At 46.1% G+C, this 144,179-nt stretch overlaps 1 pseudogene; it reads left to right on the plus strand.

Moving 5' to 3' along the window:
• The first annotated feature begins 1,889 nt into the window (after window positions 1–1,889).
• On the plus strand, window positions 1,890–96,012 carry LOC128406031 (procathepsin L-like; annotated as a pseudogene).
• The last annotated feature ends 48,167 nt before the right edge of the window (window positions 96,013–144,179 follow it).

A 144,179-nucleotide genomic window follows, 5' to 3' on the forward strand; every position in this document is an offset into this window, starting at 1 on the left:
AGAATGGTTGGTCAAGGATACATGCGAATCCTGACGTTCTCTCAGAATGTCTGTCCGATTCTGATGAAGAGGGAGAGTTAGAAGCTGAACCTGTTGTTGAGGACCAGGTCTCTGACCAGGGTCAAGAACAGGGTTGGGCATCTCCGCAGGTTGTTAAAAGAGAGCCCAAGAGTGAGCCTTCGTCTCCCGTTAGAAAAGTGCAAAAGGCCCGAAGACGCAGTAAGTCAGAGGGGGAGTCTTCTGATGTCAGAGACACACTTGCTGGCCCAGTGGGTCAGAGGGAGCACCTGAGACAGTGCTCAGACGGTCCGCACGCACCACAAAGGGGGTACCACCTGAGAGGTTTGAGGTCACCAGCGTGTGGGTTGGTTTAGCGCAGTGCGAACCTGAGAGTTTTGAGGAGGTTCAACAGTTGCCTGAGACAGACGCCAGGAAGGGGCAAGAGGCAATGGGAAAGGAGTTGAACTCAATGAAGTCTATAGATATGTGCTCGACCACGAAGCTGCCAGAGGGCAGGCAGGCCGAGAGCTGCGCACAGACAGATAAACAGATGCAAGGTTTTGCCGAAGAGCTTGGTGAGAAGTTCTGGATGGTTGACTGTACAGGGGTCAGAACGCCCATGGAGTCCGACTCTGTGAAGGGTTGTGTTTGGGGTGAGTTGTACTCACAGTTTCCCTCAGGATGCGAGACGAGAGGGGGTGTGAGGAGAATCAGAACTTACAGGGTTGAACAGTTCTGTGTGACGTCTCACATTCTGAGGCATGGTTATGTTCACATACGGGAATCTTTCTCTGTGTGTGAGTTCTCTTTCGGTTTTGACTGAGAGGCGAAGGATGCCTGCTCTTTCGCCGGGTTAGTTTACGATGTTTTTCTTCTCATTAAAAGACTGTTGGAGATTAGCAAGAAGCCTGCTGTCAGTCTGAATTTATTACCCACACATGGCAACAGTTTCTCCCGCTGCTGAACTCTGCTAGGACTATGCTAAGAGAGCTAAAGTGAGCTCGGCACAGAAGCGCAGTGGCGCAGCAGAAACGTGTCGGACGCCATCTTATCTTCACAAATAGATGATTGGTTAAAATTGTGGAAAGATGGAATAAGATTTACGGCGTGCACTGCTATAAAATGAAATGTAATGAAGATGATGTATCGATGGTATATGACACCTGTAAAACTGGCAAAGATGTATAAGATAAGTAATAAATGTTGGAAATGTAGAGAAAAGGAAGGAACGTTTTACCATATGTGGTGGGACTGTAAAAAAGTTAAAAACTTTTGGGAAATGATTTATAATGAATTGAAGAAAGTATTGAAATATACATTTGTAAAGAAACCAGAAGCATTCTTACTAGGAATAATAGGTAATGAGATAGATAAGAAAGATAGGAAGATATTTTTATATGCAGTGTCAGCAGCAAGAACTTTGATGGCCCAGAAGTGGAAACAAGAAGAGTTATCTACGATTGAAGAATGGAGAATGAAAATGATGGATTATGCGGAACTCGATAGACTAACAGGAAGGATCCGGAACCAACGTGATCAAAGATTTACAGAAGATTGGATGAAATTTACTGAATATATGCAAAAATTAAGTGATAATCAGATAACGTTTGTAAGTTTTAAGGAAGCTCTGTGAAGAGAAAAGGTAGGAATATTGTTAGATTGTAAAAAATTAATTAATAATATGCTGAATTTAAATTTAAGAAATGTGGAGACAGTAAGTACTAGGAAGGTTTTTCAGGAGGGAGGAGGGAAGTCAATAAGGAGGAATTTGGATGTAAAAAAAGATGTTTTGGATGTATAATTTGTTATGGAAAAAGTATAAAAAAATATACTAAAAAAAACAAATACCTGACGATGGTGCTGTTTGCCCATCTCTTCCACACAAAGGCATGTCTGCAGTTTCAACAGTCCCTCTGATCTTGCTGGTGCTCCTGGGAACATCTGCCAGTGTACTGGATTGGTCCCTGGAAGGAGAATGGAAAGGATGGAAGGAAGTTCACGCCAAGCAATACCTCAAGGTGCGTTTGCCGTGACAAGATGTCAATTTCCCCAAAGTACTAGCACTGTTGATTATTGCAGAGAGAAATTTCCCTTGGGAAATTCAACTTTTCTTCAAGGGACCTAAAGGCAAAGACACTGTGTGCACATGCAAAGTGTCTGGTTCCTTATAAAAACGTATTTGCTTTGTTGGATTAGACAAAGGTTCCCTCTAATTCAGCATTGTGTTCTAGCGAGGGAAGTTTTCTTGGACATATGGGCCACAGCCCTTCTGTGCCCCCAGCAGCTGGTATTCAGAGGTAGACTGCTCCTGGGCATGGAGATTCTTATAATGACCAGCTGGAAAAGGAACATTTCAGAGGCAGGCAGCACCAAATGGGCTCCTTTGGAGGAAGGTGAGAGGTATAAATAAATATAATGGTGGTGGCCTTTTAGTAGAATAAAAATAATAGCATTATTTTTCCCCCCTTGCTTTTTATTTTTGTCCTAAATTTATTTGCCTTCTCACACGAGATAAAAAAGAAAATACAGTTATAAAAGGGGGAACCAGTGAAATTTATAAAATATTAGTAGAAATGGAGGATCAAAAAGATCAATTCAGGAGTTCATTTTACATAAATATTTACTAGATAAATGAACTGGAATTACTCTCAAAATGTAGATCATTCTGGGAATAATGTCCTGAGAGTGCGTTCTATGTTACAAATCAAGCATTGCTCGGAGGTTTTTCTTTTTGTTTTCTAATGTATTTCTTGTCGGGAGCTCCGTTTGAACGAGCCTTTGAAACTGCCTCTGACAAACAATTAATGACCTCGAGCCTTTGATAAGGCTCCAAGCACATTCTTCAATCAGCAGAGTTCCCGGCAGGGAAGGATGAGATCGTATGAGCTACATTTTTAAAGAGTTTTATTTCTAAACTACGCAGAACAGAAAAGACATCCTCTCTCTATGAAAGCAGAGAGCAACTGAACAAAGGAACAAAGGAAACAGGAAACCACTAACGTCACATCCCGTCTCCCTTCCCGTGAGACTGCCAACAGTCTGGAAGCCCTGGAATGTAAACACAGTCCTGTGACTCCAAGAAGCTGCACAGTGAGAAACAGAAACTAACATCCTCCCCCTTTCTGTGAACACCACTGGGCAGCGTGTCAGTACAATCTCAGTACAAACCTAATTTCTGTACATAGGTACAGTGTTGATCCTTCGGAACAACCTTGGACAATAAATCAGCAGGAATTTCATTACCTGGCATGTAGGACACCGTTACGAGTCCTTTCTGCACACATTCTCTAGCATGTTGCAGCTTCAATTGCAAGTGCTTCGTGCTTTGCTTGCAACCTTCAGATGTCAGCAAAGCCAAACATGCTTTGTTGTCCTGATAAACCTGGATTGGACATTTGACAGGAATTCTCATGTCTTTGCACAACTGTAACAACCATTCACAATCCTTAAGTGAATAAGACAGTGCATTCAGTTCAGCTTCACAAGTACTTCAGCTAACTGTTGTTTGCTTCTTGCACGACCAATCAAATAGACCCTGATTGTACATGTAGCAAACTCCAGACGTGCTTTTCCTGTCTGTAGTGTCACTTCCAAAACTCGCATCAGCAAATATCTCAAGACCTCCAGACTTCTGATTGTTAAATCTCAGTCTGTAATGCATAGTGCCTTTCAAATAGCGCGCTATGCGTTTCAGAGCTTTCCAATCCTTAACCGTAGGATTGTTGACTTGTCTGCTTAGCAAATTACAGCTAACTGCAATGTCAGGTCTTGAACATCTGGCAATGAAGTTTAGTTTACCTAGCACACTTCTGTACAGTGTAGTGTCAGAAAATGCTCCTTCAGTGTCATCTAGCTGATAACCTGTTGTCATCGGTGTGTCTACAGGGTTAGCATCCATCAGATTTAGTTTGCTTAACACATCAGCAATTTTCTGTGACTGGTGTACTAGAATATTACCATCTTGGTCTCTCTTTATTTCCAGAGATAGGTAGTTGGTTACCTCACCAAGATCTTTCATGTCAAAGTACTCCTTCAGTTGAGCTAGGGCACTATTGTACATTTTGACATCCTTCCAAAAGAAAAGAATATCATCAACATAAAACAAGCAATACAGCTTATTTTGCCCTTCCTCTTTGACAGCTACATAAGGATCAGCTTCACCTTGCTGAAAACCTAGAGAAAATAACACTTCAGTGAGTTTAGAGTGCCAGCATCGTGCACTTTGTTTGAGACCATAAAGGGACTTCTTCAGAGAACAAACAAATCCCTGTTTTACCTGTATGCCATCAGGTGGAAGCATGTAAAGTAATTCACCTAAGGTTCCGTACAAAAATGCTGTATTCACATTGTGATGAGAAACGTGTAGATTCTCTTCTGCAGCAAGCTTGAGCATAAGCCTAATGCTCTCATACCTCACGGTGGGTGAGTAGGTCTCATGATAGTCTTCTCCTGGTACCTGTGAAAAACCTCTGGCTACCAATCTGGCTTTGTGTCTGACTATCTTGCCATTTTGATCTGTTTTTGCTTTGAATACCGATTTGCTGCTAACTAGCCTCATTCCTGGGACTACTGGAACTAGCTCCCATGTTTTGTTCCTCTCTAAGGAATCAAGCTCAGCCTTCATGGCATTTAACCATGGCTCAGCATCCTTCGAGTCCAAAGCCTGGATCTCTTGGAAACTTGAAAGTTCAAATACCTTCTTGCAGCTATTAACAGCAGTTACAGCTTTTGCTGCTTTAGCAAATTCATCAGCAAATCTCTTTGGAGGTCTGCCTTTTGTGGCTCTTTCAGACCTGCGAATCAGACGTAGGTCTTCAACACACTCCTCTTCTTTCTTAGGAGAAAAGTGACCTATAGTGAACAGTGGTTCCTCCAATTCTCGATCAGAGCCTTCAGAGGGTCACATAGAGGCCTTAGCACTCTTGAAATCCTCTGAACCATCTGTTTCAGTTTCAGATTCAGAATCAGAACCTTCATCAGTGGGTGTGGAGTTTTGCTGCTGTTTATCCTCAGATTCTTCACTGTCATCAGGATAACACTGGAAAATTCCCACATTCTCCCCCCACTTGGCATTATACTCAACACTTCTAGTGAGCCTAATTGTCTTAGAGTCAGTCATAATTACTCTGTAATAACCTTTCTGATACCCTAGAAAGATACCATGCAAACCACGTTTGCCTAACTTGGAGCTTTGTGGTGTGTGAACCCACATGACAGAACCAAAAATTCTCATGTGCTTGATGTATGGTTTCTTGCCAAACATCTTTTCATAGGGGGTACAACCAATCGGTGATGACAATCTGTGATTATAAGTATAAACAAAACAGCTGAGCACTTCTGCCCAATAACTCTCTGGAAGATTGGCATCATGCAGCAAGGTTTTCAAGCCTTGAAGCAAAGTTTGGCTTGCCCTCTCACAAAGTCCATTCATCCAAGGAGACCGTGGACTTGAAAGGTCATGTTGAATTTCTTTCACAGTCAGAAAAGCTTCAAACTGCTGAGAAGTGAATTCTCCCCCTCGATCTGTAAACAAACATTTGACTTGTTTATCATGCACATTTTTCAACCAAGCACAGAATTCCTTGAACCTAGGAAACGCTTCTGATTTCTGCTTGAGATTGAACACATGAATATACCTGGAATATGAATCAATGAGAACCATGAAGTACTTGGCTCCACCCAAAGAGGGTGCTAGTGGACCAACAAGATCAGCATGCACTACCTGGTATGGTTCTGTAGCTTGTCTACTAGACACCTTACCTTTCACAGCCATTTTGACCTTGTTTGCTGCGCATGCCTTACACTTCATGTGGTACCTGCAGGGTTCAACTAAGTCAGGCATTTTGGAAACTGCCTCGAAGTTTAAATGACCAAATTTCCTGTGATAATCATGAATACATCCTGCATGCAAAACCTTGTTAGTATCTGCAATACAACAAGTTTCATCCTGCACAACATCAACAGAATCATCATAATGCAATACAAACAAACGATCAGCATAATCAGCATGCAATACAAAGTCATCTTTCTTGGTGATGGTGCACTTCCTCTTCTTGAAGGAAACGTCTATGTCCTGTTCAGTCAGCTTCGAGACACTCAGTAGGTTATGTGCAGCATCTGGAACAAAAAGAACGTTGCGTATCTGTAGAGTTTGGTGATTATAGGGTTAACTTATAGAGTTTGGTGCTTCGTGTCTGAGGGAGGGTTTTTTCTATAAGAAGTCAGCCAGGATGTCACGTCCCAGTTTCTTTGTTCTGTGATTCTAGTTTCGTTTTCAGTCAGAGCTGAGTCGGAGAAGAAAGATGTGTGAAAGCTCGGATGGAACAATTTACTGCTTGTAAATAATAAAGCTTCTAGATTAGAAGATTCTGTCTCTGGACTGTTTCACTCCCTATTCTCCCACGACAGCAACGCCGCTGCATCTCTGCTACTACTTCTGCCTCAGCTGAAGTGTTTTCCCAGAAGATTGCACTGAGAGGGAAAGCAGTGTTTTTTGGCGCAGGGAAGCGTACTGGACAGGCAGAAGTCCAAAAGGTTATGGAAAGTTGACGTTTTGGTTGCTAAGCGATGAGAAGGGAGTGCAGAGAGACATCTGCCAGCTGGATCTCCTGCCGGGAAGCAAAGACAGTTTCTGAGGTCGCTGGTGAAGAGAGGGGAGCAGAGCCTTCTTCGGAAACCCAGTTGGCAGACTGAGTAAGTACTCAAGTCACAGAAGGGAGGGAAGATATGGCTCAGCCCCAGATGTGTCATGTTCCCTTTGAGAGCCTAAGTGGGACTAATTGGAATGAGTGGTCTGTTCGCATGAAGTTCTTCTTGCTGGGGGAACAGCTGTGGCAGTTTGCGCACCCCCCAATGCCTGAAGCTGGTGGGAAGGCTGAGGCAAAGATGGCTGCAGCTCAAGAGGAGGAGCAGTGTGTGCTGGGCATTTTCAAAGCAAGTGTTGAGGCTTGTCTTTTGCCACTTGTGGAGTGTGTCAAAGAGCCAAGAGCTGCTTGGGAATCCCTCCGAAAGGCATGTGAGGCCGGAGTGGAAGGCAAGGGCCAAGAGAGGGCTGAAGTGACACCAGAGGGGGCAAACTCGTGCCCTGAGAGTCCAGTGAGTTCAGTGAGCCTAGTGGGGGCTGGAAAGAGCCCACAGAGGGCAGTGAGCCTGGAGAGCCCATTGAGCCCAGTGAGGGCAGAAGGGACTGTGTCTGTGCTTGTTCCTGATGGAAGCTGTGGCAATACTTCAATGCATCTGTGTGATGTACTGGGAGAGAGGCTGAGAGTTGTGAGGAAAGCAGTGGCAGGCTGTTTCTCTGGAAGCCCTGCACTCAGCAGAGAGGGTGCAGGCAGAAGTTCTGCTCCCAGCAGTGGGGGGGGGGGCAGTCAGCAGTGAAAGCTCTGGAAAGCCTTTGTCTCCAAAAGTCTCTGAGAGTTGTTCATCATCAACCTTTTATTCGACCGTCAGTCAGAAAAAAGTACATTTGTCAATACACAGTTAAAACATCCAGGAAGATTTTAGAACTTAGCCAACACTAAAATGGGCTAAACAGATAGCCCCATATCAATACAGTCAATTATAGTCTTGCGACGCTTAAAAGCTAAAAAAAGAAATTTGGCCACCAAGGAAGGTATAGCTCTAGTGACATTATTCAGCAAGTGTAAAACCTGGTTTTCTCCGGGTAGGAAGCTAAATTGACATAGGAGTGGGTCTATAAAATTTTGTCTAAGCTCTGCATAAGAAGGGCAAGTCAAGAGAATGTGTTCGGTGGACTCAACCACACCCATGGCACAATGACAGGTTCTCTGGGCGTATGGTACTCCCCTGTACCTTCCCCACAATATCGCAGAGTCAAGGACATTTAATCTAGCCGCTGTAAGAAGTCTGCGGTATTCCACATAGTGGATTTCTGCAAGGTAGGGGGCTGGTATGGTCCGATAAATCTGGTCCCCTAGGAACATCCCTGGTTTTACCTGGGCTATGTCCTCTTGTCTGGCAATGTCACTCAGTCTCCGGGAGATCACAGCTCTAGCTTGATTGTACGTCATAGACTCAAAGTAAAGGTGAGACAATCCGCAGGCTTGAACCTCATTAATGACCTCCCTTTCCCACGATGATTGGAAATCGTCCCTCAGTATCAAGGGGGCAATACCCACTGGTTTAAAACAAAGCTTGAGCCATAGCCAGAGCTTCGTCTTCAAGGCCACATACCGTAGAGCTTGCCAGCCAACCTCTAATCTCATAACCGCACCCGCTACCGAGGGGGGAATCCTAAGGATGGCTCTAAGGAATCGCGTTTGGATAGAATCCAGTTTCAAAAAATCCCTACGGGAGCCTAAAGAGATGCCCACCAAAAGAAGGGGGAGGGCTTTCATTTGAAAGAGTCTCAAAGCTATCTTCGCTGATTGAGCCTGATTCTTAGCATATAGAGATCTAATCTGGATGGCTGCTTTAGATGCATTAGTTGTTATATAGTCTCTATGGGCCAGAAAAGTCCTATTTGACCGTATTACTTGTCCCAGATATTTAAAGCAGTTAACCTGCTCTAGGGGGATCCCGTTCATCGACCATCGATGGAGTCTCGGTTGGGCAGAGAAGACCATGATCTTGGTCTTAGCATAGTTGGGTTGGAGCTCATGCTGATCACAGTATTCATGTAGAGCTTGCAACATTCTCCTCAGTCCAATAGGGGATCTGGCAAGAAGTGCGGCGTCATCCGCATACAGAAGAACATTCAGAGATCGGCCTGCTAATTTGGGGGGGTGGAAGGCATCATTGGCCATGTGAGTCACCAGTGAGTTAATGTAAAAGCTAAACAATGCTGGGGCCAATAGACAACCCTGTCTTACCCCTCTAGTGGTGGTAACAGGGTTGGAGACTAGGCCTTTATTGTCTAGCCTGATTCTCAGAAAGGTGTTTGTATGGAGGCTGATAATCAGATCAAGGAGACGACGATCGATCTTTGTAGCAGCCAGTTTTGTCCATAGCTGCTTTCTAGAGATTCGATCAAATGCCTGCTTAAGGTCAATAAAAGCCACATGAAGAACCTTTGGGGCTTTGCCGGCATACTTTTCCGCCAGGTGATTCAAGGTTAATATTTGGTCTGTGGTAGATCTTCCAGGGCGAAAACCCGCCTGTTCATCGGCAATGATATTGTCGTCCTCCATCCATTTTGATAGTTTGTTTAGCAGGTACCCCGAGTAAATCTTCCCAATGACATTTAGCAAGCTGATTGGTCTAAAGTTGCTCGGCTCTGTACGTGGGCCTTTCTTATGTATTAATACAATCAATGCAGAGCTCCAGCTTGAGGGAAATTTTGCTGTTTTGTTTATATGCGTGTAAAGTGCTGCTAAAAGTGGGATCCACCAATCTTTATTTGCTTTGATGGCATCAATGGATATAAGGTCATCACCGGGGGCCTTGCCTGCTTTAAATCGAACTATGAGAGTTTCAACTTCAGGGCAAGAAACTGGGTCCCAATCGGGCAGTGCTTCCGGCTCCACCGTATCTCCGCAGGCATCATGGGCTGCATACAGATCGGCGAAGTATCTTTCCCAAGTGTCCGCTGAGATGTGGGGTTCTATTCTTGCAAGCGGCCTACCCAGGTATCTGGAAATTAACTGCCAAAAAGAGGCTGGATTTCTATTCTCTGCAGCTATCAAAAGGTTGTTCCAATTGTTTCTTTCTGCCTCGAGCTTCTTTTCCTTTAGTAGGGCTTTGTAACTTCTCCTGAGGGTGATAAGGCGGTTATTTGGCATGGGGTCATTTGATGCTCTGTATGCCAACCATTCATTATACAGATGATTCTTGAAGTTTTTGCATTCCTCATCGAACCATTTTTTGTGGAAAAACTGTTTACCATGCTTTGTGGGGGACCGAGCTAGTGTTGGTTTTAGAAGTTCTACTAAATCGTCATATATTGGTAGAGGCCCATCCGCCTGCATAAGGGAAGCCCTTTTTATTTGGAGCTGATCAGACCAGAGAAGTTCGTTCAACTGCTGGGCCGAGTTGGAGGTCCATTTAAGGGCTGTAGGTCTTATCTCCAGATGATCATTTGATAGGTGCACAAAGGAGTGCCTATCAAGTTCGTCAGCCAGAGTCAAAGAAATTTCTAGAGGGAAGTGATCACTCTCCAATCTTGTAGCCACCTTAAAGCTGGATATTTTTGGGGTAAGGTCGGGAGATATCCATACAAAATCAATGGTGGATGCACGTGAACCTGACTGTCAGGGAACTGCCATCTGAGACTAAGGAGGTGAAAGGGCTCATGGAGAGTGAGAGAGACCATTCAGCGGAGGAGGGGACCAGCAGGGGGAGAAGTGGAGTTCCAAGGGAAAGTGAGTCGGAGGGAGGACTCAGAGACACTTCAAGCGGGAGCAGCGGGGAGATTTCAGGACCTCCTGTAGGGACACCCACTCCTCGGCGGAAACTGTCACGCCGAGAGTCCAGAAGACGCGTTTCCGTTAAGGAGCTTTTATGCTGGAAGAAGTTCCGTAAACGCCCACTGTCCGATTCAACGAGCGACTGATGGAGCCATGCTTAAGGAGCTCCATCACAGACAGAGGTTTGGGGACTTAGCCAAACTCTGAGGGATTAGGATTTTACGCACAAGCAGCTCATCATCCCATCACAGCAATCGGACAGTCCCTGAAAGCAGCTTGTGCAGAGAGGCATCATGAGTAACCCAGCCGGAGCCGGAGGAGCAGCAGGAGCTGGAGAGGGTCCAAGCCTGGAAGAAAGGTACAGAGTGTTGGAACTCCAGCTAGCAATGCAAACGGCGAGGCTAGAAGAAAGGAGGGCGCAGGATGCAGAAAAGGCAAAAGGCGCTACACTAGCAAGAAAGATGCCAGGAATGGTGCAGAAGTTTGGGGGGGACCCCAGGAACTACCAAGCCTTTAGGACAGAGATGCAGTATGCTCTTGAACTGCAGTTTAATGACTTTCCCGACGAGGCATCGAGAGTGGCGTTTGTGATTGGCCATCTCGAAGGAGGGGCGAGAGATTGGGTCAGACCCCTGATGGCAGGGAATAGTGACATGCTGAAGGACGCGAGGAAGTTTTTTCGCGCCATGGATTTGATGTTTTCCAGTGAGATTGAACAGGGGCTGGTGCGCAGACAATTGATGGCGTGCAAACAGGGGAGCCGATCGGTTCGTGAGTACTGGACTGAGTTTACAATGTTGATACATAGATTGGGGTGGGACCTTTCGGCGGAACCCATTCAAATGCTCTTTGAAGAGGGGCTTTCTTCGGCGGTGAAAGATGAACTTTCCCGGGCGCCCAGGGCGGAGTCTATGGACCAGCTGACCAAATCAGCGCTGACCATTGGAGCACGCCAGGAGGCAAGAGCCTTGGAGAAGCGGGAGGGGAAAGGAGAGCTTTGGAGGGATTTCCGCATTCCAGAGATTCCAGAACCAAGTTTCCCGCCAGGAGAGCCGATGGAAGTTGGAACAGCGCGCGCGCGCGCGCGCAGTTTCAAATCCCAGTGAAGGGAGGAAGAAGGAGGGAAAGAGCGCCAAGAAATGTTATCTCTGCCAGCAGCCAGGTCACTTTGCCAGAGTCTGCCCGCAAAGAAAGGAATGGCAAGGGATGGCTGGAGCTGTTGGGGGGAAGGAGGAGGACGTCCAGGAGCCAGTAAAAGCCAACGCCTGTCTGCCTCTGTCAGGGCACTGCAGACAGGCCAAGGAGCAGTAAAAGTGCCCACTCCGGAACCTCCAAGACCAGCCCTAGTAATAGAGGTGTTGCTAGAGCTGGCAAACGGATACCCACTAAAGACTAAGGCGCTGCTGGACTCAGGCAGCTCCTGTAATTTTATGAGCAAGGAGTTTGCAGCTGAACACCAGATACAGACATTCCCTTTAAGCAACCCCCTGCAGGTCACCACGATCGATGGGAGGGAGCTGCTGGGAGGAGAAGTCAGCCTACAAACCGTCCCAATGGTTATGAGGGTGGCCAGGCACACTGAGAGGATAGCGTTCAATGTAGCCACCCTGGGAGGGGCTCCAGTCATTTTGGGAATGAGCTGGCTAGCGTTGCATGACCTGCTAGTGGGCTGGCATCAGAGAGTGGTCTCCTTTGGGTCAGCACATTGTCTGGAACACTGCAGAGAGGGAAAGGTGCCAGAAGGGGCAAAAGCCTCTCTAGCAGGGACGGAAGTGGCGGACAAAGGGAAGGTGCCCAAACAATACGCTGACCTGAGCAAGGTCTTCAGTGAAAGGGAAGCAGATAAATTACCACCGCACAGAGACTTTGACTGCCAAATTAATCTGGTCCCTGGGGCCCAGCTCCCCGTGGGCAAGCTGTACGCCATGTCAGACAGGGAAATGCAGGAGTTAAGGGAGTTTATTGATAAAAACCTGAAGAGGGGCTTCATCAGAGAGTCCAGAGCGGTGGGGGGGAGCCCAGTGTTTTTTGTGGACAAAAAAAACACGGATAAACCGAGATTGGTCGTGGACTACCGGGCCCTAAATGCCGTGTCAGAACCAGTGACTTTCCCCATGCCCAGGATTGATGACATTTTGACCAGGGTGAGGAAGGGAAAGATATTCACGAAACTGGACCTGAGAGGAGCATACAACCTGATACGAATAAAGAAGGGGGATGAATGGAAAACCACCATGTTCACCCCTTTGGGGGCTTTTGAATATCTCGTTATGCCATTCGGATTACAATCAGGCTCCGCCTGTTTTCAATCGCTCATGAACCACGTACTGGGACCTTTGCTCTACAAGAACTGCGTGGCCTTCCTCGATGACGTGCTGATATATTCAGAGAATGAGGAGCAGCATGTAAAGGATGTCAGGGAAGTGCTGAGCCAGCTGCAAGCAAACCAGTTGTGGGTGAAATTGGAGAAGTGTCAGTTCCACACCAAGGAGGTGGAATTCCTGGGGTACCGCTTATCAGACAAGGGATTAGCCATGGATCCAGGGAAGGTCCAGGCGGTGCTGGAATGGAAGACACCGAAAACGAAAAAAGATGTGCAAAGGTTCTTAGGGTTTGGGAACTTTTACCGTAAATTCATCAAGAACTTTGCCCACTTAACGGCTCCCATCACGGACTGTCTAAGCAGCAAGAAGAAATTCGTTTGGACGGCGGAGGCGGAGCATGCTTTTGAGGAATTGAAAAGGGCATTCGCCTCGGAAGAACAGCTCCTGCATGTGGATTTACAAAAACCCATGAGAGTGGAAACTGATGCCTCAGACCGGGCGGTGGGGGCGGTGCTGCTTCAGCCAGGGAGCAATAAGTCGGAATGGAGACCGTGTGCCTTCTTTTCGCGTAAGCTGAACAAATCCGAGAGGAACTACACGGTATATGACCGAGAACTACTCGCCATTCACGAAGCGTTCCGGAGATGGAGACACTTACTAATTGGCGCACAACATAAGGTGCAAGTGTGTACGGACCACAAGAATTTGGAGTATTGGAGAACGGCACGGGTGCTCAACCAACGACAAGTGAGATGGGCCCAGGAGTTCTCCAAATTCCATTTTGAAATTTGCTATGTGCCAGGTCCAGAAAACATCAGAGCGGACGCTCTCTCTCGCAAACCTGAATATTTGGAGGGGGAGGGAGCGCCGGAAGAGAGACATATTATCCCAGAGGACCGCTGGGTGTGTGGTGCGGCCTGGGTGGGGCAAAGAGAACTGGTAGAGGGAACGGTAAATGATGAGTACGCCCAGGACAAGCTCCGAGGTCTAAGGAGAGAGGGAGAAGACCCCGGGGGTTTTGAAGAAAGAAACGGGGCATTGTATTACAGAGGGGCGCTATATATACCCGAAGGGGAATTGAGGGGGAGAGTACTCAAACAGCTGCACGACAATCCCACAGCGGGGCATTTTGGGCAACACAAGACCATGTGGTTGGTGACCAGGGAGTTTTGGTGGCCCAAGGTGAGGGAGGATGTACGGGAGTATGTGAGAAGGTGTGACCAATGCCAGAGAGCCAAAGGAGAAAGGCGGGCGCCAGCGGGGTTATTAGAACCGTTACCCACACCAGAACGACCGTGGGAGGCGGTGTCGATAGATTTTATGACTGATCTGCCCAAATCCCAGGGGAAAACCGCCATACTAGTCGTAGTAGACCTGTTAACTAAGATGGGTCACTTTGTAGCTTGCTCACATGCAGTCACGGCGGAAGAAACAGCGAAATTGTTTGTAGAACATATTTTCAGACTGCATGGCGCCCCCTTGAGGGTGGTTTCCGACAGAGGGAAACAGTTCACGTCCAGATTCTGGAGGAAACTTATGAGCTTATTGCACGTAGAGGTCAACTTTTCGACTGCCAGGCACCCTGAGACCAATGGGCAGGCGGAGAGAGCAAACGGTATTCTCCAACAATACCTGAGGTGTTATGTCAATGACAGAGAGAACGATTGGGTCGAAAAGTTGGCGCTAGCGGAATTTGCTTACAATAATGCAGAGAATGTGTCCACCGGGATGAGCCCCTTTTTGGCTAATTATGGGTGCCACCCCAGGGCGTTTCCAGGGGAAGGAGGGGAAAGATGGAGTGTTCCGGCCGCGGAACTTTTTGTAGAAGAAATGGAAGCGATCCATCGTCAACTCCAACTCAACTTAGAAAGGGCCAAGGAAGAATATAAGAGGCAGGCAGACAAGAGCAGAAGGGAAGGTGAAACAATTAGGGTGGGGAGTCGGGTCTGGCTATCAACCCAAGGGTTGCCGTTCAAGGGGGGTTGCAAGAAATTGAGACCCAAAAGATTGGGACCATTTGAGGTCATCCAACAGGTCAACCCAGTGGCGTTCAGACTCCGGTTACCGAACCACATGAAACTGCACCCAGTATTCCACAGGTCATTACTGTCACCATACAGGGGGGAAGGTGAAGGGGTATCCACACGGGGGCCAGCCATAGAAGAAAGGGAAAGCCGCAACCATGTGGCGGAAATCATCGACTCCAGGTGGAAGGGTAATCAGGTGGAGTATTTGGTCGCGTGGGAAGGGGAACCGGAGTCGGAAAACACCTGGGTGAAGGCAGAGGAGGTCCGTGACGAGATCTTGATCGAAACGTTCCACCAAAGGTTCCCCAGGAAACCTCAGCCAGTAGCGAGGTTTCGGAGGGAGTACTTTGGCACCACCGACGATGAGGAGGAACTGGAGGGATTCAGGGAATCGGAGTTGGAAGGAGGAACAGACTCCGATGAGGAGGAGTACTTGGAAACCGGAGACAGCAAAAGGTGGAGGGAAGTGTTCGAAACTTCGGAAGATGAGGGAGGTTCCTTCAGGGGTTTTGCTCCCTCGCCTCCCGCAGAGGAGGGGAGGGAAGGGGGTGAAGGGGGCCCTGGAGGGGAGGTGGATGTCAGGGAACTGCCATCTGAGACTAAGGAGGTGAAAGGGCTCATGGAGAGTGAGAGAGACCATTCAGCGGAGGAGGGGACCAGCAGGGGGAGAAGTGGAGTTCCAAGGGAAAGTGAGTCGGAGGGAGGACTCAGAGACACTTCAAGCGGGAGCAGCGGGGAGATTTCAGGACCTCCTGTAGGGACACCCACTCCTCGGCGGAAACTGTCACGCCGAGAGTCCAGAAGACGCGTTTCCGTTAAGGAGCTTTTATGCTGGAAGAAGTTCCGTAAACGCCCACTGTCCGATTCAACGAGCAATTGATGGAGTCATGTTTAAGGAGCTCCATCACAGACAGAGGTTTGGGGACTTAGCCAAACTCTGAGGGATTAGGATTTTACGCACAAGCAGCTCATCATCCCATCACACTGACCAATAGGTGAATTCAGCAGGGTAGTCCGAGCTGACTGCCCCATTTAGCAGAAGGAAATTGAGGGCCAGCAAGGTTTGTCTGCATTTGAAACCTGCGTAAGTGGCTATGTTATCTTTGAATTTCCTTGGTAAAAGATCTGTAGTCATAAGAGGTGAAGAAGGGTACTTGCTAAATTTAGAGAATAAGATTTGGTCAGTGTGTGACAGGCGTCCATTAAAATCTCCCGCCAACAGAAAAGTGGCTTCGGGGTATTTATCAAAAAGCGTTTCCAATGTCACTTGGATTTCCTGCCATCTCAGATCAACCAAATTTCTCTTATAAATTGGACATAAGTAGATATTGATCACTACTATCGTTTCCTCTGCTGTTTGCAACTTTATAATCAGCATGAGTGACGACTGGATGTCGATTTTTTCAGCCTGAAGATTTATGGCTAAGGAAACAAAAGTAGCCATGCCTCCTTGCGGTCTACCATGTGATAACGAGTTCTGCGTGGCATTCAGGTAGAAGCCCTTGTATCCTGTTAGATAGAAGTCCTCACAGGCCCATGACTCTTGGAATAGAAGGATGTGGCTGCCATTTATATAGGCAACAAATGATGGATCTGTCAGTTTGGATTTAATACCAGCCGCATTCCATGATAGTAGTGTAAGAGACCGCTTTGTGTTTCCCTCAAGTCATGATTTGTCTTGCGTGGTTAATCCTGGGGAATCCAAATGGGGGTGCATGCTGCGTGAAGGGGCAGTAGGGTGAAAAAAGGCAGTGATTTTTGATTGTTTGCATTTCAGGTTCAAGTTGTCACATGTCACAGGAGCAGCCAGTGGCTGGGGCAAATTTATAGATCGCTGTAAGAGAGAATCTTGATACGAGGGGGTGTTACTAGCCGACAAGTCCATAGACTCGTCGTTTGCCGTATGCTCTGTAGTTGCAGGAGTCGTGCCTTGAGGATCGAGGCTTGTTGATGGGAAAGCACTATGTAAGACAGAAGAAAGACATCCTTTTCGGTTAGCTTCCAGTAGCTTGTTTAGCCTTGCCACTGTGTCAGCGCTGCCCAAGGTCCCAGCTCACACAAGACCAACGCTGCTTCTTTCTCTAGTATAAAAGTCTTTATTGAAGTTCAGTTTCACTCCCAGACGCGCAGCGCGGAACGCTACGTCTAAACCTTAGACCGTCGAAGTTCCATCTGAATCTCCTCCCCCCTGACACCAGTTTAAGATTCTAGCCTTACTCCACCTCTTCCTCTGTTCCTTCCTTCTTTGGGTCCGCCTGCTAGTCGGAGTCTCAGCCCTCCTAGACTCCTCTGACGCTGAGTCCCCTGACTCTTCTCCCTCCCTCCTTCGGGCCTTTGGACCTGGCTCCCAATCCGGGTTTTCTGCTGTCCCGCGCTCCTCCACATTTGAACTTGGCGCGCGCGCGCAGCCTCCCACTTTCCTTCTGACCGTTACACTTGTGTCACTGCTCCCTCTTTCGGGGAGGCTAGCTGGACCTGGCCTTCCCTCCGTTCCCCCACTTCCCGATGGGGGCGTGGTTACCCCTGACTCATCTTCTCTCCCCGCTGGAGGAGAGGCTGATCCTGGCTCATGTGACTCTTCCCCCCCACTGTGCTCTGGTGGGGGAACTGGTCCTGATCCTCCGCTGCTCCATTGGGAGTCCCCTCTGGTCCCTTGTTTCTGGAGTGTCCCCCCTGGGACCCCCCTCGCCCTTACCAAAGGCGCCCCCTTCTGGGAATCTTCTGATTCGCTGGAGAAGCTCATGGAATCTCTCGGGCCACTGTCATATTCCCCTACGCTCCCTTCTGATTCCTCTCCTCCGCTCTCTATTTGCTCTCTCCCCTGCGCTTCTGCTCCTGAGCCTCTGACACACTGCCTCAGTGTTTGTCCAAAGGGCTACTGGATCTCCCAGTGTCTCTTGCATCGTCATGGTATCAGCACAAGGAATGCAGCCATTTTGAGGATTGGAGATCGTTATCGCTGCAGGGGGGTCCACATGGGCTTGTGTCTGCCAATCTTTAGGAGCATCTATAATGGCCAAGGCTGGACCCGTCAAAGCTCTACCCCTTAAGGCAGTCCCTTCTTGCCGGTGGGATGGTCGGCTAGTAAATCGTAGGGAGGGGTTCATAGAAAGGGTCCATTGCTGCGAATTCCGGTCATAATCCTCAATCCTCCTTGTAGGCCGGCTAACCAAATTTGCTGAGTTTGGGATTTTCCCAATAATGCCCCTACAGTTGTTAAAGAAGCATCTTTGTGGGAAGATTCCATACCAGTTGAGGCGATTTTGAAGTTTGCTCAAAAGTGCAGGAAGCCTGGGAGAGTCGAACTTGAGCAGCAAGCGCTTAAATTTTGGAGTCTCTGGCAGCCATTCTAATGATAGGAGATCACCCTGGGCCAAGTAGGACCTGGTCAACATTCGCAATGAGATCACAGCAGCTTTACAATTTCTCCAGGCATAGTAGGGGAAGCAGGAGTGAGCGATGTTCAAGCATATATTGTTAGGGGTGAGTTGGAGGTTTACTAGCTGCTGCCCCCTACTTAGGCTCTGTGCCTCATGATTATCAGGTCCCTGATGATTTAATGGCGGATTCAAAATCGAGGCAGGGGTTTTGGTGAAGGCATTTAGTTTTCCCTCTAACATATTGATGGAAGCTGATAGCACCTTTATTTCGTCAGCCAAGTGCAGGCAATATTTCTGCAAAGTCCTCAGCTCCACTGATTGTACTATATCACATAAAGATTTACAATGAGGGTTGGGGTGGGGAGAGAGGCCATCTGGGCTGGAGGTTATATCCAACAGCGATTTGTCTCCTGGCAAGGGAGTATTTGAAGTCGTTGCGGGGTCATATGGACAGTCTACCTGCTTGGAGGTGTTTAAAAGGTTGTTTGGAGTCATTGCAGGATCATGTAGGCAATCTAACTGCTTGGAGGTAACAGGCGAGGGAAGCACAAGATTGCAGAAAAACTCCTCCAATGATGAGATAGAAGGCTCTGAGGTCTTAGGTGGTGAATCCAGCCCAGTAGGCTTCAAAACCTTAGACATAGGTTCTGAGGCATTAAAGGAAAGGTCTTCCACAGAAGAGGTACGACCACGTTTTAGGTTTGTCATGCTAAACCCCTTGAGCGGCTCGGTTATCTAAGAGTCCTTCAAAGGCCAAGCAAGAGCTGGTGGAAGGCCAGGGAAGCGCGGCCGGTGGCTGCCCAAGTTACAGCTAATCAGGTTGTTAGTGAAGCTCATTAAGGAGATTTATGGCGCTGACTTTGCAAGCTTCCACAGGGTGAGTTCCTGGCGTTATCATCAAAACATTATCGTGCCAACTTCCAGAGAAAAATAGGAGCGGAGTAACTTACAGCATGAACTGGAAAGGGGAGCTCCGGCAAGCGCGTCTTACTTCGTCGCCATCTTGGCCCCTCCTCTGAGAGTTGTTTTTGCAAAGAGTCGAAGGCAGACCGTGGGAAGCCTTGTTCTGCAAAAAGCTCCAAGGTCGCACAGCTGCAGAAAGAGCTGATAAGAGACGGTTCTCAGCAGCAGAGACGTGGGAAAGTTTCAAAAGGCACAGGAGGTGCAGAGAACAAAGACAACTCATCGTTCTTTCATCTTGCTGCAGCTACGGTAGCTGTGAAGGACATTGGCAGAGCCCCCAGTCGGGGGGAGAGTGTTGCTGTGGCAACCGTGCAGGACACCTGCAAAGGCCCCAGCCAGGGGGACAATTGAGGGGAGAGCGTTGCTATGGCAATTCTTGAGGAAGCTCAGCGATAAGACACTCTCTCCATTGTGATTGACAGTGGAGTGACGCATTGCCTCGTTCCCTTTTCTGGCCTTCTTCGAAACTGCAAGGAAGTAAAAACTGGTCGCTATGTCTCCCTAGCAGATGGGAATAAACGGCCGCTCACACAGACTGGAATGCTTTATTGTTCTTTTCTTGATCATGAAGTTCAGGCCTATGTTGTTCCTGAGATAGCAAATTGCCTGTTAAGTGTATCTGCTTTAGTAGCAGATGGCTTCTGTATATCTTTTGCAAATAACGTGTGTTCTTTTTCCAGGGATGGCAAGGAGCTGTATACTGTGGAATGCAGGGACAGATTATTTACTGTACAGATGCCAGTTGTTACTGATGATGCCACTGAGGAAGCAAGGGTGCAATGTGTGAATGTAGCGCCACATAGTGGTTGTGCTCATCTCTGGCACAGAAGATTTGGGCATCTGGGTTGGAGTTATGTTAAAAAAGCCCCTGAATTAACAGAAGGGTGTAAATTTAAGGCTTGTGATAAATTCCTGGATTGTAGAGCCTGCAAACAATCGAAGGTTGTCACATGCTCTTATCCCAAGTCAGAAAGGAAGACCACTAGTCCTTTTGAATTGGTTCATGCAGATTTGTGTGGTCCAATGTCTGTAGAGTCCCTGGGGGGTTCAAAGTTTGTTCTTCTTCTGGTCGATGACTTCTCGAGATCGGCTTGGGTTTTTTCTTTAAAAAACAAGGGAGAGGCTGCTGGGTTGATCAAAGATTGGATCACAGCAGTAGAGGTAACCTTCTCCACCAAGGTGAAAAGTTTTCAAAGTGACAGGGGGGCGGCGTTCACTGGGTCTGCGTTGCAGAATTTCTTCCGACAGAAGGGAATCAGCCATAGGTTGACCGTGCCCCATAGTCCACACAGAATGGGATTGCAGAAAGGAAAAATAGGACTTTGCAGGAAGCAGTGTCCACCATTATTTTTGATGCAGGGCTACCGCAGTGTTTTTGGGCCGAAGCCTGGCGTTTTTCTGTTTTTACACAGAACAGAGTGTACAATTCAAGTGTAGGGAACACACCCTATTTCCTGCTGCACAGTAGGAAGCCCAAGGTGCATTACCTCCGTGCGTTTGGTTGTGAGGCCTGGGTCCTCATTCCAAAGGCTCTGCACAGGAAGGGTGAGCCTGTTGGTTTCTATTTCCTCACTGAGCAGCAAATGCTTGTCACAAGACAAATGTTTACATTCCACAGTCAGAGTTACTGTTGGGTTCCCACGGGAATGGGAGACTGGATATGACGTACACTGGTTTCCTGTTTTTCAGTGTTTCTCTCGGCTTTCTTTGTGTCGAGAGGGAGTTGCTTCTCTGCTCTCACAGAGGCAGGATGCATGTTTGCATTCTCTCAGCATAGAGTGTAAATAAACTTTAGCAATGTAGCACATTTACCTGCTTATCCTTTTGCTGCTGGACTACTCTGCTTGGGCTCAAGATAAGACGAGCCTGTACCAGTTCCAGTTGGGCCGGAGCTGGTCAAACTGACAGAGCCAAGGTCTAATAAAATGATATTTGTGGGGTATGAGCTGTCGGTTTGCAAGCCCCCTCCACAGAGGCTGGCCCCTCTCACAGTTCTCGGAGCTTGCTTACCGGTAACCTCCTCTGGCTGATATCCAGACAGACCAGGGAGATTTTGATAGGCGACATTTTCCCAAGCGTGGGTAAAATGCACACCCCTCCTCCTGCTTCCGCAGGGGAAAGAAAAGTAGTCAGAAATCTATTTACATGATGTTTATTTCTGACATTACAGCACTACAGAAAAACATGTCCTTTCAGTTCAGTTCTTCCAGCACGTCTGACAAACTTCCTGTACACAAGCAAACGGAAGGTTTCAAATTACACTCTTCACAGAGACTTTCCAGCCTGTGAACTTCCTGGGACATTCTTCTTTCCCACAGATAGGCGCATCATGTGATGTCAACAGTCTGGCTGTTTGCAGCTGCGATGTTTCCATATACTGACATGAGCCTGGCTCAAAGGCTTGGAGGTTTGCATACCCGAGTGGGAACCAGTCCAGACTGGTAATCAGCAACAGTGCTGATGTGATGGCCTGGGAGTCTGATTCAGAAGCTGAACCTGAGGAGTCCCAGCCTGCACAGGAGTCCCTGCCTCCAGGGCCGGCTGAGCCGGGGCAGGGGCTTGAATCTGAAGGGCCTGCACCTGTGCCGGATCCTCAGGAGCAGACACCAGATGTATCCACTCTGGCTCCGGAGGTGATTGAGGGCCCATTGCCTGCAGGTGCGCCTCTCCCAGCCCTGTCAGTGAAGCTGCTCCTGGGTCCAATAGCCCTCCAGCCTCTCCTGAGCTGCAGAGGCTCAGGGCAGAGAGGCGGAGGGAACTAAGTTCTCTGAGGAGTGCTCGCCTTAAGGCCAGGAGAGGCGGGTCACCTGTGGGCCGGGACCGCCCCTGGCCTCAGAGGAAATAAAGGCCAATCAGTCCAGTCCTAGGTTGCAGGAGCAACGTCGTTGGAAACCTGTTTCTGCCAGCACCCAGACCTGTTCTTCCAGAGTTCCCGACCACGCCCGGCTTCACGCTTTGGACCCCGCTTCACCCTTGGTGGACATTCTCCAGATACTTGACCCAGGACCGAACTCTGACCATGCCACACCGTAACCTCCCCCCGGGACCAGCACAGCTGAGTTCTGTGAACAGGCTGGATGGTCACATCTGCATGCCAATCCAGACGTGCTTTCACAGCAGTTCTTTGACTCAGATGGTGAGGAGGAGGAAGAGGAACTTGTTGTTGAGGACCAAAGTCCAGAGCAGCAGAATCCGCCACAGGGACGGATTCCACAACAGGGGCAGTTCAGGATCCCTCAGAGGGGGAGTCCCAAGACACCTCCTCAAACCACTGTCAAGTCTGAGCCAAAGAGTGAGCCTTCCTCACCCGCTGGACCGGCTGTCAGGTTCAAAAGGCGCAGCAGGTCAGAGGGGGAAGTCTCTGACACTGAGGATAGTCTTGCTAGCCCTAGTGGGTCAGAGGAGGCACCAGGGTTCATGCTGAGGAGGTCAGCAAGGCCAATCAAGGGCAAGCCACCTGATAGGTTCGAGGTCACAAGTGTGTGGGTAGGTGTGGCTAGATGTGAACCTGAATCCTTCGAGGATGTTCAAAAGTTGCCTCAGGAAGAAGCCAGCAAATGGCATGAGGCAATGCAGAAAGAGATGAGATCAATGGAGTTGCTTGGTGTATTCTCGCTCACAAAATTGCCGGCTGGCAAGCAAGCTGTGAGTTGCAGATGGGTTTATCGCCTTAAACCCACAGAAGCTGGAGAACCACAATACAAAGTGAGACTTGTTGCCAGAGTTTTCACACAGAGAAAAGGGATTCATTTCACGGAAGTGTATTCACCTACTTCTCGGAGTGAAACTCTGCGCGTGCTCTTAGCTGTTGCAGCACAGAGAGGCTGGGAGGTAAACCACTTTGATGTGGATGTTGCCTACCTGAACTCAGATCTTCAGGAGTTGTACATGCTCCCTCCTCCAGGTTTTGAGATCAATGGGCAAGGCATTGTGTGGCGGTTACACAAACCCATCTATGGGTTGTGTCAATCTGCCAGAAATTGCAATATGTGTCTAAATGAAGCCTTGGAAGAGCTAGGTTTCAGGAGAAGTGTTGCTGATAGTTGTCTTTACCTGAAGGGGTCAGGTGCTACACAGGAGGCTGTGCAGGTCTTTGTTGACGATCTTTTGTATCTAGGACAGACAGGTGCACAGGTAGAGAAGTTTGCTAAGGAGCTTGGCAAAAGGTTCAAGCTCAAGCAGCTTGGAGCTGTTCGGACTTATCTCGGTGTGGATGTTTTTAGAACACAAGATGGAAGTTTTTTGCTCAGCCAGAGAGGTAAAATTGAGCAACTGCTTCAAAAGTTCAGGTTGAGTGATTGTGCAGGTGTCAGGACCCCTATGGAGGCTGGTTACATGAAAGACAGCCAGCAAGTAGAACGCTCTGCATTCGAAAACGCTGAAATCTTTCAATCAGCTCTAGGAAGTTTGCTTTATTTGTCCCAATGGAGCAGACCAGATATAGCCTTTGCTATTAATCTGCTCAGCAGAGAAGCTTCAAGTCCTAGAGTGCAAGCCTGGAATGGCATCAAGAGGGTGCTACGGTATCTCCAGGATACCAAAGATTTTTGCCTTAAGTTGTCAGCTCAGGATGAGGTAAAGCTGACCTGTTGGGTAGATTCGGATTGGGCTTACTTGGATGATCGCAAGTCCATGTCCGGCCTAGTGATGAAGTTTGGGAACTCAGTAGTTGGGTGGAGGTCCAGAAAGCAAAGCCTTATAGCGCTTTCATCCACTGAGGCTGAGTTCAGTGCTCTTTCTGAAGCGTGCAGAGAGCTAGAGTTCAATGCTTGTTTGGTACAAGAGCTCTGTGGAGTGAATAGTTTGCCCGTCACGGTTTTCGAAGACAACCAACCGTGCCTAAAATTGGCCGAGACGGGGCAATTCAAGGCCAGGACCAAACACCTAGACATTCGCTTTCAGAACGTGTGTCAGAGTGTTCACGAGGGATTGGTTGTGCTGAAGTACTGTCCCTTAGCTAAGAACCTCGCTGATGGTTTCACGAAACCACTGACCTTCCAGAGGCATGGAGAGTTCTGCAAAGGTCTGGGTTTGGGTTAACATTGGGTATGTGTTTCCCCTCAGACGCAAAGCAAGAGGGGATGTAGAGTTTGGTGATTATAGGGTTAGCTTATAGAGTTTGGTGCTTCGTGTCTGAGGGAGGGTTTTTTTTTACTGGAGAGGCAGAAGTCCAAAAGTATCGATGCATCCAAGCTGTGAAGAACAACCGTTCCGTAGCCTTGACTGGAGATTGTGTGGTCATCCACTTAGTGAATCGCACCTTCCTGTGGAGTAAAGGACACAAACATTTGTTTGTCTTTGCAGACATGTCTGGTCGCTCCCGAGTCGACGATGAAGAAAGATCTAGACGTCTTCTGGACCTTTGGAGTGAAGCGTGAGACCATTGCCTTGTGTTGCATTGTCCTAGACTTCAGACCTTTGCCTTTGCCTTTTCCACGCGTTGAGCTTTCGCTGCGCTGCTCTGTTGCCTTGGCCTTGGGATGTTTGCGCTCCCTTTTCATGTGGCCTAGACGTCCACACGAGTAGCATTTCACTGCCTTCAAAGCTTTGGCGCCATCTAGTGGTTCCACTGCATTCTGGGATGACGTCTCTGAGGACTCCCCTTTAGTGATGCAGCTAGCACTACGCCGATCCGCTTCATTTAACACCACAGCAGTAACATGCGCTACCGTTAGCTGAGCAGTAGGCAAAACAGCAAGCTGGCTGGCAATCGCTTCCCAACTTGAACCCAAAGAATGTAGAATCATGAAGGAATACACAGCCTCTGGAAAGGTGATTCCACGCTGTTGCAACTCATGCCTGAGATTCTGCATTTTCATGAGGTGAGCACGGACACCTGCTCCTTCAGCAAGTGCCATATCATGCAACTTGGCATAAAAGAACAAAGAAGCTCCTGCCTCCGTTCTTAAATGTGAATCTTTAAGACTGTCCCACATCTGTTTGGCCGAGTCCTTGTCTCGCAAAAGACATAGCTCTTCAGGGGACACAATAAGCGTCAGAGTTCCCCTTGCTTTGGAATCCTTAGCCTTCCACTCATCGGTCATTGGAGCTGGGGGGGCTTCTGATATCACATTAAACAGACCCTCTTTTCGTAGCAGAGCCTCTGCATACTGCACCCATTCCAAATAATTATTTTTGACCATTGGAATTCCAAACACATTCTCAAGAGCCTCTGTTACTCTTGGACTGGCCATCTTGTGTCTTTAAAGCAGGCTGAGTCTCTTTACCAGCTGCATTCCAAAAGCACACTGCATAAGGCTTTTGCTTTTTCGCCGCAGCTTGTTAGAGCTTTGGATAAAACTTCAAAGCCCACCCCTTATTGCCATCAATTAGGAACTGGCAGGCTTCCCGGGGCTCGAGCACATACCTCTCAACCATCTTCTTGACACGCAGAGAAGATAAGCTGCATCCCGTTCTTCTGCCATCCGTCTTCTGGGCCCTAACCAAAAATGTCAGGAGCTCCGTTCGACCGAGCCTTTGAAACCGCCTCTGACAAACAATTAATGACCTCGAGCCTTTGATAAGGCTCCAAGCACATTCTTCAATCAGCAGAGTTCCCGGCAGGGAAAGATGAGATCGTATGAGCTACATTTTTAAAGAGTTTTATTTCTAAACTACGCAGAACAGAAAAGACATCCTCTCTCTATGAAAGCAGAGAGCAACTGAACAAAGGAACAAAGGAAACAGGAAACCACTAATGTCACATCCTGTCTCCCTTCCCGTGAGACTGCCAACAGTCTGGAAGCCCTGGAATGTAAACACAGTCCTGTGACTCCAAGCAGCTGCACAGTGAGAAACAGAAACTAACATTTCTTACCAAGAAAAAAGTCGGTGTGGCATGAGAAAATTTTTGTGTGGCCCAGAGAAAAAAGCTTGAGAACCACTGATCCGTAATTGAGCTTCCCATTGCAGGAGGAAGAGGCATTTTGTTGGGCCGTCTGGGAGAAGAACCTGCGGAGGATTGAGCAGCATAACCAGGAGGGGAACAGCTTCCAGCTGGCAATGAACCACCTGGGTGATTTGGTAACTGGAACTCTCTTGCATTGCCCTTGTAACTGGTCAGCTTCCATCTGAGCTGGCATTTGTGAGCGTTCTCTTTGGGGGAACGCAGGTCTTGGGAATGGTTGCAGTCCAGCTGCTGGGAGTGGAGAGGGAGGATGTTGGTTTTGGCCAGTGACTTAAAGCTTTGCCCTGGGATGCAGCCTCAGGAGTAGCTTGGCAGGGGTGGGCATTCTGAAAATCTGGAAGTAAGAGCACAGCAACTATGGTTTCCTCCCACAGACGGACGAAGAGTTTAACAAGATGCTCAGCAGCTTCCGTTCTGACTCGGCCGACCAACCCGGTAAAAAGGTTGCCTTGTTCCAAGAATCAGCCAGCCTGGAGACCCCCAAGGAAGTTGACTGGCGCACCAAAGGTTATGTCACCCCAGTCAAGAACCAGGTGAGTCCAGAGCAACCTGAGGAGACTTAATGGCCAAGCTCAGGATTCCTAGAGGGGCCCTTTTTAACATCTCTCTGTTGGAGCAGGCCAATGTCTCAGTCTCAGTCAGTTTTATTGCACATAGCCAAAGGCTGCCACAATGTACACAGAATTATTTGACAATTAAAAGAAAATATACTGAATTGATAAAAAGACTTAAAACATTTATATTATTAAAACATTACGTACTCTAAACAGAGCTATAAAAATACCCCAATGTGCAAATAAAAACATTAAACAATAAAATTCATAAGCTAAAATCATCACATGGTCACTAATGTTAAAAACAATATCAATTAATACAGTGTGCAATTTATACTCAGAGTTTGGTGACAAAGATAGAGCATAGCCTGAGGTAGATAGATAGGATCAAGTAAATTCATCTCCTTTACAGTTAATGGCTACCTTGGCTATATAATTTGCTCTAATTTTCCTAGCAGCAGTTGCAAAAAGTGCTACACGCCAGGTCACATACTTATCTGTGTTTGTGAGGAGATATAAAATCATGTCAAAGGGGTTCTGGCCAGGGGACCCTGTCATTATAGGTACTAAAAATCTTTTTCTTGCATCATTATATAAAGGACAGTGCAAGATATAATGCATAAGGTCCTCTACTTCAGAAAATCCCCTAATGCAAACACGTTCATTTTTTGGTATGCCTCTGTGTCTCCCATCTCTATAAGCAGAGCTTATTGTATTTAGTCATAGCTCTGTAAAAGCTTTTCGAAGTTGTGCAAAAGTCATTGTCAGGGAACTGCCATCTGAGACGCAGGAGGTGAAGGGGCTCACGGAGGGTGAGAGAGACCATTCAGCTGAGGAGGGGACCAGCAGGGGGAGAAGTGGAGTTCCAAGGGAAAGTGAGTCGGAGGGAGGGCTCAGAGACACTTCAAGCGAGAACAGTGGGGAGGTTTCAGGACCTCCTGTAGGGACACCCACTCCTCGCCGGAAACTGTCACGCCGAGAGTCCAGAAGACGCGTTTCCGTTAAGGAGCTTTTATGCTGGAAGAAGTTCCGTAAACGCCCACTGTCCGATTCAACGAGCGACTGATGGAGCCATGCTTAAGGAGCTCCGTCACAGACAGAGGTTTGTGGACTTAGCCAAACTCTGAGGGACTAGGATTTTACGCACAAGCAGCTCACCATCCCATCACAGCAATCGGACAGTCCCTGAAAGCAGCTTGTGCAGAGAGGCATCATGAGCAACCCAGCCGGAGCCGGGGGAGCAGGAGGAGCTGGAGAGGGTCCAAGCCTGGAAGAAAGGTACAGGGTGTTGGAAGTCCAGCTAGCACTGCAAACGGCGAGGCTAGAGGAAAGGAGGGCGCAGGATGCAGAAAAGGCAAAAGGCGCTACACTAGCAAGAAAGATGCCAGGTTTGGTGCAGAAGTTTGGGGGGGACCCCAGGAACTACCAAGCCTTTAGGACAGAGATGCAGTATGCTCTCGAACTGCAGTTTAACGACTTTCCCGACGAGGCATCGCGAGTGGCGTTTGTGATTGGCCATCTCGAAGGGGGGGCGAGAGACTGGGTTAGACCCCTGATGGCAGGGAATAGTGAAATGCTGAAGGACACGAGGAAGTTTTTTCGCGCCATGGATTTGATGTTTTCCAGCGAGATTGAACAGGGACTGGTGCGCAGACAATTGATGGCTTGCAAACAGGGTAGCCGATCGGTTCGTGAGTACTGGACTGAGTTTACAATGTTGATACATAAATTAGGGTGGGACCTATCGGCGGAACCCATTCAAATGCTCTTTGAAGAGGGGCTTTCTTCGGCGGTGAAAGACGAACTTTCCCGAGCGCCCAGGGCGGAGTCTATGGACCAGCTGACCAAATCAGCGCTGACCATTGGAGCGCGCCAGGAGGCAAGAGCCTTGGAGAAGCGGGAGGGGAAAGGAGAGCGTTGGAGGGATTTCCGCATTCCAGAGATTCCAGAGCCGAGTTTCCCGCCAGGAGAGCCGATGGAAGTTGGAACAGCGCGCGCGCGCGCAGTTTCAAATCCCAGTGAAGGGAGGAAGAAGGAGGAAAAGAGCGCCAAGAAATGTTATCTGTGCCAGCAGCCAGGTCACTTTGCCAGAGTCTGCCCGCAAAGAAAGGAATGGCAAGGGATGGCGGGAGCTGTTGGGGGAAAGGAGGAGGGAGTACAGGAGCCAGTAAAAGCCAACGCCTGGCTGCCACCGTCAGGGCACTGCAGCCAGGCCAAGGAGCAGTAAAAGTGCCCACTCCGGAACCTCCAAGACCAGCCCTAGTAATAGAGGTGTTGCTAGAGCTGGCGAACGGATACCCACTAAAGACAAAGGCGCTGTTGGACTCAGGCAGCTCCTGTAATTTTATGAGTAAGGAGTTTGCAGCCGAACACCAGATACAGATACTCCCTTTAAGCAACCCCCTGCAGGTGACCACGATCGATGGGAGGGAGCTGTTGGGAGGAGAAGTTAGCCTACAGACCGTCCCAATGGTTATGAGGGTGGCCAGGCACACCGAAAGGATAGCGTTCAATGTGGCCACCCTGGGAGGGGCTCCCGTCATTTTGGGAATGAGCTGGCTAGCGTTGCATGACCCGCTAGTGGGCTGGCATCAGAGAGTGGTCTCCTTTGGGTCAGCACATTGCCTGGAACACTGCAGAGAAGGAAAGGTGCCAGAAGGGGCAAAAGCCTTTCTAGCAGGGACGGAAGTGGCGGACAAAGGGAAGGTGCCCAAACAATACGCTGACCTGAGCAAGGTCTTCAGCGAAAGGGAAGCAGATAAACTACCACCGCATAGAGACTTTGACTGCCAAATTAACCTGGTCCCTGGGGCCCAGCTCCTAGTGGGCAAGCTGTACGCCATGTCAGACAGGGAAATGCAGGAGTTAAGGGAGTTTATTGATAAAAACCTGAAGAGGGGCTTCATCAGAGAGTCCAGAGCGGTGGGGGGGAGCCCAGTGTTTTTTGTGGACAAAAAAAACACGGATAAACCCAGGCTTGTAGTGGACTACCGGCGGCTAAATGCCGTGTCAGAACCAGTGACTTTCCCCATGCCCAGGATTGATGACATTTTGACCAGGGTGAGGAAGGGAAAGATATTCACGAAACTGGACCTGAGAGGGGCATACAACCTGATACGAATAAGGAAAGGGGATGAATGGAAAACCACCATGTTCACCCCTTTGGGGGCTTTTGAATATCTCGTTATGCCATTCGGATTGCAATCAGGCTCCGCCTGTTTTCAATCGCTCATGAACCATGTCCTGGGACCTTTGCTTTACCAGAATTGCGTGGCCTTCCTCGATGACGTGCTGATATATTCGGAGAATGAGGAGCAGCATGTAAAGGATGTCAGGGAAGTGCTGAGCCAGCTGCAAGCAAACCAGCTGTGGGTGAAATTGGAGAAGTGTCAGTTTCACACCAAGGAGGTGGAATTCCTGGGGTACCGCTTATCAGACAAGGGATTAGCCATGGATCCAGGCAAGGTCCAGGCGGTGCTGGAATGGAAGACACCGAAAACGAAAAAGGATGTGCAAAGGTTCTTAGGGTTTGGGAACTTTTACCGTAAATTCATCAAGAACTTTGCCCACTTAACGGCTCCCATCACGGACTGTCTAAGCAGCAAGAAGAAATTCGTTTGGACGGCGGAGGCGGAGCAAGCATTTGAGGAATTGAAAAGGGCATTCGCTTCGGAAGAACAGCTCCTGCATGTGGATTTACAAAAACCCATGAGAGTGGAAACTGATGCCTCAGACCGGGCGGTGGGGGCGGTGCTGCTTCAGCCAGGGAGCAATAAGTCGGAATGGAGACCGTGTGCCTTCTTTTCGCGTAAGCTGAACAAATCCGAGAGGAACTACACCGTATATGACCGAGAACTACTCGCCATTCACGAAGCGTTCCGGAGATGGAGACATTTACTAATTGGCATTTACCAATTGACATTTACTAAGTGTGTACGGACCACAAGAATTTGGAGTATTGGAGAACGGCACGGGTGCTCAACCAACGACAAGTGAGGTGGGCCCAGGAGTTCTCCAAATTCCATTTTGAAATCTGCTATGTGCCAGGTCCAGAAAACATTAGAGCGGACGCTCTCTCACGCAAACCAGAATATTTGGAGGGGGAGGGAGCGCCTGAAGAGAGACATATTATCCCAGAGGACCACTGGGTGTGTGGGGCGGCCTGGGTGGGGCAAAGAGAACTGGTAGAGGGAACGGTAAATGATGAATACGCCCAGGATAAGCTCAGAGGTTTAAGGAGAGAGGGAGAAGACCCCGGAGGTTTTGAAGAAAGAAACGGGGCATTGTATTACAAAGGGGCACTATATATACCCGAAGGGGAATTGAGGGGGAGAGTACTCAAACAGCTGCACGACAACCCCACAGCGGGGCATTTTGGGCAACACAAGACCATGTGGTTAGTGACCAGGGAGTTTTGGTGGCCCAAGGTGAGGGAGGATGTACGGGAGTATGTGAGAAGGTGTGACCAATGCCAGAGAGCCAAAGGAGAAAGGCGGGCGCCAGCGGGGTTATTAGAACCGTTACCCACACCAGAACGACCGTGGGAGGCGGTATCGATAGATTTTATGACTGATCTGCCCAAATCCCAGGGGAAAACCGCCATACTAGTCGTAGTAGACCTGTTAACTAAGATGGGTCACTTTGTAGCTTGCTCACATGCAGTCACGGCGGAAGAGACAGTGAAATTGTTTGTAGAACATATTTTTAGGCTGCATGGCGCCCCCTTGAGCGTGGTCTCCGACAGAGGGAAACAGTTCACGTCTAGATTCTGGAGGAAACTTATGAGCTTGTTGCACGTAGAGGTCAACTTTTCGACTGCCAGGCACCCTGAGACCAATGGGCAGGCGGAGAGGGCAAACGGTATCCTCCAACAATACCTGAGGTGTTATGTCAATGACAGAGAGAACGATTGGGTCGAAAAGTTGGCGCTAGCGGAATTTGCTTACAATAATGCAGAGAATGTGTCCACCGGGATGAGCCCCTTTTTGGCTAATTATGGGTGCCACCCCAGGGCGTTTCCAGGGGAAGGAGGGGAGAGATGGAGTGTCCCGGCCGCTGAACATTTTGTAGAAGAGATGGAAGCGATCCATCGTCAACTCCAACTCAACTTAGAAAGGGCCAAAGAAGAATATAAGAGGCAGGCAGACAAGAGCAGAAGGGAAGGTGAAACCATTAGGGTGGGGAGTCAGGTCTGGCTATCAACCCAAGGGTTGCCGTTCAAGGGGGGTTGCAAGAAATTGAGACCCAAAAGATTGGGACCATTTGAGGTCATCCAACAGGTCAACCCAGTGGCTTTCAGACTCCGGTTACCGAACCACATGAAACTGCACCCAGTATTCCACAGGTCATTACTGTCACCATATAGGGGGGAAGGTGAAGGGGTATCCACACGGGGGCCAGCCATAGAAGAAAGGGAAAGCAGCAACCATGTGGCGGAAATCATCGACTCCAGGTGGAAGGGTAATCAGGTGGAGTATTTGGTCGCGTGGGAAGGGGAACCGGAGTCGGAAAACACCTGGGTGACGGCAGAGGAGGTCCGTGACGAGATCTTGATCGAAACGTTTCACCAAAGGTTCCCCAGGAAACCTCAGCCAGTAGCGAGGTTCCGGAGGGAGTACTTTGGCACCACCGACGATGAGGAGGAACTGGAAGGATTCAGGGAATCGGAGTTGGAAGAAGGAGCAGACTCCGATGAGGAGGAGTACTTGGAAACCGGAAACAGCAACAGGTGGAGGGAAGTGTTCGAAACTTCGGAAGATGAGGGAGGTTCCTTCAGGGGTTTTGCTCCCTCGCCTCCCGCAGAGGCGGGGAGGGAAGGGGGTGAAGGGGGCCCTGGAGGGGAGGTGGATGTCAGGGAACTGCCATCTGAGACGCAGGAGGTGAAGGGGCTCACGGAGGGTGAGAGAGACCATTCAGCTGAGGAGGGGACCAGCAGGGGGAGAAGTGGAGTTCCAAGGGAAAGTGAGTCGGAGGGAGGGCTCAGAGACACTTCAAGCGAGAACAGTGGGGAGGTTTCAGGACCTCCTGTAGGGACACCCACTCCTCGCCGGAAACTGTCACGCCGAGAGTCCAGAAGACGCGTTTCCGTTAAGGAGCTTTTATGCTGGAAGAAGTTCCGTAAACGCCCACTGTCCGATTCAACGAGCGACTGATGAAGCCATGCTTAAGGAGCTCCGTCACAGACAGAGGTTTGTGGACTTAGCCAAACTCTGAGGGACTAGGATTTTACGCACAAGCAGCTCACCATCCCATCACAGTCATCATCGTCATCATCATCATCATCAAACCATCATCATCAAACCTTTATTGCATTAGCATACAGCCATAGCAGGATAAGACAAACATGCTAGAGAGAAGCAACCTAACAAAATTCAAATGATATTACTGGCATTGTGACATTTAAATTACCCTAAAACAATAATGTAAAAATTTAGTTGCCAGCGCCGGGAATCTAAAATGCAGATGTATATAAAACATATAATGGCCCCAAAATAGGCTCGGCACATTAGGTTAAAAAGGTAATACAAAGAATTAAAACAGGTCCAGGTCTGGGACACACTACCCAGTCAGTGTAGCCCTGAGTTTCAAAGCCTGCACTATAAAGATTTCCACCCCACGTGAAATTTGGGGATTTGCGTCCACAAGAAGCGATTTCAAACAGTCTTCCTTAGATGTGATGGTGGGCGGGATCAAGAGGAGGAGCTTAGTTCTTATTAGCTCATACATAGGGCAGTAGAAAAAGAAGTGTATGAAGTCCTCTACTTCATTCATTGTGCATGGACATAGACGCTGAGTAATGGGGGTCTTAAAGTAATAATAATAATAATAATAATAATAATAATAATAATTTATTATTTATACCCCGCCCATCTGGCTGAGTTTCCCCAGCCACTCTGGGCGGCTCCCAATCAGTGTTAAAAACAGTACAGCGTTACATATTAAAAACTTCCCTGAACAGTGCTGCCTTAAGATGTCTTCTGAATGACAGGTAATTATTTATCTCTTTGACATCTGATGGGAGGGCGTTCCACAGGGCGGGCGCCACTACCGAGAAGGCCCTCTGTCTGGTTCCCTGTAGCCTCACTTCTCGCAATGAGGGAACCGCCAGAAGGCCCTCGGCGCTGGATCTCAGTGTCCGGGCTGAACGATGGGGGTGGAGACGCTCCTTCAGGTATACAGGACCGAGGCCATTTAGGGCTTTAAAGGTCAGCACCAACACTTTGAATCGTGCTCGGAAACGTACTGGGAGCCAATGCAGATCTCTCAGAACCGGTGTTATGTGGTCCCGGCGGCCACTCCCAGTCACCAGTCTAGCTGCCGCATTCTGGATTAATTGCAGTTTCCGGGTCACCTTCAAAGGTAGCCCCACGTAGAGCGCGTTGCAGTAGTCCAAGCGTGAGATAACTAGAGCATGCACCACTCTGGCGAGACAGTTCGCGGGCAGGTAGGGTCTTAGCCTGCATACCAGGTGGAGCTGGTAGACAGCTGCCCTGGACACAGAGTTAACCTGCGCCTCCATGGACAGCTGTGAGTCCAAAATGACTCCCAGGCTGCGCACCTGGTCCTTCAGGGGCACAGTTACCCCATTCAAGACCAGGGAATCCCCCACACCAACCCGCTCCCTGTCCCCCAAAAACAGTACTTCTGTCTTGTCAGGATTCAACCTCAATCTGTTAGCCGCCATCCATCCTCCAACCGCCTCCAGGCACTCACACAGGACCTTCACCGCCTTCACTGGTTCTGATTTAAAGGAGAGGTAGAGCTGGGTGTCATCTGCATACTGATGAACACCCAGTCCAAACCCCCTGATTATCTCTCCCAGCGGCTTCATATAGATATTAAAAAGCATGGGGGAGAGGACAGAACCCTGAGGCACCCCACAAGTGAGAGCCCAGGGGTCTGAACACTCATCCCCCACCACCACTTTCTGGACACGGCCCAGGAGGAAGGAGCGGAACCACTGTATGACAGTGCCCCCAGCTCCCAGCCCCTCTAGACGGTCCAGAAGGATGTTATGGTCGATGGTGTCAAAGGCCGCTGAGAGATCCAGCAGAACTAGGAAACAGCTCTCACCTTTGTCCCTAGCCCGCCGGAGATCATCAACCAGCGCGACCAAGGCAGTTTCAGTCCCATGGTGAGGCCTGAATCCCGATTGGAAGGGATCCAAATGGTCCGTTTCCTCCAGGCGTGCTTGGAGTTGTTCAGCAACCACCCGCTCAATCACCTTGCCCAAGAATGGCAGATTTGAGACTGGGCGATAGTTGGCCAAATTGGCCGGGTCTAAAGATGTTTTTTTAAGAAGCGGTTTAATGACCGCCTCTTTCAGCGGGTCTGGGAAGGCTCCCTCACAGAGGGAAGCATTCACCACCCCGCAGAGCCCATCGCCCAGCCCTTCCCGGCTCGCTTTTATCAGCCAGGATGGGCAAGGATCAAGGAGACAGGTGGTCGGTTTCACTTGTCCAAGCAGCCTGTCCACATCCTCAGAGGTAACAGATTGGAATTGATCCCATGTAACAGGACCAGACAGAACTCTAGCACTCTCCCGCCCTGGCCCTGCTCCCACGGTGGAGTCTACCTCCTTCTGAATCTGAGCGATTTTATCTGCAAAAAACTTTGCAAAAGCATTGCAGGAGATCTTGGGGTCCCTACCAGGCCCCGGTGGTACAGGTGGTTCCGATAGATTGCGAACCACCTGAAAAAGTCTCCTGCTGCTGTTTTCTGCAGATGCAATGGAGGCGGCGAAGAAGGCCCTCTTCGCCGTCGCCATTGCCACTTGGTAGGCTTGACGTTGAGCTCTAACCCGTGTCCGGTCTGATTCAGAATGAGTTTTCCGTCACCGGCACTCTAGCCGTCTCAACGATTGTTTCATCACCCTCAGCTCCGGGGAAAACCACGGGGCTACAGTCCGGACTCCATGCAATCGGAGAGGGCGCTTCGGAGCCAGACAGTCAATAGCCCTGGTTAACTCCGCATTCCAGCGTGCCACCAGGGAATCAGCTGAAAGGCCATCAACTTGGGATAAAGCATCCCCTACCACTCTCTGGAAGCCAATTGGATCCATTAAGTGGCGGGGGCGGACCATCCGAATCGGTCCCACCTCCCTGCAGAGGGGAAGGGTTGCGGAGAAGTCCAGTTGCACCAGGAAGTGATCTGACCATGGCACTTCTTTTGTTTCGCTTTTAGTTAGTGTCAGATCACCAACATCCATAGAGGTGAACACCAAGTCTAAGGCATGTCCACGGCTATGAGTTGGGCCAAACTTATTCAGGGACAGCCCCATGGAGGCCATGCTTTCCACGAAGTCCCGAGCGGCCCCTTGTAAGGTCGTGTTGGCATGGATGTTAAAATCCCCCAGGACAACCAAGCTAGGTGTCTCCAGGAGCATATCTGCCACGACCTGAAGCAGCTCGGGCAGGGAATCCTTGGTGCAGCGGGGAGGTCGGTACACCAGTAGGAATCCTATACTGCCCCTATTGCCCAACTTCCAGGACATGCACTCAGAAAACTGGGTCTTCCCAATAGGACGCCTGGTGCAGACTAATGACTTCCTAAAAATCACTGTAACCCCCCCTCCCCGCCCACATGACCTGGGTTGCTGTGCGTAAGAGAAACCTGGTGGGCAAGCAGCGGCAAGGACAGGCCCATCTGCTTCATCCAACCAGGTCTCTGTCACACATGCCAGGTCAAATCCTCCATCCACAATCAGGTCGTGGATGGCAGTGGTTTTATTCATCATTGACCTGGCATTGCACAGCAACACTTTCAGGTCATGTGGGTTTCCCTTGCTGATTACTGTATCCTTCCGGTCAGGACCAGACCTGGAGGCAGGGATAGTCCTCAAACAACGACTAAACCAGCCTCCTTGGTAATGACATGGTCTGGACTTAGCATAACTCCTCCTCCTGCCCGTGATCACTGAGATCGGGTGTCCCAATACATCCCCCCCTGTGGAACCTGCCCCACCCAATCTATTGGCTGAGGCCCACTACCAGGCAGCCATGACCCTTCCCCTTAAAAAGCAAAATACAAACTATATAATAATTTAACAGAATAATAATAATAATAAAACAAAACAGAACAAAACAAAACAAAGCAAGAAACAATAGTGCTGACTAAATGCTTATCCCACCCCAAGCAAAAATAAAATAATGAAATAATATAATATTATAAAAAACAACAACCACCATTTAAGGTGCTGCAAATTAAAAGCGGTTAAAACATTTAAAACCATTTTGTCCATTGCTGCCGGTAGCTGCTTCAGGCCTCTAAACTGTAGTGGTAGTGCAGGCCCCGCCCCCTAGGCCGGATGGAGTTGGCAGGAGAGGGAGCGGTCTTCCCAGCACTCACACAAGCAGCAGCAGCCGTGTCCCGGAGGCCTCTCTCAGGCCTCTTATGCTGTGGCGGTGAGTGCAGGCCCCGCCCCCTAGGCCGGATGGAGTTGGCAGGAGAGGGAGCGGTCCTCCCAACACTCACGCGAGCAAATCCCCTGCAAGAAGGCCGTGGGTATAGAATGGAAACGGGCCATGGTAAACGCTCTTCTCAAATTGGGCTCCGTCAGGTCTATCAAGTAGTTGGCAAGTGATCTTACCACTTTCACTTTAGGGAGCCACTTGGAGAGGCGAGCTGTGGTGGACTGTGCCCGGTCCATGGCCTCGTCTCTTGTAAGAATCCAGGCCCGGATATTATGATGGTCCCAAGATGACAGCGTGTCAAGATCTGGGAGGGAGTAGCGTGCCGTGATAATCTCCATGGCCTTGGACCATTTGTTGTTATGAGCACAAGTTAAAAAGGCTTGCCTGGCTAGTAGGGAGCCTGGGGCTTTGATTAATTTACAATAAAAACTAATTATTCTAATGTGGGCTCTCACAACAATAGAGGGGAGGCCCAGTTCTGTTCTTAACTGTGCAGCAACCGAGCCCTTGGGGAGGCCCAGTAACTTTCGTGCAAAAGAGTTTTGTAGAATCTCGAGCCATTGTAGTGTTTTTAAATTCCACCCCCAGATTTCAACCCCATACAGTAACATCGGGAGGACTTTGCTGATAAATGCTTTTCTGACTGGAGGAACCAACTGGCTGCCTTTTGCATAGAAGAATTTCTCCAGGGCTTTGATGGTTCTACGGGCAGACAGGATGGTCATATTTAGGTGAGCTGACCAACTAAGCCCATGCTGAAAAGTGATGCCCAAATACTTGAATGCTGAACAATATTCAATAGAGTGGCCCTCAAAATTCCAGAATGGCTTCCGAGTTTTCGTGCCAAAAGTAAGAATTTTGGTTTTGGCGAAATTGATTTTGAGGGAGTTGGTGTCACAATATGTCATGAGCCCTCTGAGCATGTTGTTTAAGCCCTGCTTGGTTAAAGACAGTATCACCATGTCGTCCGCATAGAGTAATATGGGGATCTTAATCTGTTGTAAAGAGGGGGCAGATTGGTTTAGGGCCTTCATGGTTGTAACGATGTCATTAATGTAGAAATTAAATAGAAAAGGGGCCAAGAGGCAGCCCTGTTTGACCCCTTTATTCAGAGGGAAAGAATCAGAAAGAGCTCCCAGAGGGCCAAATTTTACTCTGGCCGATATGTCATTATGAATTTCCATAAGAAGGTGGAGGAGTCTCTTATCTATGTTGTTGTAACTAAGCTTCTGCCATAGCCTATCTCTAGGGATGGAGTCAAAAGCGGAGGTCAGGTCCACAAAAGCCGCGTGTAGTTTGCAGTTGAACCTGTTTAGGTATTTATCAATCAATGTAAATAGAACAAGACATTGGCCAGATGTACTATGACCTTTACGGAAGCCAGCCTGTTCCGGATGGAATAGCTTTGTTTCTTCTGCCCACTCGATCAATTTCTCTAACAAGAATCTAGAGTAAACCTTGTATGATATGTCCAGCAGGCTAATAGGTCGATAGTTACGCGGATCTTGTGGGTCCCCCTATTTATGTATTGGGATGACTATGCTCTGTTTCCAGTTAGGTGGAATCTTAAGAGTAGCATTAATAGTGGTAAAGAGAGATGCTAAAATAGGGGCCCACCACGTCTGGTTCGATAAAAATACCTCAGGTGGTATCATATCCTCCCCCGGGGATTTATCCCCTGATAGCATGCTAATTAGTTGTAAACATCTCTCTGGGGAAACTGGTTCCCAGGTGGGCAAGGCAGATGCTGGAAGAGAAGAGACTACGTTTACTTCAGGATCTGGGGCGGAATACAGCTGAGCAAAGTGAGAGTGCCAACTGGCTGCTGTGATATTATTAACGATGAATGAGTGGGGTCTTGAACCAGCATTAATTAAATTCCAGAATTTCTTGTCGTCACGGGTTTTAATGGCCACTGACAGGGCCGTCCAGCGTTCTTTCGCAAAGAGCAATTTCTTATGTTGAAGCAACTTCTTGTAGTATGAACGGAATTGGGCTAACTCCCTGATTTTGCTCTGGGAGCTGTCTGATTTCATATCAGACTGAAGAAATCTAAGCCAACTTCTGCACTGTTTGCATTCTTGGTCGAACCAAGTTTGATTCTTCCAGGTTAGAATCGCTCGGGGAGGTTTCGTGAGTGAAGGAAGCAAGTAGGCTAGAATTTGCTGGAAAGTTGAGAAATGATTCACATTCGTTGTTAACAGCTGAGCTTTCAAGGCTAGGATCTCAGGGGAATTTAGGAGGACTTTTATGTCTTGCTCCAGATAGATATCCCACTTCTTACGTCCGGGGGCTAAGATCAGTGGGTCCTGGAGGTGGAATGAGCTGGGAAGCCCCAGCTGTGTGTGGGGGAAGGAGATGGCGATTGGAAGGTGGTCACTTTCGGTTCTGTTGAACACATTGAAACAATATGCCTTATCATTAAATGCCGAGGAGGACCAGATGTAGTCTATAACGCTTGCCTCCCTCGAACCTAGAAAAGTATAGAATCCCCCGGACCAGTCTTTGGGTGTGCCATGCAAGCTGTGCAGCCCGCAGTTTATGGTAAGCTCCAGTAGTATGATGCCAGCCCTATTGATGGTCTTATCATGTGAATTCCACGTAGGAAACCACTCCTCTTCTATGAATAATTGCGACTTATGGGTGAATGAGCTTATATCTGCTCCGATTCTGGCATTAAAGTCCCCCATTATAAAGATCTCTGACTTTGGAAATTCAGCCACCGATTTATCGAGGATAAATCTTAAATCCTCCCAAAACTGATTTGAATGAGAAGGGGAGGAGGTAGATGGATTGTACAAGTTTACACATATGAAGTCCCCAACCGAGCTGTTAGTGATAATGTAAAGTTTGAATGGAATTACTCTCTAACCAAAAGAGAGGAGAGATATTAAGTTGAAGCTCCTGCGAAACAAATGTTACCAGGCCACCACTAGGGCGCCCATACAAATGTGTTTTGGTCGCAGGAATCACAAAGGCGTCATAGCCCGGTAGGGATGGGGGGGTGATGATTCTAGGCACCAGGTCTCTTGTATACCCATAATCTAGAATTTCGCTAAAAACTCTTTCATATCCCCGCCATCCTGTTTGGACGTCCATCCCGCCACATTCCAGGATAGCACATTAAAGCAGTTTGAAGAGGGACTATGTGCTAGTCAGTTACTCTGGTTACTGGTGGGAGAGGCATTGCCAAGGGTCTGAGACAGCACCAGGCGTGAAATTGCCGAAGGTAACGAAGGGGTGGTAATTTGATTGATATGTCCAACAGGGTCATCAATAAGACCTGAGCTGTCTCTTTGCACAGTGGCTTCCTTAACGTTTATGTATTGGCTTGAAGAGGTTGTGGGTAAATGAGGTTCTGCCAAAAGAGGTTGACTGGCAAAGGACGAGGATGTACAGTCATCTGAGTGGGCCGCACTGATTGAAGACTCCAGGTCAGGCATAGAAGAATAGGACATTGACAGATTTCCAAGATGAGGGGTGTTTGGCGCATTGCTCTTTAAGACGAAGGGCGAAGTAGTTGATTGCAGATCTATTAGTAGAGGTGAAGGGAGACTGCGTTGCGACGGAGTATGAGGAGCTTCCGCCAGGCAGACTGCCATATCATCCGTTATTGGAGTCCCAATATTTGCCAGGGATTTCTGGGGTGTTAGCCCCTTCATGACTGCGTTCCTTTGATTTAGTAGGTTACTATTATGGAACCCAATGGCGTCCGGCACACTTCTTCGCTGCGTGGCTCTGGTCTTCCCCCAGGGACCTCCGACTCAGCAGCACGTAAACACAGCGGAACAGAAGCAGGAATGTCGTTCGTGTGAGGGCAATAACTCAGGCTGAAACGCAGGCTGTCTCCTTATCTTTAAAGTCTTTATTCCTTAGCACAACACAACAGCTATAAATCTCCTGCCTGGCGACAGAGCGCACATCTTGCTCCTTTCTTGGAACGGAGCAAACACACACTGAGAGAACACAGGAAACCACTCCCCTCAGTGTTCTAAACCCCGCCTCAGAATGTGAGACGTCACTCAGAACTTCTTAACCGTGTGAGTTCTGAGCCTCTCTCCACACCCCCTCTCGAATCACGTTCTGAGAGGACTTCTGAGTGTTCAACACCTTTCCCATTGCCTTCCGCCCCTTCCTGGCATCGTTGTTAGGCACCTGTTGAACTTCCTCACAAATCTCAGGTTCGCACTGTGCGAAACCAACCCACGCATTTGTGACCTGAAACCTCTCAGGTGGAATTCCCTTTGTAGCCCGCGATGACCGCCTGGGCACAAACTGGGGTATTCCTTCTGACCCACTGGGGCCAGCAAGTGCGTCTTCCTCATCAGAAGACTCCCCCTCTGACTTGACACGTCTGTGAGCTTTCTCCATTATGCGCACAGGAGATGAGGGCTCACTCTTGGACACTCTCTTAACAACCTGTGGAGACGCCCTACTCTGTTTCGGGACCCGGTCTCCACCAGCAGGTTCAGGCTCTGGCTCTCCCTCCTCCTCAGAGTCAGACAGACAATCTGAGTGAACGTCAGAGCGCGCTTTGCGCCTTGCCCAACCATCCTGCTCAAAGAACTCAGCCTGTTTACTGACCAGAAGCTTGGTCTGATCACCTTCTGGATATGCGAATCTCCATCCTTTTGTCGCAGGCTCATATCCACAGAAGATCATTTCCTGGTACCTTGGGCCACCCTCCTGCTGCAGAAACTTTGGTACAGGCAATGTTTTATCTCAGGTACGAAATAGACCTTCAATTCAGCCTGCAAGAAAGAAACAAACAGGTTAGCAAAATGAGTCACATGTCCCTGTGAACAAGTAGCAAATTTAACTGTTTTCCCAGTTGAAACAGCCTTGCAGTTCCACATTTGTCCATCAGGTGGCGCTGTTACCAGATGGGCATTAGCAGCCGAGTCCACAACCCAACGTAGGACCCTCCCCCCTCCGGAGTTGTCCTTCTTTGTTGCCTTAGCAACCGACTACCTGCTGCCCCCGACCTTGGGGCCTTCGCTGCAGGTGTTGTTGTCCAAAACTGCCATAGACGCAGACAGCTGATAAGCGTTTTCTTCCCCTTCTGGAGCGCGTACTTTCTGCGGTTTCCCACGCCTGCCTGCTCTGCAGGGCTTGTTGTCATGGAAACCCGGCTGGTTCCCATGGGAAGCAACCTTGGAAACATCCTGCCCTGTCTCCCTTGCTCTCTGTGGGCAGCTCCGACACAAGTGGTCCGGGGAGTTACAAACAAAGCAGCGGCGAACGGAAAAAGCCTGAACAGAGCACTCCGTTGGTCTGGCCCCTCTGCAACTGGAGGAGCCGCCCGAGCCAGCCTTGCCCTCTCTGATACGCCGTTCTTCTTCATCCCCAAGACGGCCGGTCACATATTCCAGCGTCAGCTGTTGCGGATCCATTGACTCCAGAGTTAGACACAAATTGTCATAACTCTTGTCCAGAGAGCTGAGCAAGATATAAACTTTCAGCTCCTCTGAGAAGTTCACCTGCAGCAATCTCAGCTGGTTGAACACAGAAAGCATCTCAGTTACATGCTTCCTGATGCTGTCCCCAGGACGCAGCTTCATCTCAAACAAGCGCCTGGTGGTGTGTATCTTTGCCCCAGCTGTTGTTCTGTGGTGCACTCTCTCCAGCGCACGGTAGGCCTCTACAGCAGTCTCAAGCCCCTCAACCAATGGCAGTTGCGAACCCTCCAGGCTGAGCACTATAGCTCCCAGGGCCTTCTGGTTCCTTCTGCGCGAGGCATGAGCTTCTGCGACTTCCGCTGCCGTTGCTCCGGCTCCTGGCTGGGGCAATGGGGCCTGTTGCACCGCCTCCCACAGACCCTTGGCTTGTAGCCAGGCCTTTAGCTTCCTACTCCACTCCTCCCAGTTCTTGCCGTCCAGCCTCTCAAAAGGGACGGAGTACGATTCATGGCTGTCTGCCATCTTGCCCCGGGGCCCGGCCTACTTACGGTACAGTAGCACCTCCCGGTCCAGCAGATCCTTCCCAGCGAGCTCCCTTCTGGGCACAACTCCAACTGGTTCCAGCCTCCTTAGCTGGCCTTTGGCTGCTCCTCAGCCGACTCTGACTGCAGTCTTCCTTCCCAGCGTCTCATCAGCTGGCCTTTGGCTGCAGTCTTCTCCTCAGCCGGCTTCCCCCACACGCACGAACGTTGCTTATCTTAATTGCTGATGGTCCATAACCTATGGAACCCAATGGCGTCCGGCACACTTCTTCGCTGCGTGGCTCTGGTCTTCCCCCAGGGACCTCCGACTCAGCAGCACGTAAACACAGCGGAACAGAAGCAGGAACGTCGTTCGTGTGAGGGCAATAACTCAGGCTGAAACGCAGGCTGTCTCCTTATCTTTAAAGTCTTTATTCCTTAGCACAACACAACAGCTATAAATCTCCTGCCTGGCGACAGAGCGCACATCTTGCTCCTTTCTTGGAACGGAGCAAACACACACTGAGAGAACACAGGAAACCACTCCCCTCAGTGTTCTAAACCCCGCCTCAGAATGTGAGACGTCACTCAGAACTTCTTAACCGTGTGAGTTCTGAGCCTCTCTCCACAACTATGACCAGATTTTGAGGAGATTTTTTTCTCTTGAAGTACATGTGTAAGTTGCTGCTTGAGTATATCAAGCCTATTTATAACTTCCTGCTGTTCTTCTAATGGCAACTCACCATAGGATGAGATAAGGTCCCTCTCCTCTAAAGCAGCCAGATGGCTGGGCCCGCTTTGGTCATGCTTCTCTGTTGCTGGAGTAGATAAACCAGGTAGCTTGGGCTGAGAGGGAGGGTGAGGTTCCCGGGTGGGCAGCTTGAGTTTCAAGACTATGTCGCGCCAGTCTGGTGAGCGGATACCTTTTTGTACGATATTACGGAAAAGAGGTTTAATCCTGGTGTCATGAAAGACTCTCGTTGGAAAGATGCCCCAGGTGGCCAAAAGTCAATTCATTAAAATAAGATATGTGTTCATTGGCCTCTCTAAGTTTAAAATACAATGGGGCGCATGTAGATGTGCACATAGAGTTCAGATCGTTTAAAGATATTTTTCTGGGAATATAAGGGAAGTTCTTTAATCTCAGTCACTGAGAGGTCATATTTGCCCATCAGTTGGGCAGCATGATGTACCCAGTTTTTAACTGGTAATCCATTCGAGAGCTCAATCAGGCATTTTTTTGGGTAGCCTAGCGTTGTCCATCTGTTGAACTCTAAACCAGTAACAGAGAATTATTTTATGTATTTGGCTCTCTATGCTCAGCATGCGAGTTTCCAACCTGACCATGGCAGATTGCACGTCTTTGGGTAAACCTAAAAGAACTCTTAAAAAATAATTCTGTGGGGGTTCCAAACCACTGCACCATATAGAATCTGGGCCATTGTTTTTGCTTTATACACAGATAGAGCTGGGTTGACCAAATTTCCACCTTTACAGGCAGCGAATTTCAGAATAGCTTTTGCTGATTTAAAGGCTTGCAATTTAATATTGGATAGCTGTGTATTCCAAGATGCCGTTTCTGAATAAATCAATCCCAGATATTTAAACGTATTTACTTGGTTTATGATGTGTTCATCCATGTGCCAAACATGCTTTTTAGAATGCTTCCGAAATACAATGACCTGCGTCTTATCATAGTTTATGGATAAAGCATTCCTCGTGCAATATGAACTTAATTTTGAAAGCAGCCGTCTCAGGCCCACCTGGGTTCTAGATACAAGTACTAGGTCATCAGCATACATTAAAACTGAGAGTTTTTGGTTGAGAATTGTGACAGGGGCAAACTGTAGGCCCTCCAGTTCTTTAACCATGTCATTAATATAAAAATTAAACAGGAAAGGTGCCAAAATGCATCCCTGTTTGACTCCAGTAATGGTCTTAATTCTAGTGGTGAGATGGCCAGCCAGATCCACCTTTACTTGTATTGATGTGTCAGTATATAATGTTTTGATGAGAAATAATAGACGGAGGTCTATATTTGTCTTTTCCAATTTTTGCCACAATGCATGTCTTGGGACCGTATCAAAAGCTGACTTTAGATTGATAAAAGCAACATATAATTTTTGCTTCAAATTATGGATGTATTTACATAGCAGAAAGTTCATCACAAAGCACTGGTCCAACGTGGATTTCCCTCTTTGGAAACCTGCCTGGACTTCCGATATCACCTTATTTGTATCTGCCCATTCTTCTAGTCTCCCAAGAAGGAGCCTGGCATATAGTTTGGAGGCTACATCTAACAAACTAATGGGTCTATAATTGGCAGGGTTTTTCTTATCACCCTTTTTATATATTGGGGCAATTATACTCAACTTCCACCCTTCAGGTATGCGACCTGAGCTGTTAATGTATGAACACAGTTTTGCAAAAATGGGAGACCAGAAATCAGGTCTTATCTTATAGATCTCCATTGGGATCATGTCTTCTCCTGGAGCTTTATTAGCTAGCTGGCTTGCGATTAGCCTCTTAATCTGATTGGGCGTGACGTCTGGCCATTCTGGCAGTTCTGATAACTGAGTGTAGTAAACTTGTGGGGGTGGGTCAGGACAGGGGCCATATATTCCTGTAAAATATGTCAACCAATCCTTTCCTTGGACAGATGCTTCTAACGAGTAGCCCAACCCATTTGTGCCTTGGACAACCAGATGCCAAAATTTTCATGAATCCTTTTGAAGTGCTGCATCTCCCAATGCTTTCCACTGTTGTTCATAATATATTTGTTTCTTGCTTTTAAGTAATAATTTATAATTGTATCGTAATTGGGCTACCTCAGCTTGTAGAGCAAGATTGTGCTTATCCTGTTTTGACTTCAATTTTCTAAGTTCCCTAGCTAGACATTTTTTGCTATTCTGACATTCCTTATCAAACCAAGTCTGTCTCTTAAACTTTTTGTTTTTTATCACACTAGTTGTGGTCATCAATGGGCGCATTCGATTGATTATGTTCTCATAAAGTCCGATTATGTTTCCTGTTTCTAACAACATTTCCCCCTTTAATAAAGCAAATTCATGGGAATCCAGGATCTGAATCATTTTTTCTTGGACCTGTGCATTCCATTTTAACCTTCTATTTCCAAGTATCAGATATTCTGTTTCATCCAATAATTTAGGAAAGGCAGGAGAAACGAATGATGTCAGAGATAACTCAAGCGGAAAGTGGTCACTTTCAGCTCTGGGAATTATCCTGAAGGTATCTCGGTTAACTGGCACATTATTAGATGTTAGGATATAATCTATGGTGCTAGTAAATCCTCTGGGGGAGATAAAAATAAAATAACCCTCTTGATCCCCTTGACTATGCCCATTGCATAACAAAAGGTTATGCTTAATTATAAGTTCACAAAGATATTTCCCAGCGTGATTAGAGGTGGTGTCCACTGCTGCCCTCTGACAGATTTCGGGTTCGTCCTCCAAGTTTAGTCCAGATAATATTGTATTTTGTGGGGAAACAAGGCCGATCCGGGCATTGAAGAAAAGCCGAGGGTTAGGTGACAGAGAGTCTATACTTTCGAGTAGTTGGTCAAGTTTTCCCCAATATGATCTCAGTTCCCCACAAGACTTTACTGGAGGTATGTACACGCAGATGAAATTAGTATTTCTCAGGAGACTATCAGAAAGGGACAACACTAAAAAATTAGGGGTGGTCAACGAGGGACACTGTTGAATTGATACATTAAGAGAGGTTGACACCAGCACCGCCAGCCCCCCACTAGGCCTTCCATACTTTACAGTTTTAAGAGCTGGTTGAGTGTAACTTGTAAAACCCTGTAACTCAACCATAGTGCCCTCTTTTGCCCAGGTTTCTTGAAGAAAGATGATATCATGTGTTTGTAGATAAGAACAGAAATCACTGTCTTGGATCTTGTTCGTCCACCCTGTTACATTCCATGAGAGAAGTTTAATTGTTTTACAGTGATTTACTCTTAGTCAATTGTTGGCCAATGTACTCTTGGAGTTTACCAGTTTTTGAGGCAACAGAGTATTGCTAATGCTACTGGAATAATCCAGATGTTTGATTATTTCAGTCATCGTACATAAAGTACTCACATTTGTAATCACTGGGCCTTTTCTTTGCAAATTGCTTGCCAATGGGGATTCCTTGGGTGTATTTCCTGACTCCTCCTCTTCTAAATATCTCATCTTTGTCCAATACTCCGGTGGTTCTATAGTTATCATTCTGTTGTGGCCATTGGGTCTATTATCAGTCTCTGCCTCCGGTTCTTTAATCTCTTTCAATGTCTGGCTCATAAGATCAAGCCTCTTGATAACTGTTTGTTGCTCTTCCTGAGGGAGATTCTTAAAGGAGCTGAGAAAATCCTCTTCCAAAGGATTTACAGAGTGCTCAGATTCCTGAAGATGATTGTCTAGAGGAATCGGCTGTTCCTTTTGGCTCACCTGGTTATTTTGATGTTGGGCATGATCCTGCAAATTCAACTCAGGCATGTCTGTCTCCTCCCCACCTGTCAAGTTTTTTTGTGGTGTCATTACTTCCGTTGGGGATCCAGGCTTTGGTTTTGTGGGCCCCTCTGAAGCACCAGTCCTCATCTTACATAAGGGTGCAACAACAGAATTGTGAAATACCCGGGTTGGAAAAACTCCTCTGCTTGACAATCTGAATTTCAGCTTGTGAATCAGTGAGGGCAGTCTAGTAGAGGAAAAAGTTAACATAATTTTTTGGGTTTGATTTGTGATATTCAAGAGTTCAGTCCTAACGAGGTCGATCTCTGTAAGTCCAATGCCAAGTAAGTCTGATAAATGTCATTTGGAACGCTGGGCACCTTTCCAGCTAGGAGATTGATTTGGCCTTCCACAAATTGTCATGCAGCTCTTTTTTGGTTGGAAGATTAAATAAGAAGAGCTTGTTTTAAGAGCCTCTGCACATTCTATGTTGAGCTTAGGGGTCTGCTCTTGTTGTCGCCAATTCCCTTTGGTACTATGGTGTTCTGTTGATGCCTGCTTGTTATTAACTGATAAACTGTGGACCTCTTTGGATAATTGGGTTATTTGAGAGGCAATACCTCTAAATTGTTGGAAGATATGCTCAACCGTTCTTGCAATTAGAGTTAATTGGGTGCTCTCCCTACTTGTTATTCCTTCCTCTCTGAGCGGCACAGGATCAACTTGCCCCATTGCGGAATCCAGTTCCACGCTCTCACCTTGAATACTCTCCCCACACTCACAATCATCTTCAAGAGGAGAAAACCGGTATTTGTTGGAACTATAAAAGCAGATTTGTTAAAAAAGTCCTCTATTTTAGATTGTTTGGAAACCGGTGAGAGAGCTACATCCTCTGGGTCCCTGTGGCGTTTACTAGCAGGCATAGCGTCACCGTGTGGAGTAAACAAGGAGAGGTTTCCCCAACCAAAAAAGAGAGAAAAAATAGAAAGTGCTCAGTTTGTTCAATTTAAGAGCTTCTCCGTGTGGAGACTGCCAGGAGTTTCAGGAACAAAGTATAGAAGGGAGTTGGCGGTGAATAGCTAGCAGCTGGCGGTCTGCCCAGGATGCTTCACAGAACTTGCCCAAGATGTTTCTCATAGCATAGACAAGAAGGTGCTGTTAGACTCTCAGTAGGTTGGTAAGTTTAAAAGTAGAGAAGTAAAAAAGGAAAAATTACTTCCCTGGGTGGCAGTCAATGCTAATTACAGTCCTGTTATCTGCAGAGCTCCGAAGCCTGCTTGCTAAGCCGTCACCATCTTGGGTAAAACCTCCGAGCAGGCCAATGGCTCGTCTACTTCAGCATCTGGTTCCTGCAGGGCAAGAGCACTCTGCCCACTTGTGATACCTAGCAACTGTTAGAATATTTCCGTTCCACCTTAAAAAAGGAGCAGGTTGTTGTGAGTCACAAAGTCTGCGTACTTCCAGCTCACACGAAGTTTCTGTTTTTGTATATAGCTTTTGTTTCTCTCTGCGCCTAGACACGCAGGCAGGCAGTCATGTTTTTCCTTTGTTCTGACCAACGCTGAATAAAGCTGTAAATATGCTGCTCTCCTGAGTGCATCTTTCGTTGTGTGAACTCTGCGAAAAGGGCGTGCATGAGTCCTGGGATGTGGACAGCTATTTCCGAGGCTCGTGTCGCTAATTGACTGATACTGTATCTACGGGAGATTGATGGATCGCCCTGAGACGATGTGGAGGCATGATGGCCTTTGTCTCCCTGGCAGTATCCCAACAACAGGTTATGGGCCCAGATTCACGACACTTACAGGAGAGTAAGACTGCAAAAGACTGCAAAAGGTATGTGGGGAAAAGCGAGGCTTTTCTGTTGCCACAGCAGAGACTTTGAAGTCCGGCAGGCTAATTAGCCTGGGAGACGAGCCAGAGGCCTCATGATTTATGAGTTGCCAAGACAAGGAGTCTTTGAAGGAAATAAGACTCACGGCCAAAGGCCAAAGGCAAGTTTGATGGCCAGGAGCAGGGGGCAAGCAGCAGCAGCCCAAGCCAGTGGAAAACAAGGTTCTGTTTGCTGGCACTGCTTCTCCAAAAGCCAAAGGAAAGTTTGTTGTCGATTCTGGAGCGACAAGACATTTATCGAAGGATAAACATCTGTTTATCTCCTTCACGCCTCAAGATGAAGAGATCCACCAGGCTGATGGAAAGACGTTGCAAATCGCAGGAGTCAGGACTGTGAAACTGGCAAGTCTGCGTACAACCATCAAAGACATACTTTATGTTCCAGAGTCTGCAGACAATTTGCTCAGTGTCCCACAGCTGACTGGGCGTGGCTTTGAGATTTCCTTCAAGAAGAGCGTCTGTGTCATCAGGAAAGGCAAAGAGGACATTTTGCATGCAAAGTTTATAGATGGCTTGTTCTGTATAACTTATGATGACAATGGTGTTGCTGTGTCTATTGTTGAATCTTGTTGTGTTGCATAAACTAACAAAGTTCTTCATGCAGGATGTATTCACGAGGCACACCGAAGATTTGGTCACATGTCTTGGCAGGCACTGGCCAAGATGCCTGGGTTGGTTCAGGGTTGGAACATCAAGCCCTGTAAGTTTCACATGAAATGTGTATCTTGTGCAGAGAACAAGGTGAAGGTTGCTCCAAAAGGCAAGGAGTCTAGCAGACAGGCTTCCATACCCTACCAGCTAGTCCACGCAGACCTGGTTGGTCCACTTGCGCCCTCTTTGGGTGGAGCAAGGTACTTCATGGTTCTAATTGATTCTTTTTCCAGGTACATTCATGGATTTATGCTCCAGCAGAAGTCGGAAGCGTTTCCTAGGTTCAAGGTGTTCTGTGCATGGTTGGAGAATGCTCACAGTAAACGTATCGGCTGTCTGTTTACTGATCGAGGCGGTGAATTCATTTCTCAGCAGTTTGAAGCTTTCCTGACTGAGAAGGGAATCTAGCATGACCTCTCAATGCCTAGATCTCCATGGATGAATGGACTTGTTGAGCGAGCAAACGAAACTTTGCTGCAAGGCCTAAAAACCTTGTTGCATGATGCCAATCTCCCTGAGAAGTTTTGGGGGGAGTCTTTGAACACGTTTGTTTATCCCTATAACAGGAGACTGTCATCACCTATTGGTTGTACTCCCTATGAGAAGATGTTTGGTAAGAAACCTTATGTCAAGCACATGAGAATCTTTGGTTCTGACATGTGGGTCCACACCCCACAGAGCAGCAAGCTTGGGAAGCGTGGGGCACATGGTTTGTTCATGGGGTACGAAAAAGGAGCATACAGGGTATGGATGACTGACTCTAAGTCCATTAGGTTCACAAAGAGTGTTGAGTACAATCCTAAGTGGAGGGAAAATGTGGGGATTTTCCAGAGTCACTCAGAGGAGGAAGAAGATGATGTGAAAAAAACAGATGATGTTGAGGAAGAAGAGGAAGCTGATGATGATGATCAGAGTTCGGATTCCAGCTCAGTGGGCAGCGCTGCTGCTGGTGTCAGCAAAAGTGATGACACAGCAGACTACAAGAGCGCAAAGGCCTCAGTCAGACCGTCTGATGCGTCTGACAATGAACTGGAAGAACCACTATTCACCATTGGTCACTTTTCTCCTAAGAAGGAGGAGATGAGTGCAGAAGACTTGCGTCTAGTACGCAGATCTGAAAGGGCAACAAAAGGCAAACCTCCAAAGAGATTTGCTGATGAGTTTGCTAAGACAGCAACTGCTGTTCTTAGTAGCTCAGAGAAGGTGTGGGAACCTTCAAGCTTCAAAGAGGTTCAGGAGTTAACCTCTAAAGATGCTGAGCCATGGCTTAATGCCATGAAGGCTGAAGTTGATTCCTTGGATAGGAACCAAATTTGGGAGCTAGTCCCGGTAGTCCCAGGAATGAGACTGGTTGGCAGCAAATGGGTCTTCAAGGCCAAGACAGACCAGAATGGCAAGGTTGTCAGGCACAAAGCCAGATTGGTTGCCAGAGGTTTTTCACAGGTACCAGGACAGGATTACCATGAGTCCTACTCACCCACCGTCAAGTATGAGAGCATTCGGCTAATGCTCAACATTGCTGCAGAGGAGAAACTGCACGTTTCCCATCACGACGTCAATACAGCTTTTTGGTACGGGGTTTTGGGGGAGGAGCTGTATATGCTTCCACCTGACGGGATGCAGATACAGAAGGGAATGGTCTGTAAACTTCATAAGTCCTTATATGGTCTCAAACAGAGTGCCAGGTGTTGGAACACAAAACTCACTGAGACATTGTTTACTCTTGGTTTTCACCAAGGCAAAGCTGATCCATGTGTGTTTGTCAAGGAGGAGGGGCAAAACAAAATGTATTGTTTATGTTTTGTTGATGATTTGCTTCTGATTTGGAAGAATCAGGCTTTGTACCAAAGCACCCTCTCTCAGCTGAAGGAGCACTTTGATATGAAGGATCTTGGTGAGGTATCCAACTATCTTTCTCTGCAGGTGGAGAGGGACCAAGCAGGTCATTTTCTGGTACACCAAACACAGAAAATTGCTGATGTATTAACCAGGTTGAATTTGGTTGATGCAAACCCAGCAGACACACCGATGGTGACAGGTTACCAGGTAGATAGTACTGCTGAAGCATTTTCTGACACTACGCTGTACAGATGCATTCTAGGCAAGCTGAATTTCATTTCTAGATGTTCAAGACCTGACATAGCTGTAAGCACTAACCTGCTTAGCAGACATGCTAACAATCCTACTGTTCAGGATTGGAAAGCTCTGAAGTGCATAGCCCGCTATTTGAAAGGGACTTTGCACTGCAGGCTGAGGTTCACCAGTCAGAAGACTGGAGGTCTTGAAATATTTGCAGATGCTAGTTTTGGAAGTGACACCATGGATGGTACAAGCACTTCTGGAGTATGCTACATGTACAACCACTGTCTGTTTGACTGGCTATGCAAGAAGCAGACAACAGTAAGCCTAAGTTCCTGTGAAGCAGAACTCAATGCCCTGTCATTTTCACTCATGGATTGTGAATGGTTGATGCAACTGTTTAAGGACATCAGAGTTTCTGTGAAATGTCCTATACAAGTGTATCAAGACAATAGACCCTGTTTGGCTTTGCTGAACTCAGAGAGTTGCAAGCAAAGAACCAAGTACTTGCACATTAAGTTACATCGTGCAAGAGAGTGTATTCAGAAAGTGTATTCAGGTGTCCTACATGCCAGGAAATGAAATTCCTGCTGATCTGTTGTCTAAGGTTGTTAACAGAGAACAACTTAAGGTTTATGTACAGAGGTTGCAATTGGGTTGAACCACAGGTACTACAGGTTACACAGAAAGGGTAGGATGTTAGGATATTTCCGTTCCACCTTGAAAAAGGAGCAGGCTGTTGTGAGTCACAAAGTCTGCGTACTTCCGGCTCACAGGAAATTTCTGTTTTTGTGTATAGCTTTTGTTTCTCTCTTTGCCTAGACACGCAGGCAGGCAGTCATGTTTTTTCCTTTGTTCTGACCACCACTGAATAAAGCTGTAAATTTGCTGCTCTCCTGAGTGCATCTTTCGTTGTGCGAACTCTGCGATAAGGGCGTGCATGAGTCCTGGGATGTGGACAGCTATTTCCGAGGCTCGTGTCGCTAATTGACTGATACTGTATCTACGGGAGATAGATGGATCGTCCTGAGACGATGTGGAGGCATGATGGCCTTTGTCTCCCTGGCAGTATCCCAGCAGCAACTGGCTTTCAGAGGTGGACTGCCCCTGGCCATTGAGGTTCTGCACATGAAGAACACTACTGGATCAGACAAAAGGAGGTCCATCTAGCCTTGCATCCTGTTCTCACAGGACTCAACCTAATGCCCAACAGGAAACCTGCAAGCAGGACCCAAATACAAGAGCATGGCCATCCTGACCTCCTCCTCCACATATCTGACCAACCCTCTTTTAAAGCCATCCAAGTTGGTGGCCCTCACTGCCTCCCTTGGGAGGGAGTTCCGCCCTTTACAATGCCCTTGTGAAGAAGGGCTTTGCTCCTTCCATCCTGAATCTTCCAACATCTGCCTTCATTGTATGTCCACCAGTTCTAGTGTTATGGGAGAGGGAGAAAAACTTTTTGCTTTATCATAGAATTGCCGAATTGGAAGGGACCCTGAGGGTCCAACCCCCTGCAATGCAATCTTAGCTAAAGCTGGTGGGTGGCCATCCAACCTCTGCTTAGAACCCTCCAAGGAAGGAGAGGCCACCACCTTCCTAGGCAGTCCATTTTCCACTCTCGAACAGCTCTTTCTGTCAGAAAGTTCTTCCTGGTGTTTGGTTGGAATCTCCTTTTTTGTAACTTGAAGCCATTGGTTTGGGTCCTTCCCTCCAGAGCAGGAGAAAACAAGCTTGTTCCCTCTTCCACGTGGGAACCCTTCAGATGTTGGATGATGGTTCTCATATCTCCTCTCAGTCTCCTCTTCTCTAGGCTAAACATACCCAGCTCCTTCAACCTTTCTTCATAAGGCCTGGTTTCCAGACCCTCCTCTGCACATGTTCCAGCTGGTCAATATCCTTCTTAAATTGTGGCTCCTAGAACGGGACCCAGGTGGGGTCTACCCCCACACCATGAATGTTTGATTTACTTCTGCCTCACCACCTCTTGCTGTTCCCACAGGGCCACTGCGGATCCTGCTGGGCATTCAGTGCCACCGGAGCACTTGAAGGGCTGCGCTTCAACAGGACAGGGAAGCTGATCCCGCTAAGTGAACAGAACCTCATTAACTGTTCCTGGAAGCTGGGCAACCAGGGGTGCCATGGAGGGTACATCACCCGGGCCTCCGAGTACATGCAGGAAAATGGAGGCATAAACTCAGAGACCAGCTACCCCTACTTGGAGAAAGTAAGATAGAAGGAGGAATCAGTGCACATGCCTCGCTGATCTGGGCCACACACATGTGCACGATTGTGTGGTCAAGCACAGACCTTTGCCACCTTCACATTACTTCTAATTTATTCTCAATTCTAATTTATAGTCTGCCCTATTGCATATATTAATATTTTGCAGCTTGAAGCAATAGGATGAATAAAAACTGACTCCTCTTGGAAAAATAATTGTCCAGACCCATATATTGTCCAGACTCAAAAGCTTTCCTCACAGAACTTTCTTCAATTATTCCAAATTTCGTTTTTATAAGAAGCTGAACCTATGCTGGATGTGCACATGATATTATACAACTATCTGGATGTAACACTGATTGTTTGATGTTCTGTTTTGAAGAAAGTTCTGTGAGTTCTTTGTTTGGACCAAAAATCAGAGGTCTGTCTCTCCCCACAGCTTCCATTAGTCCGCAGCTGTTTTCTCTCCAGGAGAGACCTCATTATCACAGCCTTTGTTCTCTGTGGCTTCCAGAGAAACACTCAAAGGCAACTCCCTTCAAAATGGCGGTTTGCAATTGAATAACCCTCTCACATGATCTAAAGTTAAACACAATATGAGAGAGCAGAGAACATCCTAAATTGATTATCAACCCATTTATTTTATTTTTTCTATTTTTGTTTATCATTTCCATTTTTACATATGAAACTTTATTTTCCACTACATATTCTAGTTTCCCCCATATCTTATTTTTTCTCAACTTTCTATCTCAATATTTCTTACTGCTTTTACTGTTAACTTTTTGACGTGCTTTCAATATGTTTCCAAATAATCTATAAAACATTTCCAACCATCTTCAAATACTTTTTTTTTTATCCTGACCCTTATTCTATTTGCCAATCTTGCCATTTCTATATATTCTATTAACTTTGTCTGCCATTCCTCCTTTGTTGGTATCTTACCTCCACTTCTGAGCATACACCATGCGCAGACCCATTCATGATGCTCAGAAGGATCTGCTTTGCTTTATTATAGCCCAATGGGATTTTCCAATTTTCAGCAGCACACATACAAGCATATACAGAGTTATTTTCTATTTCAATGTTAATTAAACTACTACTACTACTACTACTACTACTACTAATAATAATAATACTTAACATGCCCTTCACAGAAGACGGAAAACACAATTAGTAAATTAGGGAGAGAAGGGAGCCTTTTGCTAGACCTTTATTCCATCTAACAAGAAATCAATCTTTTAGTGTGGCAGCACTTTGGAACTCCCTGCTGATTGACATCAGGCAGGCGCCTTCAGTGTGCTCCTCTCTGGACGGCTGGCACCCACCCTCGTGCTGCACATCCAAGGAGTGGCACCTGGGGAAGGACTATGCCAGGAGCCTCAGCTGCTCTCCGCCACCCTCCTCCTCAGCCTGCTGTAGCTGTAACTCCAGTGCTGCTGGGATTATTATTATTATTATTATTATTATTATTATTATTATTATTATTTATTTATACCCTGCCCATCTGACTGGGTTTCCCCAGCCACTCTGGGCAGCTTCCAACATAGTATTAAAATACAGTGGTCTGTTAAACATTAAAAGCTTCCCTAAACAGGGCTGCCTTCAGATGTCTTCTAAAAGTCTGGTAGTTGTTCTTCTCTTTGACATCTGGTGGGAGGGCGTTCCACAGGGAGGGCGCCACTACCGAGAAGGCCCTCTGCCTGGTTCCCTGTAACTTGGCTCCTTGCAGGGAGGGAACTGCCAGAAGGCCCTCGGCGCTGGACCTCAGTGTCCGGGGAGAAAGATGGGGGTGGAGATGCTCCTTCAGGTATACTGGACTGAGGCTGTTTAGGGCTTTAAAGGGGTGCTGCCAAGCCTGCCAAGGAGCACCACCGCTGCTCCCACTGGGAGCTCACTGAGCTGAAAGGGCGAGTGTGGTGACCGGCAGGCGACCTTGCGAGGAGTGGTCCCCTCAGGGGTGCAGAGAAGTCCACCTGTTGCCCCCTGCACGACACCCACAAGGAGATTAAGGGGTGCAATCTTTGCCTTGTGCTGGGCGCTATCAAAACAGGTTACACCACTGGGACTAGTGCAGGAAGGAAATGCATAAGCCCACACCAAATTCTACACCTAGTTTGGAAGCAGCAAACTGCTCAGTAAAGTCCGCTTCTCGTCGATCATTCATAACCTTGCAAAGTCTGCATTACAGCCCTTCCTCTGAGGAGGGCAGATTGAAATGTTTCCCCTTTTTTGTGGAGTTCAGTTTCCAAACCGAGTTTCTGTCATTCATAGAATTGTAGAGTTGGGAGGGTCCACTAGTCCATCCCCTGCAATGCAAGAATCCTGCCCACAGCCCTATGTGGGTTGGCTTGAACCACCAGCCTTCTGATTAACAGCCAGGCGCACTGAGCCCTGGCTCTTTGGAGCTGCAAATGCAGCCCTGGGGAATCTGCCCAAGCCACTTTCCTCACTCGCCCTGCTCTGCAACCTCCTCCAAGTGATTGTCGCTTCTCTGCAGGATGGATCTGTGTGCAGTTACAACTTGCAGGACCGCACGGCCAACTGCACATCCGTTGTGTGGTCCCAGTGGGGAGCGAGGTGGCCCTGGAGCAGGCTGTGGCAACGATTGGGCCGGTTTCGGTGGCCGTGGACAGCAGGAGCTTCTACTTCCATTTCTACAAGTCAGGTGAGGGGCCAAACGTTTGGAGAGGGTGGCAGCCTCCGGCGTGATTTTGGTGGCAGCTATATTGCCATTATTAATATTGCGCAGAATGAAGCAATTGGATGCATAAAAACTGACTCCTTTTGGAAAAAAATTATGCCCAGATCCATAAATATAATTCAAAGCTTTAAACAGGTACAAAACAATCAGCAATACTTCCAGAAAGTTGTATAATGCATTTGCATCAAGGATAGGCTCTTCTTAAATTATGACCAGAGCAAAAATCCACACTGTGTCTCTGTGCAACTCCTGGAGGTACATCTTATCACATCCTCCTCTCACTGTGTTTGGGAACAAAAAAACCAAGCCAGCTCCCTCCAAAATGGTGAATTTGCAATTGAATACATTAACTGCATCATCTAAGGTTAAACTCCCCCATGAAGGCTAGCAGAGAATATGAACAGTTAATTATTGACTCAGCTAGATGCTTAGAGAGAGCTCTTTCTAACTTAGTATACAATGGGGTTTTAACCTTAGCAACATACTAGATTCAGGTAGGTATCTGTGTTGGTCTGATGCAGTCAAAATAAATTTAAAAAATTTAAAAAATTGTCCAGTAGCACCTGAGAGACCAACTAAGTTTGTTCTGGGTATAAGCTTTTGTGTGCATGCACACTTCTTCAGATACCTTAGCAGCATACATACAGGCATTCTCCATTTCAGTGTGCAATTATACAATTATACCTAACAAGCTAAGGGATAACAGGCAACTCCTGGGCACAGATGGCTAATTTGTGGGCCTCATTTCTAAGGTGGGTCGCAGCAGCAGTGCCAGACACTTGTAGCCTGGCCACTGTAGTCCATGCAGTGGTGAATTTGAGGTTGGACTACTGCAATGTTCAGCACATGGGGCTGCCCTTTGCACCTGGTTTGGAAGCACTGGTGGGTGCAGAATGCAGTGACCAGGCTGCTGATGGGGACATCTGGCTGAGGACAAGAGACACCCTTGTTAAAAATATCTGTACCAGCTGCCCAACCCCTGCTAAGCTATGTTTAGTCCTTGCATTGATTTACAAATCCCTGAACAACTTAGGTCCAGGCTGCCTCAGGGATCACCTGAACCCTTCTTTCAAAGGTCAGTTACTGAGATCACCTGCAGGAGCATTGTAGGGTCGTTCCCCAACTCAGGCTCACCTGACAGCAACAAGAATCAGAACCCTATCCTGTGACCTTATCCTGTGGAACTCTCTGCCACTAGCAAGCCAGCAGGCACCACCTGTGCCGACTTCTAAACACCTGCTGAAAACTTTTCCACTCCAGGTCTAATGTATCTCCCCACAATAGTTAGCTGATTTCTGGATTCGGATGGTCTGCCCCCACCATTTAATGGATCCAAATGGTTTCTAGAGAGTGGTAGGGGATGCTTTATCTCATGTTGATGGCCTTTCAGCTGATTCCCTGGTGGCCCGCTGGAATGTGGAGTTAACCAGGGCTATTGACTGTTTGGCTCCGAAGCGCCCTCTCCGATTGCATGGAGCCCAGACAGCCCCGTGGTTTTCCACGGATCTGAGGGCAATGAAACAAGCGTTGAGACGGCTAGAGCGCCGGTAGCGGATAACTCATTCTGAAGCTGACCGGACACGGGTTAGAGCTCAATGTCGAGCCTACCAAGTGGCGGTAGCGACAGTGAAGAAGACTTTCTTCACCGCCTCTATTGCATCTGCAGAAAACAGCAGCAGGAGACTTTTTCAGGTGGTTCGCAATTTAGCGGAACCACCTGCTACATCGGGGCCCAGTACGGGCCACATGATGTCCTGCAATGACTTTGCAAAGTTTTTTGCAGATAAAGTCGCTCAGATTCGGGAAGAGGTAGACGCCACCATGGGAGCAGGGCTGGGGCGGGAGAGTGCTAGAGTCCTGTCTAGTCAAGTTGTGTGGGATCAATTCCAATCTGTTACCTCCGAGGATGTGGACAGGCTGCTTGGACGAGTGAAACCAACCACCTGTCTCCTTGATCCTTGCCCATCCTGGCTTATAAAAGCTAGCCGGGAAGGGCTGGGCAATGGGCTTTGTGGGGTGGTGAATGCTTCCCTCTGTGAGGGAGCCTTCCTAGACCCGCTGAAAGAGGCGGTTATTAAACCGCTTCTTAAAAAAACATCTTTAGACGCGGCCACAATGGTCAACTATCGCCCAGTCTCAAATATTCCATTCTTGGGCAAGGTGATTGAGTGAGTGGTTGCTGAACAACTCCAGGCATGCCTGGAAGAAGCAGACCATTTGGATCCCTTCCAGTCGGGATTCAGGCCTCATCATGGGACTGAAACTGTCTCGGTCACACTGGTTGATGATCTCCGGCAGGCTAGGGACAAAGGTGAGAGCTGTTTCCTAGTTCTGCTGGATCTCTCAGCGGCCTTTGATACCATCAACCATAACATCCTTCTGGACCGTCTTGAGGGGCTGGGAGCTGGGGGCACTGTTATACTGTGGTTCCACTCCTTCCTCCTGGGCCGTGTTCAGAAAGTGGTGGTGGGGGATGAGTGTTCAGACCCCTGGGCTCTCACTTGTGGGGTGCCTCAGGGTTCTGTCCTCTCCCCCATGCTTTTCAACATCTACATGCAGCCGCTGGGAGAGATCATCAGGGGGTTTCGGCTGGGTGTTCATCAGTATGCGGATGATACCCAGCTCTACCTCTCTTTCAAATCAGAACTAGTGAAGGCGGTGAAGGTCCTATGTGAGTGTCTGGAGGAGGTTGGAGGATGGATGGCAGCTAACAGATTGAGATTGAATCCTGACAAGACAGAAGTACTGTTTTTGTGGGACAAGAGGCGGGCAGCTGTGGAGGATTCCCTGGTCCTGAATGGGGTAACTGTGCCCCTGAAGGACCAGGTGCGCAGCCTGGGAGTCATTTTGGACTCACAGCTGTCCATGGAGGCACAGGTCAAATCCGTGTCCAGGGCAGCTGTTTACCAGCTCCATCTGGTACGCAGGCTAAGACCCTATCTGCCTGCGGACTGCCTCGCCAGAGTGGTGCATGCTCTAGTTATCTCCCGCTTGGACTACTGCAATGCGCTCTACGTGGGGCTACCTTTGAAGGTGACCTGGAAACTACAACTAATCCAGAACGCGGCAGCCAGACTGGTGACGGGGAGCGGCCGCTGAGACCACATAACACCGGTCTTGAAAGACCTACATTGGCTCCCAGTACGTTTCCGAGCACAATTCAAAGTGTTGGTGCTGACCTTTAAACGGCCTCGGTCTCCACCCTCATCGTTCTGCCCAGACACTGAGGTCCAGCACCTGTTTAGGTAAGCTTTTAGTGTTTGATGTATTGCAGTATTTTAATGTTTTTTTGGAAGCCGCCCAGAGTGGCTGGGGAGGCCCAGCCAGATGGGCGGGGTATAATTAATAAATTATTATTATTATTATTATTATTATTATTATTATTATTATTATTATTACAACTTTTTAATATGGTTTTGCACTATATGGTTTTATGTACTAGTACTGTAAAGCGCACACACACACACACACACAAAATATTTTTATGTTGCACTGGATGTGCTTGGCTTAAAGGTGGGTTCTGTGCCTGAAAACGTTGGAATTCTGACCCTCCACATGCGAAAAACCAGGATCTTTATATCAAATCGGATGGTTGGGGAAGTTTGTACAATTATAGAGCTAGCCCATCTATGAGGCAGAGTGAGTGCAGGAGCAGAGGATGCTGCCGTTGCTCCATCTAGCTCAGTATTGTCTACACTGACTGGCAGCAGCTCTGCAGAGTTTCAGGCAGAGGGGTCTCTCTCTCCCAGCCCCACCTGGAGATGCCATCAGGGATTGAGCCGATGTGGTAAATGCTCTGCCACTGAGCTACACTCCTTACCTTGTTTATAAAGTAAGATTCTAGTCCTCATGGGCCTAATTTAAAGAGGAAGCTGTATTATAGGAAGTCAGGCCATTGGTCTATAACATGGGTAGGCAAACTAAGGCCCAGGGGCCAGATCCAGCCCAATCACCTTATCAATCTGGCCCATGGATGGTCTGGAAATCAGAGTGTTTTTACATGAGTAGAATATGTCCTTTTATTGAAAAGGCATCTCTGGGTTATTTGTGGGGCCTGCCTGGTGTTTTTACATGAGTAGAATGTGTGCTTTTATTTAAAATGCATCTCTGGGTTATTTGTGGGGCATAGGAATTAATTCTTTTTTTTCCTCCCCCAAAATATAGTCCAGCCCACCACATGGTCTGAGGGACAGTGGACCAGCCCCCTGATGGAAAAGTTTGCTGACCCCTGGTCTGTAATATATACCTCATGATTGTCTACACAAAGGGCTCACCCGCACTTCTACCTGTGTGCCACAGAAAGTGTGGTCCAAGTGCTCTCTCCCTTGCCCTGCTCCTTTCCGAGGGAAAACTGGCACTTTTGGTGATCAAGTGGAACAAATGGCAATCCAGGGAAAACCCAAATTGCCTATTGAGCGCTAAAGAGCAGTTTTCCTTGGGATGGCAGGACAAGCCCTGACTTTCTACAGCCCTTCTCCATACCACTTCCCTCTTTGGAATTTATTTCCTTTTTTATACCCAAAAAGCTTCCCATTGGAAAGTCATACTTGACACACAAAGTAGATAACTAGATTTCAGAGTGATGGTGGTGTTGGAGTGTTTGTGCAGCTGACTATGGTCTACTCTGAGTAGTCTCAGTTGGTCATTTTTATTTTATTTGTTTATTAAATTTGTATTTATGTTAAATATGTCACCTACATTCATATCGGAGGATCTGCTGCAAGTAAGGCTCACATTGGATGAAGCCCCCTTGGGTGCGCCTTCCTCTCCGCTTTGCCCCTTTCTGATCCTGCCTCACTCCAGATCTCTTCTCCTGCCACGGGTATTTGACAGCTCCTTGTGTACCCAGCTGGTGAGCCACACCATGCTGGCGGTTGGTTATGGGATGCTCCAGGACGGTGGAAACAACATGGCTTATTGGATCCTAAAGAACAGGTGACCAAAGGTGTATTTGAGCCGGGGCGGGAATGGTCGGGAAAAGCACAGAGGAACATCAGAGAAGCCCTTCTGCGAGGGCTGGCCCACCCATGAGGTGAGGTGAGGGAACTGCCTCAGGCTGCAGGATCCACAGGGCAGCAGTTCCAGCCTCTATAGCGGCCCCTTGGCTATGGGAAGTTTGTCTCCTCCCACCCTTGGTGGTGGGACACCATTGTGTGGTTGCCTCAGGTGCCCAAATGTCTTGGGCCATCTAGGTCATTGCGCCATCTAGTCCAGCCACCTGTTCTCTCAGTGGCCAACCAGATGCCCCCAAGCCTGGGAGCAGGATTTGGGCACAAGAGCAGCCCTCTTCTCCCCTCATGGTCGCCAGCAAGTGATTGTTATGAGAATTATAAGGTCTAAGATATAAAATAAATGTTCATAAATGTACCAGGCAAGCACATACATAAATCTATAAACCACATGTCTGAAACAGTACAGGAAAATAGTCCTGAATCCATTTTGACTCTCCCAAATTGACCTCAAATATTTCTCTGCAGTGAGGAAGGAAATGAGAAAGCCTCCCCATTGTCTCTTTGCTCACAAATCCTGTCTTAAGGCCATATTTGTGCATGAATAGGGTGAGCCTGTGACCTGGATTCAGGAACTAAAGTATTTACCATTACATAAGAATGGCCAGGCTGCCCAGGCAATGCAATCAATGACCATTAACAGGTATCCTGACAGACAGGATGTCTTCTGTAGACCGCTTCCTGTGATGTATGTCTGCTAGAGACACCTCCTTCCGTGATGTATGTATGATGTTTTTGTTAGGATATTTCCGTTCCACCTTAAAAGGGAGCAGGCTTTGTGAGTCACAGAGTCTGCGCATTTCCTGTTCACAGGATGTTTATGTTTTCTATTGCTTTTGTTTCTCTCTCGGTGCCTGAAACACTGAAGCAGGCAGTCATGTTTTTCTCTGTTCTGACTAACGCAGAATAAACTCTTAAATAATGCTCTCCTGCGTGCATCTTTCGCTGTGCATTATCTGCTGATAAGAGCGTGCATCAGTTCTGGAATGTGGCAAGCTATTTCTGGAGCTCGTGTCGCTAATTGCTGATACTGCGTGTCTACGGGAGATCGATGGACGTCCGGAGGCGACTTTGTCTCCCTGGCAGTATCCCAACAGTTTTGTGGGGTGGTCTTGAGCTACAGGGTGGGCAATTTCAAAAGTCTACATAAGGGCTTGCACACCATTGTTCTGGGTTCCTCCACCCTCCTGCATGTGGGGAGTGGGGACCCTGTTGCAGCAGTTTAATACAGTAGTACCTCGGGTTACAGACGCTTCAGGTTATGCAATTTCAGGTTGCGCACCATGCCGAACCCAGAAGTACCAGAATGGGTTACTTCTGGGTTTCGGCGCTCGTGCATACATTAATAATAATAATAATAATAATAATAATAATAATAAAATTTATTTATACCTTGCCCTCCCCAGCCAAGACCGGGCTCAGGGCGGCTAACAACCAATAACAAAAACAAGTTGATTAAAATACAATTTAAAAAGCAAGATTAAAATACAACATTAAAACATTAAGATGCAGCCTCTTCACAGGAGGAGAAAGGAAAAAGAAAGAGGGGGAGGGAATCAAACTGATTCTAAGCCAAATGCCAGGCGGAACAACTCTGTCTTACAGGCCCTGCGGAAAGAAATCAGATCCCGCAGGGCCCTGGTCTCATGAGACAGAGCGTTCCACCAAGCCGGAGCCAGTGTTGAAAAGGCCCTGGCTCTGGCTGAGGCTAATCTAACTTCCTTAGGGCCTGGGACCTCTAGGGTGTTGCTATTTATGGACCTTAAGGTCCTCCGTGGGGCATACCAGGAGAGGCGGTCCGGTAGGTACGAGGGTCCTAGGCCGTGAAGGGCTTTAAAGGTCAAAACCAGCACCTTAAATCTGACCCTGTCCTCCACCGGGAGCCAGTGCAGCTGGAAAAGCACTGGGTGAATATGCTCCCATGGCAGGGACTCACTGGAGTTTCTGGGACAGCTTCAAGGGCAGCCCTGCGTAGAGCGAATTACAGTAGTCAAGCCTGGAGGTGACCGTCACATGGATCACTGTGGCCAGATCGGGGCAGGAAAGGTAAGGGACCAACTGCTTGATGCGGCGAAGGTGGAAAAATGTTGCCTTGGCTGTTGCTGTAACCTGCATCTCCATGGAAAGGGAGGCATCAAGGATTACACCCAAACTCTTAATGGAAGGGAGTTGGTCCCTCATCCCCATACCATCCCGACCCAGCCAGAGGATCTCTGTCTTCGAAGGATTTAATTTCAATCGGCTCCCACGAAACCATCCAGCCACAGCTTCCAAGCATCTGGTCAGTGTGTCCAGGGCCGAGTCGGTATGGCCATCCATCAGCAGATAGAGCTGAGTGTCATCAGCATATTGGTGACAACCCAGCCCAAAGCTCCGGACAATCTGGGCAAGGGGGCGCATAAAGCTGTTAAAAAGCATCGGGGAGAGGATTGCGCCCTGCGGCACTCCACACACCAAGGAGTGGTGTAACGACATCTCCCTCCCTAGTGCCACCCTCTGTCCCCGACCAGAGATAAAAGAGCACAGCCATTTACGGGCTATGCCCTGTATCCCCACGTCGGTGAGTGAATGGGATATGAAAGACGAAATGGTTAAATCAAGAATATACACTGGGCTAAAGATCTGGGACATAATATGGAAATAAGTGCATGAGAAAAGCTGTGGAAAGTAGATATGAAATATACTGCTTCGTATGCTTTAAAAGTAAATTACATGAAAATTACATGTATTGCGGACTTCCAGAGCAGCACGCTAGAGAGACGGGTGGAGATCCGCGCTCCTGCAATCTCGAGGAGGACCTGGTGCCAGAGAAGGAGAAACGAGGGACTAGGCGTAAGTTACCTCGACCTCAGGGGGGGAACCTGAGGGCGGAAGCCTAAGGCAGCGCAAAAGAAGAGGTTTCCCAATATTATAGAACAAAGAAACTGAAATAGAAAGACGAGGGGAAGACCTTTGCGCAAAGAGGCAAAACCACTCTCTGGTACAAACGCTCCAATTCCCCGGCACGGCAGCGCTGAACTCTCCTATAAAATAGAGACTGTGAAAAGCAAATGCCTCCCCCGTAAATAACTGAAAGAGAAGATAATAATTGGAAAACCTCTGCCTGTTTAGTGGAGGGAGGGAGGAAGAAACAGTTTGTAAAGAGAACTACAGAACTGAACAGATAACAGAGAAGGGGGCCGTGCGCCGCATGCGAAAACCCTCTGTTAATAACTGCACAAGGTGTTTTAAGAAAAGCGTGTCTAGATACACCAGATTGAGCATAAATAATGAACTGAAACTAGAAATTAGAAAAATTAGGAAAAACTAGAAGAGTGAACTACTGGAGGACTTTATAATGGACTAAAAACTGTAGTGGAAATAAACGACTAAAAAACAGACCCGCTGAGGAAAAATAACCTGAGAAATCTGACATACCTGAAAGGGGAGAGAGAGGTGTGGGCTGCTGAGTCACGGGAGCCCTCCGCCATTGACGGTGACTGCTAGAGGCAAGGACAGGAAGAGAAGACAAGGAGGAGTCTCTAAAGATCCCAGAAAGAGTTTCTAAACGTTCCAGAAAGAGAAACTCAGGGGAGGAAAGAAGATATAGTGATGTGTGTGGCTGGTAAGGGCAATTACAACCAGAAAAACACACTAATAGAGAATAAAGCACCACCTATTGGATATAATAGAGACTACAGCACCACCTATTGGATATAAATAGAAAGACAAGAACAATTTTAATCCTGAGGAAACTATCAATTCATTTTATAACCAAAGGGACATAAAACGAAATGGACACATAAATAAAAAATTAAGGGAATTCCCAGGAAAGAAAACGCTGAAACAAGGAAACTATAAAGAAAGGAAGAATAAAATAATAATAATAACACAACAGCCTGATGGGATCAAAGAAAATATCAAATTTGAGTGGTGCCAGCACATCGCAAAGTTACCAAAGAAGAATATCACTAGCAGAAAGTGAAAGTCACATGGACATGAAAGAAATATTAGCAGCAATGGAAAGAATGGAGAAAAATCTAGGAGAAAAAATAACAGCTTTGGACGGAAATATAAGAATGCTTGACGGGAAGATGGAAAGTATGGGGGCGAAAATAGAAGAGAATTCTAAAGTGATAATGGACTTCTCAACCCAAGTGAACCAACTGACAGTGAAACACCAAAATCTAGATTTAACAGTCCAGGAGACCAAAATAAAAGTACAGAAACAGGATGAAAGTATGAAAAAGAGCTTGCAAGAACAAAGAGAAATGAAAAGACACCAAGAAAAAAATAAAGAAGAAATAGATGAACTGAGGAAGATTCAGGAAGACACTTGGGATTCCTTGGCCATCTTACAGGTGAAACAAAAAGAAATGATTCTTCGAGTGCGCGGTGTCAAAGAAAACCAAGATGAAGACATATTTACAAAATTGACAAAGGCAATAGCAGAATGGCTGGAGGTCCAATAACAAGAGATGATATTGGACATTGAAAAAATATTTAGAATAAAGGTGGACAAGACCAAAACAAGGAAAGGACCTGGAGACTGCTTGATGTTTTTAAATTCAAGACTGCTTAGAGACAAACTACTATTGAAAGGTAGGACAGATCCACTCTGTATAGAAGGGAGACAGGTAGAATTTATGAGAGAAATTCCAGCACGCCTGTTGAGGCGAAGAGACAATTATAGATTTATGACATCAGCGCTAAAGAAAAACAAAATAAGGTTCAAATGGGAATTCCCAGAGGGACTGTCATTTACATATAAAGACAGGAGGAGATCCTTCAGATCAGTAGAAGATACAAAAATCTTCTGGAGGAAGTACTGGGAGGAATTGGGAGGAGAAAAACTGGTAGAGTGAAGCAAGAAGGACAAGACCGAAACTTTCATTTCCTTCTCAACGTGACCTTAGGACAATAGCATATTCTGGACTATAACTACATAATAACAGTAAAGTTGTGAGTATTTTATGAGACTGAAATGTATTTCATGGAATATTAATGGATTATGCAGTAAATTTCGGAGAAATTGATTAGAATGTATATTAAAGAAGGAAAAATGGGATGTCATATGTATACAAGAAACACATATATCCAAAACTCATGTAAGGGTGTTAAAAAATACAAGACTAGGACAGGAATATATAGCATCTGCAACGGAAAGAAAGAGGGGAGTGGTCATCTATGTAAATACAATGTTGAAATCCCAAATGTTATTCCAAGATGATGAAGGTAGAGTACTTGGGGTAGAAATACAAACAAAAGAAGGAAAAATCATAGTGGTGGGAAGATATGCTCCGAATAGCAAAAAGGATGAATTTTTTAGAAAGTTGGAAGAGAGATTATGGGATTATGTGGATGAAAATATAGTAATTATGGGAGATTTTAATGGAGTAACATCGATAGAAATGGACAGAACGCAAAGAGAGAAAACGTCAAGTTCAGGTAGATTACCACTCTCCTTTTTCCACTTAATTGAGAATTTTAATTTATATGATACTGGGAGAACAAAAAACCCAAGTGTTAAAGATATAACCCACTACTCGGAGGCAAAAAAATCTGGGGGACGAATCGACGCAATATGGCTAACAAAAAAGCTGATGTTAAGTTTAGAAAAAGCAGAAATACTAAACAGATCGATATCAGATCATAACCCGGTATCGGTAATAATGAAATTTCAAAAACATACTAAGGGAAGGTGGAGAATGAACGAGGAGGTATGGAGAGACGATCAAAGGGTTAAAAGGGCAAAGGAAATATTGAAAGGATTTTATGAAATAAATGAAAATCAGGATATGGATAAAAAAATGATTTGGGAAACGAGTAAAGCCTATATGAGAGGGTTTGTAATACAACAAATGGGAAAGATAAGGAGAAATAAAGATAATAATATTATGGAAATAAATAAACAAATAAGAGAGAAAGAAAAAGACCTAGTGAAAAACCCAAAGAATGAAGATATCCTCCAACAAATAAAGAATTTACAAGCCCACCTATCAAATTTAATACATAGGGAAGTAGAGAAAAAAATTATATGGACGAAACAAAGATATTTTGAACAGGCAAATAAACCGGGTAGGATGCTGGCATGGTTTATCAAAGAAAGACAGGTAGAAAGAGTAATAAATAGAATTATTGATGAAGAAAAGGAAATCATTGACCCAAAACAAATTAAAGAAAGTTTTATAAAATATTACAAAAATTTATATAAAGTAGAATTAAAAGAGGAAAAGAAAATTCAAAAATACCTATCAGAAAATAGACTACCAGATATAGAAGAAGAAGAATATGCAATATTAAATTCAAATATTGAACTTGAAGAGATTAAAAAAGTGATTAAAAATATGAAGGAGGGGAAATCGCCTGGACCAGACGGAATCTCAGTAACATATTATAAAAAATTAGAGGAAATAATAACACCCAAATTGCAAATAATTATGAATGAAATTTTAGATAAAGGAGAAATACCTAACTCGTGGCAAGAAGCATTAATAACCCTTATCCCAAAGCAAGGTACAGATTTGAGACTTATAAAAAACTACAGGCCAATATCTTTATTGAATATAGACTCCAAAATATTTAAAACTCTGCTAAAAAGGATAATTAAAAAAGATCAGGCAGGATTTTTACCAGTCAGACAAATAAAGGACAACACTAGAACAATTATAGACTTAATAGAATATGCTGAAATGAATCCAAGTAAAGAAATTTCAATGCTTTTAGTAGACGCTGAAAAGGCATTTGACAGTGTCTCTTGGAAATTTGAAGGGACGCGGGTGGCGCTGTGGGTAAAAGCCTCAGCGCCTAGGGCTTGCCGATCGAAAGGTCGGCGGTTTGAATCCCTGCGGCGGGGTGCGCTCCCGTTGTTCGGTCCCAGCGCCTGCCAACCTAGCAGTTCGAAAGCACTCCCGGGTGCAAGTAGATAAATAGGGAGCGCTTACTAGCGGGAAGGTAAACGGCGTTTCCGTGTGCGGCTCTGGCTCGCCAGAGCAGCGATGTCACACTGGCCACGTGACCCGGAAGTGTCTCCGGACAGCGCTGGCCCCCGGCCTCTTGAGTGAGACGGGCGCACAACCCTAGAGTCTGTCAAGACTGGCCCGTACGGGCAGGGGTACCTTTACCTTTACCTTGGAAATTTATGATCAAAACATGTGAAAGCTTAAATTTAGGTAAAAGATTTATGAATGGAATTCAAGCAATCTACAAAAAGCAAACAGCTAAATTATTCCTAAACAATGAAATTACAGAAGAATTCAACATCGAGAGAGGGACGCGACAGGGATGTCCTTTATCCCCACTCCTATTTATAACAATATTAGAAACTCTATTAATAGCTCTGAGAAAGGATGAAAAAATAAAGGGCATATGTCTTGGGACACAGTGTTATAAAGTAAGAGCATTTGCAGACGATGTGATCATTACAACCGAAACACCAAAAGAAAGTATAAATAAAGCATTGGAAAGAATGAAAGAATTTGGTGAAGTAGCAGGATTCAAACTGAACAAAGATAAATCGAAATTGATGACTAAAAATATAGGCGAGAAAGGAAAAAAGGAATTAGAAGAAATAACAGGACTAAAAATAGAAAATAAAGTGAACTACTTAGGGATATGGATTACAAATAAAAATACAAATTTTGTTGTTGTTATTTAGTCGTTTAGTCGTGTCCGACTCTTCGTGACCCCATGGACCAGAGCACACCAGGCACCTCTGTCCTCCACTACCTCCCGCAGTTTGGTCAAACTCATGCTGGTAACCTCAAAAACACTATCCAACCATCTCGTCCTCTGTCGCCCCCTTCTCCTTGTGCCCTCCATCTTTCCCAGCATCAGTGTCTTCTCCAGGGAGTCTTCTCTTCTCATGAGGTGGCCAAAGTACTGGAGCCTCAGCTTCACAATCTGTCCTTCCAGTGAGCACTCAGGGCTGATTTCATTAAGAATGGATGCGTTTGATCTTCTTGCAGTCCATGGGACTCTCAAGAGTCGTCTCCAGCACCATAATTCAAAAGCATCAATTATTCGGCGATCAGCCTTCTTTATGGTCCAGCTCTCACTTCCATACATCACTACTGGGAAAACCATGGCTTTAACTATACGGACCTTTGTTGGCAAGGTGACGTCTCTACTTCTCAAGATGCTGTCTAGGCCTGTCATTGCCCTTCTCCCAAGAAGCAGGCGTCTTTTAATTTCGTGGCTGCTGTCACCATCTGCAGTGATCATGGAGCCCAAGAAAGTAAAATCTCTCACTGCCTCCATTACTTCCCCTTCTATTTGCCAGGAGGTGATGGGCCCAGTGGCCATGATCTTCATTTTTTTGATGTTGAGCTTCAGACCATATTTTGCGCTCTCCTCTTTCACCCTCATTAAAAGGTTCTTTAATTCCTCCTCACTTTCTGCCATCAAGGTTGTGTCATCTGCATATCTGAGGTTGTTGATATTTCTTCCGGCAATCTTAATTCCAGCTTGGGATTCATCCAGCCCAGTCTTTCGCATGATGTATTCTGCATACAAATTAAATAAGCAAGGAGACAAAATACAGCCTTGTCGTACTCCTTTCCCAATTTTGAACCAATCAGAACCAATCAATTTTGAACCAATCAGAACCAATCAGTTGTTCCATATCCAGTTCTAACTGTAGCTTCTTGTCCCACATAGAGATTTCTCAGGAGACAGATGAGGTGATCAGGCACTCCCATTTCTTTAAGAACTTGCCATAGTTTGCTGTGGTCGACACAGTCAAAGGCTTTTGCATAGTCAATGAAGCAGAAGTAGATGTCTTTCTGGAACTCTCTAGCTTTCTCCATAATCCAGCGCATGTTTGCAATTTGGTCTCTGGTTCCTCTGCCTCTTCTAAATCCAGCTTGCACTTCTGGGAGTTCTCGATCCACATACTGCTTGAGCCTTCCTTGTAGAATTTTAAGCATAACCTTGCTAGCGTGTGAAATGAGTGCAATTGTGCGGTAGTTGGAGCATTCTTTGGCACTGCCCTTCTTTGGGATTGGGAGGTAGACTGATCTTCTCCAATCTTCTGGCCACTGCTGAGTTTTCCAAATTTGCTGGCATATTGAGTGTAGCACCTTAACAGCATCATCTTTTAAAATTTTAAATAGTTCAGCTGGAATACCATCACTTCCACTGGCCTTGTTATTTGCAGTGCTTTCTAAGGCCCATTTGACTTCACTTTCCAGGATGTCTGGCTCAAGGTCAGCAACCACACTACCTGGGGTGTACGAGACATCCATATCCTTCTGGTATAATTCCTCTGTGTATTCTTGCCACATCTTCTTGATGTCTTCTGCTTCTGTTAGGTCCTTACCACTTTTGTCCTTTATTATGGTAATCTTTGTACGAAATGTTCCTTTCATATCTCCAATTTTCTTGAACAGATCTCTGCTTCTTCCCATTCTGCTGTTTTCCTCTATTTGTTTGCATTGCTCGTTTAAGAAGGCCTTCTTGTCTCTCCTTGCTATTCTTTGTTTTTATTTTTTATTTTTTATTTTTGCTAATAAATGATATTTATTCAAAGTTTCATCAGTACATAAAAAATCCCCAACCCTAACCCAAAAAAGAAAAAGAAAAAAAAGAAAAAATACAAATCTCAGATTACAGTTTTCATTTGCTTAATTCTTGAACCTCCTCACACCTCCCTTTTTGTATTCTAATTTAGTTCGTTATTTCAGCAAATTCTTCCCATATTTCTCAATTTTAGTTTAAATAATTAATCTTCACAATCTATCTTATTTATTAATCAACATAACCTTTCCCTCTTTTAATATAATCTGTTATTCAATTTGCCTTAATCTCTTTAACCTTATCTTATCTTAAAAATCTTATAATTTCAAAATCACATCACATTCATGCATTTCTCCTTAAAATCATTTCTACTAAAGCCAATTTAGTTCCTTTCCAACATATTCCCTCAAATTTCAATAATATTAGACTAATTCCAAAATTAACATAAGAGTTTCCCTTCGTATCTCTGATTTTCATCCAATGTCCCTTCTTCCTGGTTTCGGGTCGTATCAGTCCTTTCTGTCCATTACATAGTCCATCAATCTGGTGTTCTAATGTCCGAGGCCCTTAAATCTCTTCTAGGCCCCTTCTGCAAATTTTTTTGTTCTTGTTTGTGCTTACGCAGTTCTTTGTCTATTGTTGGTTTCTGGGGGAGTGGGTCTCCGGAGGGTTCCATCCAGTAATGATTTCCATTTTCCTTCATCTGATTGTCCCCTTCCTCCCAGTCTCACTCCCCATCTTCATCTTTGTCGTCCAAAAAGTATTTATCCAGAAGATAGTTGTTCGCCTGTTTCACAGTCCCACTAGAGTTAAAAGCTTCCTTGACTTCAAATACTTCCCAGCACTCTCCAAGTTCAATCTTCCAACGCAGTAGCTTTTGTTCCTGCAGAACTTTGGATCTTTCCATTTGTGTTGTATAGGGAATAGCTACTACCTCTTCCTTCTCCATCTGCCCTTGGACTTGCCTTGTCAAACCAGATTCCTGAGTTAATCGCTGTGTAGCTTCTTTATCCTTGTTCCCTGTTAAATCATATTCACTGGCCACAGCACTCATGAAATCCAATTTTTCATTCATCAAGCTCATTTTCTCGTACAGTTGCTCCAGCAAAGCATTAGTCCTGCCAAGGGCAGACACCAAACCTTCCTGCCAGCACATTTCTGTTCAAAAACAAGGTCAGACGGCTGTTCCCACGATCCAAATCTCACATATGTAAGCTGCGACCGCAAACTGACAGGCTCCCTCTAGGGGACACAATTTCCATTTGTATCCATTTTTTTAAAAAAGTATCCAACAAAGGAAATTACTTTCGATTTCAAGTCCTTTCAATTTCAAATACTTTGTTTCTTTAAAGAGCAAAAATGCAGAAGGTAGCGTTGAAGTTAAATTGTTTCTCTTTTTTGACTATCTGTCAAAGTACTCCACTTTCAATCAATGGACGTCTCAAGCAGTTTCTGTCCCGACACCCCGTCCCCAGGTTTGGGACAGTGGAAACTTATATTCCTTTCCTCACTTCCTGCAGGATTAAACAGTCAATTCCCCCCCCCTTTTCTCCTGCTTCCAAGGGGGTTTTGTTGGTTATGGGTGCAGGAAATTTCCAATTTTAAAAGAGCTTTTCAGGCTATTAGGTTGCAAGATCTTTGCTTCAATCTGTATACAAGAACGGGAGGCAGACTTCCTGTTTACACCTTCCCGCTTCGTGCCTAATTCATAAAATTGCAAATTTCTTAGTCCGATTCTCCGTTTTTACTCACGGGTACTTGATTTAGAGTCCAAATGTCATCAGGAAAAAGTCAGCGCTCTCCGGCGATGGCTGCGCGGCTTCCCTCCATGGAAATAGTGATCGGTTCGCTGCACCGCGCTGCTCACCCCACTTCACTCCGGAGCCCCGAAAATGGGTTTCCTCGTGAGTAGGGGAGGCGCTCTTGGTGCTCTGCCGAACCCCACGTTCCCAGGCTTCTTCCGCCTGGGATTTCTAACAGGCCCCCGCCTTCGCCGTGGCAGGAAGACCCAATTTCCACGGAGCCTGTTCCTCCAGTCGGAGGAACTCCGCCATTCGCCGATGGCGCTAACCCGGAAGTCCTATTCTTTGGAAATCTGCATTCAATTTCCTGTATCTTTCACTATCTCCCTCGCATTTTGCTTGCCTTCTCTCCTCCGCTATTTGTAAGGCCTTGTTGGACAGCCACTTTGCTTTCTTGCATTTCCTTTTCATTGGGATGGTTTTCGTTGCTGCCTCCTGTATAATGTTGCGAGCCTCCATCCATAGTTCTTCAGGCACTCTGTCCACCAAATCTAAATCCTTAAACCTGTTCCTCACTTCCACTGTGTATTCATAAGGGATTTGACTTAGATTGTATCTTACTGGCCCAGTGGTTTTTCCTACTTTCTTCAGTTTAAGCTTGAATTTTGCTATAAGAAGCTGATGATCTGAGCCACAGTCAGCTCCAGGTCTTGTTTTTGCTGACTGTATAGAGCTTCTCCATTTTTGGCTGCAGAGAATATAATCAATCTGATTTCGATGCTGCCCATCTGGTGATGTCCATGTGTAGAGTCGTCTCTTGTGTTGTTGGGAAAGCGTGTTTGTGATGACCAGCTTGTTCTCTTGACAGAACTCTATTAGCCTTTGCCCTGCTTCGTTTTGAACTCCAAGGCCAAACTTGCCAGTTGTTCCTTTTATCTCTTGCCTCCCTACTTTAGCATTCCAATCCCCTATAATGAGAAGAACATCCTTCTTTGGTGTCACTTCTATAAGGTGTTGTAAGTCTTCATAGAATTGGTCAATTTCAGCACCAGTAGTTGGTGCATAAACTTGGATTACTGTGATGTTAAAAGGTCTGCCTTGGATTCGTATCGAGATCATTCTATCATTTTTGAGATTGCATCCCAGTACAGCTTTCGCCACTCTTTTGTTGACTATGAGGGCCACTCCATTTCTTTTACGGGTTTCTTGCCCACAGTAGTAGATGTGATGGTCATCCGAACTGAATTCGCCCATTCCCGTCCATTTTAGTTCACTGATGCCCAGGATGTCAATATTTATTCTTGCCATCTCATTTTTGACCACCTCCAACTTACCCAGGTTCATGGTTCTTACATTCCAGGTTCCTATGCGATATTTTTATTTACAGCATTGGACTTTCCTTTCGCTTCCAGGCATATCCGCAACTGAGCGTCCTTTCGGCTTTGGCCCAGCCGCTTCATCAGCTCTGGATCTACTTGTACTTGCCCTCCACTCTTCCCCAGTAGCATGTTGGACGGCTTCTGACCTGAGGGGCTCATCTTCCAGCGTCATAACTTTTATATGCCTGTTGTCTTTGTCCATGGAGTTTTCTTGGCAAGGATACTGGAGTGGCTTGCCGGTTCCTCCTCCAGGTGGATCACGTTTGGTCGAAACTCTCCACTATGACTTGTTCATCTTGTGTGCCCTGCTCGGCGTAGTTCATAGCTTCTCTGAGTTCTTCAAGCCCCTTCGCCATGGCAAGGCAGTGATCCATGAAGGGGGATCACAAATTTATTTAAAGATAATTATATTAAAAAATGGAAAGAAATTAAAGGAAGTATGGACAAATATATTTGTATGGACAAATATGAAATCGGACAAGCCGGACAAGTTTCATAAAACTTAGGGAAGTGCTGGGTGAGATCCCATGGACATTAATACTAAAAGGAAAGGGAGTTCATGATGGCTGGGAGTTTGTTAAGAGGGAGATAGTAAAAGCACAACTTCAGGCAATACGAATGAGACGGAAACATGGAAGGTGCCTAAAGAAGCCAGGGTGGCTATCTAAAGAACTTTTAACTGAGTTAAGATTAAAAAAAGATGTGTACAAAAAATGGAAAAGGGGGGAAACCACCAAAGAGGAATTCAAACAAATAGCCTGCACATGTAGACACAAAGTCAGAAAAGCTAAAGCACAGAATGAACTCAGGCTTGCTAGAGAGGTTAAAAGCAACAAAAAAGGCTTTTATGGGTATGTCCGTAGCAAAAGGAAGAACAAAGAAACAGTGGGGTCACTCAGAGGAGAAGATGGTGAAATGCAATCAGGGGACACAGAAAGGGCTGAACTCCTCAATGCCTTCTTTGCCTCAGTCTTCTCCGATAAAGAAAACAATGCCCGACCTGAAGAATTTGGAGCAAATGATTCAGCAGAGGAAACACAGCCCAGAATAACTAAGGAGATAGTACAAGAATACTTGGCTAGTTTAGATTTATTCAAGTCTCCAGCGCAAGACGAACTGCATCCAAGAGTATTAAAAGAACTGGCAGATGTGATCTCAGAACCACTGGCAGTCATCTTTGAGAATTCCTGGAGAACAGGCGAAGTCCCGGCAGACTGGAGGAGGGCAAATGTTGTCCCTATTTTCAAAAAGGGGAAAAGAGAGGACCCAAATAATTACCGCCCAGTCAGTCTGACATCAATACCAGGGAAGATTCTGGAGCAGATCATTAAGCAAACAGTCTGTGAGCACCTAGAAAGGAATGCTGTGATCACCAATAGTCAGCATGGATTTCTGAAAAATAAGTCACGTCAGACTAACCTGATCTCGTTTTTTGACAGAATTACAAGCCTGGTAGATGAAGGGAACGCAGTGGATGTAGCCTACCTTGATTTCAGCAAGGCATTCGACAAGGTGCCCCATGATATTCTTGTAAAGAAGCTGGTAAAATGCGGTCTTGACTATGCTACTACTCAGTGGATTTGTAACTGGCTGACTGACCGAACCCAAAGGGTGCTCATCAATGGTTCCTCTTCATCCTGGAGATGATGGACTCAAGGGCATCCTGATCAAATTTGCAGATGACACCAAACTGGGAGGGGTGGCTAACACCCCAGAGGACAGGATCACACTTCAAAACGACCTTGACAGATTAGAGAACTGGGCCAAAACAAACAAGATGAACTTTAACAGGGAGAAATGTAAAGTATTGCACTTGGGCAAAAAAAATGAGAGGCACAAATACAAGATCGGTGACACCTGGCTTGAGAGCAGTACATGTGAAAAGGATCTAGGAGTCTTGGTTGACCACAAACTTGACATGAGCCAACAGTGTGATGCGGCAGCTAAAAAAGCCAATGCAATTCTGGGCTGCATCAATAGGAGTATAGCATCTAGATCAAGGGAAGTAATAGTGCCACTGTATTCTGCTCTGGTCAGACCTCACCTGGAGTACTGTGTCCAGTTCTGGGCACCACAGTTCAAGAAGGACACTGACAAACTGGAACTTGTCCAGAGGAGGGCAACCAAAATGGTCAAAGGCCTGGAAACGATGCCTTATGAGGAACGGCTAAGGGAGCTGGGCATGTTTAGCCTGGAGAAGAGGAGGTTAAGGGGTGATATGTTAGCCATGTTCAAATATATAAAAGGATGTCATATAGAGGAGGGAGAAAGGTTGTTTTCTGCTGCTCCAGAGAAGCGGACACGGAACAATGGATCCAAACTACAAGAAAGAAGATTCCACCTAAACATTAGGAAGAACTTCCTGACAGTAAGAGCTGTTCGACAGTGGAATTTGATGCCAAGGAGTGTGGTGGAGTCTCCTTCTTTGGAGGTCTTTAAGCAGAGGCTTGACAACCATATGTCAGGAGTGCTCTGATGGTGTTTCCTGCTTGGCAGGGGGTTGGACTCGATGGCCCTTGTGGTCTATTCCAACTCTATGATTCTATGATTCTATGAAATGGGGAAAATTAAAACTATCATTAGGAGGAAGAATATCTATGATTAAAATGATGATACTCCCCAAAATTCTATTTTTATTCCAAACGATTCCAATTGTAATAGGAATTAAATATTTTGTAAGCTGTCAAAGAGACCTTGCAAATTTTATATGGCAGGGGGGGAAAGCAAGGATAAAATCAGAAGTAATGATGGGCCCAAAAGAAAGTGGAGGATTCGCAGTGCCAGATTTAAGGAAGTATTTTGAGGCAGCGTGTTGGTGCTGGATAAAAAAATGGATATTATTAAAAGATAATGGAGTCCTAACATTAGAGGGCTGGGACAAAATATATGGATGGCACGGCTACTTATTCTATGATAAAAAAGAACAACACAAAAAATTTACAAACCACATAGTAAGAAAGGCTCTATTGGATGTCTGGGAAAGAACAAAAGGAAAAATTATTGAGAAAATTCCCCAATGGGTTTCGCCAGTGGAAGCAACTACAACATTAAAGAGTAATGTAAAAGAGACTTGGCCAACATATAGGGAAATATTAGAGGAAGCAGATGGAAATATTAAATTAAAAACTTACGAACAATTACAAACATTTAGAATAAATTGGCTACAATATTATCAATTAAAAGCAACTTATGAAAAAGACATAAAAAGGGGGGGATTTGAAAATAAAACCTCAAAATTAGAAAAGGAAATACTACAGAGTGATCAAAAAGTACTTGCAAAAATGTATAGACTATTAATGAAAACTACCCTAGAACAAGAGACGAAAGGGGGAAATGTGTTAAAATGGGAGCACGATTTGGGATATGAGATAGATCTGGAAAGATGGAAAACTTTTTGGGAGGAAAATATAAATTTTACTGCTTGTGATTTATTAAGGGAGAATTTCAGAAAAATGCACCACAGATGGTACCTAACCCCTGACAGATTGTCAAAAATAAATAAAAGGAACAACTACAAATGTTGGAAATGTAACAGAACAAAAGGTACATTATATCACATGTGGTGGACTTGCCCAAAGTTTAAAATCTTTTGGGACATGATTCATGATGAAATAAAAAAATTGATAAGGACATCACATTAAAAAAAGGCAGAGGCATATTTATTAGGAATCTTAGATAAAGATATCCCCAAAGAGAAGATTAACTTATTTCTATACGCGACAACAGCGGCAAGAATTTTGATTGCTAGCTATTGGAAAGATGAAAGCATCCCAACAAAAAGAGAATGGTTGGGGAAACTTTGTGAGTACCTGGAATTAGCAAAATTGACAGATATAATAAGGAGAAAATCCAAAACTATGGTTATGAAGCAATGGGAGTGTTTAAATGATTATTTACAAAACCAGGGCTCAACTACAAAAATCTGGTTGTGTTTAGAATAATCTTGTGCGTAATATATTAAAAAAAATACAAAGTGAGACATTAAGTAAACCCAAAGGGAAAATATGAAGAACAGAGGCTCTGAAGAACGGATTATTAAAAACGCGTGATGTAAACAGTGGAAGTCGTTTTTTCTTTTTCTGTTTTTTCTTTTTTCTTTCAAAAGAAACAATTTGTTTAAGGTAGATAAGGACAAGATGAAATTATACAATTGAATGCAAATATAGATGGGAAATGGCTATGTATTGTGAGTGCTTATCTACTTTAAAAAAAATTTCATATATGATCTTTTTTTTACCTTTTTATTTTCTTTTTGTTCCCTTTTTCTTTACTCTGATATCTTACATTTCATTTCACTGTCTTATCATGAATAGCATTTTATAGAGGTATAAATAACTGTAAATATGAAAAGAGACAAAATATTCTCTAATTCCTTTTCCTTGGATAGATGTACCGTATTTGTTTTCCTCTTTTGTATTTTCTTTTGTTGTGATTATGTATGTATTTTAATTTGTATTGAATAAAAATTTATTTAATAATAATAAAAAAAAGAAAATTACATGTATTGCTTAACACCTAACCAATTATCTAAAATGTATAAGAATATTCCTAACAATTGCTGGAAGTGTAAACCCGCAGATGGATCTTTTTTTCATCTGTGGTAGAATTGCAAGAAAGCAAGGGAATTTTGGGAAATTAAACATGATGAAATAAAAAAGATATCCAAAATGCCCAAAGCGTTTCTGTTAGGGATTACAGGGGCAGAAATCCCCTAAAATATTAAAGTTGCTTATGTAACAACAGCGGCTAGGATTTTAAATTCGCAGAAATGGAAGGAAGAAGAAGTTCCCACCAAAGAAGAATGGAAAAGTAAGATAATGGACTCTGCAGAACTCTCAAAATTAACAGCAAAATTAAGAGAATCTAATGACGATTGTTTTATGGACAAATAGATGCCTTTTTTGGACTATTTTGTTATGGAAAATCTAGGTGCGAGGCTGCTCAGCCACCTAGCTCTTTGGGCTGAGCTCGCGGGTCCTTGCAGAATAAAAGGAGTACAGCCAGCGACCGAAGCAAATTGAAGAAGATCCACTTTTATTGCGCAACAGGTTCAAGGCAAGATTGAACCCCGAGGATGGGGCGTCAAGGACTTTTAGAACTTCCCACCATCTCCCAAGATACAGTTCAAAAAGCATCATCACCACATTACTACTACATCACCATTACATCAGAAAAGGGGAGGGTTAGACAAGATTAACATATGGGGTATGAGGGGGGAGCATGCAAATACAGGATATGTATTGGGAGGAACATTCTAAGTACCTACAATCAGAAAACAATATCCATCCTCCCTTCCCCACAGGTGGGCGGGGTTTGCGGCACCAAGCGAGGCTCACCTGGGCGGGTGCCGCCCACCTGCCTGAGCTAGCCTTTGACCCGCCCCCGGCCAGGGAGGACAATGGACAGCTGGCCGGGAGTGGGCCTAAGGCCAAAGGAAAGGAGGCTGACTCCTGGGCTCAAGCCTCTTTTGCTGCTCTTCCTTCTGGGATCAAGATCAGGATCAGGAGTGTATCCAGGCAGCCGGACTGAGGTAAGTAACCGGCCTTCTTTATTTTTGCTTGCATTTGAGCAACAGGGGGGGGGCATCGCTCCCCACCGCCACCTGCCCGGTGCCCCTTCCTACCCAGGCGGGCAGCGCGGGGCTCCAGCAGGGCCGCGGCTGGGCCTGCTTGCTTTTACGGCGGGGGGGGGGGGCCACTGGGAGGGTGGCACAGGCCTGACTAGGCCTCAAAAACACGGCCTAGTCCCTTTACTCAGTGGCGGGGGGGGCGGCATTGCCCCCCGCCGCTGCCTGCCAGCCCAGAAGGGCAGCACAGGCCTGATTAGGCCTCAAAATATGGCCTAGACCCTTTTCTCGGGGGGGGGGGCGGCATTGCCCCCGCAGGAGGTGCCTGCTGACCCAGGAGGCTCTGTTGAGATTTCAGATTTAATGTGTCTTTTGAGGCTGATACGGAAGGAGGGGGGGTACCTTTCTCGGTCCCTCCACCCACCACCAGTGGACCCGAGGCGATGACCTCGACGGTTCCCTAACCCCTCAAACCCCCACACTGTTGCACAAGCACCACACTGCACCCTAGTCCTGTAAATAAAGGACTTTCCCCCCTTTTTCTATACGGGCGAAATAAGCCCACCATCTTTCTTAAGCTTCCCTCTCGCTCCATTTCTAACGTGGGTAGACCGTGTCAAATTGTATCTCCCATTGACTATAATGGCCGCGCTTTGGCCAATCAGAACCGTGCATTCGCCGTGCAGAGGTAGCTCAGCTAGCTCTGCACGCCTCATTTAACCTCTTGACAAGTTGCTGACAGCTCCCCGCTGGGGGAACAATGGAACTGAAACCCCTGAACCCTTGAAAGTATCAAAGCTGCAACAATGTATCCATCCAACAATGGAACTGAAACTCCTGGACCCTTGAAAGTATCAAGAGCTGCAACAATGTATCTATTCACTTCCGACTTTGATTAATAATATGAGAGTGAACTTGAAATAAGCTAAAACTTCTAAAATTCATATAAAATCAACCATAGTACCGATTTCCTTCGTTCTGGTGTCAATCGACTCAGCTCTTTCAGGACTCTACGACACCCTACTTGCTTCCATAATCTCCTGAGCGGCAAGTCACGTACTCAGGAAGACCCTAATCCTGTCAGATCGTTCTGCCAAGCCCTTCCTCCGGGCAATGCCAGGTGGCAGACGGTGCATATCTGGACTATTGTTTTATCATCACCGGTACTCAGGAAGTGCTTATCTATGCATATCTCCTACTCTGCACACTACCCCCTCCCTTCCCTGAAATGCTAATGCGTGTAACCCCACCTTTTTATAACATATTCATGATGTAAGCTGTGAAACCCAACCTTCCCATAATGTATTCATGACGTTTCTTGCACTGTATTCTGGGACTTGGAGGGAACTTTTAAAAGTTGGTGTCACCCCTTTCTCGGGGTTCAATCTCGCCTTGAACCTGTTGCGCAATAAACCTTGGATCTCCGCATCTTGCTCCTGTGCTCATTTTTCCGCTAGGACCCGCGGACTTAGTCCGACGAGCCGGGAGGCTGAGCAGACTCGCACCCGGAATTTTTCCGTAACATTTGGCGCCCAACGTGGGGCGGGCGGTTCTCCTGTGTTGCTGACCGGGGGCCCCGAAATCTTCAGCCGGCTCCGGGCCATTTTGCCTGGGAAGACCTTTTGGACCCCCGGCCATCCTCCGGGCGGTAATCAAACGTCCCAGGGTTCAGCCGGGGAGCAAAGGACATCCAGCCGGCTTCTTCGATCCCGGGATCATCATAGAAGACACGTGAGTATAAGGAAAAGGAAAACCCAGTGCACTGGTGGGAAGGGGGTGGAATCTCCTGGCAACTGAATTCTCTGCCCTCCTCTCTATCGCTCTTTCTCGCCTGTCTCTTGGTCCAATTGCTGAGAGAGACCGTGGACTGCTGCTCGACCCGAAAGGGGGGTTCTGAGCTCTATCTCTTTCTCCTCTCAAACCCTCCAGTCAGCCGCACCAATTGAGAGTCTGAAAATAAGACGGAGAGACCCGGCTTGGAAAGACAGCCGACTCCCCGCAACGGACATCTCAGTTGAAAGCAAGGGGCTGGAGTTCTTCTTCCAAACTTCCCGAGCGCCCTTACGGAGGGGGCAGGAAGGGGTCTTCCTTTCTATCAATTAATCCCAGCCGCACCGGTTGGACCACGTAACACGTGTATCGTGCGTGAGCCCGCTTCCGAAAGCAAGGGGGATTTTCCGTCCAAAACTCTATCAAGGGATTACCCGATCTGGCACCGCACGGCGCGGGCGTCCAGTAGGGCCCCTTTTCCTGAGATTGTAACGATAGGTAGGAGGTTGCCAGGAGGGATAGCTCAAGAGGAATTGGGCGGGACTTGGCAGAGTGGAAAGGAAAACCCCAGGAAATAGGATAAGTAAGGAAGGAAGAAATATAAGTAAGAAAGGAAGAAATAAGAAATTAGGTAGAAGAGCTCTCTAAAAGGAAACCCTGTTAGGAAGTTGCCAAGCAACTGAGTATAGCATTCCCTAATAAACCCCAGCCCCCCCTCAATAAACCTCTCTTCTCTTTACCCCAGACACGCGTGAACCTAAAATGGGTACCCAAGCCTCCAAACACGAGCGGGCTCACTCCGGGAGGAAGGCTTCCAGAAAGCCATCTGAATCCCAGAGAGACCCCGACTCCCCTCTCGAATTTGTCATCTCTTATTGGAAGGCTATTCCCGGGCATAAATTACTATCAAGACAGAAGTTAGAGGACCTTTGTAAAGAAACCTGGCCTACAGGCACAGCCTCCGCGAGACCTGAGTTACGTTGGCCAAAGGGAGGCTCTTTTAATGAAGATTGCCTACGATATCTCAGAAAGTATCTGATGGAGGAGAAGCCCCGTCAGTTAGAATACCTAGCCGCCTTTGAGACGGTCAGAGGACTACTCCAAGTTCCGAAGGAAGCTACGAACTATCAACTGCCAATCTTAAGTCCTGGAAGGCAATCTCTGCCCCCCCCCCCCGTACGAAGGACATCCTGTAGATGACCATATGGAACAAACGCTCATCCCCTTCTATTATAGGGAAAGTACTCCACCCGCCCTAAATGAGAACTCAGATAGCGATGAAGGAGCAGGAGAACCAGAAGCACGGGGGGGGGGGCATAAAACTGAGACTACGAATTAGAGATAAAAAGAATGCTACCACAGGAGACTCTAGTCTTGCAGAGAAACCCAAAGAGACCCCGGGGACGTCACGGGACACAGATCCTATAGCTACCCAGATGCCCCTAAGGGCTCTGCCAATCCCACCCCTGCAGCCAGACGGACCCCCTCGAATGGTATACACCCACCAACCATTCTACACGGCAGACCTGGTAACCTGGTCAAATCAAATGCCATCTTTAAGAGACGACCCGGACAAATGCCACCGCCAGGTCAGCGCTATTTTTTCAACCCATAACCCGACTTGGCCGGACGTTCACGTTCTCCTAAACGCCCTTTTTAACGAAGCCGAGAAGGCAGATATTTTAGCCAAGGCTGCAGAAGTAATTGAACTCCCAGACTATCAAACGGGGCGCCCAGAAGGGGTAACAGCACTCACAGCTCAATGCCTACGCGTCGAACCGGCCTGGGATTATAATACTACAAATGGGATCTGGTGTTTAAAGTTATTCAAGAAAGCGATCTTAGACGGCATTAAGGCTGCTGGGCAGCGTACCGTCAACTGGACAAAGGTCCAGACTGTATTACAAGGGACAAACGAACATCCGTCCGACTATTATACCAGGCTGGTATCAGCCATCAAGACCTGGGGAGGGATTGATCCAGATAACCCCCAGCACGAAGTTATAGTGAAAGGCTTCTTTAAAGACCAAGCCTGCCCTGACATTAGAAAGCCTCTGAATCTACAAATAGGGTATGACGGAAAAAGCATCAGTGAAATCCTCTCGATTGCAAAATCTGTTTATAATTCTCGAGATGAGAGGAAAAGAAAAGACCCCAAGCCTGAAGTTGAGCAGATCCTTGCCCTTAGTATGGAACCACACTCCACCAGGGGCAGAGGTTTCAGTCAAGGAAGGGGGGTCTGGGGAGGAGGACCTCCAAATCCCCATAGACCGTGGGGGCCTACTGCTGGAGGATGCTTCTACTGTCAAGAAGAAGGGCACATAAAAAGGTTTTGCCCCTACCTCAACAATATGGCCTATGGCGTACCGCATCCTAACACGGCCCACGGGTATGGAAACCCCACACCCACCACCTATACCCCTCATACCACTTCTTCCTCTGCCCCCTTCAACCAACCAACGCTTCCAAACGTACCTGCTCAAACCCAAAGACCCCTACCAGGACCGAGGACCCAAATGCCCGCAATAATTCCACCCACTCACCCCTGGACAAACGCCACCGCACCACCCTTGCACCCCCCTAACCAACCTCCTCCGGACGATCGAGAAACTTATTGACAATTAAAAGGGGATCCCAACCAAACTCAAACTATCTGTCCGATCCTAACTTTATCTTCCGAAGACCCGTTTTGCACCATAGAGATTGACGGCCATCCCTATCAATGCCTCTTAGATACTGGAGCCACATATTCCACTTTAACGAATAGCCATTTGGAACCAGGCTCAGAGACCAGAAAGGTTATGGGTCTGGATGGGATACCCCGTACTTGTCCACTTTCACGCCCATCTAAAGTTACCCTCGGACCCCTGCTCGCTGAACATACCTTCCTCCTAACCAGCAGCCCTGTAAACCTCCTCGGAAGAGACTTACTTTGCAAATTAAATGCGACAATTAAATGTTCCAAGGAGGGTATCTACCTACACATGCCTGAGGAATCTATTCCCGCATTTCAAGGAATAATAGCAGAAGAAAAAGCAGGCAGGCAATTTCCAGAGCTCCCTCCTGAGTTGGACGACTTACCCTCTTCTCTATGGGGCACTGAGTCAACTTCAGTGGGCCTCCTACTATCAGCAGTCCCCGTAAAAATCACCTACAAAACTGATTCACCTTTCCCGTGCACAAAACAATATCCTCTACCCAAGGAAGCCATCGAAGGACTAACACCCATGATAGAGGACTTCCTCGAAAAGGGGATCCTGGTTCCTTGTGCATCCCCATGCAATACCCCAGTGCTCCCAGTAAAGAAACCGTCTGCAGAAGGAGCCCCAGTCCGATACCGCTTTGTCCAAGACCTCAGACTGGTGAACCAGTTTGTCATACCCCGCCACCCAGTGGTGGGCAACCCAAATTCCCTCTTGAACGCCATACCGGCAGAGACTAAATGGTACACCGCTGCGGACCTATGCTCCGCCTTCTTTAGCATACCCTTGGACCCTGCCAGTCAATTCCTCTTCGCCTTCACCTGGGGGCCTAGTCAATTAACCTGGACTAGGTTACCCCAGGGGTACGTGGAGTCACCCGCGATCTTTTCAGCCATACTGCATCAAGATCTGCAGGATGTACACCTCCCTGCTGGCTCCTCCCTCTTGCTTTACGTAGACGATCTGCTCCTCTGTTCTACTAGTGAGGAAGCATGTAAAACTGACACCAAGCATCTCCTTGCTGAACTAGCCCGGAAGGGACATAAGGTGTCACCAAAAAAATTACAATACTGCAAGCAAGAAGTAAAGTACCTCGGGCACATCCTAGGAGTAGGCACCCGAAGCTTAGCCACTGATAGGATAGAAGCAGTGACAAAAATTCCCCTCCCAAAAACTAAGCGACAATTGCGGGGATTTTTGGGCATGGCTGGCTTCTGCAGGGCCTGGATCGCAGGTTACAGTGAAATAACGAAGCCCCTGTCCGCCATGACCCGCCAAGACCACCCGGACATCTTAATATGGGAAGAAGAAGCCTATAAATCTTTCGAGTGACTAAAGCGAGAACTAAGATCTGCCCCCGCCCTAGGTTTACCTGACTACAGAATCCCCTTCAACTTGTTTATCCATGAGCAAATGGGGGTAGCCTCAGGGGTACTGACTCAGCCTTTCCGAGACCAAGAGAGACCTGTGGCATACTATAGTCTGCAATTAGACACCACCGCAAAAGGGGCAGTAAGCTGCCTAAGGGCCATAGCCGCCGCAGCAATCCTCCTTGAAAAGGCTCAAGAGACGGTCTTAGGACACGAAATCATCATTCATGTTCCCCACTCTGTCTCCACCCTCCTAACTTTGAGAGGCTGTCATCACTTTTCAAACTCCCGACTAAACAAGTATGAAGCCCTCCTATTAACACCATCAAACGTCACCATAAAACGAGTCAACTCCCTTAACCCAGCTACCCTTCTGCCTCTCCCTGATGATGGGACCCCACACCACGACTGCGCCACCATAGTTCGTCAAGCAGAGAGACCCAGGGAAGATTTAGATCACCTACCTTTGGAGAACCCGGACCTAATACTCTACACAGACGGAAGTTCAAAGGTTGTGGAGGGAGAGAGGAAGACGGGATACGCCGTGGCCACTGATTTTGAAATCTTAGAATCCAACCCAATTAACCCACAGTATAGTGCTCAAGCTGCAGAATTAATAGCACTCATACGCGCCTGTGAGATCAGTGAAGGCAAGCGGGCTACCATCTACACCGACAGTAAATACTGTTTCGGATTGGTACACACTACCAGTCAGATCTGGCTACAAAGAGGTTTCCTGACGGCAGCTGGCTCTAAAATTTCGCATGCTGCCCTAGTAGAAAGGCTCCTGACTGCCATCCACCTACCTGCCGCGATCGCAGTTGTACATTGTAAAGCACACACCCGGGGTAGGGACCCAGTATCAAGGGGTAACAGACGGGCTGATAAGGCGGCTCAGTCAGCTGCGCTCCGCCCTCCGAACAACGAGTCAGAATTTCAAGCCCTACAAATCCCAGTCAACATAGATCCCACACAAATTTACAAGGAAACCCCTGAAGAAGAAAAGACCCTCTGGCGTTCTGTGGGTGCATTCGAGCAGGATGGTGTGTGGGTCCTCCCTGATGGCAGAACCGTCCTTCCAAAATCCTGGGTTCCAAAATTGGTGAGGGTCCTCCACCAACGAACACACTGGGGAAAGGGAAGGCTGATAGAGCATGTTAAGAGGTCCTGGTACGCTCCGGGACTTGCAGTTGCAGCCACAGCCGCATCAAAGAATTGTACCACTTGCAACTCCTTTAACCCTAAGCGACAACCCCGAACGCCACCGGGAGCCAGGCTGTGGGCATTCGTCCCCTTTGAAAGCCTACAATTGGACTTTATCGACCTACCGCACTGTCAAGGCTTCAAACATGCCTTGATCATAGTAGATAAGCTCTCCTCCTGGGTAGAGGGATTCCCCTGCAGGAAGCCCACCGCTTCTGTAGTAGCCAGAGCCCTCCTACAAGACATCATTCCTCGGTTTGGCATTCCCCGTCACCTAGACAGTGACAGAGGAACCCATTTCACTGCTCAAATAGTGCAATTAGTGGCAAGAGCTCTACAAATAAAATGGGATCTCCACACACCCTATCACCCTCAGTCTTCTGGTCAAGTAGAGCGCATGAACCAGGAAATTAAAATACAACTAGGAAAACTCTGTAAACTCACTGGACTGAAATGGGTAAATGCACTCCCACTAGTTCTTCATAATATAAGGAGTGCCCCAACTGGACCACTGAAACTATCTCCATACGAACTCTTATTCGGAAGACCTCCTCCCGTCTATAACACTATCTTTCCCCTCTCTGAACTCGAACTAGGGGAGACAGAACTCACTAATTATGTCATTCAGCTTCAGACACAGCTACAGCGCCTCCACCAGTACGCGGCCCTCGAGGGACAGAACCTACCCATCGACGTCGAAGCCCACTCCTTCCATCCAGGTGACTGGATCCTCATCAAAGTCTATCAAAAGGAACCCCTTCAACCTGCGTGGGAAGGTCCCTACCAAATCCTGCTGACATCACCAACCGCCGTGAAAGTAGGTGAGAAAAATTCCTGGCTACATCACACAAGGTGTAAGTCGGCACCCCCCCCTCCAGAGACGGAAGAAAACTTCGGCGGCGACTTCACCTTTTCGACTCCGCCCGCTTCGCCAACTTCATACATCGACGACGAAGATCAACAGACCGGACCAGATCGGGGCCAAGGTCGGGCTCAACAGACCGAACCAGATCGGGGCCAAGGTCGGGCTCAACAGACCGGACCAGATCAGGGCCAAGATCGGGCTCAACAGACTGGACCAGATCGAGGCCAAGGTCGGGCTCAACAGACCGGACCAGACGCCACTACACCCAACTGGACTTCCGAGATCATCCCGGACACCAACGCCATCAAACTCCGCTTTAAACGAGTTTGACAGCTCGCTTTGACAGCCACTTTGGCAGCTCCATAGGCTTCCGCTGGTTTTGACAGCTCGCTTTGACAGCCACTTTGACAGTTCCATAGACTTCCGCTGGTTTTGACAGCTCGCTTTGACAACCACTTTGACAGCTCCATAGGCTTCCGCTGGTTTTGACAGCTCGCTTTGACAGCCACTTTGACAGCTCCATAGACTTCCGCTGGTTTTGACAGCTCGCTTTGACAACCACTTTGACAGCTCCATAGACTTCCGCTGGTTTTGACAGCTCACTTTGACAGCCACTTTGACAGCTCCATAGACTTCCGCTGGTTTTGACAGCTCCATAGACTTCCGCTGGTTTTGACAGCTCGCTTTGACAGCCACTTTGACAACTCACTTTGACAGCCAGTTTGACAGCTCACTTTGACAGCTAGTTTGACACCTCACTTTGACGGCTTGCCTCGCAGCTTACCTCGACAACCCCGTAGACTGCCTCCTTCCTTTAACCCCGTGTGACTACGACCCGATTATGAATTTGATCCTTTCCCTCCTTCTCCTCGTCACTCTGACCAGAACGTCGCCTCTCTCATCAGACCACTGTACCGGACTACAAACGGATTATCATTTCCTGGATTACCACAAGGTCGAGACCGGGGGAAAGTCTAACCCTGACCGAATGGGGGACTTTGATTTCTGTCTCCCGGAATCCCGGACCCTTCTGCACCATTCGCTTGTACCCCGGCTCACGAACAATGAATATTGGGAACTCTTCATTCGAGATAAAGACCTACACCGCATCGGGTCAGCTGCCCTCACGCTTGATCACTCGTTTTACCGACTGCAGTGCTATAACGGGACATACCTTCTTTACAACAATGGGGAGGTCACGCGGAGCCCTAATTGGACCGAAAGCAAGGTACGGGGAGCTTCGCCGGCATACACGGACTCGAACCATCCCTCCAAGAACTTGATCTTCAGATTCCAATGCCTCCTTATGACCCCAGGACCTCGGAAGTCTCAACTCCAGGGACTTTGTCTGAGGCGGTTCTGTTGCTTGTGGAACCTTGGAGTCACCCATGAATGGAAGGGGGCCGAATACCTGGAAGGATGGCACACCCTTCACGCTCCCCCACATGGGACAATGTCGGACCACTGAGGTGCGGGGGCATCGCCAAAGACAGGCGACTCCTCAACACTACCGATCCCCTTCACCCAGTAGGTACCGCACCCCGGCGACTCGGCACAGACCCCTCCATCCCCGGAGAAGACCTCCTCTCATCCTGGGAACAAAATTCCTACATCAAACTCCTCAGTCAGGTGGCAAAGGAAGCACCCTATCCTGACTGTTGGATCTGCGCCCATGCACCCAGCCACCTCCAACAAAGCCTACCCCTGGTCCCAATGCCAGTAACCTTGGAACAGTTCCGTTCCGGAGACGTCACGTCCTGGAACCTAACCGCATTGAACCTGACACACCAATACCTGTATCTCACCGGCCCCACGAAAGGACCCCTCTGTCGTTGCTTCACCGGAGACGGGACCTTCATCGGATCTAGCACATGTAGTTCCAATTTGGAAATCCTACCCACCGGCGAAGTCACCGTTGCCGACACCACTGGCTCCCACACCTTCCCAAACCTCACTAGTGCTTGGGCCACTGTGGTCGGACACCCCCCCCCATTGGAAACCCCAGCCTACGGACTCTATGCTTCTGCAAGCTTTTGCCTCCGGGAGGATGGAATCCTACCTTAGCGGCTTATTCTGGGTATGCGGACACCGCGCATACACTTGGGTAAGCCCGCATATGTCTGGATCCTGTTTTGTCGGGTACATTGTTCCCGGAATCAGAGTGGTCCCACATCTACCCCCCGGGAGACAGAGGAATAAGAGAGAACAGAAGGAGCTGTCAGACCTGTCAGATGTCGCTGCAAATGGAGAGACGGTAGGCAGAGCCCTCTTTCCCGCTTATGGAGCAGGATCTAACCATGTGGACATTCTTCGACTCACCGACATCCTTCTCAAATTCATGCAGGAGGCAACCCAAATTACAGACTCCCTCGTGTCGGAACTGTCTGAGGTAAGACAGCTGAGTTTACAGACCAGAATTGCGACGGATTTTCTGTTGTCCAGTCAGGGAGGGACGTGTGCCTTAATAGGTACCGAGTGTTGCACATATGTGACTGATCAATCTTTAAATATCACCGGACATTTAAACAATATCCATGAACTAGCAGGAAGGCTAAACGACATACAGCATGAGGGACTATCCGATCTAGACCTGTGGGGATGGCTACCGAAGCTTGGATGGCTCCGACAATTGCTTAAGGTTATACTTATTACTGTCCTTATTGTAGTCCTTTGCATCTCAGTACTCTGCTGCGCTATCCACTGTGTGACACCTTGCTGTTCTCTCTTTCGCTGTCCTAGACAATCTGCCCCTCTTTCCTTCCGAGCCTATTCCCGTTCACACAGCGCCCCTGTCTTCCCTGAATATGTGCAGATGAGACACCTGGGAGAAGGGGAATATGAGATCACAGAAATATAGGGTGCGGAGAAAGGATTTGCAAGTTCTTACAGAACTTTAATGCGAATCTATCTCCGAATGGGGGACTGATACGGAAGGAGGGGGGGTACCTTTCTCGGTCCCTCCACCCACCACCAGTGGACCCGAGGCGATGACCTCGACGGTTCCCTAACCCCTCAAACCCCCACACTGTTGCACAAGCACCACACTGCACCCTAGTCCTGTAAATAAAGGACTTTCCCCCCTTTTTCTATACGGGCGAAATAAGCCCACCATCTTTCTTAAGCTTCCCTCTCGCTCCATTTCTAACGTGGGTAGACCGTGTCAAATTGTATCTCCCATTGACTATAATGGCCGCGCTTTGGCCAATCAGAACCGTGCATTCGCCGTGCAGAGGTAGCTCAGCTAGCTCTGCACGCCTCATTTAACCTCTTGACAAGTTGCTGACAGCTCCCCGCTGGGGGAACAATGGAACTGAAACCCCTGAACCCTTGAAAGTATCAAAGCTGCAACAATGTATCCATCCAACAATGGAACTGAAACTCCTGGACCCTTGAAAGTATCAAGAGCTGCAACAATGTATCTATTCACTTCCGACTTTGATTAATAATATGAGAGTGAACTTGAAATAAGCTAAAACTTCTAAAATTCATATAAAATCAACCATAGTACCGATTTCCTTCGTTCTGGTGTCAATCGACTCAGCTCTTTCAGGACTCTACGACACCCTACTTGCTTCCATAATCTCCTGAGCGGCAAGTCACGTACTCAGGAAGACCCTAATCCTGTCAGATCGTTCTGCCAAGCCCTTCCTCCGGGCAATGCCAGGTGGCAGACGGTGCATATCTGGACTATTGTTTTATCATCACCGGTACTCAGGAAGTGCTTATCTATGCATATCTCCTACTCTGCACACTACCCCCTCCCTTCCCTGAAATGCTAATGCGTGTAACCCCACCTTTTTATAACATATTCATGATGTAAGCTGTGAAACCCAACCTTCCCATAATGTATTCATGACGTTTCTTGCACTGTATTCTGGGACTTGGAGGGAACTTTTAAAAGTTGGTGTCACCCCTTTCTCGGGGTTCAATCTCGCCTTGAACCTGTTGCGCAATAAACCTTGGATCTCCGCATCTTGCTCCTGTGTCCGGCTGAGCTCATTTTTCCGCTAGGACCCGCGGACTTAGTCCGACGAGCCGGGAGGCTGAGCAGACTCGCACCCGGAATTTTTCCGTAACAAGGCTTATTGTTGTGCTTGGTTGAAGCTGCTGCTGCCGACCTGAGCGGGATGCTCAGGCCCCAGCCAGGCAGCAGACACTGCCTGCTTGTTTTTGCATTATGTCTCTAGCCGTGGCTGCTGATCAAAGAGAAGGCTCCCCCTCGTACTCTCTTGGTGCCGTAGGGGTGGGCACCCCAAGAGCCACATCGAGGGGTACCCCTAGCAATGCCGTAAAGGCAGCCAACAGGATTAAAAAAAAGGACCTTGTCTTCTAGCCAGAAGGTCCCACCTATGAAGTTAATTATCTGTAAGAAAAAAGTGAGGGATGATGGCCCCTCCACCTCTGATGCCAGGCCCTACAGGACCCTCCCTAAGAAGAAAAAGCGGGCATACACAGAGGAGTTCACTGCTGAGAGTGATTCTTCCCAGTCCAGTGACGCACTATGTGCAGAAATTGCTGCGTCAGAACCGCAGCCTGCAGCGTCGCCTGGCTAGGGCTAAGGAGCGCTTAGATAAGTCTAAGTCCCCTCGTCGACGCTCTCGCGAGGGTAGGCATAGGCATAGGTCACCTGTTTCGAGTTCATCAGACAGCTCCTCCAGCCCTGATTCGTGCAGAACACGTCGCAGGAAGAAGAGGTCTTGCAGATCGAGGAAGCATGGGCCTAAGTGCAAGAGGGACTCCTCAGATTCTTCAGATCTTTCAGGTACGTGTGATTCCTCCAGTGACGAGTCAGAAGAACGGTGCAAAGGGTACTGGGTTACTACCCACAAGGCCCCTGGCCTGCCTAGTTGGAATTGGGAACTTTGCACCCAGCGCCAGCGCCGTGCCTTTGGAGCCAAGGAGCCATGTGGGGAGGATGGGCTTGATGCGAAAGGGAAGGTGCAGGCGTCTAACTTCAAGACCACGGATCAGCCTCCTGGCATCCGGCTTAAAAAGAATATACGCAATCACATTCTAAATGGGGAATTTGTGGACTTGTTTGCCCTGCTCTCCCCGGCTTATTCTTGTAGTTCCAAGTTTAAGCCTGAGTCGCGTTGCAAGAAGGAGAAGGCAGTGGATATTGATAGAACTTTTGACAATTGGCTAACTGCTTTCGCCTCTTACATGGGATTGCTGGCCGCTGCTTACCCTGATAGGGCTTGGCACTTGGCTAACTATCTGGGCATTATCTTAAAAGCTAAAAAAATGGCAGGGGACTCAGCGGCTTTGGCTTACGATGAGCTGTTCCGTGAGAGGGCTGTTCCGTGAAGAACCCACGGCCCGTTGGGACATCAAAGACAATGATCTTTGGTCCGAAGTAGTGGCCCCAAACTTCCAAAAAAGGGCTTTTGGGGAGAAGTCAGGTAAACCCCCCTCCAAAGTGCATAGGGTGGCTATATCAACATGTTGGGAGTTTAATAATGGGTTGTGCAGCAGGGACCGATGCCGCTTTGACCATGCTTGTGAGCGTTGTGGTGGTCCTCACTCACGGACTAAGTGTTTTCGGGCTAAGCCCCCTTTTCGCAGCTTTCGAAAAACAGGATCGGGGAGTAGAGCCAAGGACGCCAAGGGAGACTCAGGAGCCTCTACCTCTGGAGCCCAGCAAGCCAAGGCTGCCTCCCGAAAATGAGGTATTGGGAGGAACATTCTAAGTACCTACAATCAGAAAACAATAGGGTCTTGGTTTGCATAGTCTGCCACCTGGCCATGCCCAGAGGAAGGGCTTGGCTCGGTGATTTGGCATCAATAGGGTCTTTTCTGTGTGTATGTGACCTCCCGCTTGGGGAATTAAGGCGGGTACTGGGTGGTTTCTGAGTCCTTGGAAAATGAGGCTGATTCGCGGTGGAAGCGAAAGAATCGGTGATACTAGTGATTTTCTATGAATTTTTATGTTTTTTAGGCTTTGTAATACGGTAGCTGTCCATTAGGAAACAACTGGTTACATTGTATCAAGTTTGATTGGATTAGCAAGGTTACAAGGTTTCAGTCCGTTGTTCTCTCAGCGGGGAGCTGTCAACAACTTATCAGAGAGCAAATGAGGTGTGCAAGAGCTGGAGCTGAGCTGTTTCTGCAGAATCAGAGCGTTGCATTGATTGCCTAGAGGCTGCATTCGAAGCGGTCTGGTTGGCTAGAACGCTCCCTTATGCAAATAGAATGTTCATTCACAAAATACACTGGCTACTTATCCGGTCTACTCGTACAAGGGGAAAAGGCACCGTTATTTTGGGGGTTTGGGTTTCGTGTGGTGCTTGGTGCAATACAGTGAAGGGGTCAGGGGATCTCTGCAGGGCCGGGCACCCTTGAGGTCATCGCCTCGAGCCCCCCCGGAGTCCTCACTGAAAACAAGACTTCACATATATGCCTCCCTTCTGTTCCATAACAATTTAAAGAAACATAGTATGATGAACTCGCGAGCAGGATTTGAGATATGAGCAACAGAAGTAATTAGATTATAATACTGTGGTTATGATTTAATAGAAGAGAGGGTGTAGCAGAAGGAGAAAAACAACTCCTCCATGGAAAACTGTGGGAAGCAGATAAAAAAATCAAGAAAAGATGAAATTGTGTTTTGATTGTATATGCTAAACATCTGGAAACTTAACAAAATATAATTTTTAAAAAGAGATTTCACCCCCTTAATAATATAAAGTGGTATGGAAATGAAAACACTACTATTACTACTACTGACAATATATAGCAATGATGGTGATAATGACTTTGAGGGTTTGGGGGGCTTTTTTTTTACAATCAAGTGGTATATAAATTGCATGAAATAAAATAATGTACTGATCCCTCCTTTCTCTCTCTTTCTTTGTCAGCTGGTCTGAGAAATATCAAGGTGCCCCATGATATTCTTGTAAAGAAGTTGGTAAAATGCGGTCTTGACTATGCTACTACTCAGTGGATTTGTAACTGGCTGACTGACCGAACCCAAAGGGTGCTCATCAATGGTTCCTCTTCATCCTGGAGAAGAGTGACTAGTGGGGTGCCACAGGGTTCTGTCTTGGGCCCGGTCTTATTCAACATCTTTATCAACGACTTGGATGATGGACTCAAGGGCATCCTGATCAAATTTGCAGATGACACCAAACTGGGAGGGGTGGCTAACACCCCAGAGGACAGGATCACACTTCAAAACGACCTTGACAGATTAGAGAACTGGGCCAAAACAAACAAGATGAACTTTAACAGGGAGAAATGTAAAGTATTGCACTTGGGCAAAAAAAATGAGAGGCACAAATACAAGATGGGTGACACCTGGCTTGAGAGCACTACATGTGAAAAGGATCTAGGAGTCTTGGTTGACCACAAACTTGACATGAGCCAACAGTGTGACGCGGCAGCTAAAAAAGCCAATGCAATTCTGGGCTGCATCAATAGGAGTATAGCATCTAGATCAAGGCTCTGGTCAGACCTCACCTGGAGTACTGTGTCCAGTTCTGGGCACCACAGTTCAAGAAGGACACTGACAAACTGGAACGTGTCCAGAGGAGGGCAACCAAAATGGTCAAAGGCCTGGAAACGATGCCTTATGAGGAACGGCTAAGGGAGCTGGGCATGTTTAGCCTGGAGAAGAGGAGGTTAAGGGGTGATATGATAGCCATGTTCAAATATATAAAAGGATGTCACATAGAGGAGGGAGAAAGGTTGTTTTCTGCTGCTCCAGAGAAGCGGACACGGAGCAATGGATCCAAACTACAAGAAAGAAGATTCCACCTAAACATTAGGAAGAACTTCCTGACAGTAAGAGCTGTTCGACAGTGGAATTTGCTGCCAAGGAGTGTGGTGGAGTCTCCTTCTTTGGAGGTCTTTAAGCAGAGGCTTGACAACCATATGTCAGGAGTGCTCTGATGGTGTTTCCTGCTTGGCAGGGGGTTGGACTCGATGGCCCTTGTGGTCTCTTCCAACTCTATGATTCTATGATTCTATGAAATGGGGAGAGCAAGGCTACATGCAATTGGTGAAGGGCACTGGCAATCACTGTGGCATAGACAATCAAGCCAGCTAGCCCGCCCTGTAAGCGTCTCAAGAGCCAGGATCCCACCCCTCCTGACCTGCCCCACCTGAACCTTCTCAGGTTTGCACAGCTATAAATCCTCAGTTGTTAAACATGCAATTTCACGGTCACCGAGAAAAGCTGAAATTGCAAAGGAAATCATGTACTATTATTACCTGCTGGGCTTCCTGACTCTGCCCTGTTCCTTAGTTGTTGTTTTTAAAAGTCTGTGTCCTGCATATAATTCTGATGCACACGTTATCCTTGTACTGCTTTCTATTTGGCAGCGACAACCTGCATTTTGTTGCCTTATTAAATAAATGTGGAATTCTGAAATGCCTGTTGTTGCCGGAAACTGTGATGAACTGCTTGGGGAAAGTGGCAAATGAATATTTTAATAACTCAGTCGGTAGAGCATGAGAATCTCAGGGTCATTAATTTGAGCCCCTCATTGGGCAAAAAGATTCCTGCATCGCAGGGGCTTGGACTAGACTCTATTATAAATGAATGCCATCTGATTGATACAGAATTTGACCACACTTGGATTTCGTACACCCACCTACACACCCTGGGGATGTTTGGAAGTTAACACTTAGTTAACAATGCTTTTCTAGCACTTGCTGTATTTCAGTTTGACATTGTGTGTGTGTGTGTGTGTGTGTGTGTGTGTGTGTGTGTGTGTGTAAGTGCTTCAAGCAAGGTGAACATAGCATGAAATGTGGTCCAGCTACCACCAGAGCAGCAGGGCCACAGGTTTATAACTGGATTCCTCTACAAACAGTATGGCGTTTCTACATTGAGGACATTGTTCTTGCTGTCTATCCTGACATGTTATGACATAGAATTGTAGAGGGACCCCGAGGGTCATCTAGTCCAACCCCCTGCAATGCAGGAATCTCGACTAAAGCATCCCTGACAGATGGCCATCCAACCTCTTCTTAAAAACCGCCAAGGAAGGAGAGCTCATCACCTCTCGTGGGAGTCTTTCACTGTCAGAAAGTTCTTCCTGATGTTTAGTTGTAATCTCCTTTCTTGTAACTTGAAGTCATGGGTTCGAGTCCTATCTTCCAGAGCAGGACAAAACAAGCTTGCTGCATCTTCCATATGACAGCCCTTTAGATGTTTGGAGATGGCTCTCATATCTCCTCCCAGCCTCCTCTTTCCCTGGCTAAAGATACCCAGCTCCTTCAACCATTCTTCATAAGACTTGGTTTCCTTAACCTTGATCATCTTGGCCTCCCTCCTCTGCACACCTTCCAGTTTGTCAACATCCTACTTAAATTGTGGTGCCCAGAACTTGACGCAGTATTCCAGGTGTGGTCTGACCAAGGCAGAATAGAGCAGGACTGTGACTTCCCTCGATCTGGACACTAGACTTCTGTGGATGCAGCCCAAAATAGCATTAGCTCCCCCGCGCCCCCTGCTGCATCACACTGTTGTTAAGCTTGTGGTCCACTAGGACTCCTAGTTCCTTTTCTCGTGTACTACTGAATGCCAGATGTCCCCCATCTTATATTTGTGCAGCTCTACACTTGGGCAGGTTTATTTTTTTTACTTTTGTGTATGCAAACCACTTTGAGATCCTTTAGATAAAGTGGTCTTTAAATTTAAATACAGTGGTGCCTCGCAAGACGAAAAGAATCCGTTCCGCGATTCTCTTCGTCTAGCGGTTTTTTGTTTTTTTTAATGATATTTATTAAGATTTTTCCATTATAATACATCAAAAAATCAAACAAAAAAACGAAACAAAAAAATTTAAAAACACATAGAATTCAACGTCCTTATTTTCAATGACATATTTCCCTGACTTCCCCATACCTCCCCCTCTTGTATTCCAATTCAGATTGTTGGTTCAACAAGTTCTTGTCCCCAATTTTTGACCTTTTTATATTTAATTCATTTTAGAAAACCCAATTTTAACTTATAAACATCAATATTTAAACAACAGTTCAACAAGTTCTTGTCCCTAATTTTTAACCTTTTTATGTTTTATATTTTATATTTAGTTCATTTTGAAAAACCAATTTTGCCTTATAAACATCAATAATTATACATCCGTGCTTATTCTTAAAGCCTTTTCCTAAAGTCGACCTAAATTCCCTTCCATGATTTCCTCAATTCTCATACAAATGACAAAGCAAAATAAAAGCAAAACAAATTATAATTATACACCCTTTGGATTCCCAAACTCCACCCCCCCTTTCCCGGTTCCAATCCCCAATAATCGTCCATCAATCAATCAATCTACTCTCAGCCTGGAGACCTCACGTCCGAGGCTCTTAATTCTCTCTCAATTCCTCTCTGCCGGCTTTTTTGATAGTCCTTGGTATTAAACACCAAATCTCGGAGAAGCTCTAGTCCAATAAAGTCCATGTTTCTTCCACCCAGACCTCCATACTTAAAAGTGGAGCCTAAATCTTGTTTCTTACTCCTTTCAAATCCAAATGTCTCCAAAGCTCCAACTTCCACCTTAATCAGATTTGTAATCCTTGGGTCTTCAGATCTCCACACAAGGAGATCTCTCCATTCTTCAGTCTCCAATTCAAACCAAATTTTCACCATCAAGTTCTTATTTTCCTTTGCAGCCATCATGTCAGGCCTCTGGCTCTCCTTTATCATCTGTAAAATTACAGCTCCTCCTTCCTTTTTCTCAGGAACAACATAAATCTCTTTCTTCACACTCTCAAAGCTCTCAAGTTTCTCTTCTTGTTCAGCTGCCTGGGCTTCCTGAGACAATTCCTTATCAGATTCAATGAGTTTGTTTACTGTTAAGTCCAGAGTTGTAACATTTGTAGCCAAAACATCAATTTGGCCTTGTAACTTTCCCAAGAGAACAAAGACTCTGTCCAATTCAGCTTGAATTTCCCCTCCTTCAGCCATTCTTGTAATGTCCCAAAACCCCCTCTAGAGGGATTTTGGTTACTTAGTGTTCTTTCCAGTTCAAATCCAAAAATCAAATTAATTTGTATCAGTTCTTCCTTGTTTCCAACAAAATATAGTCAAATTGTAGCAAATATAGCCAGCAGAAGCAACAGAAACAAAATTCTCTTTTTCCGTCTGACAGCTAATTTGACAGCTGTCAAACTCTTCAATACCTTCAACAGGCTCTCTCGCGGATCACTCCCGGGTCGGGAGGGTGGCACTTCAGCTCCCAAAATTAGCTCTTATCCTCCAGTAAGGTTTCTTCTAGTGCCAAATCGTGAAATTAATATCTTTTGCCCAATAATAAAAGAAAAAATTCTCTCGACCTTAGTTAGCAGGTCCTTGCTTTAGATTGTTTACAGGAGGAGGAGGCAGACTTCCTGTTTACACCTCCTCCGATCGTACCTAATTCACCGAAAAATTTTCTTTAAAAATCCAATTTCCGTACTACTCACGGGTTGTTATTTTGAAGTCCAAATCACAAGAAGAAGTCAGCGCTCTCCGGCCATGGCAGTGCGGCTTCACTCCACAGGAGAAGCAGTCGACTCTCAGCACCGCGCCGCTCACCCCGTCCCCCGTTCCGAAGCCTTTAAAAAGGCTCCTTCGCAGGTCGGGGGGGCGCAAATGGTGCCCGCCGAGTCACCAGGTTCACAGGCTTCACCGCCTGTGATTTTTAAGGGTCTCCGCGTCGCCGCAGTGGTACGACCCTAATCCTGTGGAGCCGATTCCCTCCGGAGCTCGGAGGGAATCCGCCATTAGCCGCTGGCGCTAACCCGGAAGTCCGTCTAGCGGTTTTTTCGTCTTGCAAAGCAACCCTATTAGCGGCTAAGCGGATTAGCGCTATTAGCGGCTTAGCGGCTTAGCTGCTAAAAGGCTATTAGCGGCTTAGCGGCTTAGAAAAAGGGGGGGGAGCGGGAAAAAAATCACAAGACTAGCAAGACGTTTCGTCTTGCGAAGCAAGCCCATAGGGAAAATCGTCTTGCGAAGCAACTGAAAAACGGAAAACCCTTTCGTCTAGCGGGTTTTCCGTCTTGCAAGGCATTCGTCTTGCGGGGCACCACTGTAATACTATATTTTGTTGGCATCCATCTGTCTTGAGAAACATTGGAGTATGCCTCTAGGGGGTGAAGTCAAACTGCGCTAGCAGCACCAAAGTGAACCCCACAGGGAGCAAGTCTGGGCAGTGTTCCTGAAGGTCCTGGGCTGTCCAGATGACAAGACCTCCCTCTCGGCCTCGCAGAGCAAGATGTTGGGCACCAGCTTGGCTCCAAGAGTTTAGGCAACATGATGACCATATACATATGTAATAGACAATCTTTATAGAAATCCTTCAAACAATAACAAATTCAAAATGAAATCTTAGATTCAAAGTCTCTGAAAGTCTTTAAATGAAGTGAGGTAGTGACTATATTATTACATGAGCACTGTTCCACAGCATTTGATATTTTTATTCACATATATTCATTTGAAATAAGATGAGTTTACGCAAGAACTACCAACTGTGGAAGATGGCAGGTGAAGATGATGGACTTTTTGGAGCTAGCTGACCTGACTGGAAGAGTCCGCGACCAGAATGAGGAGTGGTATCAGGAAGAATGGATGAAATTTAATGACTATTTGGTTAAAAACGTTAAGTTAAATTAATTGGGAAAAGCTTGCAATTACTAGTTAGGCTTAGGATTTAAATAAGTAATGTGATGAATTATTATGTTTAATGCTGAATTGGGAAGAAAGAGTGATGTTAAGTGATTAAGTTAAGATGATAAGAACCTTGATTTGGAAAACCGTTAAAATGATATGCATTGAAATTCAACTAGGGGGATACGAGGAAGTCACTTAACTATGTTAGGAAGATTAGTTTCAATAAGGTTATGATTTATGTTTGTCTGTTTACTTGTTAGTGTGTTTTTTAATTTTGTGAAAATCAATATTTTTTTTGAAAAAAAATTGAAATAAGATGAGTTTATGAAACAATTCTTTATTCTCCCACCACGCTGACAAAGATCTATGAAACAGCAGTCAATATCCGGAATCTCTGTTCAGTGTTGGACATTATAGCTGCTGAATACACAAAGCTTCACAGCTTATCTTTCATCGTAGAAAGTTTGGTACCTCGCTTCATTTAAAGACTTTCAGAGACTTTGAATCTAAGATTCCATTTTGAACTTGTTATTGTTTGAAGGAATTCTATAAAGATTGCCTATTACATATGTATATGGTCTTTGTGTTGCCTAAACATTGTTGATGTTCTCTTTTGCAACACAGGGGTTTGTTTGGATACTTACTGGCTGCAAGAGTTGCCATCCAGCTATCTTTGGGACTCCACTCCAGGTTTGTGTAGTGTTTACTCCGTAGCCTTTTCTTCTCCTGAAGATATCCTGCAAGGCAGTGGAGGTTTAGGCTATGCAGCATTTCTGTATTACAGCGGAAGCTTGGGTTGTGAACGTGATCCGTGCGGGAAGCACGTTTGCAACCCGCAGCGCTGCATCTGCGCACACACGAGTTGTGATTCGGTGCTTCTGCACACACACAAAGCGTGATTTAGTGCTTCTGCGCATGTGCAAGCACCGAAACCCAGAAGTAAGCAGTTCCAGTACTTCCGGGTTCGGTGTGGTGCGCAACCCAAAATCACACAACCCGAAGTGTCTGTAACCCGAGGTATGACTGTAATTTTGAAAACTGTTGATTTCACCTGTCTTTTGATAATTTTTTATTGTCCCTGGCTGTTTTATAAGCTTGATTTTATTGGCATTTTCATATATCGTTCTATGTAAACTGCTTAGAGGTGGGTGGTTGTTTCTTTTGATTCAGCAATGTCTCTGAAAATTTTTACACATCACTTGGGAAGACAGGCGAACTAATGCCAGTGTACTGGAAGAAGCAAAAATCACCTGTGTCAAAGCAATGATTCTTCAACATCAACTTCGTTGGACTGGCCATGTTGTGCGGATGCCTGATTATTGTCTTCCAATCTAAATAAAAGGGTAAACTTGTGAGGAGAACCTGAGCTTACAGGGTTAAACAGCTCAGAGTGTGCGTCCTGCCTACTGTGGGGCGGAGAGACTCTGCGTCACTTCCGAGAGTCTCAGTCCTTTGTTCTATTCTGCTTTCGTTTTCAAGTGAAGCAGACGTGCCTCACGATGCTGCGTGCTGTGTTAGATAATGGATAGTTTGGCTGTAATAAACTGCTTTTAGTTTCTTAGTAGCTCTGTGTGAGACTCTGTTTGTGCACACTGAAGCACAGAAGCTGATTTCTCTGAACGCTGTCGGACTCTGCTTTTGCTCAGAGCTTTGGAATGCAGAGGCCTGGCGCAGCTTTGGAAGCGGGCCAGACGCCAGGCTTATCTGGGCAATAAATCACGCCACAAAATTTGCACACTCTGGCCAGTTTCCATTTTGACTTGAAATGTTTGCTTCGGTACTCACTGCAATGACACCCGCCTGAAACAAGCCAGGGCGCTCTGACTGAAAAAAGCTCCGCCTGACACTCACCACTTGTAATTCTAGCAAACGAAGCTAAAATGAGTAGCAGGGATATTCTATCTGCATGAGCCTTTGCAAACTTACTGCTCTCCAGATATTTCAGGCAGCTCTTCCTATCAGCCCCAGCCAGAACAATTTTAGACTACAACTCCCATCAACCCCCAGTCAGCAAATCAGTTGGATACTGCGTTCCAAATCATCTGGAAGGCATATGAAGGCTTATAGATAAACTTGGCACAATAAGTTATCAACAGCCTTGCCACTTGTGCTTCTAACAACTGTTTTAAAATGAAAAAAAAAAACTGAATAACTCACATTCCCAAGCTGTTGAGACAAAACCAGAGATATTCAGCCTCCTGAAGAGAGACCGGTTGTCGGTAAATAGCCCAGACTCGGAAGGCAAAATCTTTGCTACTGGTGAGTCTTCCCCCCACCCATCCCGTAAAAATAAAAATAATTTAGGACTCCATTTACTGTTGCCATGACAGCAGCATGCAATGCAGTGCCTTTAACAAATCATAACATAAAAGGATCTCTGCCCAAATGAGCCTGCAATCTACCTGTTGCTCTCCCAATGTTCCCGGGGGCCACGCCATCTCCTCCCTTAGTACTGAACTTTGGGGCCCTTGCTAGTCATGTAGAGTTGGGCTAACCTGTCAATTTTGGTTTCTCTCATATTCTCGTTTTTTCCAGCCTTGAGTTCAGTCCTAGACATCAGTTTGCAATTAAAACATCTCTCTCTCTCTCTCTCTCTCTCTCTCTCTCTCTCTCTCTCTCTCTCTCTCTCTCTGTGTGTGTGTTGTTACTTTTAATTGTCTCATTTTAATTATGTTTTTAATTACTTGTTTTGACTGTTGATAATTTTAATATTTTGTTTTATATTTTTGTAAATCATTTAGCCAGACATCCTGGAGAGTGAAGTCAAATGGGCCTTAGAAAGCACTGCTAATAACAAGGCCAGTGGAAGTGATGATATTCCAGCTGAACTATTTAAAATTTTAAAACATGATGCTGTTAAGGTGCTACACTCAATATGCCAGCAAATTTGGAAAACTCAGCAGTGGCCAGAGGATTGGAGAAGATCAGTCTACATCCCAATCCCAAAGAAGGGCAGTGCCAAAGAATGCTCCAACTACCGCACAATTGCACTCATTTCACACGCTAGCAAGGTTATGCTTAAAATTCTACAAGGAAGGCTCAAGCAGTATGTGGATCGAGAACTCCCAGAAGTGCAAGCTGGATTTAGAAGAGGCAGAGGAACCAGAGACCAAATTGCAAACATGCGCTGGATTATGGAGAAAGCTAGAGAGTTCCAGAAAGACATCTACTTCTGCTTCATTGACTATGCAAAAGCCTTTGACTGTGTCGACCACAGCAAACTATGGCAAGTTCTTAAAGAAATGGGAGTGCCTGATCACCTCATCTGTCTCCTGAGAAATCTCTATGTGGGACAAGAAGCTACAGTTAGAACTGGATATGGAACAACTGATTGGTTCAAAATTGGGAAAGGAGTACGACAAGGCTGTATATTGTCTCCCTGCTTATTTAACTTACATGCAGAATTCATCATGCGAAAGGCTGGGCTGGATGAATCCCAAGCCGGAATTAAGATTGCCGGAAGAAATATCAACACCCTCAGATATGCAGATGACACAACCTTGATGGCAGAAAGTGAGGAGGAATTAAAGAACCTTTTAATGAGGGTGAAAGAGGAGAGTGCAAAATATGGTCTGAAGCTCAACATCAAAAAAACGAAGATCATGGCCACTGGTCCCATCACCTCCTGGCAAATAGAAGGGGAAGAATTGGAGGCAGTGAGAGATTTTACTTTCTTGGGCTCCATGATCACTGCAGATGGTGACAGCAGTCACGAAATTAAAAGACGCCTGCTCCTTGGGAGAAAGGCGATGGCAAACCTAGACAGCATCTTAAAAAGCAGAGACATCACCTTGCCAACAAAGGTCCGTATAGTTAAAGCCATGGTTTTCCCAGTAGTGATGTATGGAAGTGAGAGCTGGACCATAAAGAAGGCTGATCACCGAAGAATTGATGCTTTTAAATTATGGTGCTGGAGGAGACTCTTGAGAGTCCCATGGACTGCAAGAAGATCAAACCTCTCCATTCTTAAGGAAATCAGCCCTGAGTGCTCACTGGAAGGACAGATCCTGAAGCTGAGGCTCCAATACTTTGGCCACCTCATGAGAAGAGAAGACTCCCTGGAAAAGACCCTGATGTTGGGAAAGATGGAGGGCACAAGGAGAAGGGGACGACAGAGGACGAAATGGTTGGACAGTGTTCTCGAAGCTACAAACATGAGTCTGACCAAACTACGGGAGGCAGTGGAAGACAGGAGTGCCTGGCATGCTCTGGTCCATGGGGTCGGACATGACTAAACGACTAAACAACAACAAAAATCATTTAGAGGTGTTGTAAGTTTATTTTTTTAAGAAAAAATGTAATGGTTTACAAATTTTCTTAAATAAAATAAATGCTAGGTGCCCCCCCTCACTCTGCTTGCCACCCCTGCCTACCCACCAACCCCGCTTCCCCAACTCCTGTCCAACCCCTCCTCCCTTTACACCTCACTCACCTATCCCCTCCCAGCTTGCCCCAAACATTTCCTCTTCCCCTCTCAGCTTGCCCCTCCGCTCCTTGATCACCATGACCCCCCCTGCTTTTAAAGGAAGGGGATGGGCTTCACAGAGCAGTTTGCAAAGCACCTCCCCCCATCAAACAGCTCACCTGGGCCACCTGCCGTCATACTAAAGTTCACCACCTACTGGCAGTCACGTGAACTACAGTGTGATGCCAGCCTTGCATTTTTATGTATATAGGAATAAAGACCACTTGTGCCTGTAAAAGCTTTCGGGGTGTCATACTGCTTCACTTGCAATTGGTGCGCACCCTCTAGTTTCCTGCTAAAATCTTGTAATTTTTAATAACACACATTTTCCTGAGTTGTAGTTTCTTGTCCTACTTTTGTTGCACTATAGTACAAGAGTACCACTCCAGATGGCAATAATGTGGTAACATTGCAGAACTAATAAACCAGAATGACCTGTGGATTGTCCAGTGTAAATCTACCGCTAATGCACTCCTACTGCATCAATAAAATGCTACAGAATATACCCACCAAAAAACCAGCCGTCTGGAGGGGTCCTTCTTAGTTAAGTTGTAAGCTTGGAAAATGCTGCATATTAAGTGTTTTACATAAATTGAGTTTTGATGACTCTTTCAAATAGGATTCTAAGCTGCACAAACACTGTTTCCTGAATTCTGAAGGAAGATGCAGCGGATAATACTGGCAATCACATTTGTCTTGTCACCCGGTTTCCCTTCACAAGAGGACATTGTTTGGTTCAACGGTTCAAAAGGTATGGCAGGAAGAGAGGCAAGGAGGTCAACTTCCCAACTGATGGGAGAGGCTTGGCAGTTTGGCTGCTTTGCTGCTCCAAAGATGCAAACAAATTCTCCAGAGCTCCATGAGGTCCAGCACCTTGCTTCCTGGAGCAACTCTTGCCATAGCATCCAGAGGACCCCTTTCCAACCTTTTAATACCATATTGGGTTAAAACTGGTGGGATCCACCAGTCCTAAAACTCTTACTTAGCAGCTCCTGTTGTCCCCTTTAATTTGTGTTGCGGTTAATTTGGGGGCATCACTGCACATTTCAGTGCATTGTGCAGAATTATCAAAAGTTGAAACAAATCTTCTACTGCCCAAATTCCAGGCTTGGGGTGCCTATCAGTAACAACAACAACAACAACAAAAACAGCAAATCATAGCAAGGTCACACTGAAAAATTTTATAGTGGATTAGGCATTGGTTATATTGTCCTGGTTCAAAGGCCATATGAAGGGATATCCTTGATGTTCCCCATGTACACTTAGTACCTGAGCAGCAGACTGAGCAGACACAGTCTATACCACTAGGGCAAGAGGCAGTGAAGGAACTCAGCCCGGCTAACCCAGACCGCTGCGTATAGGGCAGTATATAAATTCTAATAATAATAATAATAATAACCTCACAGGGTCATTGTGAGAATAGAAGGCTGAGAGGTGATATGAGAGCCACCTTCAAATATCTGAATAACTTCATATGGAAGAAAAGCAAGCTTGCTTTCTTCTGCTCCAGAGAGGAGGACCTGAATAACTGATTCAAATGACAATAAAGGAGATCCCAACTAAACATTAAGATGAACATTCAGACAGTAAAAGCTGTTGGACAGTGGAACGGACTCCCTTGGAAAGTGGTGGCCTCTCCTTCCTTGAAGGTTTGTAAACAGAGGCCAGAGGACCATCTGTCAGGGATTCATTAGCTGTGGTTCCTGCATTGTAAAGGTTTGGACTAGATGATCCTTTGGAGTACCTTCCAAATCTATAATTCTATGATTGTAAGAAAGTAGGAGTTCTTTCTTGTATTCCACTTGTAAGCTCTGGAATAAAAGATAAGTGCTGCAAGCTTCTCTCTTTCTCTGATGCGATACCATGCAATTGTTGTATATTATTAATCATTCCCCCCTTCCATTGTTCTTTTTTTTGGGGGGTGGAGGGAACACAGGAGTTCCACTAGACTAGCAGTATGCCAGCCTTGGGGCGTCTGAAATCCTCTTGCATTGCCCTGTCCCTGAAGGCAATTCCATGGTGGGATGGAAAATGAGCAGCACGTTACACAGGATTTTGAAGGCAGTGAGAAGAGATGGCAGCCTTGTTTTGCAGAACGCCAGCCTGGCTCAGAATGGGGAATACAGTTGCCATGTTCTCACCACTGGGTAGTTGCTGCGGAGAATTCATCTAAAGCTGGGCTGTGAGTAGAAAAAGTCAATTACAGCCACATTCCTTGTGTCTGTGCCTCAAGTTCTTGATGTTTGGTCTTTTGTGACTTTGCCTATCTCTGGTTGATTCCCCACCAGAGTCTAACCAAGAGTCTGCCTTTCTGTAATCCAGGATTTCCCAAACTTGGGTCTCCAGCTGTTGTTGGACTACAATTCCCATTATTCCTAGCTGCAGGACTAGGATAATGGGAACTGTAGTCCAAAAACAGCTGAAGACCCAAGTTTGGGAAACCCTACTTTGAATTGGTTGGAAGAGGAATTAAAATTCAGCGTAGCACTTAATTGCATGCTATCGTGCAATGCCTTTCCCATGACCAAGATTCTTCTATAGTATTTTTTTAGAAATAGGTCCTGCTCACCAAAGGCCCCTGCAATGTATATTAGAAGCTTGCTCCTTGAGTCTTCTTCATGTTAAGGCATTGGCTGTCCCTTAATTTGGTCTGGTCTTGGTCTGTGGGAGGTGACTTAAATCACTAAGCTTCTTTCAGTTTTTTAAAATTGGAAAAGAGGGGGGATTTGCAGGGGGGGGTAAATTAGGAAACAAGAGGTAACAAGTACCTGTAATCTGCCACTTGGGGTGCTGATGACAGGAAAATGGGAACAGAATAAGTAAAGGCATAAAAGGGAGCAATTCAGCAGTGCTTTTGCTTTTGCAATTGGTTGTAGAAGCCACAAGGAATAAGCTTCTAATTAAAGGCACAGTAGGGTTTAAAAGTTATAACGTCCACAGGAATTTACCCTTATCCATGGTAACAACCTAATGATTTGGTTTTTGTTTCAACTTACCATATACCATAATTGGGAGGGAAGGTAAATGTCACAGAAGTCCCCCTTTTTAAAAAAAGAGGGTTTCATACTTATGAATATCCTATTGCATCAGCTGGGTAACAATTTTTCTTTTCAGTTTCCTAGTCTCAAACTCAACAAAGTTGCCAAATGACACCAGTACCTCAATTACTGTTTCTGCACTTTCTTTTGAGAGAATCACATTTCCCACAGTGGCATTATTCCCTGTGTTTGTGGTGTTTATTATGTTAAAAATCCATTTACACTTTGTTCAAGACTGCTTTCAACCATTTTTAGGGTGGCCTCTAATGCCTGTTTAGTTCTTTTGCATATTTCTTGTAGGACTGCTGTCCACAAGGGTTGGATTTTGGGGCAATCCCACTACATGTGGAGGTATGTGCCTGTAGAGCTGCAGCCTCTCCAGCCTTTTGGTGAGGTTCCTGGGTGTAACAGCACTGATTTCTGTGGGGTTAGGTACCATCTATAAGTAAGTTCCCTTCTTTTAGCTAAGATTTATTTAAAGGGAGGTTTAGACCACATTTTAGTCTATTGGGTAGGGTTTATTTAGCAGCCTAGGTCGTGCTCCCATTTTTTTTTTATTGTGTTGATGGATTCTGGAGCAGTATCTTGTATACTGTGGATACCATCTTCTAGCCATGTCCCTCTGCTGTCAGGCGAAGATTTTCGAATGTGTTCAAGGGCCGTGTGCTGGACCCGGGGGGGGGGGTTACCGAGAGGCGTGGTCAGAGTCCGGTCCTGGGTCGAGGGTCTGGAGACTGTCCACCAAGGGCGAAGCAGGGTCCAAAGCAGGAAGCCGGGCGTGGTCAGGAACTCCGGAAGAACAGGTCTGGGTGCTGGCAGAAACAGGTTTCCCACGACGTTGCTCCCGCAACCTGGGACCGGGCTGACTGGCCTTTATCTTCTCTGAGGCCAGGGGTGGTCCCAGCCCACAGGTGACCCGCCTCTCCTGGCCTTAAGGCGAGCACTCCTCCTGATAGAACGTAGTTCCCTCCGCCTCTCTGCCCTGAGCCTCTGCAGCTCAGGAGAGGCTGGAGGGTTACTGGACCCAGGGGGAGGCTCACCTTAACCTGACAGGGCTGGGAGAGGCGCACCTGTAGGCAATGGGTCCTCAATCACCTCCGGAGCCAGAGTGGATTCATCTGGTGTCCGCTCCTGAGGATCCGGCACAGGTGCAGGCGCTTCAGATTCAAGGCCCTGCCCCGGCTCAGCCCATTCTGTTGTTTTCCTCTATTTGTTTGCATTGCTCGTTTAAGAAGGCCTTCTTGTCTCTCCTTGCTATTCTTTGGAAATCTGCATTCAATTTCCTGTATCTTTCACTATCTCCCTCGCATTTGCTTGCCTTCTCCTCCCCGCTATTTGTAAGGCCTCATTGGACAGCCACTTTGCTTTCTTGCATTTCCTTTTCATTGGGACGATTTTAATTGCTGCCTCCTGTACAACGTTACGAGCCTCCATCCATAGTTCTTCAGGCACTCTGTCCACCAAATCTAAATCCTTAAACCTGTTCCTCACTTCCACTGTGTATTCATAAGGGATTTGACTTAGATTGTATCTTACCGGCCCAGTGGTTTTTCCTACTTTCTTCAGTTTAAGCTTGAATTTTGCTATAAGAAGCTGATGATCTGAGCCACAGTCAGCTCCAGGTCTTGTTTTTGCTGACTGTATAGAGCTTCTCCGTCTTTGGCTGCAGAGAATATAATCAATCTGATTTCGATGCTGCCCATCTGGTGATGTCCATGTGTAGAGTCTTGTGTTGTTGGAAAAGCGTGTTTGTGATGACCAGCTTGTTCTCTTGACAGAACCCTACATACATGGCCACCCTACATTCTATTATTTTGGCCATTGCATAATTTGAAAGCAGAGGAAAGGAGGGCTTGCTGGTTGAGTTGCATTTGGGGGGGGTGAGGGTGGGAAAGCAGCAGATGCAAGCTAGCCTAGTAGCTTCCCTTCGCTCCTCCAGGCTCTACAATATTTTTGCTTAACTTTTAAAAAACTACATTGCCTCTTCCCCCCCTTCTGTGTGTGTATGTTGAGCAGGTGCTGGCTGAAGTAGGCGGCAAAAAGCACACGGGTTTTAGACTTCCAGCGTGGTGCACCTTGAGAACGGGTCGGGGAAAGTGCTCTACTTCGGCTGAGCACTCCCATCGCGGTAATGATGGGGGGGGGGGACCAGGAGGGAAATATCAAAACTATGAAGTGAAATTTTGCAACCAAACAAGAAAATCCTATCGAGAATGTACAGCTTACTCCTTGAATGGGAACTGAAAGACGAGGTAATAAAAGAAACAATGATAAAATGGTCACAAGACCTGGGCCAGACAATTCACTTAGATAGATGGGAAAAGCGATGGAAAATTGATATAAACTTTACAGCTTCTTATCTGATAAAAGAAAATATAATGAAGATGTTTTATCATTGGTATCTCACCCCAGTAAAATTAGCAAAGATTTAGACACTTCCGGGTTAGCGCCATCGGCGAATGGCGGAGTTCCTCCAATCGGAGGAACGGGCTCCGTGGAAATTGGGGCTTCCCGCCGCGGCGAAGGCGGGGGCCCGTTAGAAATCCCAGGCGGAGGAAGCCTGGGACCGTGGGGTTCGGCAGAGCACCAAGAGCGCCTCCCCTACTCACGAGGAAACCCATTTTTGGGGCTCCAGAGTGAAGTGGGGTGAGCAGCGCGGTGCATCGAACCGATCGCTATTTCCATGGAGGGAAGCCGCGCAGCCATCGCCGGAGAGCGCTGACTTTTTCCTGATGACATTTGGACTCTAAATCAAGTACCCGTGAGTAAAAACGGAGAATTGGATTAAGAACCTGCAAATTTTATGAATTAGGCACGAAGTGGGAAGGTGTAAACAGGAAGTCCGCCTCCCGTTCTTGTATACGGATTGAAGCAAAGACCTTGCAACCTAATAGCTTAAAAAGTCTTTTTAAAGTTGGAAATTTCCTGCACCCATAATCAACAAACCCCCCCTTGGAAGCAGGAGAAAAGGGGGGGAAGTTTGACTGTTTAATCCTGCAGGAAGTGAGAGAAGGAATATAAGTTTCTACCGTCCCAAACCTGGGGACGGGGTATCGGGACAGAATCTGTTTGAGACGTCCATTGATTGAAAGTGGAGTATTTTGACAGATAGAAAACATAAAAGAAAAGAGAAACAAACTAACTTCAACGCCACCTTCTGCATTTCTGCTTTTTAAAGAAACAAAGTATTTGAAATTGAAAGGACTTTGAAATCGAAAGTAACTTTCTTTGTTTGATACTTTCCTGAAAAATGGATACAAATAGAAATTGTGTCCCCTAGAGGGAGCCTATCAGTTTGCGGTTTCAGCTTACATATGTGAGGTTTTGGACCGTGGGAACAGCCGTTTGACCTTGTTTTTGAACAGAAATGTCTTGGCAGTAAGGTTTGGCGTCTGCCCTTGACAGGACTAATGCTCTGTTGGAGCAGCTGTCTGGGAAAATGAGCCTGATGAATGAAAAATTGGACCTTATGAGTGCTGTGGCCAGTGAATATGATTTAACAGGGAACAAGGATAAAGAAGTTACACAGCGATCAACTCAGGAATCCGGCTTGACAAGGCAAGTTCAAGGGCAGATGGAGAAGGAAGAGGTAGTAGCTATTCCCTATACAACACAAATGGTAAGATCCAAAGTTCTACAGGAACAAAAGCTATTGCCTTGGAAGATTGAATTTGGAGAGTGCTGGGAAGCATTTGAAGTCAAGGAAGCTTTCTACTCTAGTGGGACTCTGAAACAGGTGAACAACTACTTGGACAAATACTTTTTGGACTACAAAGATGAGGATTGGGAGTGGAACTGGGGGGAAGGAGACAATCAGATGAAGAAAAATGGAAATTATTACTGGATGGAACCCTCCGGAGACCCACTCCCCCAGAAACTAACAATAGACAAAGAACTGCGTAAGTACAAACAAGAACAAAAAAATCTGCAGAAGGGGCCTAGAAGAGACTTAAGAGCCTCGGACATCAGAACACCAGATTGATGGACTAAGTAATGGACAGAAAGGACTGATATGACCCGAAACCAGGAAGAAGGGACGCTGAATGAAAATTAGAAATACGAAGGGAACTTTTTATGTTAACTTTGGAATTAATGCAATATTATTGAAATTTGAGGGATTTTGCCGGAAAGGAACTAAATTGGCTTTAGTAGAAATGTTTTTAAGGAGAAATGCATGAATGTGTTGTGTTTTCGAAATTTTAAGATTTTTAACATAAAGATAAGGTCAAATGGAGTAAGGTAAATTGAATAATAGATTATACTAAAAGAGGGAAAGGCTATGTTGATTAATAAATAAGATAGAGTGTGATGATTAACTATTTAAATTAAAATTGAGAAATATGGGAAGAATTTGCTGAAATAATGAATTAAACTAGAATACAAAAAGGGAGGTGTGAGGAGGTTAAGCAAATGAAAAATTGTAACTGGAGATTTGTATTTTTTCTTTTTATTTTATTTTCTATTTTTTCTTTTCGGGGCTAGGGTTGGGGATTTTCTATGTATTGATGAAACTTTGAATAAATATCTTTTAAATCCTGTTTAAAATCCTGTTTAAAAATCCTGTTTAAGCAGAAATCCTGTTTGCCAGGGTACCTGATAATGGTCACTGATTGCATTTTCTGGCAGTCTGGGCATTCTTTTGTGATAGTAAATACTCAGTTCCTGAATGCAGGTCACAGGCTCACCCTATTCATACACAGATATGCCCTTAAGACAGGATTTGTGAGCAAAGAGACAATGGGGAGGTTTTCCCATTTCCTTCCTCCTTGCAGAGGAATATTTGAGGTCAATTTGGGAGAGTTAAAATGGTTTCAGGACTATTTTCCTGTACTGTTCAGACATGTGGTTTATATGTTTATGTATGTGTCTGCCTGGTACATCTATGAACATGTATTTTATATCTTAGACCTTATAATTCTCATAACACTAGTAACACCCCTAAAACTACATCACACTTACTGTTGGAAACTGGCCCCCTCGGGAAGGCTGGCTCATCTTCCCAGGCTTGTTGGGGCCTGTTTGCCGGTGACCTACCCTGGCTGGCATCCCGGCAGACCAGGGAGATCTTGATAGGTGACACCTCCCTGATGAAAGGTGCACACCCCCTTCCCCCTTGCATAGCAGCAGGAGAAAGAAATCAGTCAGAAAGTCTATTTCATCTCTACTTTATTTCTGACTGTACACTGTACAAAAAGCATGTCTGCTCACTCAGACTCCTCCGAGCAACAGAGTAAGACTTCCCGGACACGAACAACAGGAAGGTTTCATATTACACAGAGAACAAATCCCTGAGAATTGCCTGGAACATCCTGTCCCACGGTTAGACCCATCATGTGATGTAAACATCGAACTGCTTGTTTGCAGCTGCGTAGTACTCATATCCCAACACTTACATCATAAGTACATCACACATTGGGAGGGTCTGGGAGCAGTAACCTGAGCATCAGGGCTTGCCCCCCCCCTACCATATACCCATCAAGTGATACAAAAGAGATATTTACATTTCCCTGTTTCTCAGCCAAGTTAACCAAACCCTTTTGTCTTCATCTGGGTTTGTTATTGTTTCTGGAATGGCTACCTGTCTGGCACCCAGATGTCAGGATGCCAGACATTGTCACTCAGGCAGAGGGGCTGCTGAGTACGTGGGCTCACGCATTAGGGATTATGGCTGCCCTCACTCATGTCCCAAGCTCCCCCCTTGGTAGCCATTTTCTTCCTGAACAGAACAACATTGGAATGGCGTAAATCCCACACTGGAGTGATTCTATATGAATTTCTGAAGTTTTCCCAGTGAGCCAGTACATAGATATATTAATCAGTGAATTGTTACATTTGGTAATGTGCAGCAGAGGCCCTTTGAATAGATAGGAAAAACTGTGATGAAGTGTTTTGTGGGGACATTTGCAGAAGTGATTGTGCTGATTTTGGTAGTCGGGGTGTGTGTGTATGATGTCTGCTGGAGGGGCAACCTCCACCCCAAAAAAACACCTTTGCATAAATTCCTGCAACAGCATGGAGACTTAATTGGCCTCATAAGGACGGTTGCCGCTGCTGCTGTTGCTGCCCAGGACTCAGAACAGCGCAGAGTTCTTTTCAAAATTTTTTATATATTCTTTTTTCTCTTTTACCGTATTTTTCGTTCTATAGGGCGCACCGGCCCATAGGACGCACCTCGTTTTTTTTGGGGGGGGAAATGAATAAAAAAAAATTATTCCCCCCCCAGCCGCGGCTGCCGCCCCAAGCCTTGCGCACACCTGCCCGAAGCATGGGGCGCCCTCCGGAGGGCTCCGCATGCTTCGGGTGCAGGCTGCCGCCCCAAGTCTTGCGCGCCCGGCGGGAGCTCCCGCCGGGCGCGCAAGGCTTGCAGACACTCGCCCGAAGCTTCGGGTGACAGGCTGCCGCCCCAAGCCTCGCGCGCCCGTCGGGACCTCCCGCCGGGCGCGCAAGGCTTGCAGACACTCGCCCGAAGCACGGAGAGCCCTCGGGGGGCTCCCCGTGCTTCGGGTGACAGGCTGCCGCCCCAAGCCTCGCGCGCCCATCGGGACCTCCCGCCGGGCGCGCAAGGCTTGCAGACACTCGCCCGAAGCATGGAGAGCCCTCCGGAGGCCTCCCCGTGCTTCGGGTGACAGGCTGCCGCCCCAAGCCTCGCGCGCCCGTCGGGACCTCCCGCCGGGCGCGCAAGGCTTGCAGCCTGTCGCCCCAAGCACGGAGAGCCCTGCGGAGGCCTCCCCGTGCTTCGGGCGACAGGCTGCCGCCCCAAGCCTCGCGCGCCTGTCGGGGCCTCCCGCCGGGCGCGCAAGGCTTGCAGACACTCGCCCGAAGCACGGAGAGCCCTCGGGGGGCTCCCCGTGCTTCGGGTGACAGGCTGCCGCCCCAAGCCTCGCGCGCCCGTCGGGACCTCCCGCCGGGCGCGCAAGGCTTGCAGACACTCGCCCGAAGCACGGAGAGCCCTCGGGGGGCTCCCCGTGCTTCGGGTGACAGGCTGCCGCCCCAAGCCTCGCGCGCCCGTCGGGACCTCCCGCCGGGCGCGCAAGGCTTGCAGACACTCGCCCGAAGCACGGAGAGCCCTCGGGGGGCTCCCCGTGCTTCGGGTGACAGGCTGCCGCCCCAAGCCTCGCGCGCCCGTCGGGACCTCCCGCCGGGCGCGCAAGGCTTGCAGACACTCGCCCGAAGCACGGAGAGCCCTCGGGGGGCTCCCCGTGCTTCGGGTGACAGGCTGCCGCCCCAAGCCTCGCGCGCCCGTCGGGACCTCCCGCCGGGCGCGCAAGGCTTGCAGACACTCGCCCGAAGCACGGAGAGCCCTCGGGGGGCTCCCCGTGCTTCGGGTGACAGGCTGCCGCCCCAAGCCTCGCGCGCCCGTCGGGACCTCCCGCCGGGCGCGCAAGGCTTGCAGACACTCGCCCGAAGCACGGAGAGCCCTCGGGGGGCTCCCCGTGCTTCGGGTGACAGGCTGCCGCCCCAAGCCTCGCGCGCCCGTCGGGACCTCCCGCCGGGCGCGCAAGGCTTGCAGACACTCGCCCGAAGCACGGAGAGCCCTCGGGGGCCTCCCCGTGCTTCGGGTGACAGGCTGCCGCCCCAAGCCTCGCGCGCCCGTCGGGACCTCCCGCCGGGCGCGCAAGGCTTGCAGCCTGTCGCCCCAAGCACGGAGAGCCCTCCGGAGGCCTCCCCGTGCTTCGGGCGACAGGCTGCCGCCCCAAGCCTCGCGCGCCTGTCGGGACCTCCCGCCAGGCGCGCAAGGCTTGCAGACACTCGCCCGAAGCACGGAGAGCCCTCGGGGGGCTCCCCGTGCTTCGGGTGACAGGCTGCCGCCCCAAGCCTCGCGCGCCCGTCGGGACCTCCCGCCGGGCGCGCAAGGCTTGCAGCCTGTCGCCCCAAGCACGGAGAGCCCTCCGGAGGCCTCCCCGTGCTTCGGGCGACAGGCTGCCGCCCCAAGCCTCGCGCGCCCGTCGGGACCTCCCGCCGGGCGCGCAAGGCTTGCGGACACTTGCTGGGGCTGCAGGCTGCTGCCCGCAAGCCTTGTGAGCCCGCGGGAACTCCCGCCGGGCTTGCAAGGCTTGCAGATAGCTTCCTGAAGCCTGGAGAGCGAGAGGGGTCGGTGTGCACCGATGCCTCTCGCTCTCCAGGCTTCAGCGAAAGCCTGCATTCGCACCATAGGACGCACACACATTTCCCTTCATTTTTGGAGGGGAAAAAGTGCGTCCTATGGTGCGAAAAATACGGTAAATTTTTTGTTTTGGGGGGGTGGGATGGATGTTTAGTCGGGTTTGGGAATTTGTTTAATTTTGGTGTGTTTGTAATTTTTACTGTCCCCCCCAATTTTTTAAATTGATTTTCAAAAAAAAAATTAAACAAACAAACAAACAAACATAAATCTCAACTGTACTTAAACCAAACTTAGTATCATTGTTAAGTGACTTCCTCATATCCCCCGGTTGAATTTCAGTGTAAATCTTTTTAACGGTTTTCAAAAAGCAATATTCTCATAAAATTAACTTAATCACTTAACATCTTTCTTTCATTCCCATTCGGCATTTCAACATATTATTCACATTACATATTTAAATCCTAAGCCTATCTGGTATTTGCAAGCTTTCCAATTAATTTAACTTAACATATTTAACTAAATAGTCTTTAAATTTCGTCCATTCTTCCTGGTAATCCTCCTCCTTCTGGTCGCGGACTCTTCCAGTCAGGTCGGCTAGCTCCAAAAAATCCATCATCTTCATCTGCCATTCTTCCACTGTTGGTACTTCTTGTGTTTTCCAATTCTTAGCTAATAAAAGTCGAGCAGCAGTTGTGGCATACAAAAATAATTTAACATCCTTCTTGGGCAATTCCAAACCTATTATTCCAAGAAGAAAGGCCTCTGGTTTCTTTATAAATGTATATTTCAACATTTTTTTCAATTCATTATAAATCTTCTCCCAGAAGTCTTTCACCTTGGGACAGGTCCACCACATATGACAAAAGGTACCCTCCAGTACCTGTCCAGTACGTTTCCTCTGCGCAAAAACTCTGTACTTTTCTCTGTGCACAACCTGTGTGGAAAACCTCTTCAGGCAGTAGCAGAGCAGCAGCGGTTGCCTCCGTGTGAGAAGAAGGAAAGACAGGTCCACTCACTGTTCTTTCAAACAGCGTTTATTTACAGCCAAACAAAGAAATCCATCCGAACTTGGACACATGCTGTGTGTCTCTCTCTCCTCCAAAATCGAAAGTGCTTCTTTGCACAGACACAAACAAAGAAACAACGCAGCTTCCGCTTCCTGGAAAGCTCCTCCCCAGATACAGGACACTCAGGAGGTTTAACCCTTATCCACCACACTCCACACCCCCTCTTGCCCTGCATCTGGGGGAATAAGCATCACCACTTACCCCAAACACAGACCTTCACAGAACTCTCCATGACGCTGGAGGATTAATGGTTTCATAAAACCATCAGCGAGGTTCTTGGCCGAGGGACAGTATTTCAGTGCAACTAATCGCTCTCGAACGCTCTGACACACATTCTGAAAACGGAGGTCTAGGTGTTTGGTCCTGGCCTTAAACTGCCCAGATTCTGCCAACTTCAGGCAGGGGTGATTGTCTTCAAAAACAACAACAGGCAAACAGCTCTCCCCGCAGATCTCTTGAACCAAACACACGTAGAACTCCAACTCTCTGCAAACCTCAGAAAGCGCACTGAACTCAGCTTCAGTAGATGAGAGCGCTATGAGACTTTGCTTCCGGGACCTCCACCCAACCAAAGAGTTCCCGAACTTCAACCACGGACTTCCGATCTCCAAGATTAGCCCAATCACTGTCCACCCAAGACGTCAATCTGATGTCGCCCCTGGCTGACAGCTTAAGTCCTTCGTATCTTGCAGGTAACGTAACACCCATTTGATACCATTCCAGGCTTGCACACTTGGACTTGAAGCCTCCCAGCTGAGCAGATTGATAGCAAATGCTATGTCAGGTCTGCTCCACTGGGACAGATGCAACAGGCTACCCAGAGCTGACTGAAAGAGCTCAGTATTTTCGAACACAGCACATTCAACTTGCTGACTATCTTTCACATAGCTCGTCTCCATGGGTGTCCTAACTCCTGCACACTTAGACATTCTGAACTTCTGAAGCAGTTGCTCAATCTTACTCTTCTGGCTGAGCAAAAAGCTTCCATCTTCGGTTCGAGCTACCTCTACGCCTAGGTACGATCGAACAGCTTCCAGGTGTTTGAGCTTGAACCATTTACCAAGCTCCTTGGCAAACTTCTCCACATGTTTACATGTCTGGGCCATGTAAACAATATTGTCAACAAAGACCAGGATTGCTTCCTGGGTCTCTCCTGACCCTTTAAGGTACAGACAGCTATCAGCAACACTTCTCCTGAAACCTAACTGCTCTAAGACTTTATTCAAACACATGTTCCAGTTTCTGGCAGATTGACGTAAACCATAAATAGATTCATGCAATCTCCACACGATGCCTTGCCCCTTGGCCTCAAACCCTGGAGGAGGAAGCATGTACAACTCATCCCGGAGGTCTGAGTTCAAGTAGGCAACATCCACATCAAAGTGGTTTACCTTCCAACCTCTTTGTGCAGCAACAGCTAAGAGCATGCACAGAGTTTCACTCCTGGAAGTTGGAGCATACACTTCTGTGAAATGCACTCCCTTCCGCTGCATGAACCCTCTGGCAACTAACCTAGCCTTGTACTGTGGTTCTCCAGCTTCTGTGGTTTATTTTTTTAATAAATTTTTATTAAATTTTCCACCGTAATAACACAAACCACAAAGCAAAATGATACACAAAAACAGAAAAGGAAAAAGAGAAGGGGGAAAAAAAGGGGGGGGACAATAAACAAATAGACAATAATAACAAACTTAATTCTTCACAAATCCAACTTTTTAAAAACATCTTAATTGACTTCCTCAAATCCCTCCCTTCTGAGTTTCCTTGTAATTTAAAAGTAACAGCTTTCCAATATCATTATTAAACTAAAACAATTTCCAATTATAGTCATCTTATTCACTTTTCTTGACATTCTGAATCCCATTTATTTAATTATAACTTAATTTGTCCTAGGCCTATTTGTTTCTTTCAAGTAATTTCTAATTTTTTATATTACAATATTTGTTCAAATAGTCCTTGAATTTAATTCTATTTAATTCTAGGTCCTCTTGAAACTCCTCTTCTTTCTGGTCGCGGATTCTTCCAGTCAGGTCAGCTAGCTCCGAAATGTCCATCATCTTCATCTGCCAATCTTCCACTGTTGGTAGTTCTTGTGTTTTCCAATTTTTAGCAAGTAATATTCGAGTGGCCATTGTGGCATACAAAAATAATTTAACATCTTTCTTGGGCAATGCTAAACCTGTTATTCCAAGGAGAAAGGCCTCTGGTTTCTTAATAAATGTATATTTCAAGATTTTTTTCAGTTCATTATAAATCTTCTTCCAGAAGTCTTTCACCTTGGGACAAGTCCACCACATATGGAAAAAAGTGTTACGAAAAAGGAGCAATGCAGAAGCAAGCACCAGGTGGCTGGAATGGTAAACAGGATGTGGGTGTTATTGGATTGTACCGTGGGAACCAGGCACAGTCTATTCACTGCTCTGAGAGCCGGATGTTACCTCAGAGCAGCACATGACCCTGTACTGGAAGTATATGGGTGGAGTTTTTTTCTCTCTCTGCAGTGGGAATCAGAGTGTGCAGACATGTTTCTCTGTACTGCTGAAAGACAGGAATAAAGACATGTAGATATATTTCTGTCTGTCTCTTTCCCCCTCCCTGGGGGAGGAGTGGTGTGTTCTTTTCACGTTTGAAAAGGATCGCCGAAGAGACCTCCTTTGATCTTGCCGGCAGACGCTGGCAGGAGGTCTTAAGGATTCAAGCCGGGCACCTGGAGGGTGGCCAAATTCCTAAGAGCTGGAGGCTCTGCTTGCTTGAATTACGACAACTGGTAGCATACCGATGGTTATCTGATCTATGAGAATCTGCATGAGAGGTGAGAGGTCGATGAATCGTTGCCATCCTCTGCACCTAAGGAGATAAAGAAAAGCGTCTGCCTGCAGCCAGAAGCTGAAACAGACAGCTGGACACCGAGAGGAGTGTGTTTCAAGGCAACGGAGCCCCAAAAAAAGGTATGCTGCATTTTGGGGGAGAGAGAATGAACGCAGAAAGGTTAATTTCTGGTTCACAAGAGCTGCGTTTGAAAAACAAGCTCTGAAGGCAAGCTTGCATACCAGGAATTCCTGTGGTGAGATAAGGAGTTCCGTCCTGAGCAGGTTGCTAGGCAACGTCTGCCAGTTACTGAGTGGGCTAAAAAGAGCCTGGGAAATCGAAAGTGTATCTGCGCAGCTGTGCAAGGGTTTTGAAAAAACAGCCCAAAGGCTTGCCTGCCAGTGAAGCAGTAAACAGAGACTTTTGGAGTTTTACTGGCTTGAAAAGTGAAAGCTGGCTTGAGATTGAGTGTAAAGCTGACCCTTGGATTCAGCATGGATGCCAAGAAGGGGGGAGTGCCCCTGAGTGCCGTGGTTCTAGATGAACACAGCGGGCATGCTGCACTGGAAGTAAAGGACAGGGGGAGGGAGGAACAGAGTTCTAATTCCCCCACTGATGAAGCTACTGGAAAGGATGCTGTAGCTTTGAATGTTGTCCAGTGTTACAGTTGCGGACAGGCTGGGCATCTTCAGCGGAACTGCAAGAAGCCACGTCAGCCAAAAGGAGCGAAGGGCCGCTCAGCAAAGCCTGAGGCGTCAGGCAAAGGTCACACCAAGCCTATGGTGAAACCTGCAAAGGCTTTGATGGCGAAAGGAGCCACGCCAGATGTTGGGAACGCGTTTATTATCGACACTGCAGCGACGGTTCATATGTCCCCACACAGAGGACTCTTTTCAACCTTTAAGAAGCAAAGCTTCACTGTGACACAGGCCAACGGTCAGGAGCTGGAAGCGACCGGAAAAGGGACTGTCTATCTTAAGAGTCTGGACTTGACAATAAACAATGTTTACTTGGTTCCTGAATTGAAGTTCAATCTGCTGAGTGTTTCGCAGATTGCAAAGAAAGGACTGAAACCGTCCTACGATGCTGAGAGCTGCAAGATCTACAAAGATGGAGAGTTATTTCTTTCAGCCAGGGAGAAGGATGGACTTTATTTGTTGACTTTTGCACAAAGTGATTACATGGAATGTAATTCATCTGTGTCTAACTTGGTTTCTCTTGCAGGTGTGAGCAAGAAGAAGACCGGAGTCAACAGAGCATTTCAGCGGGTGTATGCTGATGTGATTGGTCCTCTAGAACCATCTAGAGGCAATGCAAGATATTATCTTGTGTGTGTGGATCATTTCTCTAACTATGTCTGGGTTTATGTGTTGAGAAAGCCACAGGAAGCCTTAGAAAGGTTTCAGGAGTTTTGTGACAAAGTTAAGAGTATGCATGATGCTGACATTGATTGTCTATTCACAGATGAGAAGCAGATCTTTCTTTTACAGGATTTCCAAAGGTTCCTGCAGAAGAAGGGAATAAGACACAAGGTTTCTGTTTCAGCGGAAGCGTGGAACAGGGGTGTCTGTGTACGGGTGAACAGAGAATTGCAAAAGGGGATGGAAGCGCAATTGCTAAGTTCACATCTGCCACATGAGTACTGGGCCGAGTCTCTGATGTCGTTCTGTTATACGAAAGTGAGAAAGGTTTCAAAAGAGTTGGGAAGTTCTCCTTTTGAGAAACTGTTCCACAGAAAACCTTCTGTTGCCCATTTCAAGGTTTTTGGGTCTCATGTGAGAACAGAAGCTCCAGGTGGAGTAAAGAATGCCAGAGGCATTTTTATGGGGTATGAAAAGGGTCTCTACAGAGTAATTTTGTCTGAATCTGGTCAGGTGATTCTCACAAAATTTCTAGAGAGTGCTCCTGAACAGGAGAGAGTGATAGTACACACATTTCCCACTGAGGACGATTCAGATGATGATGATTTTACTGATTACAGCTGTAATGAAAGTGATGACACTGATAGCTCGGAGAGCTCAGTTGTCACAGTCATTGAGAGGAAGTCTCACACAATAGAGAGGCCTTCACAACTGAAGGATGAACCACTGTTTACCATTGGAACTGGTTCTCCAAAGAGTCCTGAGACTGGACCAGTGAGCAGAGAGGATCAGCACCTCATACGTAGGTCTGAGAGAGTTACAAAGGGTCAACCACCCAAGAGGTACTCAAAAGAGTTTGCTAACTTAGCTGTTGCATGTGTTGCTGTTGTAAACAACCGAGGACAGGTTGGAGCTGTGTCTAAGTCAGAGACAAAGACACAACAGAGAGTTGCTAGCCAAGGTAATGCAGGTGCACTCATTCCTTGGAAACCAGACAACCAGAGAGGTACACTGGGGAAACCAGTGGCGGGGAGTTCCAAGGGTGGAACTGAAACAACAAGGGAGTGTTATGTGTATAACAACTGTTTGTTTTCTTCTCTGGATCATGCTTTGCTTGCTGCAACACGCATTGATTCTTTTGGGGGAGGATGTTACGAAAAAGGAGCAATGCAGAAGCAAGCACCAGGTGGCTGGAATGGTAAACAGGATGTGGGTGTTATTGGATTGTACCGTGGGAACCAGGCACAGTCTATTCACTGCTCTGAGAGCCGGATGTTACCTCAGAGCAGCACATGACCCTGTACTGGAAGTACATGGGTGGAGTTTTTTTCTCTCTCTGCAGTGGGAATCAGAGTGTGCAGACATGTTTCTCTGTACTGCTGAAAGACAGGAATAAAGACATGTAGATATATTTCTGTCTGTCTCTTTCCCCCTCCCTGGGGGAGGAGTGGTGTGTTCTTTTCACGTTTGAAAAGGATCGCCGAAGAGACCTCCTTTGATCTTGCCGGCAGACGCTGGCAGGAGGTCTTAAGGATTCAAGCCGGGCACCTGGAGGGTGGCCAAATTCCTAAGAGCTGGAGGCTCTGCTTGCTTGAATTACGACAAAAAGTACCTTCTTTTTCTTTACATTTCCAACAAAGGTTATCACTTTTGTGATAAATCTTTGCTAGTTTTACAGGGGTCAAGTACCATCTATACATCATCTTCATAATGTTTTCCTTTAACATCGTACATGCAGTGAACTTAACCCCTTTCCTCCATAGCCTCTCCCAGTCCTCCTTCATTATATTATGTCCCACATCCCTTGCCCAATCAATCACGACCGATTTGACTTGTTCATCCTTTGTATGCCACTCTGACAACAAACTGTACATTTAGACATATTATTATCATTAGTATCTAACAACTCCGTTTCCAATTTGATTTTTTTCTGTTGCAAAACCATTTCTCTTATCCATTTTATATAATTCGTTAATTTCATAATATTGCAACCAATTCACTTTATCTTTAATTTGTTCAAATGGTGTTAATTTAAAAACCTTCCTGATTCTCTAACAACAAATCTGAATACCTCAACCATTTGTTTTCCATATTTAACTTTTTTGGGGCCTGTGCTTCCATTGGTGAAATCCATTTTGGTGTTTTTCTTACTAAGAGATCTTTGTATCTAGTCCATACATTGTATAATGCCTTTCTAATTACATGATTCTTAAAACCCCTGTGGGCCTTTACCTTGTCATACCATAGATATGCATGCCATCCAAATCGATTATCCAGTCCCTCAGAGTCTAACACATCATCATTTTCTAATTGAATCCAATCCTTGATCCAGCAGAATGCGGCAGCTTCAAAGTATGTCTTCAAATCTGGCAGGGGAAAGCCCCCTCTTTCTTTTATATCTGTAAGTAATTTATATTTAATTCTAGGTTTTTTCCCCTGCCAGATAAATTTAGACAATACCTTCTGCCATTCTTTAAAACATTGGACATTATCAATGATTGGTAAAACTTGAAATAAGAACAACATCTTCGGCAATACATTCATCTTAACCACCGATATTCGGCCCATCAATGAGAGTTTTAGGTTTGACCATACCTCAAGATCTCTCTTGATTTCATTCCATAATTTTTCATAGTTATTTTTATAAAGATTCAAATTCTTTACCGATAAATTCACACCCAAATATTTAACTGTTTTCACCGAAACAAGGCCTGTCCTTTCAAAAAGGTTTTTTCTTTCCTCATTATCTAAGTTTTTTTCTAAAACTTTGGTTTTGCTCTTGTTTAATTTAAATCCTGCTACCTGCCCAAACTCTTGAATCAGCTCCAGTGCTTTTACTGCACTGGTTTCTGGATCTTGTAAAGTTAAAACCAAGTCATCAGCAAAGGCTTTTAATTTATATTGCTTGGATCCTACTACAATGCCTTTAACCTCCTCCTCTTTCCTCAACATGTTTAACAAAACCTCCAGAACAGAAATAAATAGCAGAGGGGAAAGCGGGCACACTTGCCTGGTTCCTTTCTCAATTCTGATTTCCTCTGAGACCACATTATTAACTATGATATTTGCTTTTGGTTCAAAATAGATTGCATTAATACCATTTAAAAATTCCTGGCCAACCTCAATTCTTTCTAGGTTTTTCATCATAAATAACCAAGAAACATTATCAAAGGCCTTTTCAGCATCAAGAAACATTAACATTGCTTTACAATTTCTTTTCGCTTCCAACCTTTCTATCAATTATATTTCTAATGTTATCTTTCATATGTCTCCCAGGCAGAAATCCTGCCTGGTCCTTAAGTATATAATTTGATAGAACCTTTTTTAATCTATTGGCCAAAATGTTTGCGAAGATTTTATAATCCACATTAAGTAATGAGATTGGTCTATAATTTTTTACATCGGATCTATCTTGATCTATTTTTGGAATCAGAGTGATAAATGCATCTTTCCAGGTTTCGGGAGCTTTGTCCCCTCTTAGAATCTTATTACACACATCTGCCAATGGTTGAATTAACCAATCTTTCAATATTTTATAATATTTTGCAGAAAGACCGTCCGGTCCCGGGGCTTTGCCTGACTGCATCTTATTTATTGCCATCTCAACCTCCTGTCTTGTAATCATGCCATTTAGTAGGAACCTTTTATCCTCGGGAATTTTCTGCATTTCATTCGCCACAAGAAATTGCTCAATTTTACCCTTATCTTCTTTACCTTTTTTATACAGCTGTTTAAAGTATTTCTGAAAACATTTTCTTATATCTGCAGGGGTTTCCATAGATTTTCCATCAGATACAATGTTTGTAATAGTACTTTGCTTCTGTCTCTTTTTTAATTGCCAAGCCAACAATTTCCCACATTTATTCGCAGATTCAAAATTTCTCTGTTTCATCATTTTAATTTTTCATTCTATTTCCTGGTTAATAATTTGAGAAAATTGAATCTGCAATGCTTTAATTTCTTTTGGAATCTGTTGACTCTTTGGCATTAATCTTAAACTCTTCTCTTTGTCTTTTATTTGAGACAGAATTTTCTCTTTTTTCTCATTCTGTATCTTTTTCCTTATCGAGTTCTGTTGTATGAGGAAACCTCTCATTATTGCCTTACTTGCATCCCAAATGACTCTTGTTTCAATCTCTGTGTTCATATTGAGTTCAAAATAGTCTTTTAGAGTCTTTTGGGCCTTACTAATCATCTGTTCATTCCTCAACAACTCATCATTCATCCTCCATCTAAAGGAACCCTGCAGGTATAATTTCATCTCCAAAACCACTGCATTATGATCTGAGCAAATCTTAGGGCAAATTTCTGTTTTAGTAACCTTAGGAACCAAATCTCTGGATACCCATAAATAGTCGTATCGAGAGAAAGATTGATTTGAATTTGAGAAAAAAGTGAAATCTCTCTCCATTGGATTTCGTAGCCTCCATATGTCCGACAAATCGTATTTATCAGTCATATCAAAGAAAATCTTTGGTAGTCTGCCGGAACTTGGATTTTTCTGACCCTGTGTTTTATCCATTAATGTTGATGCTACTCCATTCAGGTCTCCCATTAAAATCAATTTGTAATCCATATAATCCATGAGTTTTAAGTCCAAATTCTTAAAGAATTCCACTTTGCCATCATTTGGTGCATAAATTCCCAGCAAAAGAAATTTATCACATTGTGCCGTAATTTCAACTGCAATGTACCTCCCTTCCTCATCTTTAAACAACAATTTGGGGTTCCATTTTTCTTTCACGTAAAAAACCACGCCTCTTTTTTTCACTTTGTCGGATGAAATAAATTCCTGCCCAAGTTTCTTATTTTGGAGAATTTTCCTATGAAGTCTTATAACATGTGTTTCTTGTAAACAAATTATATCCAAATTCTGTCTTGCCAGTACATGATAAACTTGATTCCTCTTAAAACGTGAATTTAGAATATTCACATTCCAGGAGTAAATTTTCAAAGACATCCTGATTTGTTAGGGGCCCACTGCCCCTGCCCCTGATGAAGGAGAACTTTCCAATCCAAGCTCTTTTGCGTTTTTCCCCAGAAATCTTTCTTTCTCTCCGACAGTTGTTATTCTTTGTTTCCTTCCTTGAAATTTAAGAGGTAGTCCTTCCGGGAACTCCCACCTGAAGAAAATGTTCTTTCTTCTTAGGGCACTGGCCAAATCCGTATAATTATTTCTCAGGGCCAAAAAGTATGTCGGAATGTCTTTAAACAGAATTATTCCCTTCTCATCTATCTTTAAACTTTTTTTATAATGGTGGCCTAAAATAATGTCTCTCTGCTCTTTAGTTTTAAAAATCACCATATAGTCATGTGTGATCTTAATATCTTTTTTAGGTCCAAATCTGTAGGCCTTGTCAATCCAGGAATTTAATTCTTCTTTTGAGAGGCCCCAGTACGCTGCAAATTCTTCAATTAACCAATCCTTCAAATTATCCTGCTCTTTCTGGGGTACGCCCCTCAATCTCAGATTACATTCCCTCTGTTTTAGCTGAAGAGACGCAATTGAAATTTGAGATTGTCGCTGAATTGCCTCTAAGTCAGCAATTCTCACAGTTTCCAAATGCGCCAGTCTTGACTCATGTGCTGATACATCTGAATTAACTTGCGTCAAATCTTGTCTTAATTGAGCAAAGTCACTTTTTAATTCCTGTATAGACTTTTGATTTCCTCTTACTTCCGTTTTAAATTCCTGAAGCAATTGCAACACAGAGTCCTCAAAAGATGGTGACTTAGAATCCCTCCTTGGTTTGGTTTTTGTTTTCTCTGTCCCCTCTCCTTTCTCTCCCCCAGCCGGCAATGTTGTGAGGGAGAACACACCTAGAGACTCCATTGAGCTCATCTCCTTCTGCATCGCCTCATGCCATTTGCTGGCTTCTTCCTGAGGCAGCTTCTGAACATCCTCAAAGGTTTCAGGTTCACACCTAGCCACACCAACCCACACACTTGTGGCTTCAAACCTGTCAGGTGGCTAGTAGTTCTCGCTGATCTCCTCAGCGTAAACTCTGGTACCCCCTCTGACCCCCTAGGGCCAGCCAGACCATCTCCAGTGTCAGAGAACTCCCCCTCTGACCTGCTGCATCTTTTGAACCTTACAGCTGGACCTGTGGGTGAGAATGGCTCACTCTTTGGCTCAGACCTGACAGTGGCCTGTGGAGGGGTTCTGAGCCGCCCCCTTGGAGGGGTTCTGAGCCACTCCTGTTCTGGACTCTGTTGCTCCGGACTCTGTTCCTCAGCAACAGGTTCAGTTCCCTTCTCTTCCTCCTCATCTGAGTCAAGAAACTGCTCTGAAAGAACATCTGGGTTACCATGTATGCGTGTCCACCCACTTTGCTCACAGAACTCAGCACTGTTGCTTATAAGCAGCTGAAACTGGTTGCCATCAGGATATGCGAACCACCAAGCTTTGGACCCAGGTTCATATCCCACAAAGATCATCTTCCTGGACCTTGATTCACCCTTTCTGCGTTTGGCCTTTGGAATGAGGACCCAAGCCTCACAGCCAAAAACACGCAAGAAATGCACTTTGGGCTTCTTACCGTGCAGCAGAAAATAGGGCGTGTCCCCTACACTTGAATTGAACACGTGATTCTGTACAAAAGCTGCACATTTCCATCCCTCAGCCCAAACGCGTTGCAGGAGTCCTGCGTCAAACAACACGGCAGCCACAGCCTCTTGCAGTGTTCTGTTCTTACGTTCAGCAACACCATTCTGTTGAGGACTGTGTGGTGCTGTCAGCCTATGACTGATTCCCTTCTGGTGGAAGAAATTCTGCAGCGCAGACTGTGGAGTATGGTGGTTATAGGGTTAACTTCCAGTGATGTCCTGGATTTGGGGGGAGGAGCCTCTACGTGAGGCTGTGCGTCACAGGTCTTTGTCTGTGTGCTACTTTCAGTTTAGGCTGAGAGAGGCTCTGAGACAGAGAGTGAGTGTGTGCTTCAGCACAGAGAATGCCTCCAAGCTCTGATGGAATCTATGCTTGTAAATAAACGCTTTTAGAGATAGAAGAAACTGTCTCTGGACTTTTTACTCCTCCTTCTCACACGGAAGGCAACCGCTGCGACTCTGCATCTCTGCCTAGGTCATTTTCCACAGAGTTTGGCCCAGGGGAATGGCTGGACGGCAGTTTTTTTGAAGAGGTTATGGCTCTACGTGTTTTGCCGGGTGTGAGAAGGGAGTACATGGAAGAATGCCAGTTTTGAGCTCCTGCCTGAGGTGTTAGGCAGTTCTGAGTTCGCTGGTGAAGCAAGGAGCCTGCAGGAGGCTGCATCTTCAAACGACCGGTGGATGACAGAGCGTGAGTAAGCTATAGCCCCGGGGGGGAAGATGGCTAATCAACAGGCTCATGAGACTTTTAATGTGCCTTTTGAGAGGCTTAATGGCCCCAATTGGGCAGAGTGGTCCGTCAGGATGAAGTACTGGGTGCTGGGAGAACAGCTCTGGTCGTGCATGCACTCCCCACCACCTCAAGCTAGGGAGAAAGCTGAGGCAGACGTGGCTGCAGCTCTGGGAAGAGAGCAGAGGGTGCTTGGCATTCTGAGAGCGAGTGTTGATGCTTGTCTTTTGCCGATCCTTGAGGAAGTCAAGGAAGCCCCAGTCGCTTGGCAGGCACTGAAGACGGCGTGTGAGGCCGCAGTGGGAGCCAAAGAATCAGAGGGGGCTGGAAAGAGCCTAGAGAGGGCAGTGAGCCCATTGAGCCCAGTGGGGGCTGGAAAGACTGTTCCTGGAAGCTGTTTCTATGCTTCAACGCGTCTGTGTGATGGACTGGGAGAGAGGCTGAGAGCTGGGAGGAAAGCAGTGGCAAGCTGTTCCTTAGGAACCTATGCACCCAGGAGTGGGGGTGCAGGCAGCAGTGAGAGCTCTGAGAAAGCCTTTGTCTCCAAAAGTTGTTTTCTTTTCTTTTCTTTTTTTAAAATAATTTTTATTGAATGATTTTATGTTACAAAAAACAATATAGCAATACTACCACTAAATATAATTAAGAAATAAAAATTACTACATCAACATTTAGTTTGTTATTTGTTATTTACCGTCTTATTTCCTCCCAAACATTGCATACAACAACACACATATGTGCAGACACCCACACACCCACACCTGCACAGAAAATGATAATAATGAAAGTAAATATTTTTCCCTTTTTATCTTCTAAAATCTTTTCTTCAACTTTGACTTCCTGTCAAGTCCCTTTGCATAAATTTTATCTTACATTTGAATGTACACAAAACAATAAACCTTTCTATATAAATTTTCCAATACATTCTGAAAACATAATAAATCCTTAATTGTTGTCCACCTCCTTTTAGTTCCTTTATCACTCGAATGCTAGCACGGAGTCAAAACTATTATTGTATTTTTGAACATATCTTCTATAACCATCCCATTTTTCCGCAAATTTTTGCTTTGAGTTTCCTCTGAGTTTACTAGTCAATTGAGCCGTCTCCACCAATTCCTGTAATTTAATTTGCCAATCTGTTATTTTTGGAGCCTCGTGATCTTTCCATCCCTTGGTCACAAGTATACGAGCCGCTGCGGTTGCATACAATAATACCTCTCTTAGATTTTTTGGGATCTCTTTATCTATAATACTTAATAGAAATGCCTCCGGTTTTTTAGTAAAAGTTATCCCCATCATCTTTTTTAATTCATCGTATATTTTCCCCAAAAAAATCTTGATCTTTTCACACGTCCACCACATGTGGATCATGTCACCGTTATTTCCTCCACATCTCCAACAAGCATTCGCCAAATTTTTATACATTCTTGATTATCTGGAAGGAGTGCGGTACCACCTATGAGCCATTTTCATCATGTTCTCTCTTATATTATAGCTGGCTGTAAATTTCAAATTTACCTTCCATAAGTTTTCCCAATCTTTTAGCATAATTGGACGGCCCACATCTTGGGCCCACTTTACCATTGAAGCCTTAACCTCCTCATCCATTACTTCATAGTCTAAAAGAAGTCTATACATTTTTGCGATTATTTTAGTTTTACTATTCAGTACCGTATTTTTCGCCCCATAGGACGCACTTTTTCCCCTCCAAAAATGAAGGGGAAATGTGTGTGCGTCCTATGGGGCGAATGCAGGCTTTCGCTGAAGCCTGGAGAGTGAGAGGGGTCAGTGCGCACCGATGCCTCTAGCTCTCCAGGCTTCAGGAAGCTATCCGCAAGCCTTGCCAGCCCGGCGGGAGTTCCCGCGGGCTCACAAGGCTTGCGGGCAGCAGCCTGCCACCCGAAGCACAGGGAGCCCTCCGGAGGGCGCCCCGTGCTTCGGGCGGGTGTCCGCAAGCCTTGCGTGCCCGGCGGGAGGTCCCGCCAGGCACGCGAGGCTTGGGGTGTCAGCCTGCAGCCCGAAGCACAGGGAGCCCTCCGGAGGGCGCCCCGTGCTTCAGGCGGGTGTCCGCAAGCCTTGTGCGCCCGGTGGGAGGTCCCGCCAGGCGCGCGAGGCTTGGGGCGGCAGCCTGCAGCCCAAAGCACGGGGCGCCCTCTGGAGGGCGCCCCGTGCTTCGGGCAGGTGTGCGCAAGGCTTGGGGCTGCAGCCGCGGCTGGGGGGGATATATTTTTTTTATTCATTTCCCCCCCAAAAAACGAGGTGTGTCCTATGGGCCGGTGTGCCCTATAGGACGAAAAATACAGTAATTCTCTTTCAAATCTTGAAGGCTCCTTTTCAAAACCTATCAGCTTATCCTGTCTGAACATTTCATTCACCTAGAAGTAATCTAGCCAACTAGAAAAGTGATCTTTTATTTTCTCATAACTTCAATATTAGTTGACCCTCCTCCTCCCTTAATATTGTGTTATACGTTATCCAGTTCTCTTTGATGTTATATATTTTTTAAACAGCGATTGCTTCTAGTGGAGAGTTCCATCTTGGGGTTTTCTGTTCCAAATATCTTTTGTATTTTCCCCACACCTTATATAAAGCATTTCTTATTATATGATTTGAAAAACTCCGGTGCGCCTTTATTTTCCCATAATTAAGATAGCCATGCCATCCAAAACGGGTGTCATGGCCTTCTAGATCTAAAATATCCCAATTTTTCAATAAACAATTAATATAATTATCTTCATACAAGTTAATATTCTTTGGTGTTATCCATAATCCTAAATACTTGACTTTTGGGTAGATTTTATAACAACAATCTTTATTACGGTCCAGAGACCCAACAAAGCATTACAAATCAATACACAGTTCATTTAGCCTACCTCCAGGTTAATCAAGCATTTTGTTTAGAATATAGGGCTCATTTGTTCTTGCAACCACCGATAAATATTTTGCCACTGCCAACGTTCTGGCTTTTGTCCAGTCTTCCAGTAGGAACCTGACATAGTGAGCCTCTGATTTTCCCGGGAAAGGCACCAGCAAGGGTAGTATCAGTTCAGCCCTGGCCTGCTCATACTTCGCACAATGCAACAAAATATGATTTATGGAATCGATGTCTTGAGCACACGAGCAAAGTCTGTCCTGGTAGGGAACTCCTCTCAACCTACCATCCAGCACTGCAGAGGGGAAGACATTTAGTCTGGCTTTGGTGAAAAGCCTTCGATAGCTAGGTACTGGCGAGAGCCAGTGTGGTGTAGTGGTTAAGAGCGGTAGTCACCTAATCTGGGGAACCGGGTTCACGTCTCCGCTCCTCCACATGCAGCTGCTGGGTGACCTTGGGCCAGTCACACTTCTTTGAAGTCTCTCAGCCCCACTCACCTCACAGAGTGTTTGTTGTGGGGGAGGAAGGGAAAGGAGAATGTTAGCCGCTTTGAGACTCCTTAAAGGGAGTGAAAGGCGGGATATCAAATCCAAACTCTTCTTCTTCTTCTACTGTCAGGTTTTTGATGTAAGATGTTAACTCAAAGACATACCCATATTGAACTCCTGCTGCTAGCGGACTACAGACTGCGTGTGATCGAGATCACAAGTCACTGTGTGCATTGTCCCATAATCTTTGCTTTAAAACCTTTTGGGGGCCTTCATAACCCAGGTTATACAGTTGGGGGGGAGACAGACCAATAGAGGTGGCTTTTTTAGCCATGGTTTTCTGCCATTTGCTGACAAATTCCTCATTGGTCAAATGTTGGTACAGACCCTTCCCTAGATTAAACACTGAAATCCTGAGCCAATGTTTTAGGGCAGCCCACCACGCTCTAGCTGAAATTGGGCATTCACCAGCTTCCAACAGAAGTACAGAGTTGGGGACGCAGTTAGGTACCTGCAGCAGAGATCGTATAAAATTTTGCCTGAAAGCCATCTAGCTTTGGAAGGTCCCCATTATGCCAGACATTTGCTGCATATAGGAGTTGGGAAACGGGCTTTGTGTTGAAAACCCTTAAGGCTGCTGGAACATATTTGCCACCCTTTGTGAAGAAGAATCTATGTATGGCTAGCTTTGTAATCTCCGCCTTTTGAAGGGAGGTTTGCCAATGGTGCTTCCAAGATCCTGTATGATGTAATGTGAGCCCTAGAAGTATTTTACCTGTTCAAGGTTATGGCCATCCAGCACCCATTTAGACTGGGAGAATCTTCTTTCAAAGACTAAAATTTTAGATTTTTCATAATTAATGGATAAACCATTTTCAGAACAGTAATCAGAAAATTTCCTCAACAGATAATTCAAAGCCGGTCTGGAACGCAAGATGATGGCCGCGTCATCAGCATACAACAACAAAGGGGTCCTTCTCATTCCTATTTTTGGAATGTGTCCATCTGGGTCCATTAAGTTCTCGTCTAGGTCATTTAAGAATAGACAAAACAATGTGGGGGCCAAAATACAACCCTGTCTCACCCCCCTAGTCATCTTGATGCTGTTCAATAGCTGTCCCTGTCGACCGCATCGGACCTGCAGTTTGGTTCCATTGTACAGGGCTTTTATAAGAAAGAGAAGTCGTTTGTCCCGCAAAATCAGACTCAATTTGGATCATAGCTGGGATCTGGGGATGGAGTCAAATGCTGATTTCAGATCCATAAAGGCCACGAAGAGTTTACCCTGTAGAGGTCTGGTATACTTCTCAGCTAGGAAGGACAGCATTAGACAGTGGTCTGTTGTTGCATGGTTCTCACGAAAAGCTGCCTGGGCTTCAGATATTATATTATGTTCATTTAGAAAAGTTGTCAGTTTGCTACTGAGGAAACGGGCATACAGCTTCCCAATTATTGAGAGCAGGCTAATAGGCCTATAATTGGAAGGTACATTTGGGTGGCCTCTCTTAAAGATTGGAACTACTATTAGCATGTTTCCAGCTATATGGTACCTTACCCGAGTTATTTACTACCGTAAAGAGTGCTGCCAGAAGCGGAGCCCACCAGTGCTGGTTTGATGTAATCAACTCTGCTGGGATAAAGTCTTTCCCCGGAGCCTTTCCACTCTTCAGATTCCCAATTAATGTATGGACTTCCTCCACAGTAACCGGCCTCCAATTAGGGAGCAGTGACAATTCTGCCCTGTCATCCTCCTGTAAGCTGGAAGGGAGGTTTGGATTTTCCATAAATATATTTCTGAAGTGATTCTCCCAAACCTGAGCTGGAATGACACAGCTGGGGGCTGAGGAACTATTTTTCATTAAATCGGAGACCAGTTGCCAAAAGAGTTTAGTTTCATTGTTTAGTGAGGCATTCAATAGTAGGGACCAGGAATTTTGTTCGGACTGCCTTTTTTTTGAGGCCAAAAGGGCTTTATACTCTTTTTTGATTTTGAAAAAAGATGGACGTAAGTAGTTTAATCCAGCGTTTCTATAGGCCAAATAAGCGTTTCTTGAGGCTTCCTTCTTTGTGCAGCACTCTTGGTCAAACCAACCACGCCCTTTTGCAGTGTGTGGCTTGCCGGCTGAGTTTATGTTAACCGAAACCACATCCTGCAAGGACTCAATGAGATTTTTGTAGTCGGAGCAAATTTTTGGGCAGATTTCAACTTTTTTTTATCTTTGGAGCCATTCCTCTAGTAACCCATATTTGGTCAATTCTTGTCCATGTCATTTTGGCTTCAGAAAAGAAGGTTCCCTCTCTCTCAAGAGGGTTTTTTGTTCTCCAAATATCAACCAAGTCCATATTGTCAGTCATTTCGAAGAAAGTTTTTGGTAGTCTTCCATCTTTAGTGACTAGCTGTCTTTGTGCTTTATCCATATTTGTAGAAACTACTCCATTCATGTCACCCATCAAAATTAAGTTATAATCCAAATAGTCCAACAAAGTCTCATGCAACTTCTTAAAAAATTCTGATTTCCCTTCATTTGGTGCGTAAATTCCTACAATCAAAAATTTCTCTCCTTGGACTTGAATTTCAATTGCCAAAAATCTTCCTTGGTCATCTTTTAAAGATAAATTTTGGCAACAATCTTTCCTTTGCATATATCACCACTCCTCTTTTTTTAACTCTGTCAGATGAAATAAATTCTTGACCCAATCTTTTGTTAATAAGTATTTTCCTGTGTGACCTCATGACATGTGTCTCTTGTAAGCAAATCAAGTCCAATTGTTCTTTCTTTAATATATGAAAAACGCTTTTTCTTTTCCGGGGTATGTTCAGACCATTACAATTCCAGCTTAGAAGTCGCAGAGCCATGATGGGATTATTTGATTTTTCCTCCTACTGCTCCAAGTAATTGTTCTTCTTCAATTGGTGGTTTCAGTCAAAATGATAAGTTTGCTATGTCCAGTATTCCTTCTCTTGATGAGATTGGTTCTTGTCCAGATTCCGCCTCTTTCTGGAGGTCCTCTTCGTGGTCTCTCAAAAATTTGTCTTTGTCACTCACTGTCCTTATTCTTATTTTCCTTCCTTTATATTTGAAGGATAGGCCTTGAGGAAATTCCCACCTGAAGAGTATACTGTTTCTTTTCAGTAAAACAACCAGATCTCTATAGTGGGTTCTTGCATCCAAAATGTACTTCGGAATATCTTTAAAGATCTCCACGTAAGAATCTTCAATTTGCAATGCTTTTTGATAGTGCAAATTCAGAATTTTGTCTCTTTCTTCTTTTGATCTTAAAGTTATCAAGCAATCTCTTGCCTTATTCCTTCTTTGTCTTGTACCAAGTCTAAATGCACTTACTATCTTGAATTCTTCCTTCTCAAGGTCCTGTTGCCAAAAGTCTGAGAATTCTTTTGTAAGAAAGTCCGCCAAATTGTCCTTTTCACTTTCCGGTACTGCTCTGATTCTCAAATTTCTCTCTTTTCTTTGCAAATCAATCATGGACAGTGTCAATTCATGATCCTCCAGTTTTTTAAAGACCGGTGGAATTTTTTCCTGTACAGCAGTCGCAATTTCCTTGGCCTCCTCTGCAATCTTTCGAGTTGTAGCCGATTCCTCTAATAGTTTTTCGATGGTCTCTGTATTAGAATTCACCTTCTTTCCAAGTTCATTTATACTTGTGGTATTTAAGTCAATTTTTGCTGAGATCTCAGCTACTTTCTTATTGGTTTCTGCAATTTGCTTGTTAGTTTCAGCCACCTGTTTGCTTGTCTCTGCCCCTTGCTTCGTTAAATGTTCCAAAGATTCATTAATTTTTCCAAGTGCCTTAGCCAATGCGTCTTCAGATGACATAATTCTTGATTTTGTTTGTGAGGCAGCAGCTGCTCCTGTGCCTCTGGATGTTGAGGCCCTTCTTTGTTGTGGAATATCAATTTTGTATTGTCTACCAGATCTTAGACTTTTTTCCTGTAGCTCTACTTTCCCTTTGCCATCTGCCATAACACTCTCATGCCAAGCCAAGGTCAGTCACGTACTTATAAGATTGTTTAGAACAGGAATTTTCCAGTGGCTCAGCAACTAGTAATTCAATTGTTGTTGTTACAATCAAGTCTCCTCTAGGGGGGGAAATCTCTGGCTTCACTTTAAAATTTTTTGAAACAAAGTATTCTTTAAAAATCCCCCATATCTCCTTAAAAGTCACAGTGTCAATTATCCTCAAATTTATTTAAATGTAACACAGTCCATAGACCAGGGACACTGTATCAGAAAGTTGGTTCCAAAGTTGCTCAAAAGTTACTTCTTTACCTTAACGTGCAAACTGTTGGGTTTCAAGCCAAAAGTCAGAGGAATTGGCCACCCTCCAGGTGCCTCGGCTTGATTCCCTGTTGACCTCCCTGGCTGCATTCTCCAGCAGGCGCAGGCAAGGTTTCAATCGGCGATCCTCCTCTAACGTGAGAAGAACACACCACTCCTCCCCTCCATTCCCAGGGAGGGGAAAGAGACAGACAGAAATGTATTTACATGCCTTTATTTCTGTCCTTCCAGCAGTACAGAGAAAACGTGAGTGCTCTCTCTCATCACCAAAAGCAGAGAGAGAAAACTCCTCCCATGTACTTCCAGTACAGGGTCATGTGACACTCTGAGCTAACATCCGGTGCTCAGTACACTGAATAGACCGTCCTTTGTTCCCACGGTACAGTCCCAAAACGTCAACATCCTGTTTGGCATTCCAGCCACCTGGAGCTCGCTGCTGCATTGCTCCTTTTTCGTAACATCCTCCCCCAAAAGAATCAATGCGTGTTGCGGCAAGCAAAGCGTGATCCAGAGAAGAAAACAAACAGTTGTTATACACATAACATTCCCCTGTTGTTACAGTTCCACCCTTGGAACTCCCCACCACTGGTTTCCCCAGTGTACCTCTCTGGTTGTCTGGCTTCCAAGGAATGAGTGCATCTGCATTACCTTGGCTAGCAACTCCCTGTTGTGTCTTTGTCTCTGACTTAGACACAGCTCCAACCTGTCCTCGGTTGTTTACAACAGCAACACATGCAACAGCTAAGTTAGCAAACTCTTTTGAGTACCTCTTGGGTGGTTCACCCTTTGTGACTCTCTCAGACCTTCGTATGAGGTGCTGATCCTCTCTGCTCACTGGTTCAGTCTCAGGACTCTTTGGAGAACCAGTTCCAATAGTAAACAGTGGTTCATCCTTCCCCTGTGAAGGCCTATCCATTGTGTGAAATTTCCTCTCAATGACTGTGATAACTGAGCTCTCCGAGCTATCACTGTCACTCTCAGTACCACTGTAATCAGTAAAATCATCATCATCTGAATCGTCCTCAGTGGGAAATGTGTGTACTATCACTCTCTCCTGTTCAGGAGCACTCTCTAGAAATTTTGTGAGAATCACCTGACCAGATTCAGACAAAATTACTCTGTAGAGACCCTTTTCATATCCCACAAAAATGCCTCTGGAATTCTTTACTCCACCTGGAGCTTCTGTCCTCACATGAGACCCAAAAACCTTGAAATGGGCAACAGAAGGTTTTCTATGGAACAGTTTCTCAAAAGGAGAACTTCCCAACTCTTTTGAAACCTTTCTCAACCACGTATAACAAAACGACATTAGCGACTCGGCCCAGAACTCATGTGGCAGATGTGAACTAAGCAATTGCGCTTTCATCCCCTTTTGCAACTCTTTGTTCACCCGTACACAGACACCCCTGTTCCACGCTTCCGCTGAAACAGCAACCTTGTGTCTTATCCCTTTCTTCTGCAGGAACTCCTGGAAATCCTGTAAAAGAAAAATTTGCTTTTCATCTGTGAAAAGAAAATCAATGTTAGCATCATGCATATTTTCAACCTTGTCACAAAACTCCTGAAACCTTTCCACGGCTTCCTGTGGCCTCTTTAACACATAAATCCAGACAAAGTTAGAGAAATGATCCACACACACAAGATAAAATCTTGCATTGCCTCTAGATGGTTCTAGAGGACCAATCACATCAGCATACACCCGCTAAAACGCTCTGTCGACCCTGGTCACCTTCTTGGTCACACCTGCGAGAGAAATCAAGTTAGACTCAGATGAATTACATTCCATGTAATCACTTTGTGCATAACTCAACAAATACAGTCCATCTTTCTCTCTGGCAGAAAGATACAACTCTCCATCTTTGAAGATCTTGCAGCTCTCAGCATCATAGGACAGTTTCAGTCCTTTCTTTGCAATCTGCGAAACACTCAGCAGATTGAACTTCAATTCAGGAACCAAGTAAACATTGTTTATAGTCAAGTTCAGACTCTTAAGATACACAGTCCCTATCCCGGTCGCTTCCAGCTCCTGACCGTTGGCCTGTCTCACAGCGAAGCTTTGCTTCTTAAACGTTGAAAAGAGTGCTCTGTGTGGGGACATATGAAACGTCGCTCCAGTGTCGATTACAAACGAGTTCCGAACATCTGGCGTGGTTCCTTTCGCCATCAAAGCCTTTGCAGGTTTCACCGAAGGCTTGGTATGACTTTTGCCTGATGCCTCAGGCTTTGTTGAGCGGCCCTTAGCTCCTTTTGGCTGGCGTGGCTTCTTACAGTTCCGCTGAAGATGCCCAGCCTTTCCACAATTGTGACATCGGACAACGTTCAAAGCTACAGCATTCTCTCCAGTAGCCTCATCGGTGGGGGAATTAGAACTCCGTTCCTCCCTCCCCCTGTCCTTTACTTTCAGTGCAGCAAGGCGGTCGTGTTCCACCATCTGTTGGCGCAGATATTTCATCTCTGTCAGGTGCGCTTGAACATCTCCATCAGGCGCAAGCCTCAGATTGGTCAGCTTCTCAAAATACAGCAACGCTGAAGAACCAGCATCCCTCTGATGTGTTCTACGCAGCGTCTCCCAAATCTCTCGCGCATACTCTAAATTCTGAATATGCACCAATTGGCTATCTGAGACACACAGAATTATAGCCGTCCTGGCTTTCAGATTCTGTGATTCCCAACGTCGCGTTGGAACTGCAGGGATTGGGTTCTCAATCACCTCAAAGACCCTCTGATTCTGCAGCAGGGCCTTCATCTTCATAGACCAAGATGAATAATTGTCATTAGTCAGGGGAGGTGGATAGGGTAAACCTCCCCCCTTCTTGGCATCCATTCTGAATCCAAGTGTCTTCTCTCACTCTCAAGCCAGTAAAAATCCAAAAGTCTCTTCTGGGATGTTTTTCTGCCTTCACTGGCAGGCAAACTGCACGCTGTTTAAAGCTCTTGCCAAGATAGTCAAAACAATTCCTCTTCCCAGGCTCTCTGACTGAGCCAGTAACTTTCCAAGCCTACTGACTGTCGTTGCCTAGCAACTGTGCATACCACTACTTCGGACAGGAAATCTTATCAACCACAAGAATTCCTGGTATGCAAGCCTTTGCTCTCAGAGCTGTTTTTCCAAACGCAGCTCTCGTGAACCAGAGAATAAATCAATCTGCGTTCACACTTTTAGCCCGAAATTCAGCATACCTTTTGGGGCTCCGTTGCCTGGAAAACACCCCCTTCTCGGTGTCCAGCCGTCTGTACAGCTTCTGGCTGCACGCAGACGTTATCTTATCTTCTTAGGTGCAGAGGATGGCAACAATTCATCGACCTCTCACCTCTCATGCTGATTCCCATGGATCAGATAACCATCGGCTACTGCTACCAGTTGTTGGGTTTCAAGCCAAAAGTCAGAGGAATTGGCCACCCTCCAGGTGCCTCGGCTTGATTCCCTGTTGACCTCCCTGGCTGCATTCTCCAGCAGGCGCAGGCAAGGTTTCAATCGGCGATCCTCCTCTAACGTGAGAAGAACACACCACTCCTCCCCTCCATTCCCAGGGAGGGGAAAGAGACAGACAGAAATGTATTTACATGCCTTTATTTCTGTCCTTCCAGCAGTACAGAGAAAACGTGACTGCTCTCTCTCATCACCAACAGCAGAGAGAGAAAACTCCTCCCATGTACTTCCAGTACAGGGTCATGTGACACTCTGAGCTAACTTCCGGTGCTCAGTACACTGAATAGACTGTCCTTTGTTCCCACGGTACAGTCCCAAAACGTCAACATCCTGTTTGGCATTCCAGCCACCTGGAGCTCGCTGCTGCATTGCTCCTTTTTCGTAACAGCCTACTGCCGGCTTCCCTGTCCAGGCAGCCCGTCCCCAGGGTGTTAAAACAGCAGTAAAGTTCCAATTCCCTTCTTTCATGCAGGCAAATAAAATACAATTTCCTCCCCTCCGCTCCTGCCTACGGGAGGAGGACTATTTTTTAATGATGGATTTGTTCTTGTCCAAAGATAGATTCTCTGACAGTTACAGCTTGACAGTTTCTTTGCTTTAATCTGTCTGCAGAACGGAAAGGCAGACTTCCTCTTTATACCTTTCCCGTCTCGGTACCGAATTTCCTTAAATTTAGCTTCAATTTAGTCCTTTAATCAATAATCCTACTCACGGGTAGTTACTTTCCTTAAGTCCAATTCTTCGGAAGAAATCAGCGCTCTCCACTAATGGCGATGCGGCTTCACTCCACAGGCTGGGTAACTCTCAGCACCGCGCCGCTCACCCGCTGCTGCTCTGAAGCCTTTAAAAAGGCTCTTCGCAGGTTTGGGGGGGCGCAAAAGGTGCCCGCCGAGTCTCCTTGTTCACAGGCTTCGCCACCTGTGATTTTTGGGGGTCCCCGTTTCGCCGTAACAGCAGGACCCGAACCCGTAGAGCAGACTCCCTCTGGAGCTCAGAGGGAAATCCACCATTAAGCGCTGGCGCTGACCATAATGCCGTAAAGATGGAGATGAAGCAAGTAACAGCTGGCTCCTTCAGATGGAGGATGAATGACACCTTATTTAGAGATGAAGAAGTATACAAAAAGGCCCAAAAAACTTTGAGAGACTATTTTGAAATAAATATGAAGACTGATGTTGAAAAAAGAGTAATCTGGGATGCAAGCAAAGCCGTTATGCGAGGATTCTTGATACAACAAAATGCAATAAAGAAGAGAAGCCAAAATGAGAAGAAAGACAGGATCCTGGAGAAGATAAAAGAAGAGGAAAGGAAATTAAGATCAAAACCAAAATCGCACGAGATTCTGAGAGAAATTAAGCTATATCAAATACAATATATGGAATTGATGAATCAAGAAATAGAATGGAAAATTAAACAAATGAGACAAAAGACTTTTGAATCAGCAGATAAATGTGGTAAATTGCTGGCTTGGCAAATGAGGAAAAGACAAAAACTGAATACGGTGACAAATTTAGAAGTGGAAGGAAAGAACATTTATAACCCAATTGAGATTAGAAATTGCTTCTAGAGATATTTTAAACAACTATACTCACAAGGGCCGCAGAAAGAACTGGACATAGAACAATTCCTTGAGAAAAATGGATTAAAAAAAATCTCTCATGAAATCAAAATAGTTTTGAATCAGAAAATAACTGAACAGGAAATAGAAGGTGCCATTCAAAATATGCAATTGGGCAAATCTCCAGGACCAGATGGGCTGACTTCTAGATATTATAGATCTTTGAAAGAGTGGCTATTACAACCTTTGAAGGAAGTCTGCAATGAAATTTTGGAGGGGAAAAAGGCACCAGAATCGTGGAAAGAGGCTTTTATTACACTTATACCGAAGACAGAGACTGAAAAGACTCAACTCAAGAACTACCGCCCTATTTCTTTATTAAATGTGGATTACAAAATCTTTGCTGACATTTTGGCTAAGAGACTGAAAAAAGTTTTGATGGAGGAGATTCATGGAGACCAAGCGGGCTTTCTCCCAAGAAGACATTTGTCAGACAATGTAAGGAATATAATTGATATTTTGGAAAAACTAGAAGTGAATATAAACACTAAAGCAGTTTTGATTTTCGTGGATGCGGAGAAAGCCTTTGACAATATTTCTTGGAGCTTTATGAGAAAGAATCTCCGGGGGATGGGGGTAGGCCAAGGGTTTGAAAATGGTATAGGTGCAATATATTCTGAACAAAAAGCAAAGTTAATTGTTAACAATGTGGTTACGGAAGAATTCAAGATAGAAAAAGGGACACGTCAGGGGTGCCCAATCTCTCCATTACTTTTTATATCAGTCCTGGAGGTTTTGCTGAATATGATTAGAAGGGATCAGCTGGTTAAAGGGGTACAGGTCGGAGCTAAACAATACAAATTGAGAGCTTTTGCAGATGATCTGGTACTTACATTACAAGAGCCAGAATCTAGTACTAAAAGGGTTTTAGAATTAATTCAAGAGTTTGGTCAAGTAGCAGGATTTAAATTGAATAAGTTAAAAACTAAGGTATTAGAGAAAAACTTAACAGTCATTGAAAAAGAGAGGTTTCAGAATGAGACAGGTTTAACTGTGGTTAAGAAAGTGAAATATTTGGGGATCAATATGACAGCTAAAAATGGGAACTTATTTAAAGATAATTATGAGAAATGTTGGGCTGAAGTGAAAAAAGATTTAGAAATTTGGTCAAATTTGAAGCTTTCCTTGTTGGGTCGAATTGCAGCTATAAAGATGAATGTATTGCCTAGAATGTTGCTTTTGTTCCAAACATTACAAATTGTGGACAAGATGGACTGTTTCAAGAAGTGGCAGAAAGATATTTCTAAATTTGTCTGGCAGGGCAAGAAACCCAGAATAAAATTTAAGATTTTAACTGATGTAAAGGAAAGGGGGGGATTTGCCCTGCCAGACTTTAAACTATACTATGAATCGGCAGCTTTCTGCTGGTTGAAGGACTGGCTGCTTCTTGAGAACACAGACATTTTGGACTTAGAAGGTTTTAACAATATTTTTGGATGGCATGCATATTTGTGGTATGACAAGGTTAAAGCTCATAAAGCCTTTAAAAATCATATTGTCAGGAAAGCATTATATAATGTCTGGATTAGATACAAAGACTTGTTGGAAAATAAAACTCCTAGGTGGTTGTCGCCAATGGAGGCAAAGGCTGTGAAAAGGCTCAATATGGAGTCCAAATGGCCGAAATATTGGAAAATTTTGGAACAAGAAGGGGACAAACTGAAACTGCAGAGCTTTGAGAAATTAAAAGATAAAGTGCGAGACTGGCTTCATTATTATCAAATAATGGAGGTTTACAAGTTGGACAGGAAAATTGGCTTCCAGGTGGAAAAATCAAAATTGGAAACAGAATTGTTAGAACCCAATACTAAAAATTTGTCAAAAATGTATAACTTGCTGTTGAAATGGAGTACGCAGGATGAAACGGTGAAGTCAGCCATGATTAAGTGGGCACAAGACATTGACGGCATGTAATGCCTTAAGAGAGAATATTATGAAAATGATTTATAGGTCCCCAGTCAAGCTTGCAAATGATTTATAGGTCCCCAGTCAAGCTTGCAAAAATTTACCACTCACATGACAATAAATGTTGGAAATGTAAAGAAAATGAAGGTACATTCTTTCACCTTTGGTGGACGTGCCCGAAGATTAAGGCGTTCTGGGAAATGATATATAATGAACTGAAAAAGGTATTTAAATATACCTTCCTGAAGAAACCAGAGGCCTTTCTCTTGGGTATTGTCGGCCAATTGGTGTCAAAGAAGGATACAACATTCTTTATGTACGCCACAAAAGCAGCAAGAATACTCATCGCGAAGTATTGGAAGACACAAGACCTACCCACCTTGGAAGAATGGCAGATGAAGGTGATTGACTACATGGGACTGGCAGAAATGACTGGCAGAATCCGAGACCAGGGGAGAGAGACAGCGGAGGAAGATTGGAAGAAATTTAAGGACTATCTTAAGAAACATTGCAAAATTAATGAATGTTAGTATGACGCTGGTTTAGAATTTATGTGGTTTCCAGCTGTAATGGATAAGTAAAAAGAAAAGAAAGGTCAAAAATTAAATGAAATTAAGGGAAAGGATTTGCTGAATTAATAAATTAGAAATTGGAATACAGAAAGGGGAGGTATGAGGAAGTCGGGGAAGTAAGTTACAAGAAAATAAGGGATTGAAAGTATACTTGTTTTTTATTCTTGTTTGTTTGTATTTTTGTATTTTTGTATTGTTTTGTCTTTATATAATCTTTGAAATTTTAATAAAAAGCTTTTTTTTAAAAAAAAAAAAGAGAGATTTTT

Source organism: Podarcis raffonei, chromosome W (assembly GCF_027172205.1).
Source record: "Podarcis raffonei isolate rPodRaf1 chromosome W, rPodRaf1.pri, whole genome shotgun sequence".
NCBI classification, from domain to species: Eukaryota; Metazoa; Chordata; class Lepidosauria; order Squamata; family Lacertidae; genus Podarcis; species Podarcis raffonei.